This window comes from Ruditapes philippinarum, unplaced genomic scaffold (assembly GCF_026571515.1).
Source record: "Ruditapes philippinarum isolate M1 unplaced genomic scaffold, ASM2657151v2 ctg396_1_1_1_1, whole genome shotgun sequence".
In the NCBI taxonomy this organism is placed as follows: Eukaryota; Metazoa; Mollusca; class Bivalvia; order Venerida; family Veneridae; genus Ruditapes; species Ruditapes philippinarum.
Genome location: NW_026865475.1, coordinates 82511 through 207216, shown reverse-complemented (window position 1 = coordinate 207216; position 124706 = coordinate 82511). Strand labels below are relative to the sequence as shown.

At 32.2% G+C, this 124706-nt stretch overlaps 8 protein-coding genes across 10 annotated transcripts; 5 read left to right on the top strand and 3 right to left on the bottom strand.

The window, feature by feature from the left end:
* The first annotated feature begins 4461 nt into the window (after positions 1-4461).
* LOC132729212 (transcription factor TFIIIB component B'' homolog) lies at positions 4462-20327 on the top strand. The gene is made up of 12 exons (XM_060714929.1): positions 4462-4596; positions 6017-6637; positions 8136-8171; positions 8481-8727; positions 9454-9575; positions 10740-10931; positions 12111-12241; positions 12873-12967; positions 14232-14286; positions 15407-15562; positions 16862-16946; positions 18131-20327. Exons 2-12 carry the CDS (start codon positions 6024-6026, stop codon positions 19542-19544), a joined length of 3147 nt encoding a protein of 1048 aa, XP_060570912.1. The 5' UTR covers positions 4462-4596; positions 6017-6023; the 3' UTR covers positions 19545-20327.
* Positions 20328-23567: 3240 nt separating this feature from the next.
* On the top strand, positions 23568-25992 carry LOC132729215 (uncharacterized). Its single transcript, XM_060714932.1, has 4 exons — positions 23568-23944; positions 24639-24884; positions 25180-25406; positions 25666-25992. The coding sequence occupies exons 1-4, from the start codon at positions 23626-23628 to the stop codon at positions 25975-25977; spliced, it is 1104 nt and encodes a 367-aa protein (XP_060570915.1). The 5' UTR covers positions 23568-23625; the 3' UTR covers positions 25978-25992.
* A 15698-nt stretch (positions 25993-41690) lies between these two features.
* LOC132729219 (uncharacterized) lies at positions 41691-46916 on the top strand. Its single transcript, XM_060714938.1, has 5 exons — positions 41691-41851; positions 42730-42887; positions 45539-45614; positions 46301-46468; positions 46780-46916. Exons 2-4 carry the CDS (start codon positions 42732-42734, stop codon positions 46465-46467), a joined length of 399 nt encoding a protein of 132 aa, XP_060570921.1. The 5' UTR covers positions 41691-41851; positions 42730-42731; the 3' UTR covers position 46468; positions 46780-46916.
* Positions 46917-48559: 1643 nt separating this feature from the next.
* On the bottom strand, positions 48560-51479 carry LOC132729218 (carbonyl reductase [NADPH] 1-like). Of its 2 annotated transcripts, none has more exons than XM_060714937.1 (2): positions 51310-51479; positions 48560-49861 (listed from the first exon to the last, which is right to left on the bottom strand). In XM_060714937.1, the coding sequence occupies exon 2, from the start codon at positions 49857-49859 to the stop codon at positions 49005-49007; it is 855 nt and encodes a 284-aa protein (XP_060570920.1). In that variant the 5' UTR covers positions 49860-49861; positions 51310-51479; the 3' UTR covers positions 48560-49004. The 2 variants fall into 2 exon arrangements, with proteins under 2 accessions (XP_060570920.1, XP_060570919.1); XM_060714936.1 differs by lacking the exon at positions 51310-51479 and adding an exon at positions 50972-50995.
* Positions 51480-54649: 3170 nt separating this feature from the next.
* On the top strand, positions 54650-73774 carry LOC132729217 (beclin-1-like). Its single transcript, XM_060714934.1, has 16 exons — positions 54650-54705; positions 60726-60991; positions 61537-61586; positions 62058-62110; positions 64051-64138; positions 64594-64656; positions 65172-65245; positions 65913-65985; positions 66588-66712; positions 67541-67603; positions 68431-68575; positions 69011-69099; positions 69607-69717; positions 70358-70400; positions 71064-71167; positions 73174-73774. Exons 2-16 carry the CDS (start codon positions 60850-60852, stop codon positions 73277-73279), a joined length of 1329 nt encoding a protein of 442 aa, XP_060570917.1. The 5' UTR covers positions 54650-54705; positions 60726-60849; the 3' UTR covers positions 73280-73774.
* Positions 73775-77380: 3606 nt separating this feature from the next.
* On the bottom strand, positions 77381-89418 carry LOC132729224 (U1 small nuclear ribonucleoprotein A-like). The gene is made up of 7 exons (XM_060714944.1): positions 89250-89418; positions 81049-81123; positions 80360-80532; positions 79227-79369; positions 78704-78774; positions 78063-78189; positions 77381-77724 (listed from the first exon to the last, which is right to left on the bottom strand). Exons 1-7 carry the CDS (start codon positions 89401-89403, stop codon positions 77565-77567), a joined length of 903 nt encoding a protein of 300 aa, XP_060570927.1. The 5' UTR covers positions 89404-89418; the 3' UTR covers positions 77381-77564.
* A 16-nt stretch (positions 89419-89434) lies between these two features.
* On the top strand, positions 89435-104587 carry LOC132729222 (vacuolar protein sorting-associated protein 26B-like). Of its 2 annotated transcripts, none has more exons than XM_060714943.1 (9): positions 89435-89585; positions 91785-91928; positions 92315-92390; positions 93580-93736; positions 94247-94411; positions 95034-95140; positions 97973-98041; positions 99873-100015; positions 100476-104587. In XM_060714943.1, the coding sequence occupies exons 1-9, from the start codon at positions 89583-89585 to the stop codon at positions 100617-100619; spliced, it is 1008 nt and encodes a 335-aa protein (XP_060570926.1). In that variant the 5' UTR covers positions 89435-89582; the 3' UTR covers positions 100620-104587. The 2 variants fall into 2 exon arrangements, with proteins under 2 accessions (XP_060570926.1, XP_060570925.1); XM_060714942.1 differs by lacking the exon at positions 95034-95140 and adding an exon at positions 96274-96380 and having other exon boundaries at positions 89437-89585.
* A 1004-nt stretch (positions 104588-105591) lies between these two features.
* Positions 105592-118635, bottom strand: LOC132729221 (guanylate cyclase 2G-like). Its single transcript, XM_060714941.1, has 10 exons — positions 118086-118635; positions 113040-113146; positions 112397-112531; positions 110723-110935; positions 110103-110209; positions 109588-109695; positions 109032-109169; positions 108147-108282; positions 107184-107320; positions 105592-106937 (listed from the first exon to the last, which is right to left on the bottom strand). Exons 1-10 carry the CDS (start codon positions 118319-118321, stop codon positions 105711-105713), a joined length of 2544 nt encoding a protein of 847 aa, XP_060570924.1. The 5' UTR covers positions 118322-118635; the 3' UTR covers positions 105592-105710.
* Positions 118636-124706: the final 6071 nt, after the last annotated feature.

The window sequence follows — 124706 nt, the reverse complement described above, 5'->3', positions numbered from 1 at the left end:
ACTTAAATGAACTTGAAATTGATCAAGAAGTAACTTTGAATTTTTTTCAAGTTTTGTCCTGTTCACCATCTCTTTGATGGATAGGGATTCTTTATAAAGGTGGTCATAGAGAACACTAGGGTATAAACATGTGTATAAACATCATAATTGTACAATTTATTTATTGTTTTACTTGCTTATAATTCTATTTATTTAAATAGGATACACCTTGGCTTAATTAGTATGTTCATTTGTATTTACAATTTATGATATCAGTCCTGTAGATTAAGTTACACAGAAACAGTATAAAGTGCTAATAACAGAAAAGATCATGTACATACTAGGAATGGAAAAAAAATTGTTAAATGTCAACATTATGTGTATTTTAGCACTTAAGATTGTCACAATATGCTACTAGAATGTGAACTTGTTTCATGATATATAATGTTCAGCTACATATTGCAATATAATATTATATCATGACACATCTATTACCGCTTGATTGTTAAATATTTTGTTATCATCCACTCTACAACTTTTAAAGCTTGGTCCCCTGTAAGTGTAAACTTCTTTTATACATACATAATGTCATAGGAAATTAAGAATTTGCTCTTATTCTGTCAAGTTTTAAAGTTACACTTAAAATGACAATTTATTATAATTTGTTTAGCTTAACCGAAGTTGGAAGATCAGTAAAACTTGTATGAATATCTTTTTATATTAGTTGCGTACATTCTGGAAGTGCATGTTTTGTTCTTTTGGGTTGAGGGGTGGGGGGGGGGGGGGGGGCTGCATTCATGAGAGCATTAAGAAAAAAAATATTCAAAATGCATGGTACTCATTTCTATGTATTATTGTAATAATTACTTGACAAACAATGATGTTCAGATTATTTTTTGTATGAAAAATAACAGAAATATGAAATTATAAGATATTAAGTGACTGTCATTTGTATATACTTCTTGACAGACATTAGACAATATGACATTTCAAACAGTCTAAAATAAATATTGAAAATTAAGTTGTATGCTTTCTATTTCTGAGTAGTTGGTAATACCCACTGAAGATATCAGCATTCTATATTGTTTGAGTCTTAATTTACTCTAAACTGATTTATAATACATTGTAATGCCCCAGTTCCTCTACAAATTTTGTATCAAGGTAAGGGGTTTTCCCTTAACTAAGAAGATAGTATCCTTGCCTGAAAGCAAATATCCCTTAGCAAAATTCAAACTCGAGGAGAAAAGGTGCAAGTGTCTTTGTGGAAGAGCCTGTCGGCTGTGGCAGTGGGAGGTGGATATTGTTTTGGCGTTGCCCATCCATCCATCATTCTGATCTTAGGGGATAGACAAAATCTATCGGGGGGTTTCATACAAACTTTACGGGAATGGTCAGTACCGAGCTTAGTTGTGCATATCATCGCATTTTCCAGTTTAATGATTTTTGTCAGAGTTATGGCTTTTTAATGATTTTTATTTTAAAGTTTGTCTGGACGACTTCTTTTATACTTCTAATTCAATTTGAATGAAATGTATCGGTACCTCAAGTACTAAGGCACATTAAACAGGATTTTCGGTTGAGTTTTTTATGCAGAGTATTGAATGGCCCTTGAATAAAAGATGTTTTGGTCCATTCATGTTTTTTATGATGCCCACTACTCAGAAGCTATGACTTGCTATAAAGAAGCTGCTACTGAGTTATTGCCCTTGAATAAAAGTTGTTTTGGCATGTTAATAACTTTTGTGTTGCCTGGGGTTCAATGATATTTGTCAGAGGTATGGCAATTGACTGATTTTTAGCTTGACTATTCGAAGAATATGAGAGCTATTGTAGTCGCCCTGGCGTCCGCGTCTGCGTTGGTTAAAGTTTTTTGTAAAGTCAAATATCTCAATTATTGCTTGAGATATTCAATTGAAACTTACAATACTTATTCATAGTAACAAGGTTCATCAGATTGACAAGTTGGATAACTCTGCCTACAATATTGACAGAATTATGCCCCTTTTTAACTTAGAAATTTTGGTTAAAGTTTTTTGTAAAGTCAAATATCTCAATTATTTCTTGAGATATTCAATTGAAACTTACAATACTTATTTATAGTAACAAGGTACATCAGATTGACAAGTTGGATAACTCTGCCTACAATATTGACAGAATTATGCCCCTTTTTAACTTAGAAATTTTGGTTAAAGTTTTTTTGTAAAGTCAAATATCTCAATTATTGCTTGAGATATTCAATTGAAACTTACAATACTTATTTATAGTAACATGGTACATCAGATTGACAAGTTGGATAACTCTGCCTACAATATTGACAGAATTATGCCCCTTTTTAACTTAGAAATTTTGGTTAAAGTTTTTTGTAAAGTCAAATATCTCAATTATTTCTTGAGATATTCAATGAAACTCACAATACTTATTTATAGTAACAAGGTACATCAGATTGACAAGTTGGATAACTCTGCCTACAATATTGACAGAATTATGCCCCTTTTTAACTTAGAAATTTTGGTTAAAGTTTTTTGTAAAGTCAAATATCTCAATTATTTCTTGAGATATTCAATGAAACTCACAATACTTATTTATAGTAACAAGGTACATCAGATTGACAAGTTGGATAACTCTGCCTACAATATTGACAGAATTATGCCCCTTTTTAACTTAGAAATTTTGGTTAAAGTTTTTTTGTAAAGTCAAATATCTCAATTATTGCTTGAGATATTCAATTGAAACTTACAATACTTATTTATAGTAACAAGGTACATCAGATTGACAAGTTGGATAACTCTGCCTACAATATTGACATAATTATGCCCCTTTTTAACTTAGAAATTTTGGTTAAAGTTTTTTTGTAAAGTCAAATATCTCAATTATTGCTTGAGATATTCAATTGAAATTTTAAATACTTTTTTATAGTAACAATGTACATCAGTTTGCAAAATTGCATAACTCTGCCTGCAATATTTGCAGAACTATTTGCCCCTTAAATTTGAAACTTAGAAAGTTTTGGTTAAAGGTCTTCAAAGATATTTACTTGAAACTTTACACATGTACTTAGGGTCATAATTTGAGGGTCATAATTGTATGTCACTGACCAAGTTCCATAACTCTATCCTGCATTAAGGCTGATTCATATCCCCTTTTCTACTTAGTCTCTTGGTTAATGTTTACATGCAAGTTTTACATATCTCAATAACTATTAAAGATATTTATTTAAAACTTCACATATGCATTTAGGGTCATAATTGTAGGTCACTGACAAAGATCCATAATTCTATCTTGCATTTAGGCTGATTTTTCTCCCCTTTTTCAACTTAGAAATTCATGGTAAAGTTTTGCTTGTAAGCCGTTATCTCTATAATTACTGAAGGGTTTGTGCCTTTTTTGGGACAATTATATGCATTCATAATAATAAAGCAGTGATTTACTTGATAAAACATCTTAATAACAAGCCTTTGTACCTTTTCTGTCAATTTTATGTATTCATAGGTAATTAGTATTATTATACTCAATAAAACACCCTTGTGACATTACCTTCCGAATAGTCAAGCCAATACTGTATAATTAGACTGTCTCTAAGGCCTATAACATGAATTTATAAAAAAAAATTAGCCCTTTTGTGAACTTAGAAAATTTAACATTATCAAAGCTCTAAATTTTACGTTATCAAGGCTCTTTTACTATCAAGCACTTAGAATAGTCGAGCGTGCTGTCCTACCGACAGCTCTTGTTATTTCTCAAGTTTCTTCGCACTTCTTCTCTCATACTGCTAATGCAACTGGAATGAAATTTTACAGGATAAATTGGTACCTCAAATACAAATGTACTTTCACATATTTCACAGGTTTTTCGGTTGTCCGATTTTTTAACTGTCCAATCACAATTCTCAATACAACTGCTTAATTGGCGGTCATCAGGCTGTCATTTCTCTTGTTTCAAAAAGGAGTTACATGTAGTGTTGCCTTGCACTGGTTGGACCATTCAAATTATAGTTATGGCCTGAATAGTTTTGCTGTAAGTTAACAGGATAACCTTTTTTCTGCACAATTATTTAGCAAATGCTTACTGGAATTCAACAAAATTTTATGGGAACCATCAATACGAAAAAGAGATGGACATATCATTGGCATGTCCCAGGCAGACCAGTTGACATGTTAACGAGTTATAGCCCCTGAAATCCGTTAAGCAGTTGGCAAGAGAAAGAACAATATATACACACCCACACAAGGCCACCAGCAAAGCAGAATTTATATGACCTTTTTTAGCAATGGATTACAGGTAAGCGATCTTTCGTTATTTTTTAATGTCATTTCGCAGCATTAACCATACTGAATGATTCTTTAAATTTGTAGAAAGTCACTAACTGTTCGCTTCTTGTCTCTAAATACAAGAAAGCAAAAAAGATGTCGTATTGGTTCTTTCTAATCTTTCTGGTAGTTTCAGTACTTTGTGTCAATACCGCATAAACTTTATAAATGCAAGCCTTCAGAGACTCGGATCGTAATATGATGACATTTTCAGCAATTTATGAACATACACACTATTTAAGCAATGTTTTGATACACACTACTTGACAAAAACATTTTTTATTCAGCATTGTTACTGGAAAAGTCACAGGTCAGTAGTAATTTCTATAACGTTATGATAATTTGCCCTTATCCGGACAGTCAATCGCAGGTCATGCTTGTGGTGGACAGCTGCTAGCCTTAAGTTAAGCTCTTCAACGTGCACTTGATATACTATCATGTAACTATGATATGACGTGAACGCTAAAGAAAGACCGGTGGGGGAAATGTAATCTTGCCAGGTATCTGATAAGCTCATATTCATTTATCAAGCATGCCATGTAGTTAAGTGAAGCATATGCCCATTAAACTAGGCACTCTCCTGGAGTAGACACAGTGTTGCATCTAGAATTTCAAAATTATGAGCGATTGTCCCCCACTCAACTGAAAAAAGTGGGGGATTTGAAAAAAAATGTGGGGGACATACATTTACCTTACAATATGACATACCGAAAAGAATTCATTTATTTTACATTTAGGCACTTTTGACAGCTATCTTCTGCTCAACAAAAGAAAAAGAAAAAATGAAAAAGATCTATTGACGAATACTACAAACATATGCAAGATGATCCAGTCCGCTGATACACGCAATTTAGTATGTATTTTAGTCATTACCACAAGTGAAAACAAACATGGCTGAAACTTACAAGATACGATGAAGAAAAACTGAATTAAGTTGAAAAGATTGTCAGATGCACGACTTGGCGCGCATTGACTTCATCAAAATGCGCGATCTGTATGAAATATGCGCAAATAGCGCAATCGCAGGGCCTAGATGCAACACTGTAGACACCAGTAGTAAAACTTGTATTTAATGAACTAAAGGAAATGGAATTAACCTTATATATACTCCTGGTTTAGACCCCGGAGTCTATCCTGAAATGATGCATCCTATAATCTGTTGATAAGCCTACCGTCGACTTTGAAAAAACTTATTAATACGACCATGAACTACCTAATAGATTTGGACAGGTAAAAATAAAATTCTGCACTCGGCCACAATCTTGCCAAAATATTTGACGTGATTACGAGATTGATTTTTCCTGGTCATTCGGCACAGACAGTTTTAAAGATCAGTTATGGCATAACACCTTTTTAATACCTGTGAACAGTCTTCATGTCTTTTTATGGCACCATTCACAAATGAAGAAAAATGCAGCAATTGTGGTTGAATTGACAGGATTGAGGTTTTAGCAGATCACTGATGTCAAAACTTTCAGTAACATAAAACGCAACAGGTAAATATGCCTGCATAAAAGATAACAGAGCTGGTAAATTCCTGCAACATAGCAATGAGTCACTGAATTTGCAAATTATCTCATTGTCTTGTATCATTTTACAACATGCTTACTCAAGTATTTTTCTTTAAGTTTGTTAATTATATCTCAAGTTTATGCTTAACAAACATTTCTTTGCACACAATGAATTTTTAAGTCACTGATTAGAACTGCATGTTTTTAATTTTGTTCCAGGTTTAAAATGGCAACCAGAAGATCCAGACTACAGGTCAAACCAAATATCCTTGGGGGGCCTAAGGGACCAGGACAAAAATCAGTGCCAAAGCCATCTGGTAAAGACTCAAGTAAAGAAAGTGAGGCAGGAGCAGAAACTGACATTAGCAAGCACACCAAAAAGGACAGTTTTATAAACCCTCCAAATGAAAATAGTAGTAAAGAAGAGGCTGAGAAAGTTGAATTACAGACAACAACTGTTAATTCAGATATAAACAAAGATAAATCTGATGGTAAAAATCTTGAAACAGAAAGTAAAAGTGCCAATGTCAACAATACTGATATACCAGCGCTGCCAACAAGAGCAAGACTAAGGAAGTTTGGAAAAGTTAATATTTCTGCTGCTAGAGGCACTAAGCCTGAACCACAGGTGGCAAAAGCTTCTGAAGTACAGCCTAAAGAAGATAAATCAGAAAATCATGAGTGTAAATTAGACAGTGTGAAAAATGAAGGAAAAGAAGAAACTCATATAGAAAAGAACAATACAGATGATGGATCTAAAACAAATTCAGTTATACAGAGAAGGTCAAGGTTTCCCAAGGCAAAACCTAACCTTGCTGATGCAGGTAGAAGGAGAATAAAGTAAGTACTGAAGTGAATTTTATTTTTATAGGAACCCCCAAAAAAATTAAAATTTGTACATCTCTTTGAAAACTCATTTGTTTATGTGCAAAGTACATGTATTCTCCCATTTTAAAATGTAGACTAATTATTGCTCAAGTTAAGTTTAAATGACTGTTACCTTAGTAAATACTGTAGAAATTGAAATATATTAATCTAAAAGACTACAATAATTTACGCATATTTACATTTGTAAATTTTTTCTGACCCTGTGACATACAGAAAACAAAAAGTACTTAAAAATAATACACTCAGATTTGGTATATCCAAGTGACTGAAGGGAATGGATTGATACTTCACACATTTGAGCCGTGTCATGACAAAACCAACATAGTGCTTTTGCGACCAGCATGGATCCAGACCAGCCTGCGCATCCGCGCAGTCTGATCAGGATCCATGCTGTTCGCTATCAGTTTCTCTACTTGTTATAGGGTTTGTAAGCGAACAGCATGGATCCTGATCAGACTAGCGCGGATCCGCAGGCTGGTCTGGATTCATGCTGGTCGCAAACGCACTATGTTGGTTTTGTCATGATGCGGCTCATTTGTTCTCTGTGATTACATGTATCTAACATACTGGATATGGGTCTCAAAACTCTTAAAGTTACATTAAATGAATTACTTAAAAACAGAAATAGCGACATTTCATTAGTAAATTTGGTTTTATATCGACTCCAGATCTTATTATGGTGTCAAGGCAACCAAAATGAGTTTTATAAGCATAAAAATCTGCGACCTCATTGTGGCGAAATCGGAATTTGCATCAGAAACTCCGCCTTCGGGTCATCCGTACATCAATATTAAATCAACAAACATGGTTATAAGTAGCAGTCCTAATATAACGGTATATTTACGCATTGTAACGGTTGTTTTCATACAAATTTAATATATTTATGAGATGATTACTCCTTCCTGAACGCCATGCCAAGTGCACTGTGAAGCTAAAACGGTTAAAGTGTGTATGCACATGAAAATCTCGTATTTGCTGTGTTCTGTATAGCAACTATAACACTGTGACATAGCACATACATGAACTGATTATAGTCTTCATTTGCATGTTAAAATTCGTATACGAACTTTAGTGTTACCGTGGGGTTTTCCGTTTAAAATCGTAATTTATGAACAATATTTGATGAGATTTTCAACAAGACTGTTAAAAAGGTTAATAAAACAGTAGAATGCTTGGTTATTCGGCCGACGGCAAAATATTTTTACATATTCATTTAATGTAACTTTAAGTTACCTGTTAACAGAGTAATGCCTCTTTTATACTGTCAGGCACTGAGAATAGTTGAGCATGCAGTCTTACTGATGGCTCTTAGTAGCTTTATTTTTCATCTCCATACTTATTTGATATTGAATTATTCATATCTTCTCAAGTAGAGATTACAAAATGTCTTGAATGCCGAGTACGTACATACATACATATATAAAAAAAAAACATTATATTTTATTTACAGGGAACCAGCAAACAAAGAAGAAGCATCAAATGCTAGGTATGTGATTATTTTACTGCTGCCTATACAATAATCTGTTAGATTCAATTTTATAAATTTTATTGTTGATTTACAATAAAATTGAATTTAAGATTATATCAAAAAACTGTTGAAAGTAAGTCTGTAGTATTTACTGGAGAATTTCTTAAAGCAAACTTTATAAAGAGGTCATTAAATATTATTATTAAGTTCACTTTTAAATTTTCAATTGGTAAGTTTATGTGTAACCTTTCTTTGTTCAGTGTCATCTTTTTAAGATCAAACTTTTTGCAAAGTTTTTTATGGGAAACATTACTTTGTTCCCTTTAGTGTCAGCGAGTCACCAAAGAAAATTCCAGAGATACTTGTGACTGAACCATCCATACAGGAGTTGAAGGCTAACAAGAACAAACCAGAGACCTCAGAATCATTACCCAGCACCCCTACCCTGACACAGCTACAGCCAAAACCTCCAGCAACTCCCATTAGTAGTATACTGAAGTCTCCATTAAAACACCCTACACCAACGATTCCAGTGTCACCAGAAAAGAGGGCCAGGACATTAAGTACTTCAGAGGTACATATAGTCTCTCTGCAAGACATTGTATATTTTTTATTTCAACAAAAAAATAGGGCAAAACTAAAATTTTGAAATAATATTAAATAAATAGAGACGCTGTATTGACGGTATATATTGATGGAATTGGTGTATAGTTTATATGTATGTTACAGACTGATCAATATTTAGCTTTACTGTTTGAAAAATAAGGGAGTTTGAGTAACACTTGATTATGGTTTTCGAAGGAACCTTTTTTTATTTGTTTGTATTTGCTTGAAATTTCACAGCTGTCTTCTTAGTCATATTAACTGTAGATCAATTGTATGTCAAGTTATACTATTTTGGGAATTATACCACATGTTGAAAAAATCCAGGTTAATAGTTTTGCATGCAATTTCTGTCTTCACAAGACATACTAAAGCACTCATGTCTTAAGAGTAATAATTGTAAATAACTGACCAAAACCCATAAATCAGTATGATTATTTTTTTACCAGAAATATGCAAAGTATTTTTAAACATAGGAAAATCCTTTGTAATGCTTGTTTTCCAATTAATAGGCAAAAAAGACATGAGTGCTGTCACATTGTTTTTGTTATATTGAATTCACTAATTTGACATTGGGAAGTTCCATTCAAAAGCAGAACAAGACCATTACCAGATTTAGAAGTGTTATTTAATTTCACCACCTTGGTGAACATTTATGATTATATATTTCATATCAGTAAATATGATTGTTTTACAGCCACCGGTTGTGAAACGGCAAAAGAAGCCAAAGGTGACTGCACCAACAGACCAACCACCTGACCGAACAACTATGAAAATGAAGGACCTTATACGATGGAATCCATCCAACAATCCTATGAAGTAAGTACCTACAAATGTATTACCTCTACTTATTAAAGGTTCCATTGGAACCTTATTAATGGAACCTTTAGTGCCTCTGTGGCAGAGTAGTTAAGGCTGTTGACTTCAAGCTTCTTGCCTTTTACCACTGTGGGTTCAAATTCTGACAGGACTTTGGATTCTTTCATGTTAGGAAGCTATCCAGCTAGCTTACTGTGGTTCTACTCAGGTGCCCATTGGTGCGTGAAATTATACACGGAAGGACAGCTGTGGTCTTCCTGCACCGTTAAAGCTGGAAAGTCACCAAGTTACTTACACTTCCTTGTTGTGATGTAAAACCAAACCAAAGAAAAATGGAACCCTTACTCAAGAGGGCTTTTATACAAAGGAAAAATCAGACCGATTTTATTTTAGGGACTTAGAATTCCTTTATATGAGTAAGCAAACCAGCTAGCTTACAGAAGTGCGGTGCTAAGACTTATGGAAAGTTGCAATATGCCTTAACAGTGTCAGTGTGACTTAAGATCTGATCAAATAAGAAGGACACCTTATTTTAAGTATGGTGTCAGATGTATATATAATTTATATAATAAAACATATCTTCATTTTATGAATTTTAATGTTTGACAACGTTCTATTTATGAGATATGACTTTCATAAAAAAATGTTTTATAATATACATGTACCACTCATTTGAAAAAAAAAGCTCTACAATATTCCTACTAGCAGCAAATGATTTTAGTCATTCGTACCATCTGATAGTAGTATGCACTGTTCTAATCCTTATTCAGTCACTACATACTTTAAAATATCTCTTAAAAGATAATTGTTTTTTTTTTACAGATAATGATTAAAAGATGGACGATACGAGTTCACTCAAAATGTTTTACATTTTAGGGGTTAATAAACATAAAGTGATAGAAAGTCTGGTTGCTTAATGTGAAAAATAAAAACTAAGCCTTAAAAGTGAAATTTCTTAACCCTTACTCATTTGGGAAAGAAAGGTGTTGAGTTTCTGCCACCACTATAGAGCTAGGTTAGCCTGCACATATGTACAGTCTGAGCAGGCTCTATACTGTTGGCTGACCATCTTTGTTGTTATTTGTCTGAATAAGTTTGTGCAAAATATTCTTACTCAAACATCCAAGTGTCTGAAATATTAATATATACTCACATTTATTTCAGACCAAAGATTAAGACTGGGACAGCTACAGTTGCCAAAGCTGCAGAGAAAGAGAATGTGGAGGAAGAAGTTGATACCGGAGAGAAAGTTGTGATAACAGAAGTGGAGAAGGAACCTGAACCAGAAGATGATGCATTACCTGTTCCACAAGTCACCATAGGACCTGACGGAAATATAGTTATTAATGAGAAAAGGTAGATTTTATAATGCAATTTGAGTGTGTTGTGTGTGTGAATTATATAATGTTTATATACAATGTAGTTATAAAGTATAAAACTTATTTTATATGAAAAGTCACCTATAAAGAAAATGAAGTAAAAGCAAGTCAGTATGATGTAGGAATGCTGATGTTATGAAGTAAACATTTTTTGGACTAAGTTTAGGCAAATGTAACTTTTCTTTGTATAAGACAATTAGGTATAATATTTTGTAAATACATTTATTTTTTTTGTGTCTAAAAACATTTTTTTCACAATCATATATATATCAAAGAAATTGCTAGGAATTTCAGATAAAATGCCGATACTAAATCTATAAAGTTTTTCCCACCAGTATAGTGCTATGCCAGATTGCATATCCATACAGTCTGATCAGGCTATATATTAATGGTAAACCAACTTTCAGATTTTCATCATGATATACATTTTTATTAATAAAGGATAAATTTAAAGTGACATTATGCTCATTTTCTGCTGTCCAGTTGAATGAGCAATATATTTCAAAAGACATAATTTTATAATGGTTATTGAGAGCAATAATCAATAGTGAAAAATTATACGGATAAATATTAAAACTATGTAAATTATAAAAAAAAACTGCCCACTCTCTTTTTTAAAAATGAATGTTGCCGATTCATTCAGAAAGATATTTATAGAATTTTCATATATCACATATATTATTGATTAATTTTCCGTAGTAAAGTATAGAATTGAACACAATTATGGCAAATTGTAAAGTTATTTTGACTTTTACCTGCCTACTCACAATTTACACTTGAATGGGTATAATGTCACTTTAAAATTAGGCAGGTCTTTATAGAAAAATGTAGCAGGTAACTGATGTTACTGAACTGTTTAACAATGGAACAATCAGAGAAGCCTATTCAATTAATTCAGCAGTCAAAAGTGGTTTTTTATATATAATTTTTGCATTCAAGGATTGTATATTATGATACCTGTAACATGTTTGTAACAACATACATATAGTCTCTTATAATTTTAAATAAAAATGACCATTTACATGTATTTTAAGTTTATTTGAATGTGTATAATTTGTATTACAATGTATATGTACATGTATTTGATGAGACTTAAATAAACTTAAAAACTACTAAACTAATTCATTGCTCAGTTTTGTGTTGCTTGTTTTTGCAGTTTGATAGTAAAAGGTCCAGATCTGGATAAGGAATCCAACAAGATAAATGACATTATCGATGAGACAGATATGTTCACAACATATGGCAGCTTCAGAACAAGACATCGGTCTAAAAGATGGACAAAAAAAGGTATCAACCAAGTGAAATTATAATCAACTTTTATATTATTTGTATAGCAAGGTTTAAGCTTGTAGTATGAAATATTAGTTCGAGGAAATTATACTTAGTAAGGACACTGACATCAAAATACTTTGACTTTGATAAAAAAGGGTTTAAACCTGCTAGGAAATTTGAATTTTTTTATGTGAGGAAGGGTAGCTAAGAGAAGGTGTGCAGCACTAAACAACACAAGTCCTCCATTGTGCTTGAAATAATGCATTGAGAATGTCTTCCACAACCTGTAAAGCTGGAAAGTTAACATAAGATCTTGACAGTTTTTGTTTGATTTAACCCGTTACTTCATGAGCATTTTGTAAAAAATGGCTAAAGAGGGGGGGTCGAAAGTGCGTTGTTTCGCGTATATATGAGGTAAAGGGTTAAAGCCCAACAATAAGAGTTAAAATATGGAAGCTGTTATATTATATTTATTTACAATCATGACAATATTTTTAGACTGAAATCAAAATCTGCTATGTTATAAATGCTCAAAAACTATAATTTCATGTATTTGTTTTGTTGACATCAGTTTGAAGAAAAGAGCTGAACTTTTTGAATGTTTTGATTACTCTTTTTTACAAAAAGTATATGATTTTATTTACAGAAACCAAGAAATTTTACAAAGCACTGGCCATGATTGGTATAGACTTCTTTCTAATAAATCAACTTTTCCCAAACAGAACTAGGCTTGAAATTAAGGTAAGACTACATGTGTGTTGGAAGATTAGATAGAAATAGTACCAGGAAAGCAGTGGCCTTGTTTTAAAGGTGTCTACCTCTAAATTCAGGAATTATGGTTTCGGACCCTACTTTGATCGCAACTATGTTGTCTCATTTAAAGCAGCATGCCATCATATACATTCTAATTTTCATGAAAATTTTGAAAATATATTTTAAAGTAAAACATTGTGAAGTCAAGAAAGATAGTAGTCTATACATTGCAAGCAGAGCTTACAATCCACATAAATTTAACATAAATTTAAATAAAGAAATGTCTGAACACATAAACAAAGGTCAGAATAAGCAAAAATAGCCAATACTGCATCAGTCATGCAGTGGAAGTATGGTGATTAATACTGCAAAGTACATATCATGTAATTTATTACTTTAATCATTTTCTTTTTTATAAAATCTTAGTGCATTTTGTTTGATTTTGATTTTGATTTTCTTGAAATATTTTGGCTCACCTGGAGGCATGCGGCTTTAACATCAATATGTGATAGGCTAGCTGGCAAGAAGTTCAATTAATCTTCTTCAAGCTTGCATCACATTCAAGCTGAAATAAATGTCTATTATAATGAACATGTAGAAAATATGTAGAAATATGTTCAAAGTTTAAGATCGAAAGACATACATTTATCAATTTAGTCAAGTTTTAAATTATCCATGTCTTTAGATAGTAAGATAAAAATGAGATGACATTAGTTTATCATTATGTTACTGCAAAGACTATAAAGGCTCATTATGCCTCAGAAATTCATATTTTTTAAATTCTTTAGAAATGTCAAATATGTGTTAAATAATGTCTTATAATGGATTAAGAGTATGTTACATGTTTTACAGATGAAGAAAGTAGCACAGAATGTTTAGTAATGTGTCATTAAGGTAGCAAAATGTAAACAAAGTATTATTTTGACTTCCATACAAAATACTTATTCACTATAAATAGGAATTGCCGACAAAGCAAAACGAGCAATGATAGCTAGTTTATCTATATATGGCATATGAGTATTTTTTGGAAACTGTAACAAGATACCAATAATGTAAAGTTTTTGTGAAATAAAAATGATAGAATTTCTGAGTCATAATGGGCCTAATGATAGAACTTCTGAGGTATAATGAGTCTTTGAGGTCATATTTATTTGGGTTGGTTTTGTGGGGGGTGGGGGTTACATTTTGCTGGTATCTTGTTTACTGATGCTGTATGTATCATGTCCAAAGTTAATCTGATTTATTTTTGCAGAAAAAATTCAAGAAAGAAGAGAAAATCAACAAAGCTTTAGTGGACAAAGTTCTGAGTAAGCATTATCTTTTCTTGTAAAAATTTAATACTGTAATTCTGATAACTTGCATATCTTCCTTTTTAAATTTCTTTACTGAATTCAACTTAAGGACTAGTGCCAAAATTAATATTAATGGGGAAAACCTTTAAAATACCTGCTTTATGCCTTCTTTTCACACATTGTCCATTTATTTAAAAAAATATAAGTTATAGCAGTAATACATAATGTTTCATAACAAATTTGGATTCTACAAGTATTATTAACACTATGCTGGTTTTTTAGTTTCTTACATTTAAGGACAACGTGTCACTTACTATTTCAGTTAAACAATAGCCATACACCAAGTAAAACAAAAAGCACTGAATGCTGAAGGATAATCTGGTCTTATTTGAATGTTTTTGAGGCTTAAAATGTACACAAATTAGGGGAGTTTTTGTGTTGTTGATTTTTTAGCATAACACTGTTCATAAGTTTCTACTCAAGTTTGTATCAAAACTTAAAAGTCTTGACCCCGCCTTCAATGGGGCCATTGTTTTACCTATTATGTATACTGTAAAAACGTTAAAAATCTTCTTTTAAAAAACGCAAAGGCTGGCTTAAGATATTTAGCATAAGTAACATCTTTCATGGGTTCTGCCATAGTATTGTTCAATCCATGGTTACCCTAGTAGGTTTTGAGAAATTCAAGGCACTGCGGAGAAAGTCCATTGGTTTATGCCTATATTAGTAATATGTTAAAGTATTTTATCCAAAATTTCCATCTTTACTTTATGAAGTAATAATACAAAAGACTATGGATATTAATATAAGCATGAATATTTCCATTGTAGTGTTACCAAGAAATTTGTTCAAATAAAATGTCCTGGGTCATATAATTGGACTGTCATATTTAAAATCATGTAATCATCTAATAGGTTTCCTTACCAAAGTTTGCTTCAAATAAATCCTTGGTTAAATTGGCCCGCCCGGGGGCCTATATACAGGTGAGCAAGTTCAGGGCCATCATATCTCTCTTGTTTTAAGCATAAATTGGCCTTAAAGATTGCAATCCAAAATAAGTCATACTAGTTTATTTTTGCCTGCCTTTTGTTCATCTTTCATTTCTTACTAAAAAAAATATTTTTTATCATTACAGAAGAAAGGATCAATTTTGACCCGACTGTATTTGATGCTTGTGACAAATCTTCAGATGATGATGATGAAGATGAAGGTACAAAGAAAAAGGAAAAGAAAAGAAAGGCAAAGGAGCAGAACAATACAAAAACTTCTGCCTCAAAAAGAGCAAGTAAAAGTAAGATCTTACAAGTGCTCTATCTTTTACTTTGCTAGTTTGTATAATTGGTCTCGCACAGTTTTGATTTTAGACTGGTTTTTGTTGTTTTTAACATATTTCCTTATCAAAATGTAGTAAATTGAGAAGCTAACAGTGTAGAGTCTGTTCAGATTGCAGACAAATGCAATTAGACTCGACTCTATATAAGCTTTTTATCTGACATGGGCCAATTTTTAACAACTTATCATGTTTAGGATAATAACATTCATACTTCAGTTTTAGCTCAACTTTTGGAAGAATAGATAAAGTTATTGTACTCACCCCGGCAATCATATTTTGGTTAAGTTTTTGCTTGCAAGTTGGTATCTTCAAAACAACTAAAGGGAATAGGTTGAAACTTCACACACTTGTTCTCTGTGCTTATCAAACATGATTGGCACAGATCCCATATTACAGAGTTATGCCCCTTTTTCTTACTGTCAAACACTGAAAATAATCAAACAAACAGTCTAACAAATTCATCACATTTTATCAAAAATTTAGGCAAGCTTTTTTCTGTGAAAAGGGATTTTCTAAAGCTTGATTTTCTGTTGAAGTAAATTTTTCCCATGGGCTACTTTCTTGTGCCTTTTATAATTTGAAGGAAATATTCTGTAGCTTTCATTGCATGGAGCTGTACCCTTAGTAGGTGTTTGATGTTCAAGGTCACTGTGAAGTAAACTGTTTCTCCTTGTGTTTAATTGCCACATATTTTACATATATATGTTAAAGTTATCTTGATTCGAAATCTTCCAATTTCTTTACCATTTCAATGAAGGGTAATAAATAAAAAAAATCATCATGAATATTAAAGATGAACTGTGGAATTGACATTTACGGTTACCATATAAATTTGTTATCCGAAAATATATGTACATTGTATTTAGATTAACTGTATGCATTTAAAATTCTTGTTAAAACTATTACATAGAAGTTTGGCATGTAATACTCTCGATGTTGGTCAATTCTTTACAGAATATCTATTACTAGGATAACAGACTTTTTTCTGTTCTGTATATTAATACAAGCCCTTGTGTGTATACCCTTAGCTTTGATAAATTGGGGGCATGATATTTTATTCATTTTATTCTTTTTTCTCTATCAAGTCAATGTCAAATTATCCTAATTCAGGAAATTTCACCATTAATTTGTTATTTTTGACTTGAGGGATTTGTATTTTGTAACAGTTCATGTTGTTTTACTAAATATTTCCCTGACTTATTTAGTTTTAATTTGTTTTACTAAATACTTACTTCCTTAATTTATATTTTAATTTAGGAAAGAGAGCCAGGAAAAATTATTTTGAAGATGAATCAACTACAGATGAAGATGAGGATCTTACACCAATAAAATCCAGCAAAAGGTTCTCCTTTTATATACACTTTGATTAGTCTGTCCAATTGGGAGATAGCTAAACACCTCAGAAATTTGATAGATTGAGACCTAGGCTTTGAATGTGTTTTGATGACTCTTACTGAAGAGGGGGAGATATCTGGAGAGCAGTTAAAAAAATGGAAACACGTACTGGACAGCGCTTTTTTCCTTCTATTGCTGGGGCTGTTTAAGGGCTGCTTCCCCATAGATATGTTTCATAAAATCATACAATATTCCCCAGGGCTGCCGATTTTCCGCGGATCCGCGGATGCGTCAAAATGTCGGATATTTGTCAAATTAAGAGTCCAGGAAATTGATTTTAGGGCATACCAAATCATCAGAATCCAGGAGCTTTCGGGGGCAGGGCTGCTTCCCCAACCTATTAAAAAAAACTCCCAGCTGGATGTATCTTCATTATCTTAAAGACATTTTATGTTAAAAGGAGATTCATATTGATGTGGTAGTTTAGAGGATTATTTTATTTAAATACCATGTTTTTTTACTGTTACAGAATCTTTGAATATCTTTTACGTTACTTGGTGTAGTTGCATTAAATAACTGTCCCCAAGACTGTACAGTTCTCATATACTGTTGCAAACCTGTAATGCTGTCTGTCTTGTTTGTCTGTATACAGACAAAACAGTGAGCTGTGGGTGATAGGGGGGCACCTGTGACCTATGGTTTGATTTGAGATTGTCATCTAGTTAGCTTATAGAAGATTTTCATTTACTTATCTACTTGTTATTATGCACAGTATGCACTAAAGGTCTCATTTAACAGGAGCATCCATGGCTGAGTTGTTAAGGTCCTTGACTTCAAACAACTTGCCCCTCACTGCTGTGGGTTTGAATCCCGTCAGGGACTTTGATTATTTCATGTATGGTGTAAGAAAGCTAACCAGTTAGCTTACGGAATGTCAGTGGTTCTACCCTGAGATTTTCTCCGCAGTTACCATATAACCTATACACTGTGTTAGTGCGGCCTAAACCAATCAAAAAAAGAGTAGTCTCATTTTGCATTACGGTGAAATTTCAAATCTTGTTATCCAAATTTGTTTAAAGGTCTAATTTTCACTCAGTACTCCTTATTATTAATTAAGGGAAGAAACAGTGAAAAGATTATTAAAGATATTGAATTGATTCATTCAACTTAAAAATATGTTTTGTATTTCAGAAATTCTGGTCCAACTGTGTCACAGAAAGATGGTGAGGTTGTTGACATTCTGATGGACATGAGTAAAGGTCGTATCCAAGGTGAAGGTTATAATTCTGGTAATCTGGATATGTCAGAGAAACTTACGGCTGTTCCAGCAAATAAAGTACATAAACGTGGTTCTTTTATTCCTATAGAAGCCAGAACGCCAAAATTGGGGTCACAAAATAACCAGAATGTCAGTGTTGAAAATGTCCCCGTTAATATTCCAGGTATTCAAAGTATCAGTATTATGCAACCCCAGAAAATAGGGGCAGGATCTTCTGTTAAAATACCTGTATTTAACTCAGGAAGTAGTACATCATTGAATACAGGTTCAATTAATCAAACTATAAATTATTCTAATTCTGAAAGGTCAGAAAGGCGTATTTACATACCTGATTTGAACAAAACGTATTCCTCACCAGTTCAGTCAAATATTCAGAGGAGTAACAGTGAGTTTAATCAAGTGCAATATAACCAGATTGGAAATGCGCCTTTAGCAGAAATTGGAGGCAGCTCTAGTCATATACTTCCAGGAACCAGTCTAACTCATTTAAATCAAGCAAGGAGTCAGTTACAAACTGTAACCAGTCATAATCAATTACAAGAAGAAACCAGTCAGAGTCAGTCACAACAAGAAACAGGTTTCACTCAGTTACAGCCGGGAACCAGTCAGAGTCAGTTACAGCAACTGCAAGTGTTAAATACAATGCCAGTCAATGATAATTCCCAGCTTAGCTCTGAAGATGCAGACCAGTATGTATTAGTTACTGTAATGCCTGAAGGAGGCGGGGAAACAGTTATTCATATATACAGGCTACATGGTGGTGGCCAGACACAAAATCAGGTCGTGTATGCAGACCAGTTTTCCGAACAGCAGATGACATTAGAGAGTGGAACCAGCAATGAACCTTCTGACGGGTCACATGACCAGTCCTCTAGTACTATACCATTTTCAGTCAGTGATTCACAAAAAATTGATACATCCTCAGTTGATTCAACAGTATCAAACATAACGGCTGAAATCATCAGTGATATTTCTAACGCTACAGCACTTCAGTCAGATGTAGCGGACACCTCAGTTGATAGTGAGTTTGTATTAATACGTGAATCATATCTCCAGGACAGCAATGTTACCACACAGTTAGAACCACAATTAACTCCAGACAGTGAAAATGTATTAGCAATACAATCTTATCTACAAGATCAGTCTACAAATAATACAACTTTGAATGAACCGGGTTTACAAAATATTTTAAAAGTTGAAGTTGAGGTTGACACTAAGATTGAGATGAAAGATGAAGTGAGTGAAGAAATTGTGACTCAAGAGGCACAATCTGAACCTAATCTTACAAATTTGAATTCAGATGAAGTTGAAATTGAAAACAGATAGTAAAGGGTTGTGTTTGTGTGAAGATTTGCATTAAAGTTGAAGGCCTCCATGGCCTAGTGGTTAAGGTAACTTTCTTCTGGACCTTGCACCTTATTGCTGTATAGGTCTGGATGAGTTGCTAAAGTAGTCATTATTTTATGTGAGGTTAGCTCCCTTTTCCTTGCTCCATATTCCTGTATGAAATAATTAAAGGTTGCATGGGGTCTCCTGTACAAGTAGCATTAAAGTAAGCAATTATTAATTTTGTCATGTCAATAATTCAAATCAAAATAGAATTCCAGCCTCGTATACTAAATATTATCTTTAAAATATTGCAATTTTCCAAATTTAATTTTCATGTACATTAAACTTGAAAGAAAATTATGAAATTATTTGAGAGTGACATTTTGGTAAAATTATTGTTGTACAATGACTACAATGTGTTGTGTTTGACACTAGTTGATAAGATACCGTTTCATCAACAAGCCTGCCAATGAGAGGAGCTCCACTGAGGTCCAAAAGCCTAAAAACATGAAATTTTTAGTTCTTGAATACATTAACTGGCTCACTTCAAATGGAAAAATAATATGCAAGATATAATAGAGAAATATGCCTTCAATAAATTTAAATCGATATTTTTGTGTGCAATTTTTAGCCAAATTTGGGTTAAAAACATTGCAACTCTTTTTTCTTTGGGTTATTTTAAGCTATAAAAATTAATATTCAGGAATAACAGAGTGAGCAAATGATCTGAAATTTTGCACATAAGTTATTGGTCTAGATCTTCATTAAATGGTACATAAATCTCAACAAATTAAATATTTTCAGTCCCCCATGTAAAAAACACCAGTGGAATCCCTTTAAGGTTATTGATCCCACTGTTATGGGTTTAAAATACACCAGGGACCATGATTTTTTTCTATGTCTGGGGCACCTATGAACTTCCTTCGCCACCAAAAGTTGCCCTGAGAGGCTGTTACATTTATGGTATTGACTATCCATATTAGTAAAATCCCAACCAAAGAAAAAGCTTTATTCTATCAGGGAAATATAAACTATATCAGTCATCGTACTAAATACATCTAGCATTCAATAATATAAAATTATCTCTCATTGATATGGAAAGTACATGTCTTTGTTGTACTTGGAAGTGAAATTTATGTACATTTGTATTATATTTCACTGAGCTAACTGACTCATAAATTCTTTTGTGGAATTTCTGTCTTTAAAATGAGATATTGTCTACAATGGAAAACAATTGTCTACTCTTTTTATATCAAGTACTGTTAACTGCAATGTTATGCTTTTTGTGTCACCTCTACGGAGTAGTGGCGACATATAGGGATCACTTCTCCGTCGTCTGTCCGTCCGTCACAAAACTTGTCCGGACTACTCCTCATAAACTACTGGTGCAATTTCATCCAAACTTTACAAGTCTAGTTGTGCATATTGTCAGCATTTTCCGGTTCAATGATTTTTGTCATAGTTATGGCCCTTTAATAATTTTTATTTTTAAAGTTTGTCTGGACTACTTCTCTTATACTACTAATGCAATTTCAATGAAACTTTTCAGGATTGATCTGTAGCTTGCGCACATTGCACGGATTTTCCGGATGAATGATTTTTGGCCGAGTTATGGCCCTTTGATAAAAAGGTGTTTTTTTCTGTGTGTTGCCAGATACACAAAAGCTTGTCCAGACTACCTCTCATAAACTACTGGTGCAATTTTATCCAAACTTTACAGGAATGATCAGTACCAAGTCTAGTTGTGCACTGTCCGTCTGTCACAAAACTTGTCCCAACATGAAATTGGCCATCATGAGGCGACACATGTGATCACTGATCGCTCTTGTTGTCACTGTGTGACAGCATATCTACTGGAGATAGATTTACATTTGATAAACTGAAATCATTTTAGCCAGTACTGGGTATGTAAGTTTGTTTTGATGGTACTGCTTTAGTATTTTTTAAATGCTTTACCTCTTTGTTCAGCTCACCAGATCACCACCTGCTCAAAATATGCTATTTTAAACACTCTTTGTCAATCAGTCCACACATTTTATAAGGAAAATTTCCCCAAAATCCTTGTGAATTTGTAGTTTTATAGGAATGTTTTTAAGTTTTTCCCTTTCAATAATGTTCAAAAACCATGTAGAAATATCAACTTTTAAAAGAATCGATCTGATTTTGATTTTAATTCACAGAAATTATCCATAGTCTTATTACACCTGTTTGTAGAATAACTAAACTTTCAGGAAAATTATTTTTTTCCAAAGAGAAAAATTGGTAAATCTTTATAAAAAAATCTGTGGCAATATTTTCTTTTCTTTCACAATTCTGATCCTAAAATGAATCTACTTAATTTGATCATCTTTTTTTTTTCTCAAAAAACTAATTGTTATTATGCAGATTTTATTTGTATACCTACCTCATGTGTATTCTATATGAAGGAAAACTTAGTACATTTGTTTTTGTGGTTAATTTTAATATAAATCTATTGTTATTATGGCAATTTAGCATGATAGAACTTCAGATAATGTGATGATATAAGTTTTAAAATGAAGTCTCCAGATTAGTAAAAAATAAAAAAAAATCCTTCAACGTTAACAATAAAAGAAAATCAAAGAAAAATATGTTTATAATTGAAGAAATATATAAATATTTAGAATTAAAGTGTAAATTTTAATGAAATATGCAAGACTAGACAGAATTTATGATTATTTTTATCAACAAAATTCTACCTTATTGCTTATTTTATTGAGTATGAGAAACCTAAGTATGACATTGAAATGTTATTTTCTGAGGAAAGTAATGTATGTATTCTGGGCTTAATGAGAGTCCATCCACCCTTTCAGGCACTGAGAGTACGAACCCTGGACATGTCACCATTCATGTTCTTTGAGGATAGCAAGTGCTTTAGGCTACGTTAAATCTCATAACCTTGACAACATTTTTACTCTCTGAAGATTTTATTATAAACAATATATGTATATGCAAATCTGGAGGCATTCTTTTTTTAAGAAAACAAGAACTAATAGTTCAAGATGAGCCATGAGTATAGACTTGATGCTTGAGGTGGTGATCCCCACTGAAAATGCATGTCTGATTCACTTTAAATTTACTAGGACATATTTTTGTTTGTTCCTCACAAGGTTTTGTTCAACAGTGATTTAAATGTTCATGTCACCTTCATCTTCGTATTACAAAACAAATCCAATTGACTGGATGATATTGGTTATATCTTGTTTTTTAAAGCGTGTAGTAATAGTATAGTTACTTGAATGTATATAAATCATGTTTTCAACGGATGAAACTTAAAAACTGGTTGTTTATAAACTATAGTATACATATATTTATTGTGCACAAACAGTGCTTTTGTTTGAGATACCAAACTAAATAAAATTGTTAAAAACTGCTATTACTCTGTGTGTTATTTTTAGCACTAAGTGCCCAGCGATGAGCTTTTAGGATAGCAAGCTGTTTGTCTTTCGTTGGCGTCAACAATTTCTTTGAAGAACATCTCCTAAACTACTTTTAGGCGTTCACAGGAATGATATTGTGAATGAAGCATCAACTTGCAGTCTTCTACAAAAGTTTACATAGACTTTTATAGTAAACATTTGTTACAAATCTCTGAAAGTACAATGCCCAGAGCTTAGATATTTGGCATGTATTATTATCTTTTGATCCTCTACAAAAGTTATGTCATATCCCTGGGGGTCAAAATTGGCCCTGCACCGGTGGTCTGTTAAGATAAATCTAATTTATGTCAATCGTGACTCCAGAAGAGAATACTAGTAATTTGTCTTGTCTGTACTTAAGAATATAAGTTTCAGCTATTCTATAATTGCAAGAAACGTGTTGCCGGGTTACGGTGTCACGTTTTACACTGAACCACCAGAGCTAAAAGCGTGACATACTGGCCTTGTAGAGTTTAAAATCCTTCCCTTATCTTGATAATGTAAGATCCCCATGCGAATACACGTGTGATTTTTCATCACCTATTTAACTTATTCTGAACTTGTCTCACAATATAAGTGGCATTCGCTTTGGTTCTTGCAATGAACGTATAATATCGTTTGGATGATTATTTAGTGATCAAATGACCATGTTGAAATTATTAGTTTTAGTATGTGTTCTATTAAATTTGGTCTACTGCAGCTCTGTTTTAAGAAGAGTTGGAAGTTTTGATATTAAGCATCCGGCATTTACGACGCTCTATAAAAATTCGGATGTTTCAAATCCAGCTGAAACGTACAATCTGATTATTTCGACATTTTCCGGACCGAGTTTGTTCGGCGGCGGAGATACCGTGCAGCTTGTCCGCAGGGTTGGATCATTTATGAATAATGTCGACGGCATTGTGCCGGAAATGCTGACCAGTCATGTAACATGGCCAAACGAAATTTCCGCTGTACCCGGTTTGTATTACTCCCTATTTTCTCAATTTTATTGCACTTTAATAGTGAACGACACCCTCGGGTATAGGTTGGTTTAAATGTGTATGTATGCAAAATTCTCGAGGGGTTTAGAGGCATGCCCTACATTTTGTTTGTTCTGCATTGTCGTTAGTGCGTTTAAATAGCGAATATTTAATGTAAACAGTTATCTTCAGGGACTGTTAACAATTAAGTTATTTATATTTTGTCACTATCCTTGAACGGCATTTAGAAAGCTACGTACGCCCCTAGCCTCAGTAATGTAACTTGAATATAACTTTACCATGTAAGATATTTTGTGTAAGAGGAAAACAAAATATAAAACTTCGTTTTCATAGAATCGTGTCTTATATGTAACTTTTTTTTATTAAATTAGCAATGATACAAATGAAAAATTGCATCCTTCGAATTCGTCATTTAGACGACCATCGATCTCTCAAAATTTCAAAATATATGTGCTGAACTTTACAATTTAATCCTTTAAATATTTATTTTTAGATCCTCTATGATGTTTTAATAAACAATGGAACTCGTTAATAAAAAATCATTTTCTTCATAGTGAAGATGACACAAAGCTAGTAAATCGGAAAAGAACTTTCCTTGTCCTTAAAGTCATAATCCATATAATACATGTAATATTAAATGATAATTTGAGTTTTGATTAAATAACTTGCAGACGGCATTTTCACCGAGAAAATGTTGGCTATACCTGATGGATTCTTGGTACCTACCGAAACAAACGGTGCTATCAAATTAATGGACATATCGAATGGTGGTCACAAAGGTCCGTATAAGTTAACGACTAAAGATTCTAGCGGAGACTGGTTCTATCACCGAGTACAGTGGCACGATATGGATGGAGACGGGGACCAAGATATAATTACATGTAGAGCGCGGGAACCTGTTATACCACTTTTGTTCGGTAAGCGTAATCCCTAGAGACCGGAGATCGGGATAAAGTGAAACACTTTCTCTATTTCAATATGACAATCTCGCTTTTTTTCATTCTATTACACAATATGATTTCTTTTCTTCAATTCCATTCTTAAGCAATATTACAAAACATTACAAAAGCTAGATAAGAATATAGTATCTAAAATATTAGTAGGTTCACGGGGGCAAATAATCATACACTAAGATGTCTTTTCATCTTTGGCCAGTTTCTTTCTAAGCCGTGAACTTTAAATTGTTTTCACCCGTATATTTATTTCTCTCAGGTAAAGAAGATGAACAACTGATTTGGCTTGAAAATCCGTCCGGAGATTATTCAACAACATGGAACGCTCACGTGCTTGCACATGGACCAGGCGTTTACTTCCGGTTCGCACAAATGAACACTCCTGAAGGCCCAAAAGAATCCATTTTTGCAGCTCAATTTTTCACCAGCAGTCTCTCTGTTTACTGGACAACACAGACGAATGGTCTTTACACAGACAGTAGTAAGGTATTGGTTTATATACATGCAGTAACAAGTTGAACGTATGAATATTAGTCAAGGTCCGCCTCTAATTGAAAAGATGTGTGATGTTTTCTTCTTATAATACAACACTGATTGGTTCAGTTGGTATTTTTCTATACAACTCCTTACAAAAATTATTATTTTTAAAGATCAAATCACCTAGATCTACAGAATTTTAACAAATTTTCAATAGGTGAACACAATAAAATGAACGGACGTGGATACTTACTGCCATTATTTTTAGATTCAGAGCCGTGTGATAGACGACGCTATCGGTAAAGTATTTGAGGTTGACATCGCAGACTTGAACAATGACGGTAGAATGGATCTTCTTGTAACCACTAATAGTGGTCGTAATGGAACACTACTTGCATACGAAATACCTGATGATTTCAGGTGTGTACTATTCATTAAAAGAATGTCGATTTTTGCACGAGAGATATCATATGTCGGTTCAGCGTTCAGCAGAACATTGATGGAAACTATTAAGAATGTTTGCGGGAAACCTGAACTAATGCACGTTAAAATTATAGGAAGTCGCCATGTAACATTGTAATAGACTGTGTGACGCCGAATCCAATTAAGTGATATAGGACAAAAAGTGAACGTTTCAAATTATCATTATATTAAATTTAAGACTATATATTTAGTATATACTACAAATTTTAACTTTTTTTTTTTTTTGAAATTAAAGGCCCTAATTTAAAAAGTTCGGGCCATATTTCAAATGCTTTTTTTTTAGAACTGAAATTATAAGAACCAAAGTTTAAAGCCATTTGAAAGGTAAAGGGGCCACGGGTGCCTTAAAAGAACTGGAAAAGTCCCCCCAATAAGAAAAAATTTAAATTAATTTGAAAAAAATTTAAATTTGGTTATGGTGTTTAAAATTGTGATTATTTTTTGTAGAAAACGAAATTAATAAATAAAAAATAAATTTTTAAAAAAATTAAAAAACCCGTAAGGTTGCTTTTCGGTTTTAAATTAGTATAATAGTTTTTTATGTTGCAATGTATTTTTTTAAAAAAAATTTAACCCCTTGGGGAATGATAACAAAAAATTTTTAGGGGGGTTTAAAATTTTTGGGGGGGCTTTTAAAACCCCCGGTGGGGGGCCTTTTTCCCCTTTTGTTTTTTTACGAAAATTTAATTTTTTGTTAATTTTTTTTTAATTTCCCGTTTTTTTTTTAAATTTTTTTTAACCTTTTAAAAAATTTTTTTATTGGGGGAGTTAGGGAACCACAGTTTTGAAGCTATAAAAAGGATTATTAAAAAAAAAACTTTTTATGGTTTTAAAAGCAACTTGGGTAAACGTTACAAAAGGGTAATTATATTATTTAAAATACCCACTTTCCCCTCCTTAAAATTTTATAAAAATGTCAAGTAAAAACAAAAAATTTAAAATTATTTTCTTTTTATTTTTGTGTTCAAGAAAAAAAAAAGAAAATGACGCATTTTTTAATGAATGAAATTTTTCTGGCTTTGAGGTCATGTTAAGGCTTTAAATAGAACCCGGAAAAACATTAATTTTAAAGTTTTTAAAAATTCCTGTTAAAATTAAAATGACAATTTTTTTAAAAAAATATAAAAAATAATTATATTAAAAAAAAATTTTAAAATATATATATATAATAATATATAAAAAATGAAAAATTTAATTTTTAAAAAATAAAAAATTGGAAATGGTTTTCTTTGGGTGACATACATTGAAAAATAAGACAAAAAGCTAAAATTTGCCCCCCGAAAAATTTTTCTGAAAAAATTAGTATTTTTTTGGTTAAAAGGGTTGTTTCACAAAAAATAAAGGCTGTACCTTCTTCCTTTAAAAAAAAATCCTAGGTTAAAATTTAACTTTGAAAATTTTTACTTTTTTAAATTTTTTAAAATAAAAAAAAAATTATATATATATATTATTAAAATTTTTTTAATAAAATAATAAAATTTAAAAATTGGGGGCATTCTTTTTAAAGGGAAATGAAAAAAATATTTAGGTTGATTTGTTGATTGGCTTAAATTTTTCCCCACTGAAAATGCAGCTGATTCAAATATTTTGAATTTTTTTTTTTTAAAGGTTTTGTTAAACGTAATTTAAATTTCAACTTAATCTTTTTTAAAACAAAACCAAAAAACCGGATAAAATTGGGGAAATCTAAATCGAGTAAAAATTTTTGTTAAAAATTAATTTGTATATAAACAGTTTCCCGGATAAAAACTTAAAAACTGGTTGTTTAAAACATAAAAATATATTTTTTGCAAAAAAGGTTTTTTTTGGAGAACCAAAAACAAATAAAATTTTAAAATTTTAGGGGGGTTTTTTGCCCCTTGCCCCCGATATTTTGGAATCAAACTTTTGTTTTTCAGGCGCCTTTTTTTGAAGAACATCTGCTAATCTACCTTGTGGCGTTTGGTGAAACTTCACAGGAATGATATTGTGAATGAAGCATCAACTTTTAGTCTTCTACAAAAGTTTACATAGACTTGTATAGTAAACATTTGTTACAAATCTCTGAAAGTACAATGCCCAGAGCTTAGATATTTGGCATGTATTATCATCTTATGATCCTCTTCAAAAGGTATAAAAGTCGTATCCCTGGGGGTCAAAATTGGCCCTGCACCGATGGTCTGTTAAGATAAATCTAATTTATGTCAATCGTGACTCCAGAAGAAAATACTAGTAATCGGTCTTGTCTGTACTTAAGAATATAAGTTTCAGCTATTCTATAATTATAAGAAACGTGTTGCCGGGTTACGGTGTCACGTTTTACACTGAACCACTAGAGCTAAAAGCGTGCCATACTGGCCTTGTAGAGTTTAAAATCCTTCCCTTATCTTGATAATGTAAGATCCCCATGCGAATACACGTGTGATTTTTCATCACCTATTTAACTTATTCTGAACTTGTCTCACAATATAAGTGGCATTCGCTTTGGTTCTTGCAATGAACGTATAACATCGTTTGGATGATTATTTAGTGATCAAATGACCATGTTGAAATTATTAGTTTTAGTATGTGTTCTATTAAATTTGGTCTACTGCAGCTCTGTTTTAAGAAGAGTTGGAAGTTTTGATATTAAGCATCCGGCATTTACGACGCTCTATAAAAATTCGGATGTTTCAAATCCAGCTGAAACGTACAACCTGATTATTTCGACATTTTCCGGACCCAGTTTGTTCGGCGGCGGAGACACCGTGCAGCTTGTCCGCAGGGTTGGATCGTTTATGAATAATGTCGACGGCATTGTGCCGGAAATGCTGACCAGTCATGTAACATGGCCAAACGAAATTTCCGCCGTACCCGGTTTGTATTACTCCATGTTTTCTCATTTTAAGTGCACTTTATCTTAAATTGATTTCTATACATGAACGGCACCCTCGGGTATAGGTTGGTTTAAATTTGTATGTATGCCAAATTTCTCGAGGGTTTTGTTGTAAGCGGGCATTTCCTACATTTTGTTTGCTTTGTATTTCGTTAGTGCGTTTTTTAAATTAGGCGGAAATTCAATCTACATGTAAAACAGTTATTAACAATTAAAATGATTTATATTTTTGTCACATCCTTGAACCTTTACGTACGCCCTTAGCCTTCCAGTAATAGAATGCTTGAATATAACTATACCATGTAAGTATTTTGGTAAGGGAAAAAAAAAATATAAAACTTCGTTTTCATAGAATCGTGTCTTATATGTAACTTTTTTTTATTAAATTTGCAATGATACAAAAATGAAAAATTGATCCTTTCGAATTCGTCATTTAGACGACTATTTTCAAAAATATATTGCTGAACTTTACAATTTTTCCTTTAAAATCAATGACGTGTGTTTTAAATATCTTATGTTTAATTTTAATAAAAATAATTTTTAATTTAAAAAATTAAAACCCTAGTAAATCAAAAGAAAATCCGGGAAAAAACCTTTCCTTAAAATTTTTCATAAATAATTAATTTTAAAAAAATAATTGATTTTAAAAAAATTGCAACGGATTTTCACCCAAAAAGTTGGTATATAAAGGATTCTTTTGGTTTTCAAAAAGGTCATAAAAAAAAGGGTAACAATGGTTCCAAAGGCGTATAAGTTTAACGGGAAAAAATTTAAACGGAGACGGTTTTAACCGGGCATCACTTGGTGGAACGGGGGCCCTAAAACGGAGGCGGGAAGAAAACCCCTTTTTAAAGAAAAACCGGGGGGGCCATTCTTTACAAATGAAATCTTTTTTTTTTTTATTTTTTAAAAATACCCCCTTTTTTTTTATTTTTAAAAATTTTATTACCAAAAAAATTTAAAAAAAGCTTTTAAAAATTTTTTTTTTAAAAAAATTTTTTGGGTTCACGGGGAAAAATTAAAAGATGCCCCTTTTTATTTTTTTAACCCTGAATTTAAATTTTTACCGTAATTTTTTCCCAGGAAAGGTAAAAACCGTTTGGCCTTTAAAACTCCGAGGAAAAAAACATAAAGCTCAATTTTCACAAAAAGGCTTTTCTTCGGCCAAAAAAAGAAAACTTTCCGAAGGAAAAAAAATATTTTTTAGCCCAATTTTTTTAAGAAATTTCTCGTTTTTTTGGGAAAAAAAAGAATTCTTTACAAACAATAAAGGGATTGGTTTTATACAAAACTTTAAAATTAAATTAAGAATAATCAAAATCCCACGATTTAAAATTTTTATTTTTTCCTTAAATAAAAAACCGATGGGGTACTTACGTTTTAAATTTTTTTCAAAATTTTTATAGGGAACAAAAAAAATGAAGGGTGGGTTTTTGCCAAAATTTTTACAGACCGGGATAGAGACCTTTTGGAATATTTGGGTTGAATGCAAAATTGAACAAAATAAAAGGGTTTCTTTTTACATAAAAAGGGGGAAAGGAAAAATTTTCACCCAAAAATTTTTGTTAGGGTTTACACATTAAAAGGAATTAAAATTTTCCGAAATACTATGCGTTTTTAGAATGGTGAAATTTAAGAATGTTTGCGGGGGCCAATAATGATTAAAAAAAAGTGCCTTAAATTAATTTTAATTTTAGCCATTCCCAAATTTGAATTTAAAAAAATTTTAAAATTTTTAAAACCCTTAAAATTTAAAATTTTTTAAAAAATTTTTAATTTAAATTAATTATTAAAAAATTTAAAAAAACTTTAAAAGTTCGGGCCTTTTAAAAAAAATGCTTTTTATTTTAAAACTTAAATTTTAAAAAATAAGGGGTTTAAACCCCCATTTGGGAAGGTTTAAAAGGGCCCAGGAAATGCCTTTTCCAACCAAAATGGTTTCCGTAGTTAAAAAATTCAAACCCCAAAATAGAATTAAATTATATGGGGAAAATAATTTTTTTAAAAAACTTTTATTAAAGAAAACATTTTAAAACAAAAAAAATTTGTAAGGTGTTTAAATAATTTTAAATTATGTAAAAGTTTTTTCTTTATGAAGGGGTTTTTTATTATTTTTTACCTTAGATGATTTTTTTTAAATTTTTTTTTTTAAATTTTGGTTTTTCGAGGAGGGCCTTTTTTGAATTTTTTTTTTTGATTAGGGTTTTAAAACTTTTTAGCGTTAAACCTGATTTTTTTGCGGGGGGTGACAGGGGGGTTTTCGTTTTTTAACCCCTTTAAAAGGAGAGGTGGTTCCAAAAAATTTTTTCCTTTTCGGAACGTGGGGGGAATATCCGCCGGGACACAAAAGGGGTATATTTGGGTTTTTTCCCGACAGGGAAAAAGGGTTCCGTTCATTTTTCCCAGAACGGCATTGTTGGTTAAAGTTAAGTGCAAAAAACAATAAAATTTTTGGGGAAAATTTTTTTTTTAAATTTTTAAGAAAAAAAAAGAAAATGTTTTTTGCATTTGTTAAACAAAATTAAAAAGGAATTTTTATTTTTAAAAATTTATACCCCTTTTTCTGCCTTTTAAAAATATTAATTTTTAACATTTTTTAAAATAATAAAACCAATGGTTTTTTGAAAAATTTTTTAAAAATAAAAAAGGGCTTATATTTAAAAAAAAATTTTTGGGTTATATTATTTAAATGAAATTTTTTGAAAAAAACAAAAAGGAATGCTTTTCTTTTTTGATTGTTTCCTAGGAAAAAAAAACAAATAAAAAAATCTAAAAAAAAAATTTTTTAAAAAATTTTTTAAAAATTTAAATTTTAAATTTTTTTTTTAAAATTTTTTTCCCCCCCCGGTTTCCCATTTTTCCTTTTTTTAAGAAAAAAATTTTTTGGTTTTTAAATTTCAATTTCAAATTTTTTTTTTTTAAGTTTTAAATAAAAATTTATTATTAAATATTTCCCAAAACCCCATTTTTTAAGGGAAAAAACTTTAAATTTAGGTTATTTAAAAAAAAATTTTGGTTTTTTTCAAAAACGTTTTAAAAAAAATTTACCATTTTTTTTACCTAAAATTTTTTTTCCCCCTTATCTGGTGAAAATAATGGGGGCTTTTGTTTAAAAGTTTTTTCCTTTTTTTAACAGACCACAAGAGAAATTCAGGTTTAATCGGTTTTCAGCATGATCGATAGCGATTATCTAAATTTCTACCGATAATGATCGACTTCCGCTCTTCAGATCACATAAAGTAGCTACACATCCGACTGACCGGTGTGAACTTCCGACATAAGTCGATATAATAACGCTGCACGTGCGTGCCGCGTGTTGTGCACGTGTTTATAATGATTACAGTCCTACGTTTCAAGTACACGGTATATTCTGAAATATAATTGTGTGTTTTTATATCGAGAAAATCCGAAATTATTCAAAGTAATTATGTCGCGTGGATCATAAAGACAGCAATTTGTTGTACATCGTTGCAGTAAACTTTGCCCGAGCCATCTTCACAATAGCCTGACCGCCTGCTTATCATAATGATGGTCACTTGTATATAAATAGGTCGCTAAACTTTTAAAATAATATCTGTTATCACTCAACCCATGGGTCTAAACCCTTCCCTGGGTTCGACTATCTTCTACATTTTATCTAGTGCAAGACGCGAAAAGGACTAAAACAGATGTATTGTAACAATCTTTTTTACGTTAAAGTAAATAGTTCAATTTTTTTTTAATCAAATTTGGAAATAGAGCTTTCTTAGGTTCTTAATCTGCTTTTCTCAATTCAAAGCTATAATATTTTGTTTTTTTTTATATCCCTGTTTTGACAAGACAATTAAGACAAGAAAATATTAATGGAAAATGCTTTAACGTTATAAAAAGTTTGTATGAAAATATTAAGTCTCGAGTAAGCACAAATGAAGGAAGCACCCCCTTTTTCGATTGTTTAATTGGGGTACGACATGGGGAAAATTTATCGCCATTTTTATTTTCTATATTTTTGAATGACTTGGAATACTTTTTACAAAGCAACGATATTAATGGAGTTTCAAGAGATACAATTATTGAAGGCGTACATGTCTATCTTAAACTTTTTATTTTGCTTAATGCCGACGATACAGTGATCTTCAGTGAAAATGAAATTGATCTTCAAAAGGCTTTAGATCAGTTTAAATTATATTGTGAAACGTGGAAATTAAATATTAATGTAAATAAAACCAAAGTTATGATATTTAGTAAAGGGCGTCCAAAAATAAATAATGTTTTTAAAATTGGGCAACATGTCTTGGAAATTGTAAATGAATATAAATATTTAGGGATATATTTCAATAAAAGTGGTTCGTTTTATAAATTTAAAATACAAATAGCTGAACAAGCTAATAAAGCACTATTTGCATTACTGAGGAAAATTAAAACTTTGGCTTTACCATTTGACCTACAAATTGAATTATTTGAAAAACAGGTGTCCTACCACTCAGTGTGCATATCAAACACAGAGTAATTACATTTTGGGCAAGACTTATTGAAAATATCAATAGTGGTGAACCAACAAAATTATCTTCAAAGGTATATATTTTCTTACGTAAATTACATATAGATAATAAAGTTAAATCACTGTGGATAGAAAATGTAAAACAATATTTATGTGAAACTGGTTTTTCTGGGATTTGGTACATAGAAAGTTTTAGCAATAGTAAGTGGTTGATAAAAACAACATTTCAAAAGTTAAAAGATATTTACTCGCAAAATTGGCGTTCTGAACTAAATAACACTTCTGATACAAACGTTTACAAATATATCAAAAAGGATTTTTCTAGAAGCTGTTACATAGATAAACTACCAAGCAATTTAGCTAATAAATTATTACTATTTTTGACAAGAAATCATCGCCTTCCAATTGAAATAGGACGATGGCAGAATATACCTATTCAAGACCGTAAATGTAATATATGTAACGATATTGGCGATGAATTTCATTATCTTTTTGTATGTCCAGAATTTGAAAATGATAGAAAAATATACATAGATAATTTTTACATAAATAGGCCAAGTATGTTTAAATTTGTAAGCCTGGTCACATCGGAAAATACAAATAAACTAAAGAATCTTAGTATTTTTTGTATGAAAATAATGCAACATTTTATTAGAACTTGATGTGTTTTACTAGACAATTTTAAATCATGTCTTAAATTACTATATGCGAAAGATAAGTTATGACCTTTTTTCTTTTTGTGTGTCTTTGATGATTGAATTTTGTAATAATTATTCTTTTCACTTACATATATATACCCAGCTCAATTTTATAGCTTAAATAAATATGAATGTGTTAGGCTCTGTTCTTGGAAATCTCAATAGCCGTTTTCTACTACATTATGTTATGTGATTCTATGTATGTATGTATGCATTTATGTATGTCACAATTTGCTTATGTTTCCCGCTATTGTGGGACTTTTGCATATATTGAAAATAAAATCTGAAATCTGACTAACGTTTGACCAAAAAAAACCCGTCTTAATAGACTGTCGTTACAAAGCTTTCTGAAAGACATGATAAAACAAGTATGTCGCAAGTTAATCTGCAAAACAAATAATTATTGTAACATTCAACCTAAAATCGCATAAACTGAAAAGAAAATACTAAAGAAAAAATGCGATCTCAAAAACTACCATATAAAATAGGATAATGCGCACCTATTATAATTTTGTCGTCTGCTAAATGCAGCAAGTGTAACAGATGGCAAAATTGACGTGAGAATCTTGTCCACACTGTTTCTCACGAGACTATTTTACTTAAAGTAAGACATACTTCAGTAAACTAATAGATTTTTTATAATTAGGATTTTAAGTTATGAAATTTGATATATGTGTATTTACATCATACCAAATAAATGTAAAAGCATTCTATCTATCTAAAGTGGTTTTAGTGACATATTCATTCAAGATAAACACAAATGTAACAGCTGTCGTAAGTTTTTCTCCGTTTTTTTTCTTTCTTTCTTTTTTTCCCACTTAAATTAGTATGTCTAAAATTTTTGGTACAGATCGAGTGTATCATTTACTTTATTCTCATTTATTTACTTCACTTCTGCATCAACTCCTAGTTGTTTATTCCGTTATGAAAGTCAAAATGAAAAAAAATAGTCTCGAGTACCATTTTTTTAAAAAGTAACAGTTTTTATTAAACGAATATTTTTCATTAAAAGCCTCCATTAGATATGGTTCGGATATGAGTTTTTTTTCCTCATAACAGTTAAAAAAAATGTTTTCAAAACATTTTGAAAAAAAAGTTAAATCTCTCCGTTCCAAATGTTGTGACGAGATGTCAAGATGGAAACTTAACTCTTTAATAGTAATATCTGATTTTAAATGATTCATAAATTAAGGCTAATTCCACAAGCATTCTGCGACAACTCACAAGACTCTGCACCATATGTGACTTTTCGTGCCAACATATCGGCTGCTCAGCGTCGCATCGCGAGACTTTGACACGCGCGCGTCTTCTGGCAGACGACAGTTACTGTGGCAGCATAACGCTGCGTGAACCATCACCTGTTTTCCTCCCATGGGATTCTGGCAGTCCGAGATATTCCTGGATAAGCCCCAGCAAGCCTTCTAAAGACAGAAATATTGGAATACGAGACAATTATTATGAGAATAAACATAATAACATAACAAAATATTGTTGGTTGTTTTTGTAGCTGTTTATTCGTTGTTTGTTTTAACAAATATAAAAATATCACAAATTTACTAAATCAAAATCGAATAATATCACCGTTTAGAATATCTTGTAGTATTTACCTGTATATAAACTTGCATTGCATGTTGTGTTTTTTTTTTCGTATTTTTATAATTATATATGTTTTTTTTTGTATGTGTGTTTGCTTTGTTTTGTTAAATATCGTTTGCTTAACCAATAATGTCACAATTCAAGATGATAACATAACATGTGTCATGAAGTTTAGCAAAACCAGTTATAATAAGGTTTTAGTGGACTTAACTATAAAATTTCGCGAAGTCGATCCCCAAGTCCTTCTAGAGACCAGTTTGATATGGCTTGGTAGTCAGTAATGGACTGGAGGGGTTGTTGTGTTGATTAAATTGTCAAGTGCTATACAATCGAGCATTGAGGACACAGCTGAATGTCGTAGCCGTCCGATTAGCTCAGTAAGTAGAGCGTTTAACTGTAAATCGAGCAACCCGGACGATTCATGGACGGTGCAGGCCACTTTCGTTGTGACTGATCATGAAATCCTGTACTGTACTGTACAGAAGTTATCAGTTCCTTGTGAAAGTGAAGGTAATCTGCTGGCCTGTCAAGGAACGATGCGGTGTCTGAACTGTGCTCTGGTTAATTCAATGTGGCATATTGCCGTGATCCGGAGTGAAAACTATGAACGCCACAGCTGAATGTTAAAATAGTCAACAAATCAAAAGACAGACTATTGAGGGAGACGCTAATATAATACATGCATAGATTCCGTAAATTACATGTATTTTTTTAATGTAAATTTAAATATTTCAGGCTGGGGATCGGTGCGTCCTATTATATTAAATATGCGTATGACCTTTTACTTTGGAAACTATGTTACAAAGTTTGTTACGTGCTGTATAACATGGAACATGTTCGAGTTTTTAGAACAGCTTTTTTTATCATTAATATTAACGAGATCTATATATCTCCATTGCAAGGATCTGTCCCATGTTGACTGCCGTTTTATCTTCCACTCATACAACATATGGCATTGTTGTTGTTCATTGTTTATATTATTTCATATTTTTACCTCGACTTCCGTTATCATCGGTGTACTTGCAAAATGAATAAAGATGATTATTAATATTTTATTGGTGTTACGGGTACTTTTAAAATTTTTATTTAAACATGTAACAACACCGGGCAGGCTAACAAATAAATTTCATTCATGTATTATATAACATTATCATTCGTTTTGAAATCATTAAAATTAAATTTTACATAAAAGCGTAACTATCCAAAGAATTATTTAACGCTCGACAGGATTACCGCGGAAGTACGAATTGCAGATGTCTTTTACTTGAGGCAGATTCATTCACAAAAACTCATGAATGAAAATTTAGACAATAATTCAACTTGAGTGGACGCAATTTAAAACGCAGTGTCAATGAATGAAAGTTTTTCCTCTTAAATAATTCCATGGTTCCCACATGACGGTTATAGCCAATCCTATTTGCTCAATGTTATGCAAGACGTTGCAAAAAAAAAAAACAACTCGGGAGCTAATCTAATGAATGAGTTGTATTTTTCAATGGACGAAAATTGACGCTTCTTCAGTGACTGTCACTTTTACAAAAGAGAATTTCCGCCCTTTTTGCTTGAGTATAATTTGTATGACGAAATCGAAAAAGTTGGCCATCGTCTGCCAGATGACAGTGTTTGTATATCCCATTCATGTAAGTCTCGATTTCTTCTCGCAGTCTTTCACCTGGCACCGAGATTCACATGGTCCAATATTTGAAATTTGAATGAGTTTGACATTAACCAAAGACACAGAGAAGCCAGTTTTAAGGGTTCTTTTTAAGTGTTTGTTCAATTAAGATTACAGCTTTACTTTTAAAGTGATTTTATCGTTCTATACCTCAAGAGGTTCAACGTATCACATATCAGTTTCAACCATTTTCCACAAAGACTAATTTGCAGACCAAGAAGCCGGGACTCATACTAGTATTTGGAACATCTCGCCCTTTACCGAAAAAATGACGGAAATAGTCGGAAGTTGCGATTGACAGTACTTTTCCGGATTTGTTGACTTTGAATTTGAAGACTGATCTAAAAGAAAAAAAAATAACATTCATGCGTTGATAACTCAAAACGTAGGGTGGTAACCACCATTTTTTCATCATTTTTTATTATAATGTTCTTCTTCAATCGTACAAAGTTTAAGAAAAATCTTCGTTCCAGCTCTTTGCCTTTAAATAAAAAATTGCACTACTCCCGTTTTATGAATACCAATATACATATATTTAAACATTAATATCAAATTAACGTGTCATTAAATAACGTAATTGATTTTATGAATACCCTTTTTCGGGCATGAAATATCAAATGTTAGTGTGAATACAGAATGTGAAGTGAGTCATGGTGTAAGTTACGAAGTCGATTTTTAAATGTTCGTCTTGTAGATAAACGTAACAGATGGTTAAGTTGAAGGTATATCCCACGGTATATATTTGGTTATTTTTCTACTTTACCCGCTTTGCAGCTGTCGTCCAAAATATTTCCTGTTCTTTTAAAAGTGTGGGAATGTACGTTTTTTTATTATTTATATTTGACCTGTGGTTTGTTAATGTATTTAGATTATAAACATCTGTATCAATGTTACTCAAAAAGTTTTGTTTTTTTACCAAAAAAGAAAATGAAGGAAAATGAAGTAAATCGTTAAGTCTGTCTACATGATAGTTAATTATGCCAGCAGTGTATATATGCATCAGTATAATTTAAATGATTATCAGAACAACAACAACAACAACGGATTTCAAAACCATTACCATATGAATCTATTATTTTAATCGTAGTATTTACTACTTATGAACTTGCATTTTGTAATTAATGTTAAATATGCTTCAGGAAATTAAAGTTCCGGTTCTAAAGTGCATTTCTTTAATTATATTACATGCATAAATGGGTGGAAAAAACTCTCATCAGTTTTATGCATCTTTAATATTGCACGAGCGCGCGGCGAGCAACGTGCACTTGAAATAAAACCTTTATTTAAATCATAGAAAAGAATGGGACAATTTTGTTTTGGCGTGTCGACTTTCATGTTTTTTTCTAGCATTCATTATAGCACCATTAAGGAAAAACGCGGATTCATAATGGAGGTCACGTGACTTATCGAACAATCGCACGTGCAACAAAATTTTGAATACGAATCAAACAGGGGGTCATGTGACCACTTTAATTACAAGAAAAGTGAAAAATGGCTCAAAAGTATAATAATTGTAATTATGCAATTATTTATAAAGGAAGCGTCCGTTATGAATGTAAATTATTGTACTGGTATCCACATGGTCTTTTCTCCGTCTAAATTTGTGTTCGTCTTTGTTAGCGTTTGTGTCAATATAACGTCAACAAAAGTTGATCTTTATGTCAGATTTTTTTTCCTAACAAAAGACAACATATCGGAGATAACTTTTTACCTTGGTTATGTACACAATTATTTATCATTATACATATATTATATTTTTTAACTTGAAATTTATTGGTAATTTAACTGATATTTTATCCACGTGAAATAAGATAACAGGTACGAAAAAAAAAAGAGATTCTCGTTTCTGACACCTGACATGAAACTTAAGTTTAAACAATATTCCATTTCTATTTATACAACATAAATACATACATATACAATGAAACTTCGCACTAAGAAGTCATGTATATGTTTTCTGTTTTCGCTTAATTAAAGGCCCATTATGCTACCTAAATTGTATCATTCTTATTTCCCAAAAAGTTTTTATTTTTAATTTTGTATCTTGTTACAGTTTCTAAAAGATATATACTCATTGGCCATATAGATGAACTATCTTTTGCTTCTTTTACTCTTAGGCAATTGGTATACTTTTAGTGATTAAAAATTGTCAGTGCTATTTTCTTCAGCTGTTCAAAATTTAATTTTATACTCTTAATCGTTATTAATACATTATTTATTACATGTTTGTCCTTTGTAAAGTATAAAAACATTATTGATTCTAAGGCATAATGTGATTTTAAAGAAGTTGTATAAAAACTTGTTAAATATATCGAATACAAAGTTCAACAATTCCTGGCAAAGATTGAGAAAGAGGCATTTTCCGTTGTGTTAGTTAACGCAGTATGTAAATCTTATAACTATGACACTTTTATTGGAGTCTGAAAACTTACATGAAAAAATATAAAAAGTGAAGACATATTTTTACCATATGTGGTATAAACAAAATATGGTTTATTTTAAACCTGACAGTTATTATCCAAATTATGTACACTGTATTAGGAAGACAAGAAGTAATATGTATAATTAGTGTCAAGTTGCATTTAGCTGTGAAGAAAGTTAATAAACTGTATTCCAGGCTCGTTTTAATGAGATAATTTACAGCAAGGGGCGTATATAATAGCCATATATATTCAAAACGAATACTACCATCTGTTACAACAATGTGTCATACTAAATGGTTGCGACGCGGAGTGATACTATATAGATGTCACGCGCGGAATGTAGTCCCGCTGTGTGTCAAACACCTTGTGCACATTAATCCATTTGTTGGTCGTATTGTCGGAATAATAAAGATTTACGTTTTATTGTACATGTCAAAAGATATGAATTAATTTCTACAGTGTCAGTTAACAGTTAAAATGTTTTGATAATATGGAGATTTGCTCTAACATTTTCCCACCTGTTGCTGAAAAAGTTAATTTCGAACATACGGATTTCAATTTCCAAAAACGTGTTGCCGATTTTTTTCTTGATAATTCTGTACATGTATAATTTCAATTAGTTTCATCTAACACTACCATTTAAACATTCTCAACTACCTTGATTAAAAACTTGTTTCTATAAAGCCTTAAGCGAAAAAAAAAGATAATAATACTAGTAAATAACAATAAGAATAATGAAAAACAAAAGATATTTTTATAATATTTTCTTAGACACACCTTTCTCAGTTTTTAAGTAGTTTTTACGCCGTAATGTTATATTCAAAACTATTCTGTTTTCTCGAAAATTTTCCAAGAAAAAAAATCCTGTTCAGATTTTTGTCAATTTTCTTTTATACGAAACATTACTTCATGAGGAAAGACAGTGTTTAGTGCATTTTGGCGGACTACAATATAAGTTATATACAAAAATTTCTAAACGCGTTACTTAGTGAACTGCATTTGGTGTAATCAAGACGGAAATCAATTTATCTCCCCCCTTTTTTCACAAACAGATTTCATTATAACTCTACCTTAAAATGTTTTAACAAGTTCGCAATCTTGTTCTCGTTATTCTAATACGTTTGTATTATTCATGTTGTGAAAAGACAACTGAGTTTAGGGCCTGTCTTCTTCTTCTTTTTTAAAGAAAATAAATAAAATTACATGCATAAATGTACAAAAGTGTTTCTTTTTAGGGTCATATACATGTATATGTGCACGAAGGGTTAAAATACGAGTTCTCGATGCTTGCAGCATACATTTTTAAGGGACTGTGTTGCCCTCACAAGGTGAAGGGTTCTGTGTTTCACAATTTGATTGAAGTTTCTATCATGCAAACTCAACTGAAGCCAGGAACGCAAAATCGTGACATTTAATTAGTTTATCAAATTGTTTACCTGTAAAAAATATATATGAAAGTAAAACAAGTGGCTGTCAACATTGAAAGTCCGAAATTTAATATATTAACCGTGTTAATATCGCATTGCTAGCTGAATATTAACCCGCGGATTATAGTTTTAGTTTAATAAATCATACATCGTAAACCGTTTCCGTTTTGTTTTCCCTCGAAAATGACCATCTGGACTGGTCTTGTTTATTTCCTACAAGGTTTTCAGCTCATTTCGAATTATGATAACTGCACCCTGACATTTTATTGACTTCTTTTGTGTGAAATATTTCATCTATTTTATAACGGACAATACTGTTCAGCCCCATCTCCTGTTGCGATGGAATAAAATTGCCAATATTCCCATTATTGGTTAAAATGACACTTCGTCAATTTTCGCGCTACATTATTCCGTTAGGAAAGTAGTCCGCCAGTCCGCCTTGACACCGCTTTCCCACGGTATATCGAGATTTATTGGGATTTAGTTTTTTCTGCATTTTAGTTCACTGATAAATGGTAGATATATACTACAACATATGTGCGTATTAAGTAATGATTTGACAATATATACACCCTTTTTTCCAACAAAAATGCATACTTAAAAGAACTACATTTCGCTATACATCATTTCACGCGGAAGAATTCGTCATCTTCTGTACTTCGCCGGATACGAAGTTAATGAATGGTGTATAACAGTCAGCTGTGACAGATGGAAAGTCAGTAATCATTTAACATTTGACAGAGAACATTGAGCAAAAAATTAGTGGACACTTAAAGTGTTTTTATACTTAATTTGGATATTTACTACATTCTTAAAAGGTAAGGACATTTTATTTACAAATATATAACAGAAGTGTTAACACCGGGTGTGGTAGGAAATTAATTCTATTTATACTACTTATAATAATCCATTTAATTTCAGAATTTTATGTTTTATTTATGATCAACAGTAGTTAAATAAAAAAAATATTTCATATTACGTTTCAATTTATTGTATTCATTGTCATATGGTAATTGATCTATGTAAACCAGCGTGTAGGTGAGGCGACTTTACAAAGTGATTTTCAAAATGACTCTGATTTTAGCGAACTTTATTACGTCTTCATTACATTATTGGTTTAAATCGGAACTAATTAAAAATATCTTCATGTCAATTTAATAAAAATGTGTTTACATATAACTATATAGAACAGAATAGAGAATGAAGACTGAAAAAGATGCTAATTAATATATTTCGTGTGAATTATGGTTAACAAATATCTAAAAGGGATGATTTCAGCTTATTTTTTATGCATTGAAAGATTTTTATTTCTCTCTCAGAAATTTCCAAAAGTGTTATTGGACAGCAACGTCACCCGTGTCAATATAGAAATTGAATTTTTTTATGAAATTCGGTATATTTGCAGTGACAAAATATCTTGAAGTGTTGTCTTGCTTATTACAAAATAAAATTTAATATATATTTCGACATCAATTAACATTTGAACTTTCAAGATTCTTCTTAGGTGAGACACAATACAGTGATTTCGATCATCTAAAAATATTTTAAATGTTTTTATTTGTATTTGTCATGTGTACATGTATTTATTTAATTACTTCATATAACGAAACTATAATTTGTTAACGTTACTTAATAGAGTCTTGAAATTTTTTATTAACTGCTGTTTAATTGAAAATTTTATAATTCTTTTCCACAGAAATGACGAAATTACTTTCAATCACGAAACCAAAGTCGTCTGCACAAATTGTTGCCAAGCAACACATGAAGAAGCATCTGAAGAGAATTCGGAATAAAGAATACAGTCGTCTGCGAGACATGGTACCTGCTATTGCCAAGAAACAAAATATATCTAAGGTAAGTTTAAAAAAATCCTGGTTAATCGTTTAATCATTTACTGAATGGCCTGAGAGCGAAAACTTTAAGTTTAGGTTTGTGAAATCTTTTTGGGGCTGCTTAACCTGACTGTTTTTTCTTCCTTGCGTCATTTTTGTGGCGGAAAAAACTTGAATATTTCATTATTTGTTTAGATGAGCGGGATAAGCTGCTCTGAATGTTCAAAATAAATTAAATGAATGATGAATTAGAGAAAAAAGTGTGATACATCTGTCAATGTGTGTAAGAGGTATTTAAGTGGTACTTGAACATAGTATAGTGACACATTGCAGGGGCGGTAACGTGCATGTCACGTTCTAAGGCGTTTTCACGTGCGTTTTGAAGTGTTCGTGCTCAAGTATTTTTTGCAATTTTTATTTTTTTTTCTTAAACGATATTTTTGAGATGCCAGAAATATCTAGGTTTTTTTTATAATTTGGCACTACATTTTATAGAATCAGATCTTTGATAAGAAAGCCATTGACTAGTAAACGAACGTAAAAAAATACTTGCAAGTTGACGCAGTTGAAGAAATGAAAAAAAAAAAGAAAAGAAGAAGTTAAGACATTTTCGGTTCATAGAAAAGATTAAGAGCAAATGCAAATTAAAGATAATTATTTATACGGACCAAATCATCTGAAGTTTATATAATCCAGCAACAATCTATTACCAGGCAATATAGTACTTTCACGATGACACTATTTTTGGATAAACAGCTGTTCTGTCCTAAACAATAAACGTTTTATTCATTTCAGTAGTTTAACAGGTGTTTACTGAATAATTGTGAAACTCGTAAAATCATTTTGTGCGAGTGATTTAAAGCAGACGGCAAATCAGTTGCCATATACTTGTACACTTTTTCCACACCGAGTGCTAAAATCTGCGTTTTTCCCGCCAAAAATAATATCGTCATACACATGTTTCAGCCCATGAGTTGATGTAATTAAGTGATCACAATAGTGATTTAGTAGTGATAGTTTGATAACCGACAATTAAAAGCTAATCAGTTTAGAAAACCAAGTTACATCAAAGGCACGTGTGTTGATATTTTGTGCAGATATGGAATTTTCATGGGTAAGGATCGCGCTGAAATGTATAAAATTGCAATATAATAGCAAATTTAATTTGATAAAAAATCTGATCGTGCGTTTTAATAAACAACGCGATTATGAAAACTACAGTATTATCTGACCAGATCTTTCAGATTTAACGCAATGATTTCTTATTTTACTCAATTATTCATTTACGGCGTTTTGAACACCCGGGTTAAACTGTAATCAACATAGAAAAAAGAAAAAAAAACTGAATCTTTCTTTCTCCTAGATTTTCAATTATTCAATTTTCCAAATGATGGATTGCCCGTACAAACACCAAATAATAATCTACCCAGTAATGCTATTTTGCTAACCACAAACGCGAGTGAAGTCATTGTTGCCCACGAACAGTGTCTTATAACGCAAGAAATGCTTCACATTTCAAAAGTATCGATTTCTCAATGGAATGAAGAAAATTAATGATTTAATTTCGAATTACAAAACCAGATTGACGGAAAGGAAATTTCTGACGCAGATAATGACCACTTTATTCACGAAGTTGTGTCTTGTCTTTAAGTCAATTTTCAAACTTTCACAACAAACGAAATATCAGGACTGAGACTTGTTCACTAGGGCTACTGATAGGAGTTTTTCTCCTGATGAGAGATAAAAACAGAGATTTGTAATACGGATTTAAATATAGTTAGTGATAAAAATACAGAGGAAAAAAACTGACTTTGCATGTCCGACTTGTTTAAACCTGAGATAGAAAAGGATGTGTTCAAACCGATTTTAAAGACTGTGATTAAATCGAAATGAAAAGAAATTCTTAAAATTCCGGTTCATGAGAATGTTTACTATTTGTGCAACAGATGGGCAAACTTTGAGCGCTATTATACACTTACACAAATTAAACTATACAGCCTTCACGTTTTATTGCTGTAAAAACTTTCAAAATCGCTTTTATTGAAAATTTATCTTAAGATTTTATCAGTGGATAAGGGTTGTATTTGTCATGGTTTAATATTGACTCTTTATTTAGTATTTGCGGTTTAAGATTAAATATTCACGTCATGATGTCAAAGTTATTAGTCGAGGTGATCTTTAACCTCGTAAAGGTAACATGTGCGCCGCTTTAATTGCCGCCTTTACCTAAATGTACGGGATACCACTAGTCGGTTAAACGGGCACAATATTTGATATATCCCACATTAAGGCTCGGACAATGTGCGTAATTGTTCATTTTGAATTCCTGCAGCATATGTCCTATGTCAAGGGGCGGGAAAGATCCGATCTTGTGTAGCATTTCCACAAAAATGCAAACAGATGTCATATATCAAAATGAAGATCACAAAAAATTGGTGTTTTGCCTAAATATATACGTGATGTGTTTAAGTACCACCTGTCTAACAGCTAAATGATATATTAAACTTATCACTGCACCTACGAAATCCAGTCAAGCAGTCTAATTTGAAAATAATTTGAAAATAAACATACCGACATTAAACTGTTCTCCCGACAACGGTTCTCTAAAAGCGGTGTTTTCAGATTATTTAAATTTTCCCCTTCTTTTCACAAATCTATTTTTTTTTATTTCAGGTTACAGTTATTGAGGAAGCCGTGCGATACATAGATGAGCTGCATAGAGCACTTGCAAGCAGACTCACAAACACAGGTAAGCCCGGATTTCTACATTTGTGCTATTTCTTGTTACTGTCATATTATAACACTGGCCAATGGTCATAATCCATAGTGATCCCTCCTGTACAATTAACCAATAAAGGGACATGTCTACAGCATTTATTAAATCAATATTGGTGCTTAACAGTCTATTCTTATGGGTTCTGGGATCTGAAACATAAAGGGTTACTCGTTAATAAGAATTATATCGATAGGGGACGTGTGCCTTTGATTTGACTTTTCTCCAATTTCAATTGTTCCCAAGTAACCATATGCTGGGAGGCACACCGCGCCCTCAGATTATTTCTTTAACTTCAAATTTGACAATCTGCTTAAAGGAATACTTAAACTTTCATCAAAATCATGTGCTACATTCGGAAAGGATCCTATTTATTGTTCCACCACTCCTTTTTATGGGTCTTTGGTGTAATAATATTTGTTGTAGAATTGACCGCATTAATATGTCGCGTGCTTTCAGCGTGTCGCGTGTCATAATGCGCGTGACACGACTCACGCCATCTGGCTCGTGAAGTTAGAGCCCGATATTGTTTCTACATTACAGAAGTTGATCTTACAATATTTTGAATAATTAAGCTTTTAAATACTTTAGAGTAGAGATAATATTTACATAACTTTATTTTATCATTCTTAATTTTTTCATTTCTTCTTATTTTACCTTAGAAATCAGCAGTTCCCAAGGCAACGCAGATATTCTTAAGGATCTCGTGCACAGCTTTATACCGACAGACTTTTATGAGAGAAGAGCGCCACCTTCAGTAGACTTCGAAAAGCAACAAAAGGTGCCAAGTTATCTTAGTAGAAGTAAACGGCCTGCAAGATTCGTTTAAGGTAAGTTTCATATAAACTATATTTATACACATTTAATTTAACAATATACATTTAACGAAAGAAATAGTATTGTACATGTATACAATACTACATACATGCCGTCTTGCATGCTTTATTTATTTATTTATTTGTTGTTTATTTGGGTAATGCTTTTTCAGTAGCAATATCTTAAAAAACATCGTGTGTATACATAGTTAAGTAGAAAATTATTTTAAGTAAAAAAACTATGAATTTAATATTTGGAAAATTGTGTGTTTCTGAGATTGGTAAATTAACACCTAGTAAAACGTTTCTTTTATTATTTATTTTAGTGAGTTCCATTAGTTTTCCTGTGATATTGTGCAATAAGCGTCTCTGTGATAAAAATTCAACAGACCAGCAATATATGGACCGGGTTGAACACCACCATATTTGAATAAAATGGCAACCATTATATAGAACTTTTTTATACACATCATTGGACCAAAAATACCGCCTTTATGTAGATGGGATACAACATCGAAGCCCTTAAACCAACATTTTTATCAGGTATGCTTATTTCGTGTATATATTTTGAATAAATTTTGAGTAAACTCATTTTTTTAAAACAGTTTTATAATAGTTAATACAATTGTACTAAAAAAGTCATTTAGTAATAACGTAAGTATAGCAAAGTTATTGCCTTTCGTATTTAAGCAAAAGGCAGAGGCATCATTTTTTTCTTCATTTTAACAGATTAGAATCAACCTGCAATTAAATTTCTTATAATTATATTATTGTGCTATAAATGCATTAAAATAGGTATGATATCCTTTGAAAAGCTTTTACTGAACATTTTCACTCATGACTTTTTTCTCTTCTTTCAGATATTTCTTAACCTGCCTTATAGGTTGATTATCAGCAGACTATTTCGAAGCAGATTTTGTGACGTCATTGATTAAAACAAAGAACAGTTGACGATTATCAACCCAACAGCAGTGACATTTTTGTTTTGTGAATTTGCTTTGAAAAATGAAAATATTTTTTCTTTTATAAATATTGGTGTGTCATAGACATTGCAACAATGGTATTTTGTATCTTAATAATGGCAGACTTTATGCTATAGATTAAAGTCTACTAAAAGTTATTCTAAATCAAGTAGTGCGTATAGACGCAAGTAACTTGAAACATTTCAAAGGTCTGTGATATTTCTTTTTGTACTTTCAAATAAATTTGTATCAAATCATTCTATTTGTTTTTATTCTATTACATTTTGTTGACCTGAAGTGATTTCCATATTAAATTAACAAAACTATATTTGGCCACCATCTAGAGAAAAGGTTACAATTCGCATCTTACTTAAATCTCAAATGTCAAATTTAAAGATTCACAATGAAAAATTTAAAGATAACCTATGCCCCTAATAGTCGATTTAAGAGTCATTGAAAGTCGCTTTTGTGATTAAACCCAACGCGTGGAAAATATTCAAATATCAAGAATGAAAGTTGATAGTATCTCAAGATGTTGTATGTTAAACCTCTTTATCTATTTATAATCAAACGGAATAATTCATGATCAGGTGATATGGCGGTTTTGTAAAAAGTTGATTCTTTTTTTTCGGGCTGGAAACTAATCGACTAAAAGTTGTATTTATGCACGTAGACAATGAACAATTTGCATTCTTAAGATAAAAAAGTAAAAGGTCAACCTTTAGGCCATTCAGGGCGGTATGTTAACTCTTCATACCTGAGGTTTAATTCTCCTCGAAAAAAAGTAACAAATTGTACCTTGTTCACATCAAAGGAAAATAGCTTTTAAAACCGCCGTGAGAAAAAAGTTTCTTTTATTTGTTGTACACGTTAGGAGGGAAACGGTCACTTATACTGGGTAACAGCTCACGTGTTTAAATAAAGCAAGAGACTCTTTACACGTGGACAGAATAAGAACGTTTTGAAATATCTATTTAACCATTAGAATCTAATTGATCGCCTGCAAGTAACCAATGAGATCAAAATGAGAGACTCGTGATATGTTTTATTTATAGTAATAAAGATCTTGAAAATACTATTGCATTATATTGGCCTTCATTTCATATACATGCATTAGAAATACATGTAATTGTGAAGAACATGCTTGCAAAATTTGTATTACAAGACTTTATTAAGTTAATAATTGCCAAGAGAAAATGCAATATAATGTTGATAGTGAACAAGTATCACAGAAAAAAATCACAATATTGGACAAAAAGTACTTATTGTTCTCACAAAGGTAAAGAAAAATATGATAAAATCATGAAGAATTTTTAGTTTTCGTTTCGAGCATACAATTGCAAAGTCTGTTTACTATATACAAACTAAATATAACGTCTCCCTTTCGTCTTCTAAAATGTTTAATGTATCTAAAGAAAGTAACAGATTAAAATGTTCAAATTAATCCTTTCAAAGAATCCGAATAAAAATATCTTACTTTACTTGCATCTGCATTCTACAGGCCAGTTCTTTTGTATCAGAAGTTAAAGCTTTAGTCTGGCCGTTTGAATTTATATATAAATTGCTAGCAGAACGCATAAAAGTCCTTGTTAATCTCTAATATTTATAATCTGTCTTTTGTAAACTGTATCGCCGTTTGGTGAGCTGGTGCCAGACGGAAGTAATGCCAATCTTGTAACGTCTGCTGCAGCTTCTTCCGGTGACCTCGCTTCCACTCCACCTAAACATCCGCTCTCGTCTAGATGGGTTTTCATTTGTTCTGTTGCGGTCCATCCCGGACAACAAGCGTTCACGAGGATATTCCTACGCTGATCTGACTTCAAGTCTCTTGCCAAAGCATATACAAATACATTTAAAAGAACGCTGATTGACTCTAAAATTCGGTCTGGCCAACCGTACTCGGACCAAACTTTTGCCTTAATGGCGGCCAGGTATTTGTCTGCTAGTTTATCAAGATCGAACATAGTAACCTTATCCAAATCAATTTGTTTTCTAAGTTCTTTGCCGAGACTGCTCAGTTTACCAAGTTCACTTGAAAGCATAACAACACGGGCGTGTGGTCTAAGCAACGGAAGAAAATATCTGATTAAGCTCATAGTTCCCTTAAAATTTGTCTGTATGCTAAGTTCTGCTTGTCTGTACATTGACAGTGGAGAGTCTTTCTCGAACACAGTACCTGCATTATTGACCAACACATCAATTCCTCCATAGTTTTCACGTATAAAGTCCACAAACATTCGTATACTAGCAGACTGTGTTACGTCTAGTTCATGCCAGACTGGTTTAAGGCCTTCTGCTGCCAGTTTCTTACACGCGCTTTGACCCTTGGCAGTATCTCTTCCGGTTACTATGACATCACCGGGGAAGTCGTAGAGTAATTGCCTGGCAACTTGGAAACCAATACCACGGTTTGCACCGGTAACAATTGCGACCTTCTTAACCATCTCTGAAAAAAATAATGCTAAAACAATATATTATCAGAAATTATAATTGAAGAAGTGGGAGTCCAATTTTCCACCGTACTATATAACTATGAAACAGCCTCGTGAAAAAACACAACTGTTTATAAATACTTCATTTAACATGGATGTAAGCAGTAAGGGGTCAATATTATTATTGAAAACAGTTTTGAAAATAGAAGCTGGTGACAGAGATATATGTTTGGAGATTTAGCAAGCAGATTAAGACTAGATTAGGTGGATTAAATGTCGTATTTCAACGTTAAGTATATACGGATAAATCTAGTGAGAGTGCCTTAGTACTTGCGCCAATTACAGCTAGGTATGGAATTAATATGACATGTTTGTCTCAGTCTGGTGTGCAAATTGCTAAGCTTATAATGTTAAGGTAAGGAAAGATTAAGTATTGGGAAGAAACGAAACCGTACCTAAATTTTATTTAAAACAGCAATGATATTTTATTCCTATCTGATAAGAAAGAAAGTTGAATTACATGTATAGGGATAACAGTTTTATCATATGTTAATGACAGGTGGACAGTATTCAAAAATCCCTTGATCTCCCACAAAAAATGACATTATCATCGCCAGCCAGGCAACCCCACTAACTTCCTTCCGTTTAGAGGTAAAGCATTGAGACCATAGGCTTCCTCTTATCATTCTATTTATATTGACTTTTTAGCAAGTAATTTAGCGTTTTTACTAAATTAGTAATATAGCCTCCCTTCAATTTAACATGCAGTTATCTCCCTTACGCTATGTTTTTCAATAGAGCTGTAGGGCAATGCGTAACATAATTTGATCGGGTATCAATTCAGCTTTATTAGCATACCCGCAAGTTCTCTATATCTTATACATTATTGAATACATGCTTTGTAATTGAAAGTGTAAATACAATGTATATTTACGTAGTCATGAACACACACCGAATTATTATTATTGATTTATTAATTTTGAAACATAAAAACCAAAATAAACCTGTACAAAATCATAGCTTGAATTCAGAAATGATTAATTTTTCATTTTTGTTCGTTAGTGATGCTAAAATTAGTTAAATGGAGTAATAAACTTTTTCTAAGACTGAAATTTTATAATAACCTGATATGAACCGGATCTTTGCAGAAAAAGGACTTTTATATGCCAAATCTTCTCGACCTAGCTGGTCTCAAACCATGACTAATATTGCCAATTACGTTACCACGAGAGTAATAAAGCTACTTATATGTTACACTGATACGTCCATAGCTCGTTACCTACAGCATACGTATATACACATGGAATATCTTAGTTCACGTGCAGGCATTCTCACCTTAACCAAACCGCTTGAAATATAGATATACGTAATATATAAAAACATATCTCGAGTTAAATACACTGTTTTGTTATCAAATAGATATATTTTTAATTTGTAAACAAGTAGTAAATATTTCTCTCACCTTGTATCACTATGAATGTCTGCAATGTTTTCAATACTTCAACTCTGATCTGTGTATTGATCACTGGATATCGATTATCCGCATGTAGATTTAAACCAAAACTAGGAAAAACAAATACGGTGTATACCTTAAATCGCTCGCACCTCTCACCAAGTCCGTTTAAAGTGTTCTCCTATTATTTTAATAGCTTAAAGTTTTATAGAACACTTTGAATTATAGATAGTGCAGGCTTCTTCTCAATGTCTTATTATATTACTTATGTTATATATTTGGACAAGGGTTTTGAAAGATTTGTGTCTATAAACTTTGGAAAAAAAGAAAGCATGTCGCGTTCACCTCACATGAGAAAATACTGTAAGAGCAAAACGACGAACTAAACTAGTTATAAGGGTAACAAAATAAAAAATTTCTCTGTAAAAAGGAATAGCTTCTAGAAATACAAGCAAGGGAGATTATTGAAAATAACGGATACCCCTGTATAACGTAAAAGCATGTTAAAACATTTAAAGATCCTATTTCTCAAATTTTTTTTATAGCTTTATATCATAAATATGATGCTCAAATGAAGATTTATCAATATTGTAAGTTCCAAAAAGCATTATTTGTAAAGATATTACCGAATTTACATTTCATGTAAATAAAGGGAGGTAATTAGAAATTTATTTTTGATAAAGTCTAAGCCAAATTTTTCAATAAGAAATGAATGCATATATTTTAATGATTACTTATAATGCGTGTAAACATTTGCAGTACATATTTAACATATTCTTGGATGTTTGGAAATTGTTTTAGAAGAATAATTATATACATATATAAAATTTCACTTAAGTGTTGTGACATCCTTATAATTACAACATACATGGCCTTTATTAAGATACTGGTTTTACCGCTATATGATGCACTTTTCAAGGAAAAAAAGTATATTTAATAAAATCGGTTGACATGAATCACAAACACACGAAACATCAAAGCAAATAATAAAGTAAATAATTTTCTCAATAAGGAATCGATCGAGGTGCTGCATTATTACAATATATGATCTAAACTTGCTTTGAACGGCTTAGAACCAACAATAAGCCTCGACATATCATCCTTATATATAAAGAACTTCACGTCTTGTTTTAAAAAAAAAATCTTCATGTCTTGTTTTTGAGAAGCCAATTCATGAGTAGCATCTCAAAATGACCAACCCATGACAGCTAAAATTTACTATAAAACATACTCTGATGGAAAACATTTACGGGGATATAACTGATAGCTTTAATTGGGTCAAGGGTTTCTTAATTATCTGAAGCCAAAGTCTTTCAAATACAATGTACAGTAACTGGAAGACTCCGCTAGAGATTATTATAAGGGTTGTCCTTTGGAGCCGAAACCGCCATCCGGATATTCGGATCAGTGATAGGATACATCCGGTTGTCTGATCGTTGTTTTGTTCTTAGTAAGCTTGTTTTATTCTTAGTAAGCTGATATGATAATAAGTTATTATGATAAAAGATACGTTGTATTTCATCAATTATCAGTTAGCTTCTATAGTAATAATATTGATGATGATAAGTATTGTTAACTTTTATCAAACTATAGTCTCAAGTTAAGATCAAAGGGGTACGGCTCATTGAATGTTCACAAAATATGTATTTGATGGTAGAAAACATTTATCCTAAGTCAGAAATGAATTCTAAGTCCATTCCCATTACACTATATACTAATATATAGACAAGGGTAACAACTCCCATAAGAAGGTGTCTATGCCCAATCAGGGTTTTTGCCTCGCAGTTTTTTACACGATACAGCATATTTAAAAAGGAATTATGCTATTTGTAGTCGAATGATTTATCTATCGAACCAATGTAAAACTTTTCTTATATCTCTTATATTTAACGAGTACTGGCCGTCAAAGTAACAAAAAACTGTTCATTTTCGCGAGGTCGACATCGATCGTGGCTACGCAGGAAACACAAAGTTACACGACTGTTGCAATCGTTGGAGATAAAATCACAAGCATTTATCATGCTGGGCAATTTAAAATACATAAAAGTAATCAAAATATACCAATAAACTATAATGACAATGTGATATAAACTCACCTGCGGCTTCAAAATATTTCCCCGTTGAAATTTCTATAAAACACCGCCATCTTGACGAATGTAAACAACCGTCATCCGATTGGTCGGTATTTTTCGGAAATTTACGGGTATATTTTCGGGAAATAAATCGACCAATCGGACGACGGTTGTTTACATTCGTCAAGATGGCGGTGTTTTATAGAAATTTCAACGGGGAAATATTTTGAAGCCGCAGGTGAGTTTATATCACATTGTCATTATAGTTTATTGGTATATTTTGATTACTTTTATGTATTTTAAATTGCCCAGCATGATAAATGCTTGTGATTTTATCTCCAACGATTGCAACAGTCGTGTAACTTTGTGTTTCCTGCGTAGCCACGATCGATGTCGACCTCGCGAAAATGAACAGTTTTTTGTTACTTTGACGGCCAGTACTCGTTTAATATAAGAGATATAAGAAAAGTTTTACATTGGTTCGATAGATAAATCATTCGACTACAAATAGCATAATTCCTTTTTAAATATGCTGTATCGTGTAAAAAACTGCGAGGCAAAAACCCTGATTGGGCATAGACACCTTCTTATGGGAGTTGTTACCCTTGTCTATATATTAGTATATAGTGTAATGGGAATGGACTTAGAATTCATTTCTGACTTAGGATAAATGTTTTCTACCATCAAATACATATTTTGTGAACATTCAATGAGCCGTACCCCTTTGAATGATCCTCGTGGGGAATGCTACAACACTGATCGAGACAATCAGGGGCATATTTTTTTTACAAAGCTCTGATTATATTAGCTAAAGAAAATGGTTTACATAAAACATCTTAAATTATTTCTTCCTATCATCAAAGACATAAAATTGCCCATTAAAACGCCCATTATGTCCCAAAAATGCTTTTTTTTCCTCGAAAGCTTTTCATTAATGATGTCTAGTTTCCTAAAAAAAAGTATTCATTCGCCAATAAGTCGAAACATCTAGCTGTTGCGTCTTAAATGATTTGGTACTTTGTGTGGGAATCAATATACTACTTTGTTTACATTTGCTGCTTTTATGCATAATAACTTCACATTTAGCGCTACTTTCTTCTAATGATAAACGTCTAAAATGCTTTAAACCTATGAAACTCTAAAAAGAACATTTCTGAAGCATATTGTTTTCAGATATATTTTTAACTTTCAACTTTCCCGATCTTCATCATGTATTCCACCCCTTCCAAAATAAATCGAATATAATGTCTGATAATAAACGTAAAAGATTTTTGCTGCCGACAAATACTAAATTTTATCAACTTCCGGTAAACAACAACAACAACAATTGAAAGTAGTTATTTTTTATCATTTTTCTTTGAATTAACACGAACATGTTTTAATTTGAACATATAATATAATTGTGAGTTTGAGTGTATCTTTGTTAGAAGACGGTTATTTCCATTAAATTTGTTGCGTCATTGTATGAAATCCATTCAAAGTAACCCTGTAGTCGGATAAGCATCTGTTTAACTGATATTAATCATAATTAATGTAGAGTGCTACTATTCTGTTTGGAAACTAATGTACGCGATAAGAATCAGTGATATGTATTTTGGAAATAAGCAAAAAGTTTAGCTGACTAGAAATTTCATACAATTACAGGGAATTTCCCTGGATTTTTTTTAAGCGCTACAATTTTTGAATTAGACGGGGTGGGTGACGGGAGGGGGCCAGGGTTCCCTCTGGGTCAAAATTAGTTTGCGCCACCAAATTCGCCAATCAGAAAAAGTTGGAGCCAATAATTCCTGCAAGGGAGGCATGCCTATCTTTGCTAAGATATGCTAGCAGTTATATAATATGAAATCAGGTGCTACCTATGGCGCGGAAAGCTCTTATGATTATGATTTAAGCATAACATGTTTAGTGTACATGTTAACCAGATCTATCATGCAATTCGTTAATAAGTAAATTCAGGTATTTTGTACCGTAAACATAAATATAATAAATTGGTGGTGTTCAACCTATCATCGGGGGAGAGGGACCACTGCGCTAATCTGGTTCCCTGACCTATTATGGTTCCCATCCAAGAATACTTTTTTCCATACCTTTTAGAAGTTCGCAGGGGACCAGTCTACCACTGCGCAAGCGTCGGCGTCTGCCATTTTCTGTTAATCTCTAATCACATATGTTGTTTTTACGTCATTTTTAATGCACTAATTTATCAAAAAGGATTTAAAAGTAACTGTTTACATTTAACATCGTTACTATAGTTCTTATGAATGAAATGAATGTTCATTTTCTGATGTTGTACATCATTCTTTCACCGGAAGTGTTATTTAGCGTGCGTCTGCTAGCAATAGTCTGAATTATGTAGACGCTCATTTAAAACGCTGTGATATCTATATTTAGCTCAAAAGGATTTCAATATGGCGGCGCCCAGTTAACTAAGGATTTTTTCACAGCTCATTAGGTATAGGATATATATTTTTTTGAAATTTTCATTTACTTCTAATTTGATTTCATTTGAATTGATACGCGTCATACATGTTATCTAAGAGCACTACAGCCCTCGCGGGGCCTTTGGCCCCGCTCGGACTTTCCGCGTATCATTATGATTACAAACACATATTTATAATATTTCATTTTATTACAGCTGCACATGTTTATTATCTAAAATATAGACATACTATTATGTGGTTTTCAAATTCTATTTAAATGAATACACATGACAGCATAAATGTAATCAAGAACATCATGTTAAGTTAGTCATCCTGTTTTCCACCGTTTTGCCAGTATAGCAGTTCTTCTCACAGGCTGGACTGAGCCAAGATCTTTCACAGCTTCTACCCGACAATCTGGTGATCTACAGATACAAAATAAAAAAAACAAAACATTACTATAAATTGACTTCATCTAAAAATCAATGAGAACAAAATATGAAATAGATACTAAGTATTTTTAACAATGAAAAATATTGTTTATTTTAATAGGGTTTGCATATGAATAGACACTTCAGCCCTTTACAATCAGATATGAAAATATTAGCATTGCAGTAACAGTGGCTTTAGATCAATCATTAGTGAAATTATTCTTTTAATTGTCATCCGATTTAATATTCAAACTGTAATTATTTGAGTCAACTTACCTAAAGTTTAAGGTTTGTCAACATCACGGACGATCTTTCACTTCTCTGTTCGCTACTAACACCTGTTGACCACACATGTAATTATCAGTGCTCCAAGTCGTAAATTGTTCCAATTAACAAATTACCACTCTCATCTTCACATGTTCCCAAAGTGTCACACAATTGATGACATAATTGATTATACGGTACCGATAAATAAACTAATAGCGCGTGACCTTTCACATTTGGGCTGCTTATGTAATTGACGTGGCCGCTTATGACATTTAAGTGTACTAGTTGTCGGATGCTTTTATCTTACGTTGGCGCCAGTAAAATTCGCCAATTAAAGATTTTATGCGCCAGAATTAATATTTGGTCTCATTTGGCGCCATTGGCGAGCGACAGCGGGAACCCTGCGGGGGTCGTGACCCCCATACCGCGTGTCGAAAATTTGCCATTTTAGGTGTCAAGATACTGCTGTGGGCTGTTTTAAAACAAATAATGAAAGCTTTTCACTTGATTAACATTTTCTTAATTTTTATTATTTACTTTTCCATTTCCAACAATTCAAATAAATAAACAATTATATATAAACACAAGTTCACAACATGTGATCAACATTTATATGTATGTGTGTGTCCCATTTAAATGAGTATATTTCAGTTGTTTTTTCTTCATTAACATCATGTCTTCTAGGTTTGTTGTCATTCCATGCCTTGACTGCCTTCTCAAAGTTGAAAGATTCTGTAGAAAGGTTGCCAGTAATCCAGGTCATGGTCTGGTCGGCTGACTGATCAGTCTTCTCTAGACTGGCACGTACCTGGTGTCAGTGGCTGCGGCACTGCTCCATATCTACACCAATTTTGCCTGGCCAGCTCCTGTATGTCCTAACAAACAAATGCTAAGGAGTAGGACAGTAGATTGCACTTCACAAAGGTGTCCATGAACATGCTCGATTAAAGAGGGCCTGCAAAATTAATATTTTTTTCATTTTGGGGATTCAGTGAACAGAAACAGATTACAAGATATTTTTAATTAAAAAAGAAAATGACCAATTCAATGGCTGTCACTAAGTGGGATTGTTGATGTAAAATTTTTGTTGTTGTTTTCACTCAGTTGCAAGTTGATAATGAACAGTCGTAAATGTTTTCTATGTAAAAGTAGCCATCAACCAAATTTATATCTGAATATCTATGCAGTAAAATCCAAGTAAAATACGATTATCATGTATATATTAAAAAGCAAAATGATCCGGAGACAGTTTCAACGACATTGTTCACAAAAAAAACTCTTAAAATTGATAGTGAACTAGGCTGCTTAGACGTAACGATCATAAGAAAGTGAAAGATGAAATTGAACATTACACTTATATCAAGACAATTAACCCATTCATCCCTAAATATCAAACTGTTATATCGCATGTCAATTAATGCCAATAATATTATCAAAACAATTAAAGTTATTACACCTACCTGAAGCAAGTAAATATCACACATGCCGCGGTTAAATTGCATCCATCTTAATACACTGTAATTGACAACACCTGAAAGTGCACCAACAGTCGTCTGCAGACATCGATGACAGGTGTCTGTGACGTCACACAGTCTAAAAGCAATCAGTGTATCGGGTTGTGTATACGCCTCGGGTAATTATCTACACGGGACATGTATATTGGCTTGTATATTTGTCTAATTGGGGTTAACTTATATACACAATAGAAAGGAATATCGGTCATTTTTTAAAGCGCTATGATAATTTTAAGCGCATCAGGATTTCTTGTTCTGAAATTTTAGCGCATCGGTGCCGATGCGCTAAAAGCGCCTGGGGAATTCCCTGAATTAATAACTGGAAACAAATGTGATTCATGTTATCATTTAATATTTTCTTTTGTATGAATTGATGCATATGAATATTTATAACTAGTGTCTGTGGAGGTCTAGTATAAAGGCCCATGCTAGGGTTGTTAGTCAGATTTTTTTTATCGTTAAGATTGACATTGAAATAAAATAGACAGGGTTAATCGGTTATTTTATATGAACGCGGAGAGCCATACTCATCAGTTACAAACAGTTAGCCTACATGCACTGTACATGTTAGCTTTACTACATTTTAATTGTAAATCACAAAAAAGGAATATGCAAACTTGTGTTCATAGAAGATTTTACTAGATATAATGAAAATATCATTTTTCAATTAGTCCTTAAAAGTTGATAAATGACAGTTTTATTTATTTTAGGTAAAAACTAATTATGGGTTACAGGGGCGTAAGTAGGCGTACTCCTGTACGCCCGTGAGTACAAATCAATCCTGTGTTCCAAATAATCACATGCGCTAAAAGTTCTAAAAAAGTGATAAAAACGTAGGGGGTAGTGTGGTCGGGGCACATACAGGCCTACTGACTCTTTCGACTTAATCATTATATAAATATTTCATAACATTTACAGTATAAATTAATATCTTTTGAAATGATCTATATTGTGATACATTGTACAGATTCAACGGAGGAAAGTTATGAAAAGCTTAAGGTGTCTTGTTCAGAACCTATTCGTGGCCGAGATATTCCCCTATCATTGGCTTGGTGGCCTGTTTTTGCGCAACGTGCTTATTCGGCGCGCAGGTCGCCCGCAATATTTTTTCCCAAACTTTTTACTATTCCCGTAATGCCCCTTTTGTGTCCTCTTCTGCTTTTGGTTGGGTGCCTTCTGGGTGCCCTGCTGGTTTGGCTGGATTGTGTAGGGGGCTGATGTCTGCCAACGTACCCTTGAATGTTTGATTTTTAATCTCATCTTTTAATCAGAAAACAAGTAACAAATTGGTGTAATTTCTCAATGGCATATTAATCAAATGATTGACAGAATTACTTTGCCGTGCCAAAAAGGGCAGAAAAATACAAAGAATGTACACTTCCTTCTCAATTTTATGCAGTTATTTAAAAGAATAGTAATATTCTAAAATAAGTTGTTGAGATTAAATTTATTATTCTCTGTGGTCAGCAAAACATTGCGATGAGTCATCAAGAAAGTTACATCATTATTAAAGTCGTACATGCATATATCTGCTTATGAATTTACTTTATCACAAACGGTCTTAAATGAGTCCTTTAATTTATTCACATGATCCACATAATCTATGTTATATGCAACAATTTTTAATTAATTTACTGACATTTCTGAAAGGAGATTTTGAAATATCTTTGCATGTAATATAACGTGTAATATAACGCGTTTTTTTCTTTATACATGTATTGTAATGTAATGAAATATTTAACAGTCCAAAACAGTCACTGAACTTAATCACAATTTTCACACCATTATAGTTCTTAAATTAATATATTGTTACAACAGTTGCTACTTATGAAGGTGCAAAATGACAGTCTTTCCTCAGAGAGCATTGGGGCATTGTGTGAATATACTCATATTTGTCGAGAGTCTCAGCGTTAGCTGTGGCTTATGTGATGGACTAACGTGAATTTGACAATTCCGTCCAGCAGACCCTGCTTTTCTAAAGAAAGCAAGGCTCTGTACCCAAACATGACATATAATCAGTTCAATTAAAACAAACGCTTGCTTTAGTTTTCGACGTTTCTAGCGTTTTTTTAATTTAAAATGTACTGAATACGGGAGATTTGTTGCTAAAACATCAGTTTGAAAGTCGCAAAATGACATTTTTTCTGCAAAAAATTGATTATAAATATAAAAAAAGTTCTATGGTATATGTAACGTACTTGTTCATTTTACCTATTTTAAAATTAACAAAAAGTGTTTAAAATCATTACCAATATGTTGTCAATATAGCCTCTAGATAGTCACAAAATGCCAGGATATCGCTTCCTCTTTCAAAAAAAATTCTCGGGGAGCATGCCCCCGAACCCCCCTAGTTAAGGAGTACATACCAAAATAGCTCAGTTACGCCCCTGGGTTAAATTTAAACATTACAATCAGTTTGGGGGTTAGTCTTGATGTTTCTCGGGGTACCTGTAGGTAATAGACTGACCCAGTAATGTTTATAATAGTTTCCACATTGAAATAACTAGTTCAACTCTACACTTATATTCACCTAATCATTTAGTTCCAATAAATGGTACAGATGTTACTGTTTATTTACTGTTTAACATTTTAGAGATACAAAGAATAATGTAAATTGTAATTGTTATCCTTACCAAAGTTTAAGTTCTATCCATTGGTGTATTTTATATGTGTTCATAAATCATATGATAATTTTTATAGTAGGTGAATTTTCTTTTTCAGATTAAAAGCAACAGTGAGAATTCATAAGATAAGAAATTAGCAAAAGATTATGTAATAGAATATAACTAACAATATAATTTTGCTGATAAAAACAGCTTCACAGGGTGTGTCTCAGACAAGCAGTATGGCTGCCACAGCCCAAACAATTAGAAAAGTGGAAAAAAATAAAGTGAGTTTTGTGTGTCAAAGATGTAAACAGCCTCTCAAGATAGACCCATCATTCGGGACCATAGATCAACAAAATGAACTAGTTAAAGAACTTACAGGTATTGAAATAAGTTAATCATTTAAGCTCTTCCTTATCTTGCCTTGAGGTTATATAACTTTGTTTCCAAACTATGTCTTACTCTTGAACCTCAGGATTTTCATTGGTCAGTGTCTCTCATTGGTGTCTCAGTTTCAGATCAATCAAATATGCAAGTTCTAAGTTTTAAAGTTGATGAAATTTCTTTATAGATATGGATTTTGGTCATGTAGTATGTACTAATTGTATAGTACCCAAATCTTTAAAACTAGCATTAATATATGCTAGAAATTTGTTTATTTTTTTCTTTATTTAATTTAAAAAGACAACATTATTTCTTGATCAATATAAAAAACAATAAATATGTTGCTTTTCCCCAAGTTTTTACTATTTAGTTTTACACGTTTCAGAGTAAAAACTTGTGTGTTTTACAAGTACTGTAAACTCAATTCAATAAGTGCAAAAGTTTTCACATACATATGTATATATTGTGCGATGACTTGTTAATAATAAGTGTATAATTTGCAAATTCATTTAAACTGCATTATCTTTTTGTCATATTTTTAGCACCTCTCATAGCTCAAGCAGGAAGAGAAGAAACTTTTGGTCATGAGAAGGTTTGTAATTTATATGTAACGCCATCTTGTGTAAACCAGGCATAATTGTTGGCATACTTGTTATGTGTGCCTTTCACTGTACAGTCAGCCCATATCCCTACAGGTGATAAATATAATTATCAGAATCAGCACCCATGGGTTTCGTTGATGCTGTAAAAAATGTACGGGACTAAATTATCTTCTGTCAAGTTCTTACAGTAATACACACTTTATTATTATATAGATTTTGTGTTGTACATACTTCGATATTAGTTAAGTGGCTTTACAGAGTAACAATAGTATTAGTCAGTTTAGTATGCACAGCTTAAACTAGGATAGATTTTTTGCATTTGTTCTCAATTTGCATAATACTCAACTACAGTACTGTTTTAGATGCCCAAATTATTAAGTTGGCACAGATAAGAAAAAAACTTCTTTTTTTGCAGCCATGTGATATTGGTTTTATGGTGTTGGTATTTTTATTGTTTTTAGGTTGAGAAGTATGAAGAGGATGGAAACATCTCTAAAAGAACAGTTCAACCAAGGTAAGGCTATACCATAGTTTCAACATTATTCATTTAAGCTTGTAAAGAAAGCTTTCAGCATATTTGAACAACTTTGGGGTTTTTTTTCCGTGAACTAACCAGCATTGGTATCGTATGAGCAAATATGGTCGTGACCCCTGTGCTTAAGGGCTCAAATCCACAATCTCTTTACTCCTCTTTCAGGCTATACCTCAATTGTATTATAATTAGTAATGTTTGTTTCATTTAGTCTGTATTAAAATTCCCTGCTATTTGGGTAAGTTCTTTGTATGGTTGCTTTATTCAAGAGTTCCTTTGGTCAAAAGTCTAAGGATGCCTCCTTATAGTCACTTTGTTCTCACTGCTGTGAGTTTAAACATGGGAAGGTTACAGAAGTTCATGGTTGTATACAGATTTCAGCTTGTACTTTAAAAGCTGAAAAGTCATTGGGGGACACCATATTGCAGTCATTTAATTTAACATTTTGAATTTACTGGTTGAATTCCAGTTTTGAATTTATTCTACCATATATTTAACTAAATTTTCTTAAAATTTACACTGGCCCGAACTAATTTTCACTGGCCATGGGCCACTGGGCCAGTGCTAAATTTGATGACTGATATTGCCTTAACAAGGTGACTTAAAACACAGAAATGGGTCATGGGCCTTATGATGTTCATAAATATTTACTTTGGAGCAGGTTTTTCAGGTCTAAATGAATATGAATACATGTTAATAATTTTTATGGTATAAAGCTTTTTGGTGTATCTTTGATTGGTAGAAGATTTGGATAGATCAAAATAAAAAAATGATGTTTGTATATTCAGATGAATCTATTGACACATGTACGTATTCAACACAAAACATACTATAATAACAGTTTAATGTTTTGTTGGGGAATTTTTTCTTTTCTTTCTTTATACATGTATGTTTTATTAAATAAAAGCATTTTACACAGCTGTTTCCAGAATGAGACCGTAAGGACATATATGTAACAATGTGATTATACAGATTTTCATGCTCCCCGAAAAATTTCTGTCGGTCAGTCATCCGTCTGTATGTACATCCCGAATTCGTGTCCGGCCTATAACTTCATTATTTGAAGTTGGATTTTACAACTACTTTCACAGAATTGATCACCATATTGTGACGACTTGTCGCGCGCAACATTTGGGTCGCTACCTTGAAGGTCAAGGTCACAGCATGACCTTGCAGCAAAATCGTGTCAGGCCCATAACTTCGTAATTTGAAGTCAGATTTTACAACTATTTCACTGAAATGATCACCATATTGAGACAACGTGTCGCAAGCAATATTTGGGTCGCTACATTCGTACCTTGAAGGTCAAGGTCACAGCATGACCTTGCAGTAAAATGGTGTCCGGCCCATAACTTTTATTATTTGAAATCGGATTTTAAAACTATTTCACAGATATGATCACGATATTGAGACGACGTGTTGCAGGCAGCATTTGGGGCACTACCTTAAAGGTCAAGGTCACTGCATGACCTTGCAGCAAAATTGTGTCTGGCCCATAACTTTTGTTATTTGAAATCGAATATTAAAACTATTTCACAGATATGATCACCATATTGAGACGATGTGTTTCGGGCATCATTTGGGTCGCTACCTTGAAGGTCAAGGTCACAGCATGACCTTGCAGCAAAATCGTATCTGGCCCATAACTTCGTTATTTGAAGTCGGATTTTACAACTATTTCACAGAAATGATCACCATATTGAGACGACGTGCCGCTCGCAACATTTGGGTTGTTTTTACACTTTGAACTTTGTCTGTGACATAACTCTGACACTATAAGAGGTATACCTTCCTGTGTCCAAACCTATTTGGGGAGCATCACCCAGTTCAACGGCTCTTGTTTAAGGGAAAAATAATTGCACCAGTTATTACTTTATGCCTGTTTTAATTCCTATATAAACGTTTACTTCATGTAATTTTAGGTACTCATTAGAGGAAGACACCAATGGTTTTACGTTGCTTGGTGAGACTGCACCATCTAGTATGGGAAACCTCGGACATAAACCAAAGGTACACTTTCTCCGCATTAACTATAACGTCTAGAAGATTTTACATGTGCTATTTGAACAATGATAATTATTATCAAGAATTGAAATGAAAATTCAGTCAGGTTTTCAATTCAAACTATCAATTACAAATGTTATATTTTAGTTTACATTGTATCACACACTGTGCTGCTTTTGCAAAAGTTAGTGTTACACTATAGGTGCATCAATTAAAAAGTGAATCTTTTTCACTGTAAACAGTTATAATTTTGGATATGTGATAATAGAATATTATATTTGTGTAGATTCAATTATAAATTTATTGAACTTGTTGAATAAAACAATATTACGCTCACCAGACACTAGCACAATACAATGTATGATTTATTTCAACTCGTTCAATTTAGTATTGAACCCACACTTATTTAATATCCTCTATATATTTATTGTAACTATTTGATTGTTTATGAACTGTTGCAGGTGAAGGCAGTTTTGTTTGATATTATGACAGGGCAGTCAACAGTGGACCATCCATTATGTGAGGTAAATTAAATGCTTGTTATCTGTAATTTACCATATTGTATCTGAAAATAAGCAATACCATTTCATAGGAATGAATATTTAGTTATACTCAGAGTGGTATTTTTTCTGATGAAATTGATTATTTTATCATCAGTAATTAAATACTGTATGAGTGGGTATTTCTGCATGTTGAAATGTTAGTGAATTTAAAATTCCAGACATTTCTCATGAGGAAATATTAGCAAGTTATGCAAGGGTAAAATTTAATGATAGCTTGATTGCTTGATATTTATGCTAGAGGAAATTCTAGCGATTTTTGTCATTTCACAAAATTTGCAATTATTTTCGCATAGCTAACTTAACAACCTATACAGTTTGTTCCTTAGAAACATATAACGCATATGGCAAGTGTGTAAAAGGTACATACAGTTTACACACTATGACTTTAACATACTTGCTCATACACATAGTATGTTAATTGTTTACACATGATTATATATATTTCAACAGTTAACCTATATAAAAATATATTCCAGGAATGTACAGATACTTTACTTAACCAGTTAGATGATCAACTTAAAATTACTGAGGAAGAATGTAGAGATTATAGGTATGATACAGGAAATAAATTGTCATTAAATTGTTATTTAATTGTCATTTAGTTGTCATTTCAGTCAGATTTATATTATATATCTAAATTTATAGTTGCTAGTGGAAATCCTTTATTTTTGATCATGCATAAAAAGTGATCATCATTTTATATGCTAGAGAACAGATATCCTCTGTTCCAGTTGTAATAAATGATTCAGTTATCCTATTATCACTATGAAATTCTTAAATGGACTTGTCCATCTTTCAATTTGGACAATAACACACTTCATTTTTAAGGAAAATTTCAAAATATGTACATCTTTGTGTACTTAACACTGAACAATGCAGACCATGATGTTAGTTGACTCTGGTCGGTCACATGGTCATTGTTACCAGTCAGAAGTCTACTGGTAAATATGTAAAGATGAGTACCTCAACATTGGATCTCAGTTATTTCAGTCTCGTATAAAGGGACATCCATGATTTTATTATCTGTTGGAAGTTGGTCATACTTGCAACCTCTGTATTTATAGTCAGTGATAACACTTTGCCAATCACAATTTTAAGTAGACCAAGAGCTTTTTTCTTCTCATATTTACAGGATACAAATGTCTTTGATATAATAGCTTTTGTTTAAAGTTTTGCAAGCAACATCAATTTTGAAAACATGATTTTGTTTGTTTTAGAAATTTTCTAGACAAATTGGAGAGTAATGAGGAGATAGAAGATGATGCGGCCTTAGATGATGAACTTCAGAAGGTATGTGATTTGTTTTATTGTAAACTCTCAAGTTATTTAAATAATAGAGCCTTTTGTATTCTCAAAATGCTTATTGTGAGGGAATTTTCGAGTTTTGATTCACCCATACAGGCAGGAACTCTTTAAATTTTTATATACATGTTCCCCTTTAATTGTTTAACACTAGAATCACAAGTAGAGAACTAGGGCAGCTTAAACATCCCGGCAAGTTTAACCAGTCTCTTAATTTTTAGCATACTCAATAAAAGAATTACAATTTTACATAGTATACCAATATGCCACAAATACTGACAACTGTTAGGAAATGCATGAATAGTCAGTTTCTCTCATTTATTATAGGTCATTTATTTCACCTGAAATAAATGAGACACATTGTAATTTGAAGACAAAGGTCTTTGCAATAAGTTCAAGGTCACTAAAGCAACAGTCAAAATCAAATGTGCCATCAATATTCAATGAAATAATGAAATATGCAGAATAAATGATATTCAGAAAAGGATGTTATTTACTGAAATGGTTTTAGTTTATTTGCCAAGTTCTGTTTAAATCGGCAACCTATCAATTAATCTGGAGATTTATAAAGCATAATTTTGTTGTTGTAGTTGAAAGCGGAGGAAGAAGTTCTGAGACAGCAGTTAAAGCAGGTAGAACGAGAACAGAAGCAGATTATTAGTGACATTCAGAAAGAAAAAGACACAACTAAAAAATTTGAGGATGAAGAAGAACGGTAAATGTTGCTGTTATTAAAATACATTCAAATACAAATTTTACTAACATATCTGTACAAGGTTTACCAGTAGAATTGCATTTGTTTTTGTGAAAACAGTCTTTACCAATGGCCAGAATGTGAATATTCATAATATTGAAGTTGTTTATCTTAGACTGCTAAATTTATGTAATGGATTTTCCTTGTTTTGAATTTGAACATTTCATTTGAATATTAAAGGATATCAAATACATATGTTAGATATACCAACAATATATATGGTCAGGTCACATGCAGACTGGTCCAGCTATATATGGTAAATTTCTAATAATTTTCAGTTCCAGTAGATAAAGGGTTAAATGAAACAAAAATAAGACTTTGTCTCATTCTAATTTGTTTAGCAAAAAGCACAGGGAATCTGCATGTCAGAAGAAACCACTGGTGATTTATCCTTTATAAACCAATATGTTTGATCTTGGTTAACAACTATTGGTGTTGAATTATAGTGGAAGATCCATCCCTAGATTTGTAGTCAAACAGTTTTGCCACCATTGGCTCACAACTTTTGGTCATTTTACTGTATGGAAAAAAAATGAGTGTTAATCACTTGTATTAATTATTTCAAATTTAAATTTTTGTTTTGTGGTTCTGAACCATGTTATCGTTTGTACAGGAAACAAGACATTGACAAGAGCTAACATGTAGTTTGAATATAGAAGTGGGGTTATTAGAACTTTACAGGTTGTAAAGTTTTGATATGACACTGGTATTGTTAGGTTTACATAACATAAATTGAAAGTATGAATATACACTAGGTGATAGGTTTGAAATATTTGTTTATTTCTACAGATATTGGAGGGAATACAATGAGTATAAGAGACAAGTTCAGGAGCTGGATGATGAACAAAAAAGGTAATACTTTATATATGTATACACTTTTGTGACATGATGTTAACATTAACCCTGCCATATAATGGACTTGTCCTGCTCTGAATTTGGAACAGTCCATTTGTAGTTTCAAGGATGTTTGTGTCAAAATACTGTAAGTCCAAGTAAGAATGATTTAATATTTTGTATACAAGGCATACTTGTAATAAAACTTGATGTTTGCTACTTTATGACAATTTACTTCACATTTAATGCTGTTTTTTTCATGTGATAAGCATCTAAAATAAGCTTTAAATTAATTATGAAAACATAATAAAACACGGGTTTGCCTTTTCTTCTGAGAAATGGTGAAAAGTGCAGACCTTGATCAGAGCAATCTCCTATGCAGTGATCTCCCCTTATCTGTACAGAGATCTATGCCACCACGGTCCAATATATCAGAATTTCTGATATTTTATATTTTTAGCTTTTGAATTTAATTTTCATTATTTTGTACACTTTGTAAACTATAACGAACGTAGGTACGAAAAGTAAAAAATAAAACAGAAATAGAAAAATGACGTTAGATTTTCCATGTAACGGTCGATATTTACATTTGAATTTCGACGTTACGTCATGTGACTTTCATCATCATGTGACGTCTGCGAAGGCAGTTATTACAATCTGTTAAGGGAGGTAATCACTGTGAGGAGTTTGTGATCAGAGAGCACAGATATTCTGTCTGATTTTAGTCTACTCTTCGTGCATAAGAAGGAACAGTTTTCTGTCAGCAGACTAATGGTTAAAATTAGGATTTGTTAAATGACACATGTATTTGCTAATGATGAAATGTTTGTGTTGTATTATTTCAGTGTTGATAACCAATTGAAATATGCACAGGCTCAGCTCGACAGATTAAAGAAAACCAATGTTTTTAATGCAACTTTCCATATTTGGCACAGTGGCCATTTTGGAACCATTAATAATTTTCGACTTGGAAGATTACCAAGTGTACCAGTGAGTATAGCAGGTTAACCTGAACATACATGTAGAGTTAGTTGTTTCAACTTTCCTATTCATTTTATTTAACCCTTACCACACTAAATTTGTTAAAGGGACTTTATCTTTCAATATACACAAAACCATTTTTCAGTTTTCGGGAAAATTTCTTAATAGGTGTTGACTGAATAACAAACAGTGCAGACCATAATCTGTGATCAGGCAACATGGGTGTACCCACTAGTCTTGGTCTCCCCTGGTCATATAGGTAGATCCAGTAACTGCCATCAGATTAGAAATTATATCAAATATCAAGATCATACTAGTACATTATTTTTAAGCTGATAGCTCTTTTAAAAACTTTTGAAAAGGAATAGATAAAATTAATACTTTCATAGTAATACTGGTACAGATAAAAGTTTTTTATATTAAACTGACATTTTTATAAATCAGGTTGAGTGGAATGAGATAAATGCAGCATGGGGTCAGACAGTACTTCTTCTTCATTCACTTGCCAAAAAGATGAACCTTACATTCCAGAGGTATTAAATTGGTTATTTTAAACTCACCAAGTCAATTTATCATTCAAGAAAAACATTCTAAATCAGTTTCTGTAGTTACCTAAGATTTGGAGAGCGTTTTGATAAAGAAATAGGTTTATTACATGACAAAAAGTTGGCAGACAATATGAAAAACAGTGGCAGATAACAGTAGATAACATGAAAAAAAGTGGCAGATAACATGTAAAAAGTGGGAGATAACATAAAAAAGGTGCTAAAAAGGGCCAGATAACATGAAAATTTGCAAAATAAAAAAGACAAAAGTGGCTGATGCAAATCTAACATGATACTGAAAAGTGAATATTTTCCAAGCCATAGTTTTATTTCTTACATTTTCCTTATCATCTATAATCATTTCACTAGTTCACATTAATGAATAGTCACTTGACAAATCCTGAGATTGCTTGTAAATAATTATACAAATCGGGAAATTAGAAAAGAATTAAGTTTCTTGTTGCACCTATTGTATATATATTCTTGTGTTTGTAGATACAGACTTGTGCCATATGGAAACCATTCTTATCTAGAGTCACTTACAGACAAATCTAAGGAACTACCACTCTATGCATCAGGGGGATTCAGATTTTTCTGGGATGCAAAGTATGTTTGAAAAAGATTGTTACAAATGTTCATGATATATGTTCTTTATTGTTTCAGTACTGATACATTTGATACTTGATTAAATTGTTCATTTGGTTTATTGGTGGGTTCAAGAAATTAGAATAAAACATTATTTGACTTTCTATCAAGAAGTGCCAATAGTCATGGACACAAACTAAACCATCACTGAAAGAACATCACTGGCTGAGTGGTTAAGGTTGTTTGACTTCAAACTGCTTGCCCCTCACCACTATGGGTTGCCCCTCACCACTATGGGTTCAAATTCAAACAGGGGTTTTGGATTCTTTCATGTGTGGAAGTTATCCAGCTAGCTTTTAGAAAATTGGTGGTTCTACTCAGGTGCCCGTTTGCGCCTTAAATAATGAATTGAAGGGCACCCCCCGAGTTCTTTTTCTACCAGTAAAGCTGAAAAGTTGCAATATAACCTATACTGTGTTGGTGCAATGTAAAACCTAAATAAAAAACATCACCCGAAAGTAGTTAATACCAGTGACAACTGCAGTTTTAGTTTATCAATCAATGAAATAAATACTTTATTGTTGACTTTCATACAAGACATACTTTAAATGTTGTAGCATTTTTAGTTTAAATACTTTAGCAACGATTCTATTTTATCCAGATTTGATCAAGCAATGGTAGCATTTCTAGATTGCCTACAACAGGTAAATAAAACTTAATCTCTTATTTTTTGTGCCCACTCTTTCCATTTCAGCTTTGTCACAGACTTATTTTTGAATAATTGAAAAAAAAAAATCATTTATTGTAAACCCTGTACTGTAGAGACGACTTCTCTGTGTTGCTTTCATTTGTCCAGTCTAGCTTGTTCTTACATGTAGTCTCTGATCAGTCTATGCTGTTATCTTCTTAACACTAATCAAGCTAAATAGCTAAAAAAAACTTGTCCTTTCAATCTGCACAAGATGGTGTATCATTTTGAAGAAAATTTATTGACCAAATAGTAAACAATGCATACCATGATTAGATCACATGGGGTGACTGCTGATCTTGGTCTGAACTTGTTGCATATTTAAAATAGGTTACTATCAGAAGGTTAAGTTTCTTAATATCTTTTAATGAACTGTTCCAGTTTCAAAGAAGACCATTTCACAAAAGCATTTGAAGGGTTAAAGACATCTGCCAATGGCAGCGTCACAATTATTAAAGTCATTAGCACTAAACTAAATTTTTTTTGAGTTTACCATTTAAAATAATTGATTCGGAAATAATACAAATTAGGGACAGAAAGTATCAATTGTATCTGCTTGTTTATAGAACAATAATGTTTAAATATATTTTCTATATAGTTTCAAATGTTGTGTTTTCAGTTTAAAGAGGAGGTAGAGAAAGGAGATTCTCAGTTTTGTCTTCCGTATAAAATGGATAAAGGAAAGATTGAGGACACCAGTACTGGAACAACTTACTCCATAAAGTAAGACCTTCTTTACTATATTACGGTACTATAAAGTAAGACCTTCTTTACTATATTATGGTTCTATAAAGTAAGACCTTCTTTACTATATTACGGTACTATAAAGTAAGACCTTCTTTACTATATTATGGTTCTATAAAGTAAGACCTTCTTTACTATATTATGGTACTAAGTTTAATTTTGCATCATCACATTTGTGTTAAATGAAAGAGATTACAGTATAGTTTTTAGTACAGTTTTTTATGGCCCCCTTCAAAGAAGTGGCGGTATATTGGTCGGTACTATCCGTAGACCAAATGGTTTCCGATCAATAACTGAAGAATGCTTAGGCCTAGGAACTTCAAACTTGGTTTGGGCCAGAAGATGACTATTGTTTTTAGGGTCTTTAGGTAAAGGTCAAATTGACCTTGAATGTCAAAATGGTTTCCAATTGATAACTCAAAAACTCATGGGACTTTGCCCTTTAAACTTCATAGGTGCATTGGCCTAGGCCTGTAGATGACACATATTCATTTTTGGTCAATGTATCAAAGGTCAAGGTCATTAATTAGTCAGTAATTAGTTTCAGAGAGTTTTTAACCAGGTTTTCAACGAAAACCGGGTTATTGTAATGCCGAAGTCGGTGGGCGTCAACTTTTGGTTTCGGCTCAATAACTTTAGTTTGCTTTGGCCTTTTGACACCAAACTTGGTGTATGGGTAGGTTATATCAAGAGGCAGCTTGGGATTGCAACTTAGGTGTCAGTGGTCAAGGTCACCGAGACTAAAAATAGAAATTCAGTTTCTGCTCAATAACTTGGGTTTGCTTTGCCCTATTGACACCAAAGTTGGTGTATAGATAGCTTATATTAAGAGGCAGCTTGGCATTGCTACCCAGATGTCTGTGATCAAGGTCACTGTTACCAAAAATAGAAATTCAGTTTCCACTCAATAACTTGAGTTTGCTTTGGCCTATTGACACCAAACTTGGTGTATGGATAGCTTATATCAAGAGGCAGCTTGGGATTGCTACCCAGGTGTCTGTGATCAAGGTCAAGGTCACTAAAAATAGAAATACAGTTTCCGCTCAAAAGCTTGAGTTGCTTTGGCCTATTGACATCAAACTTGGTGTATAGATAGCTTATATCAAGAGGCAGCTTGGGATTGCTACCCAGGTGTCTGTGATCAAGGTAAAGGTCACTAAAAATAGAAATCCAGTTTCCGCTCAAAAACTTGAGTTGCTTTGGCCTATTGACATCAAACTTGGTGTATAGATAGCTTATATCAAGAGGCAGCTTGGGATTGCTACCCAGGTGTCTGTGATCAAGGTCACTGTAACTAAAAGTAGAAATTCAGTTTCCTCTCAATAACTTGAGTTTGCTTTGGCCTATTGACACCAAACTTGGTGTATGGATAGCTTATATCAAGAGGCAGGGTGGGATTGCTACCCAGCGTCTGTCATTAGGGTCAAGGTCACTGTTACTAAAAGAGAAATTCAGTTTCAGCTCAATAACTTGAGTTTGCTTTGGCCTATTGACACCAAACTTGGTGTATGGGTAGGTTATATCAAGAGGCAGCTTGGGATTGCTACCCAGGTGTCTGTGATCAAGGTTAATGTATTCAGTTTTCACATAATAACTAGAGTTTGCTTTGACCTTTTGACACCAAACTTGCTGTGTGGCAGCTTTGGATTGCCACTTAGATATCTGGGAGCAAGGTCAAGGTCATTTGCTTACAATAGAATTTTCAGTTTCTACTCAATAACTTCAGTGCACTTTGACCTATTGATTGCTGTCACATCAAAACTTGGTCGTTGAAAACCTGGTTTTCCTCGCATTGGGGCGCTTCTTGTTATGCATCATGGAATGGTGTTGCAACCATAATTTGTTCTGTACTTCATACTCAAAGGATCTAATAATTTACTTAAGAACAAATATAGAATATTTTATTTTGAAAGAATTTTTGTTTTACTGCACTTGATAAAATAGCCTAGCCATTAAATTTATTTATTTATTCTTTTCTTTTTCAGGATTCAGTTTAACTCAGAAGAACAATGGACAAAAGCCTTAAAATTTATGTTAACCAATTTGAAATGGGGACTGGCATGGGTGTCTTCACAGTTTGCTAACAAATGATTAACTTTGTTAAAAAAAGAAGAATGAAACACACAGTGCTATATGCCTTCAAAACATGTTCTGCAGTGCAGGATCACGTCCCAATGGTCTGGTTGTAATGAAAACTATATAAAAGATAATCAAAGACAAGTGATTTTAATGTATGATTGTAAATTATTAATGATTGCAAATTGATGAGGGCTTTAATGCCTTGTGATTTAAAGTGTCACTGCACGTTTTACAGCTGGCGCCACTTTTATTGACATAGAAAAAGACAAAACATGTTTTATGAATTGATTATATTCTCTATAAATAATTTTATCCGACACACAATGTCAAAAGCACTTGTCACTGGTGTTTGACAGATGAAAAATTTACATTGTAGAATTAGCCATGAAAATGGTGAATATTTTGTATCATTCTTTTGTATACAAACATAAATTATCCAACAAGCCTTTTCAGGTTTGAAAATGCATTTTTCTTAAAAATTATTGTGCAATAAATTAATGTATTTATTTTGTGTATTTATTTTGGGTGTTTCATTTCTTTCTGTGTTGACTTTTCCCACATCAAATCTCTGTTAGACAGTGTTCTACGAGTGTGTTTTGGAATGACGCATTTTCACCTTTCAGTTATAGAGATGACATGGTCTTCTTCAACAGTTAGCACAATACCCAATTAAAATATCATTTAATAGACCAACACTGTTAAAATGCTGAAGGTCCAGTTCTAGAACAATGCCCATGATTACTGAGCAGATAGGCTTCTTAAGTATTATTAAGAAAGGGAGGTGGTGGGCAGTATTGAAATGGTCTTTACATCCAGATACATCTAAAAATCAGCATGTCCAATTTTCTTTAATCTTGACTGGAATGTATATATTAAAAGGGAAACTAGGCTCATGTGTCATCAAAATCCACCTTTGGGATTTTTAGTTATGATCCTTTCTTATAAAAGGCTTTTATAACAAGGAAATTTTAAATTTGGTTGAAACCCAACATGAATATATTATGATGCTCATTTGTCTAAAGTATAAAAGTGCATTATCAATCTAAATTTTAATAGATCTGGACATATATTTCAACAAGATCACAGTATGCAATGTTAACACTTCTTTGTAAAAGGGCAAGCACTACCAATAACCAACTGCTGTAAATATAATAAGTTTAAAAGGGGCATAACTTTAAATGCCTTCAAGATAATGTCCTCTTGTCATAAGCAAGCATTCCCTGTTCATATTGATACATGTACCTTTAAAATTGAGTTAGTTAAGGGCTTCATTAAAATTTGTGCACGAAAATTCGATCCAAGTCCACGAGTGTTGTTGAATTATGGTCCTTTAGAACTTCTAAATGGCATTACATGAAATATTAATTTCCTAATGTTATTTATTCTCTTAAGAATGTCATTTTCTTAAAACTTCTTTTTTCTATACTGGCCGGAGAGATAACTCTCGACACATAGATAACCCCGACACAGGATATAGTTGTTATAACTTTGTTTTTCAACAAAAAAGCACATGGTCATCTAGTAGTATAGGAGCAGGACAGAATGGGATGATTTTTTTTTAAGTTTGTAAGTTTTTCAAATAAACTAGGCAAAAACTGCTTCACAGAATTACAACAAGGTAGTTAGAATTGTATCGACCACAGGCCCAAACTAGGGAAAGATTTTTGAAAATTTGTTTAAATATCAACAAAAAAATAGACAAAATGTGTAAGATGAAAAAATAAATTAAAGTAGCGACTTTATCTACTGTTGTGGGGTAAAAAGACCATGTTTTGTATACATCATTCAGGATCTGTAAGAAGTACCAGTTTCCATTTTCATACATAATTTTTGTGGTGGAATGCAAGGTCTTTGAACTGATCTTTGTTTAGGTGGTTCAATATTTAATATATATAGGAAGATAATTAAGATATTGCAAAAAAAATATATGAATTAGTGTCGTAGTTATCTCTCCAACCAGTACTGCTCAGTTATGTGGACTTTGCACCATTATAAATAGACACATAAAACCTTACATATTCTGGGGTACTTAATACTAATAAGCTTAAAGTGAATAGAATCATACAACTGGAATATCAATTCAACAAATCTGCCTGTATTTAGAGTAGTCTTTGGTTGTCCCCAGACTTGTTTAATGTTAACAACTTTTCAAATTTGTGTTTTACAATAGGGCAACACTTCTCCAATAAATGTATATAGTGCACTGTCTAAAGGGTATACGAAAAGGTATACAAGTCTACAACTTTGTATTGCATGCATCAATAGGAAAGGAGACCTTATTACATAATAATAAAGGCAGCAAAATAAAACAACAATAAATTTAAGTATATCACTCTTCACAAGTTTATTCAAGTCTGACATACTCAAATATACAAACATGGATTTGGAGTTCAATGAAATTCCTACCTTTTTCAAATTCCTTTGTTTATTTAACCTTTTAACAATTGTTTTAAGAATTACAAAAAAATTACAACAAAAATATCTTACAAGCACAATTGTTCCTACAGATAGTATACCTGTAATTTTGATGGCGAGATTTCTTTAACCATGGTTCATCAAAATGCAAGCATGGACTAGAGTTATCTTGCAACAGAAAAAAATAATTTAGTATGCAGTTAATGCCCTTGGTGCAATGTCATTCACCTCTCTGTGTGCAATGGAGGCTCTAGACAGGGCAAATGTTAATGTCTATAAAATATGTATACAAAAATGTGACCAGTCAGATAGCAGTAACCAAGGAGCGCCTAGGACAACTATAGAATCCTTTTTTTTTTCAAATCTAGTTTAAGAGGTTGAAAACATTACACTTAGCTTTCCTCTTTCTTTATTTCAATCAGCAGGATTCTATTATCAATTCAAAGAACTTTTGAACTTCATTAATTTGGTAATAGTATTTTGTAAAACTGTGCAAAATAACTGCAAATTTATAAGATGTATTTATGATGTATTCTTTGGCCAAAAACAAATTAAACAGAAAATTCAAGGATTCTGCAGTTGAAAACTTGATATGCAGCTCCAGTGTGCAATGGTCAAACAACTAACTGTCTATTTAAATTTCATGACTAAAATGAATATTGTTCATACAAAAACAAAATGAGAAAATCTAATGACTAAATATGAAACATTCTCACAATTCTCATCATAACTCTCTTTAAAAAACAAGAGCGATCAGTAATCACATGTGTCGCCTCATGATGGCCAATTTCATGTTGGGACAAATTTTGTGACAGACGGATAGACAGACGGACAGTGCACAACTAGACTAACCACTTTGTACTGATCATTCCTGTAAAGTTTGGATAAAATTGCACCAGTAGTTTATGAGGAGTAGTCCGGACAAGCTTTTGCGTATCTGGCAACACACAGAAAAAAACACCTTTTTATCAAAGGGCCATAACTCGGCCAAAAATCATTCAACCAGAAAACCCGTGCAATATGCGCAAGGACTTGAGCTACAGATCAATCCTGTAAAGTTTCATTGAAATTGCATAAGTGGTATAAGAGAAGTAGTCTGGACAAACTTTAAAAATAAAAATTTTTAAAGGGCCATAACTCAAACAAAAATCATTGAACCGGAAAATGCTGACAATATGCACAACTAGACTTGGTAATGATCATTCGTGTAAAGTTTGGATGAAATTGCACCAGTAGTTTATGAGGAGTAGTCCGGACAAGCTTTTGTGTATCTGGCAACACACAGAAAAAGAAACCTTTTTATCAAAGGGCCATAACTCGGCCAAAAATCATTCAATCGGAAAACCCGTGCAATATGCGCAAGGACTTGAGCTACAGATCAATCCTGTAAAGTTTCATTGAAATTGCATTAGTGGTATAAGAGAAGTAGTCCGGACAAACTTTAAAATTAAAAATTATTAAAGGGCCATAACTCTGACAAAAATCATTGAACCGGAAAATCCTGACAATATGCACAACTAGACTTGGTACTGATCATTCCTGTAAAGTTTGGATGAAATTGCACCAGTAGTTTATGAGCAGTAGTCCGGACAAGTTTTGTGACGGACGGACGGACAGACAGACAGACACACAGACGGACAGACAGACGACGGAGAAGTGATCCCTATATGTCGCCACTACTCCGTAGAGGCGACACAAAAATTATTGAATAAAAGTATCAAAACAGTAATTAATGTCTACAATATTTTAACTCTACCTTCAATTAAAACCTTAATTCAAAAAAAAATTTCTTTTCTTTTGTTTTTTTATTGATAACATAATTCTCTGGACCAATGTAATTTAAATTCAACGTAAAATGGGAAAATGAGAACTGATCACACATCTATTTCTTAGCAAACGATATCTTCATAGCATTGCTAGGTGTGATCTTGAAGCCTTGAAGGGCATCCTTGGCAGCAGCAGACTGTGTCTCTGTCTCAAACTCTACAAAAGCAATATCATGTCTGCCCGGTACCAGTCTAACCTCCTTGAAACCTGGGAACCTGAAATACATTGCCAAAATTGTATTACGTGCTTAAAATATAACAATATGACATTTTTAAGTTATTATATCAAAACCTACATACTGTTTAATAAAAACTGCGTAAATTGTGCAAGTCAGTCTGCATTGTTACATCATTTATTCAAGGTTTGACTGAATTGAGCCGGATTAAATTCAGCATGTGATACAGTATACTGAAATAAAGGTTAACGGACATGATTTGAGGAAATTTAATCAATACCAAAGAAAGAATGGATTTTCAAAATTCTCTAAGTAACAATGTGAAAGAAATTACCAATATCAAATAAACATGTCAATAAAAACGAAAAAGGTACGTACTGGTTAAAGAGCATCGACAACATCATTTCATTAGTCTCTTCTGGTAAGTTGGTCAAGAACAAGATCTGGTTGGGAGGTTGTTCCGGTATACTTGTTGGTGCCGTTGCTGGAGCACTAGATGGCGCTGCTGTAAATGGAATTTAAACAATTTTTCAAACAACTTTCACAGCCAATATATAGTAGAATAAACACATTTTAAATATGCTTGTTTACAAGATTTAGAAAAAATATACTGTTGTATTCTTTTTTTCAGTTTTAATACCACTGTCAAACTGTTAAGATAAATTTCAAATAAGTATCTATATTATAAAACATCTGAAACAATTTTTCTCTAATCTGTTACACACTTGCAAATAAAAAGTTGCACAGGAAAGTTTTTGTGAGTTATTTTGGTGGGATTTTAAGACAAACGTGAGAACTTCCAATCATTCATGAAGAAGGAAGTTCCCAGGAGCTACTAGATCTTTTCTGCTTCAAGTCTTAACTTCCATGGTAGGTAAAGAGGCAAAGAAGTAAAATTTACCATCAAACATAATCAAACTATTATTACTATTATCATTATTGTAACCATATTTACAATGACGAAACCCAAATCTTTCCAATAATTACACTAGGATATTATATAAAACTACAATACAAACCTTGTGTAGGTGCTGGTTGCTGTACAACAGGTTGTACTGGTGGGGCTGCCTGCTCTCTAGCTGCCCTCTCTCTGAAATCAATATACAGATTACATGTGTACAATACAAATCTCAAGCATTGGCACTTTAAGACTACACCAAGTCTGAAACAAATATCATGAATGGCGAGTAACACCAATTGGTGTAATTTTGAAGCGAGTAACACCAATTGATGTAATTTTGAAGCGTGTAACACCAATTGATGTAATTTTGAAGCAATCATTTTGAATTTCACTGTTATTTCAAAGCCTTCCAAGTAACGTCTTAACCATGAGTTTCAAAGTATGAGAAATAGAATAATAATTGTACATTTTTTCTTCTAAAGATATTGGTAAAGCTAGTAAAACAGATAAACTTATATTATCATCTTATAATCAAATTTTACCATGGAAACACACACATGTTTTGTTCAAGTCATTTTTCAATACTATACATGTAGTAAGCACTTATACAATATACAAGAAAATTATTCATCTGTATTTACCTTGCAGCATTTGCTTGTCCACGTTTCCTTTTCTTTGTTTCTGCAGGGGCTTCTTCATCCTTCTTCTGTTTTTTAGGACGTTCAACAAATGTTCCCTTCATTTTAGCCACCATATCAGAGTCCTTCTTGGAGTACTGGATTCTCTGAAATAATTTTGACATGACAATCCAGAGACATCACAGGAACATGAACTTGAAAAGAAATAATCAGGAACTTCCATTCTAAAGAAAACTTACAAATTCTTTAATAACTAATAGGCAAATTCTCTGGAATAAAACTCTTTAAAAGACTAAATTTATGTTGCATTTATTTTTTGTCAGTCTGAACAAGATTTCATAATTTTGAATCTGTTTTCATATCATTTACCTTATTTATCAATTTCATAAATTTTAAAAATATACTTGTACTTATAAATCTATAGGATATATGTAACTCAATAGATGTATTTATGATATACATACATGTACTTCATATATTTTGCACTGTATATTATAACTTGATATCTTAAAAGTGAACACAATATTTTACAAAAATGTTTGCTCACACAACTGCTTGTTGCATGCAGATGTCTTAACTAGTTTGTGGAGTAGGAGATGGGGGCAAACCTATATCTAACACAACTTTGATTGTTAGTAATGTTTGACTCACAATGTGCCTTTCAATGAAAAACAAAAATATCAGGATATTAAATGGATGCTCCCGAATGTCTCTGACATTTAGTAAGAACATTGCCTTACTTATGATGAAAAGCAGGAAAATCTATTTATTTGATGAGGATTTCAACTTGATCAACCAAAAAACTCGAGACAAATATTTAAAATAGCATTCAATAAATGAAGGTAGTTTGAGAATTTTCAACTTGTGTGATAAGAGAAGGGCAGGACTGACTGATGGTCAATGAAGCAACAATATGCCCATCCGTAAATTTCAGGCACCATAAAAACAGTGTTTCTTCTTTACTCCAAATGCTTCATTTAAAAGAAGTCAGAAGTGTTGGCATAGGGTCCTTTGGTAGATAACCAGATTCTGTCTGCAAATGTGTTAGAGATACTGGCTACACTGAAAGCTGTGATATGCATCAGCATTGTAATAACAAACTTACCACCTTTCTAGACATGAATATTCTATCTTACCATTGGTTTGTCATAAAATGGGAATCCTTGCATAGATCTTAGGGCATTAGTACTACTGTTAATATCTTTAAAGATGACAAATGCCTGGCCTCTCATCGACAATGTCTTCAACGCAACGATATCTAAAATCTGTCCAAACTGGGAAAATATGGCATACAGTGATTTCTTCAATTCTGAAATATAAACAAATAAGCAGTTAAATTGGTGTCACTTGAGTGTAAATAAAAGAAGTTAAATTGGTCATACTTGAGTGTAAATTATCAATCAATTTATTCATTAAAAAAATCAATTAAATAATATTTGCAACTGAAGTTGGTTGATGCATAGTTATAATGCTAATACATGTAATTTCTCAACATTCAAAATACAACAATGCCTTCCAAGATAACGTCTAATCACTATAAGCACATAACATTAGAAAAATATACACATGTAAATTATCTTTTCTTTTTTTCCAGTTCCTACATGTATCAAAATTTGATAAGACATTCAACATCAAAATGGTTTTAACATTTAGCATTATTTCATCTGGTCACTGTAAAAAATAATATATTCAAAATAACTTTAAATATCAGATTATGCTAACAGTAATAGTATTGTCATGTTAATGAAATTATTATTCAAGGTCTCAAGAGTTTGTTATACATTTTGACATATTAATCTTCAGAATATAAAAAATATTTTCTCACCATCTTTTTTAATCTTTTCATTCAAGTTATTTATGTAGATTGTGTGATTTGGTCTGATATCCATGCTGTCAAATTCTGAAAATTGAAAGAAACAAGTAAGCCATGTATGCATAATGCAAAGAATGAGATCAAAATTACTCAGGGTTCAGGAACATTGACAACAAATTAGTTCTATAAATAAAATAAGGCGTTGCTTTGAGATGCAAGTCAGGCTTGATTGACCATCATAAACTATAACAAGCCTGTTATGTCAAATGTATTGGACTTGGAACAAAATGAGCATGAAACTCAAGTAAGCTCAGTACCCAGTTGAATTCATGCTTGGGAGACCCAAAACTGCCTGAAAGACAGGATATTCTTGATGAAATCTGTATCAATCAATTTTAAATAAAATACAAACAACAATCTATTTTGCCTATCCACCATATTGGTTAAGTAAAGCTCTTTACAGATGGATTCCAAATATTTAAACGGAAATATATTTTGTACACACTGTCAAACATTGATAATTCCACACATATTATCAGTAGAGATTGATGCAGGACAAGTACAAAATGGTAGAATTCTGGCAGGACGAGCGGAAATGTGGTGATGTAATAATTGTAATAGGAAGCTAGAATTCTCATAATCAGTTTGTTTACTTTTAACAATGGAAAACAGGAAACAAAGCTTGTGTTTTAGGTTACATATAAATTGAACACTTACAAATTGTTAATTTGAACAGGTGTAACTGTAGTCCAATATATTAGACGTTACAGGCTTGTTAAAGTTTAATGTTGGTCAAGTCTGACGTCTAATAGTTAGTGCTCATAAATGCATAGCATTTTAAAACAAGAGCTGTCGGTAGGACAGCAACGCTCGACTATTCTTAGTGCGTGATAGTAAAAAAAATGCTTGATACAGTTACCTCCTCCTGTTTACAGGTTGGGGTCATGATGGTGAACAAGTGTGCAAAGTTTCAAAGCCATATGTCAATGGACTTTGAAAATATTTGAACTATTACAAAAACTTTAACGTAAATTCTAAGTCAAAAAAGGGGCATAATTCTGTCAAAATGCTGGATAGAGTTACCACCTCCTGTCTACAGGTTGGGGTCATGATGGTGAACATGTGTGCAAAGTTTCAAAGCCATATGTCAATGGACTTTGAAAATATTTGAACTATTACAAAAACTTTAACGTAAATTCTAAGTCGAAAAAGGGGCATAATTCTGTCAAAATGCTTGATAGAGTTACCTCCTCCTGTTTACAGGTTGGGGTCATGATGTTTGAACAAGTGTGCAAAGTTTCAAAGCCATATGTCAATGGACTTTGAAAATATTTGAACTATTACAAAAACTTTAACGTAAATTCTAAGTCGAAAAAGGGGCATAATTCTGTCAAAATGCTTGATAGAGTTACCTCCTCCTGTCTACAGGTTGGGGTCATGATGGTGAACAAGTGTGCAAAGTTTCAAAGCCATATGTCAATGGACTTTGAAAATATTTGAACTATTACAAAAACTTTAACATAAGTGGTTACGCCGACGCGGACGCTCGGGTGACTGCAATAGCTCTACTTATTCTTATCGAATAGTCGAGCTAAAAATCTAAAAATGTCTATTGTCTTGCCATTCAAGCTTTATTCAAAAGATTATCATCTTTTCTTTCAATTTCATGCTCAATCATTAACAAAAACTCCCAAACAATGTACTTATCAATTCAAAATAAAATATAAATATCAATCTATTTTTCCTATCGGCCATACTGGTTCAAAGGGGTCCGACACACTTGGGTGTGTTCATATATATTGTAATTAAGCTACACAAGCAATTTGACAAAAAATATATGGACAAATATTTTAAATAGAGACAAGGGATTTAACTCTAACATTACCCCAGTGTAAGAAATTAGGATTTGAATCGACTAGACTGGTCGGACTACCAGATTGGAATATTCACTAGCCCAAAAGGCATTTCACTAGACTGATTCATTTGTTCAAAACAGTTGTTTATATTGCCTCTGAAAATACAGTGGCCTGGTCGGGCTTGTTACTGTGAAAAGTTGGTAGCCCGAGGAGAAATTTAGTAGTCAGTGGCTATAGGACTACTGCTAATTTCGAACACTGTTACCCTATCACTGACAGTCTGTGAAAAACAGTCCACAATTAAAACAAATATCACTTTAACCTTTTCATTTCTCTGCTATTCACAATGTAATACCATGCTGATCATTATAAATAAAACTTCAAATAATTCATGCAAACCGGTAGTGTTTTATAAATGTTTACCTTTCCCAAAATTGTCCAAAATGAAGATCATTTACACGAGTGTGTCCACACACATTTTCCCTGTAAGCATACGTTTCTGTGATAATTTCCAGCTATTGACCGATACAGTTAGTTGAATAAACTTGTTTGCGAAATATTTCCACCTATAGTCTTACACAAAACACTAAACACATGCGATAAATCAACTTAACATCAGTTTCTGAAAAATTTACACTTGCCACTGTCATTTTGGATTTCTTGTGACTGTATTGTATCACGCTTTTTGATTGGTCTTTGTGAATGTTCACAAAAGTAGTTTCCCTTGATATCTGGTATCACGCCAATCGGATTATAGCTTTCATCGGCTGATATGTCAAAGTCACGTGACTTCCAATATGTCTGCTGCCAGTGTAAATTTTTCAGAAACTGATGTTAAGTTGATTTATCGCATGTGTTTAGTGTTTTGTGTAAGACTATAGGTGGAAATATATCGCAAACAAGTTTATTCAACTAACTGTATCGGTCAATAGCTGGAAATTATCACGGAAACGTATGCTTACAGGGAAAATGTGTGTGGACACACTCGTGTAAATGATCTTCATTTTGGACAATTTTGGGAAAGGTAAACATTTATAAAACACTACCGGTTTGCATGAATTATTTGAAGTTTTATTTATAATGATCAGCATGGTATTACATTGTGAATAGCAGAGAAATGAAAAGGTTAAAGTGATATTTGTTTTAATTGTGGACTGTTTTTCACAGACTGTCAGTGATAGGGTAATGTTAGAGTTAAATCACTTGTCTCTATTTAAAATATTTGTCCATATATTTTTTGTCAAATTGCTTGTGTAGCTTAATTACAATATATATGAACACACCCAAGTGTGTCGGACCCCTTTGTACTGGTTAAGTAAAGCACGTTACAGATTGATTCCAAATTTTTGAACGGAAAAATATATTCGAACACGCTGAGGGTGCATGGGCAATTATTTCATTGAAAAAATATTCCGTTAGAAACTTCTGACTCATTTAAACGCTTGCATTTGAATTAGCCAATCAGATTTCGCGCACTGCATGGCGGCCATTTGTTTATCGGCTGTATAAATGAGAGGATTTTTAATCATTATTTTTCGAATGTGACAGTTTAATTATTTTGTTAAAAGGTATTTATTTTTCAGTTTTGTCCAAAAATTAATGTAAATACATGCTGTCTTAATTGTTTAAATGCATTAGATCTGAATCAATGTCCAATGTCAATTTGTTTGCTACACAATTTTGCAAAGATCTGTTAGGACCTAACGAGTAATGTAACATGGAAAATGAAAAATGTAAAATATCAGATTAATGAATAATAAATATGTAAAAGATTTCGTATAGGTCTTATAATTAGGACTAGTGTAACTTGAACATGCCCAACAGACAATGCTCTATAAAGTGTGCAATTTATACAAAACCTTAAACACAAGCTTTGTTTCCAGTTTTGGTCTGTTAAATTTGTGTATTAACACAAACCCGTTTTTAACCGATTATAAAATTTTCTAGTAGTCAGTTGCATCTTGGAGATTTATTTTGAAAATCGTGCTCAAGATGCAGGACAAGTAGAAATTTGAAGCTACTCGTCCAGCAGGACAAACGGCTCAATTTTTCTTTTATCTCTGGCTGAAGATGCATTTGACATGGTAAACATTTGTGCCAAGTTATTTCAAAACCCTCAATGTATGACAAAGTTACAGTCCGGACACGAACAAAGTGGGGACGCAAAGATAGACGGACGGACAGACGGTACTATTTTAATATGCCTCCCATCAGTGGCATAAAAATATCTCAAACTTTCAAAGCAAATTTTATGTCATTTATACAGGCTGGGCACATCTCCCAATCGGGCTAAATTAGCTCAATCGGGGTAATTTAGCCCGATTGAGCTAAAATCCAATGAATGAAAATGATAACATGTGTCTGAAATTTATGGAAGCGTATAAAATCGAGTACTCTCCCTTGTCTCGATGTGATCCAGTTTCTACAATAACACATCTGATACATTAAAATATGCTGTACTCGCTTGATCTTATTGCGCAATTTGGTGTAAAAAATACCGAATTTTGAAAATCTGATCAACATATACCCAAATCTGTTATATTAACTCCAATACTGTACAAAATTCTTCGCCAATTCAACGCAGCTTCATCATCGACGCCATCTTGGAAAGATTGATTAAAATCCGTCATGCACGAAACACTTTAATCTATTGTTTTTCATTAATTGATATAGGGTGTGTGCATATTTTAGAAACATCATAATTATTTTTATACATGTAAAATGAATTAAAAATAATAATATCTATATATATGTTTATAAAATATACCACATGACTTTTGCACGAGTTTTTCGGTTTGAGGTCATATTGAGTTCGTATGCAGTGAAGACTAGAGATGTCGGTAAGTACATATGAACACGTGTATATTGATGATTATTCGTATTCATTCTCTGAACTTTCTGCAGATTCTGAAATGATATATTCGTTTGTAAAGCATCAATAATTATTGAATAATTTTAGTTTCAGTAATTGTTAATACTTGTTTGTTGTTTCAAATGATTCTTATAATAATCGTTTTTCACATGTTATATATTAATTTTTTACACTTATTTTAAGAGAATGTGTACCTGTAGAACTTTTGTCACAGAAGCATAAGAGCATGGATTGACCATTATAGGCTCTCCTACAACAACTTTCGGGGACTCTTTATGGTGCATGCTTGGAATCCAATTATAATGATTAAACATATCCTGTTCAACGACTGGATTAACTCCAGCTGAATATAAATATAATTGTAATTGAATTTGAGAAATTAAAGACAAATTAACTATTGCATCATGACATTTAAATAGACATTGTGTTTGTCTGAATTCATGACGAAATCAAAATGCGTTCATGATGTAATTTTGTGCGTGTAATTAGATTTATTTGCTTTATTATTACTTATGCAACGAAACAAAATCTAATATAATCTAAATAATGTGTTTAAAATATATATATTTTTTACAATATTTTGGGATAATGAATACAAATTATGTCAGAAATTACCTTCAATTTTTTCATCAATGTAATCACGTGTCATACTAGTGTTGTGTGCTCCCATGTCGTTGACAACTTTGGCCAGTCGTTTTTCAATAAATTTATTCCTTACATTTTGGAAGACCGATTCATTGTCATGCAACATTGATTTGATTTTTGAAAATGTGTCAACATTATTACAGTTGTAATACCATTTTGACGGTGAAATTTCTTGTTGTTTTAAAAGATTTGTTTTCTTTGCTGGTATAATATTAACAACCGTGGTAACAACACTTGCCTTTGATTTATAATTATGATTAACCCGCCAATTTCTGGCCACAACTTGGTTATTGTCAAAATAAGTAAACGTGTCAGTGGACTCGGGGTAACTGAGGGACGTGTCGGAGACATTCTTCAGCCATTCAGTTAGACATGAATAGCTACCTGCTGGGGAATGTACGCTATTCAATTTAGTTATAATTTTGCTGCCAGTGATATAATAGCTAATAAGATTTTTATAAAATGGTATTATTGGTGTTATAGTTGGAAGATTCCTGGCTTTCAATAAACAGTCAATGCTGCAAGCAATACTTTTATTTTTTTCTCATTTTCGTCTACAGATTTTATATTTGCAACAGGTAATAGGAAAGATCTATGTGAGTATACGATTTCTGTTTTTTATATATTTTTTTACTTTTACATCATCATCAAAATTTATACTCTTGTACGATGACGAAACAACCATTGAATCTTCATATATATTTGAAGAAATTTTTTCACCAATGGCTGCAACAATTTCTACTAATTCATTTTCTTCAAATTTATCATTTTTCAAATTTTCTAAAAATGTTTTACAATCATTTTCTGCCTTTAATTTTTTATGACTTGGTTCTATCATTAAGGTATCCTGTACATAATTCAAACAAACATCACACACAGATGCTGCCTTTTCTGGGATAATGCAATGGTTTTTCATAAATTTTATTGTTCCCACTTTTATTTTCTAATGCGCAATTTTTATTATTTTCAACGACTTTCCTTCAGTCAAAGAAGAATGTTGTTCACAAAAACACTTTGACATGGTGTTTTCCTCTGTAATAAAACTATATGAAATAAGAGTATGTTTAACCTTTATTATAATAAGATATTGAATTGCAATTTCGATTAATGATCTTTCTTTTAAACTGAAATCGGCTCTACATAAAACATATTTTATTCATAATCATACACATTATATAATATACGATCATTTAATATAGAAAATGATGAAATGGATTAGAACGAAAGATATAATATATCTTATATAGTTTTTCTCTGATAAAAGTTTTAATAAATCGTCTCTTAAGAAATGTTTATTTGTTTATTTAATTAATTTGATTTAATAGTTTCTGATAACTTGTTTCTAGGTCGAGTGGGGTTCATTTAACACCGCATTTTCCTTGTTGATAATTGTTTTTCACATTTCAAGTATTCAATTAATGCTTTCTTAGATAATCTATCATTTTCAATAATTCATTTGCATGCCCATAAGGGTTTTATGAAATAAGAAACTATGACCGGAGATTAATTAAATAACAAAATAAGTATTTTCATGTAAAGAAATGCAACAAGAACATAAGTTACAATATGCAATAGTTATCGAAAATGGAATATGTGTTACTAGCTTATTGTGACACATCTCATGACTCAATTTAACAATGTTTTGTTGATGAAAATAAAATAAGCTTAACTTACTTCATATACTGTAAGTATAATATGGGAGGAATATATCCTTTACCAGCTTCAAATACTTCTACTACTTCATATAAATGGGATGTATATACATACATAGATAAAGAGACAGACAGACAGAGGGAAATACATACATATATCCTCTACGAGGGACTTTCAAGTGTATACATGGAAAGACACAGGGTAATTATAAAGAAAAAACACGCTTTTCACGAATTTTTCGTTTATTTTCATGTACAATATAATATATGATATAACATAAGTTTACAATTTACATTCAGATACTCGTAAGACCAGTTTTAGTACGTTTATTGAAAGCAATGGTTATCACATTCACTAGAGTGCATTGATTATGCAAACCATTTTAACACTTCCGTTAATAAATATGAACTATTCTATTTCAGTTTCCACATATATAATATTTTTAACACACCCTGTATATATTTTGGTTAATTAATGAAAAACAATAGATAAAAGTGTTTCGTGCATGACGGATTTTAATCAGTCTTTCCAAGATGGCGTCGATGATGAAGCTGCGTTGAATTGGCGAAGAATTTTGTACAGTTTTGGAGTTAATATAACAGATTTGGGTATATGTTGATCCAATTTTCAAAATTCGGTATTTTTTACACCAAATTGCGCAATAAGATCAAGCGAGTACAGCATATTTTAATGTATCAGATGTGTTATTGTAGAAACTGGATCACATGGAGACAAGGGAGAGTACTCGATTTTATACGCTTCCATAAATTTCAGACACATTTTATCATTTTCATTCATTGGATTTTAGCTCAATCGGGCTAAATTACCCCGATTGAGCTAATTTAGCCCGATTGGGAGATGTGCCCAGCCTGTTATACACAAGATTAGGATTTCAATTATTGTCAAGAGTTTGGCCCCCCGGTTAGATGCCTACCGCATTGTGTTCGGGTTACGATTTTAAAACATGGATTTTGCTGTCGACAGATTCCTTAAGTGCTTCCTTTAATGCCGCATCAGATGAAAAATCATGTCGAAAAGCCGCTTATAAAGTTTGGGAGCCAGAACTAAAATTTGTCCACTGGCCAAGTAAACCAAAACAAAATTGGAATATATTTAATAATAAGAAATTATTTAAAAGAAACACTATATGAAAGAAAGCAGGAAGAATTTAAAGTCTTTTTGAATACCTTCGCGCTGATTAGAAAGGATTTCACCGCTATTAAATCTGTTGATTTCGTATTTGTTTACAAACGTACCGGAAATCACTTCAACGTGAAAATTTTTACTCGTGAGAATTACTAGTGCACCTATATTTTTTTTTTTACAAAACAAGTTTTTCATTTCAAATGAATTTGATATTTGAAGAAAAGGATTCATTTATATGTTTTTCAAAAGAACGTTTCGAAAAAATACATTATCTATGTAAAAATTAATTAGTCTCATCTAAACGAGATTTTGAAACGTTATGTGTCAGCCATTTTTAGCAAAAATCTGAGGGAGGAGGGACCAAATTAATAATTATGGTGAATAAACCTTATACATACACAACGAATTGCATATATTCTCATGCTTTAAAGTCACAATTATCAATTCTTTCGTTAGTAAACACTGTCACTGTCATTTAATGTTAGTGCACGGAATAAAATCACATTATTTCAACCATTTTCCTATGTTTACATGATTCATGTGACTACTTTCTTGGCCCAATTTTGAAAATTATACTTTTTTCCAATGGTTCCATTAAAGGTTGAAAAATGACTTTCAATTACTTGATCAGTTTAATTTTGTTAGCAGATTAGAGTTACTAAGTCTGGTTATGAAATTATTTCAGTGAACAGGCCTGTTACCACAATTTTTTTATCACACAATTTTTATTTTCAGACAATCTGGGATTAGACACTAGACCCAGCTTGCTCTGCCCTTATTAACTAGTATGAAATTAGGTGCTATCTATGATGTGCAAAGCTGTTAATACAGGGCTTTGCCGGCTATACAAATAACTTGTGTATATTAAAAAGGAATCAAATTTAAATATATAGATTTCTATAGACCTTTTTACGATGCGGTCCGTTGCTATGAAAAATTGACCGGAAGTAGTACTTTCTCGCGCATGCGCAATCTGGATAGGGCAAAAAAGCGTTGCCCTACATAGAAATGTAGTAAAAGTTCATAGATAATTCCGAGTTAGTTGAAGTAAAAATTAGGAAATCATATAAAATAGCTTTTTACACAAACATGAAAGATACATTTGTAGTTTTGTGGCCAAAATTGCCACAAAAAGGCACGGAAAAGACGATTGTTTAAGAATTCCCCCTTCCGATCATGGACATGACAATAAGATTACTGTTGTAAAAAAATGTCGAAATATATATATTTTCAAATAAAGAAGTCAGTTTAATTTTTGTTGAAATTGTTCTTATAAAAACTAAAGAAATTTTATAACATATAAAATAGAGGTTTATTACTATTCTGAAAATAAGTCGGAACACGTGATAATTAATGCATTTTTAGTTTTCAGCTTAACTAATATTATCCTTTATCCGACTTGACTGTGATGCCAAGCAGAAACTTTTTAAAACACAAAGATATATTTAAATAATGTTTCAAACTCTTGATAGGTTAAGATGGGTTGAGAAATAACACACATTTTATCCGGTTTCTCGTAACACATTAAAATGCACGTCACATACACTATTTAATTGTCACTTCACAAAATTAATAAACATTGATGGTATAAACTTAAAAAGTAACTTAAATTTCATAATTTTATAATTTTATGTAATTAACTGGACGATGGTACTAAAACATCCCGCTTGAATGATACTGAAAACTATAGCTGGCAAATAACAATTAAGCGGTCACTTGATCACGTGTCAATCCGTTTGACACTTACCGCCTTGCCAATCCACTTTCAAAGGAATACCGATTGTGTAATATTATGTAATACATGGGTAATAAAATTGTATCTACTAGATGAACCCTATTGGTTTTGGGGTCAAGGGGTCAGTGTCGTATTGACCTTGTACTTAATGACGGTTTCTGACCAATAACTCAACAACTCAAGTTGCCTTGGTTGATATTTTTATGTTAAACTAAAAATGCTTTTGGTATACACATTTGAATGTCTTATGTAAAAGAACAACTTGGCTGTTAGTGAGGCCTACATGATTCATAAAATTTATGCATATATTATTTGGTAAGATTTGTAATAACTTAAATTGCTGCACACAACCTATGGGGTCACAATAATTATTACCTTGTGACTAGTCATGACCAGTAGATAACTCTTATTAATTTTTTGTTCACTGGGTCAGAAGTCATGCATAATAACCTGATCACATGACTTATTGGCTGCCCATAGGGGGCATACATATTTTACAAACATATCTTGTTTAATCTTTGGACGCACTTAGTATGACTTGGATGAAAATTATTTCGTTTTATGATTTAATGTTATTAAACAGTTAGGTGCAACCTTGTGACAAGTGAAGTCAGTAATTTTCATTTTCAGTTAAGATTCCATTTACTATTAAAATGATTTTTAAGATAAGCACACACGTCTCTTGATATAGATATCATTTGTTGCCATGCCAGACATAAAAAGCAACATGTGACACAGTGCAAGTAGATTATGATATATAATTTTTTCTCAATACCTTGATTTACCTTTGTCGCAGAAAAATTACCATGGTTATTAGATGTAACATTATTTTTTGTTTCAGAGTTTCTTTGGTTTCGGCCAGAGTGCCGAAGTAGACATACTGTTGGATGGGCAAGATTCAAGGAAGACAGCTGAGATCAAAACAGAAGATGGCAAAAAAGAAAGATACTATCTATATTATGATGGGGAAACAGTAGCTGGAAAGGTGAATCCTTATATAGTCACTTGACTGATGATATTAATGTAAAGGGCTGCATATTATTGCTTAAGTAATAGATTAAGTTCATTTTATGACTTGGTTTCAATACATATAAAGAATTACTTACCATTTATTATTACCATCCATGTAGGATCCCTATTTATTCCTCTTAATGGTGTGATTCGTAGCTTTTAGAAAAACATTATTAATATTTGCTTACAGTCTAAACTGAATATGACAACATAGGAGATTATAAGGTATTTTCATTATTTACTGAACACCCATCATATTGGCATATATCATTGAGTTTACATGTATTGCCTGTAGTTCAAACATTGATTTGTTGATGTTTTGCAATAGATGATTAAAACTTGTTTGTGTGCATTATACAGGTTAATGTTAATCTAAAGAAAGCTGGCAGTAAAATGGAGCATCAAGGGATCAAAATAGAGTTTATAGGACAAATAGGTAACACACATAATTCTCATAGATTTTCAAAAGTAACTACCATGTTTACAACTTATAGAAAATAGTAAACAGATGTCCATTCTCTTAGCTCAATAGGGAGAGTATAGGAAAAGTAATACAGGGGTTGCTGGGCCGATTCTCCGGCTAGGTTTAATTTGTTTGTTTTTATATCATTTTAAAAAAAATGGTATCTTTTTGTCCATAAAAACATTAAGCAGGGACTTTTTTAAAGACTTTGGGAACATGACCTATACCCATGGAATTGGCAATTTAAGCGGTGTTTTGTTAAAAATTGGGGAAAAATGCATGACTGAAATTTTACAGTGATTACTGGTAAATGGATGAAAACATTTACTGTCTAGGATTGCATCTTCAAACATTTAAGCACTATTACAGTGAAAGAGCCCTTATTTTCAAAGATTTTTGAATTTTTACTCAATTTTTTTATTTTGTTACTTTCAATTGAGAATTTTTTCCTGTGGATTGGGAAATAATATACTATTTTCAATAGGGAATATTACTCAATAACGGCTGTAAAATAAGCCAAAAAAATCCCTGGTAAGTCACAGAATTATTAGCCAAGTGGTGTAAGATTTCAACAGTCATTTCGTATTTAAATTGTCTACTTGATGTTATGAAAATCTATCAATGTATTATTTTTGTAACAACAGTGAAATACTATACTTTTTCGATTGTTCGACTTTCTATTGCATGCCAATCTCGAAGACTTACTGTTTAGTCAATGGTGTTTTGTCCCGTTGTATCCTAGATATATTTTATGTTTGATACATATGAAATATAAGTTCATTTAATATATTATCACAGAGGCCAATAATTTCGTTGCAGTATTGTAGAATTATATTATGGCAGAGGCCAATAATTTCATTGATGTATTGTAGAACTATATTTGACAGAGGCCAATAATTTCATTGTTCTATTGTAGGGCATTAATTGTATTGTAGAATTATATTTTGACGAAGGCCAGGTATTTCATTGTTTTATCGTATAATTATAATATTATCACAGAGGCCAATTATTTCTTTGGGTATTGTAGAATTAAAATATTATAATAACAAGGTCCATAATTTTATTGATGTATAATTATATTATGACAGAGGCCAATAACTTCATTGTTGTTTTGTAGACTTATATTTTGACAGAGACCAATAATTTCTTTATTGTATTGTAGAATTATATTATGACAGAGGTAATCATCATGAGTTTACATCTCTTGTCAAAGAACTTGCACGTCCAGGTGAAATGTCACAGAATACAAGCTTTAGCTTCGAATTTCAACAAGTGGAAAAACCATATGAATCTTACACTGGTGCTAATGTTAGATTACGGTATGTGTGCTTTGAACTCTTACCTTACTATCTTAAATGGACTTCTCCATCTTTCAATCTGAGCAAGACCAGTCATAATTTTTAAGGAAAATTTCAAAATAGGTCCTGACTGAAGACAACGATCAGAGAGCACTGATGTGCTGGCTGATCTTCGTCTGCACTAGTTGCATGGGTAAATTATGTTGCCACCAGCAGGCTAAGGGCTAAATGGTTGATCATAATCACAAGTATGCATATGTATTTATTTTGACCATTAATGAAATATACTTAGAATTGTTATTATTTTTTATCAGATTTAAATTAGGATCTGTGTATCTCTGCAGTTTTTATTCAGTCCATGATTTTTTCCCATTACCAATATCTTAAAGAAGGAATAGGTGTATTGTATATTTTATGTGTAAAACTAGAAGGTTGTTTATTGATTTGTCAGATATTTTCTTAATAGTTATATCCTATGCAATTATGGACAAGTAGCTTATTCAAAACGTATGCTTTATTTTTTTGATCCAGGTATTTTCTGAGAGTAACCATAGTGAAGAGACTTAGTGATTATGTAAAAGAGCAAGATATAGTTGTTCATACACTGTCACAGTATCCAGAAATGAACTCCAGTATAAAGATGGAAGTAGGAATTGAAGATTGTTTACATATAGAATTTGAATATAACAAATCCAAGTAAGTTTAGTTTCATATAAGATAAAACATTAATTAATATATCATTAATTAATGTATAATGTCAACTGATGAAACTTGTAGAGTTATAGTCACCTAAGAAAAATTGATATTGAACATTTACTATGGACTTTCAGCAATTTGTATTTAGACACAATGCAGGATATACATCACAGCTGAAATAGATTTACGAATGTTGGAAGTAGGTCATATGGTTGAAGAAAGACTGTATGCCTTGATGATAATAACAGGACTTCCTTCTTTATAACTGGCTGAAAACAACCTAATAACTGTCGGGACAAGTTTATATAATAGCTATTTGTATGGAAATAGTACATACTTACAGTAAAGCAGTTATAGTAGAAAATCTTTTATAGATTGAATTATTAGGTAAAATGTTTTTCCATAACCACAATATTGTCCAAGTCAAAGGGTGGGCATAATATGTAACTTTAACCAACAACCCCATAGAATACTGTTCTACATCCCTACTGACTGAGCTGCTCAGCTGATCACACATTTTCTCCCCTTATTTGTAGACAGTTCAATACTGTGATTATTTTGATGAAAAATAAGGCCAACTCAGCACAGGAAAGTATATAATTTGCTATCTTTACATTGAAAGATACCACCTGAAGGATGTGATAGTAGGCAAGATATATTTCTTGCTAGTACGGATAAAAATTCGCTACATGGAGCTGGCGATAGTAAGACGAGAAGTTACTGGTGCAGGTTGTTCTGTATTTTTAAGTGTTGTCATGGTTTCTAGATATGTTCTATAAATAGATATGTTTTTATTTTCTATTTTATTATTTCCGTGTTGTAGCTTTTTCTTCTTGAGTGATTGTTACAGCACTATAGTTTGTTTATTGAGATTGAAATGTGTCTTAGAAAAAATGTGTCTTAGATACAAAACTACTGCATGTTTCTGTTTTACAAATCTTGTGATACTGTTATATATATATACGTATATGATTAAACACTTAATTGCTATCTATAATAGCTCCATAGGGAAAGTTTTTAATGCTGTTAGTTCAAATCTAACAATTAGACATGAATATATTCAGAATTTAGATTAAAAATTTATAGACAGAACAAGTTTTTACTGGTAATATGGAGATATTAAGATATAAAATTTCATAATAATGCTTTTTAAAAAAAAAACAACAATTAAAAATACACATACAAAAATTAGACTACCTATTTTCATAAGTATGTGATGTATGTGGAAAAAAATAGAAAAAGAAACATACAGTAGTTTTGCATTTACCAAGTTGCTTCTTGAAATTTTTTCCAGTGTCATCGTTTTTGCATCTTATTTTACAGGGCCCTATAGAAACTTCATCAACATTGAAGTCTAAAAATAGAATTATTGTTGAAAATCTTTACTGTTTTGTTGTTTTCAATACTTTATTAGATACATTGTATATGTACATGGTTCCAAAATTTGACAAAAACTGTACATGTTTTTTCTGTCTTATTCTACAACAGATCATTTAGCAATTACACATTTACTTAAACAGATTGGTGATCATTATCATCTGTTGAAATGCTGTGACAATCATTTGTATTTTCAGCCTGTAGATTAAAATATCCCCTATGATCCTTGGCCAAATGGGTTGTTTTTTGTTGGCACATCTTTTGCCTTAACTTTGATTTACAATAAAACAAAAAATGAGTAGTTATTAGTGATTTAAGTTCTAATTTTAGTCTTCAAATGTTGATGAATACTGGTTCTAATTTCTCATGATGATGTAGCTTTTTTGTGTCTTATACAAGTGTTTACATTTTAGTTCTTATTATCTAGTTTTCATTTTATTTTTGTTTCTTGTTGTGTAAATCTGTTGATATTGTATTGTATACAGGTATCATTTAAAAGATGTGATTGTTGGAAAGATTTACTTTCTGCTTGTGAGAATTAAAATCAAACATATGGAAATACAGATTATAAAAAGGGAGAGCACTGGAACAGGTACTGTGTCGTTTTCTATTTTTGATAACAAAACAATTGTTGAATTGGTCAATGAATGCCAAGAATATGTGTTAAACTGTTCTTTAATGTTACCAAAAAATAAATACAAAGAATGATGTTTAGTAAAATGATGTCAAAAGGCTATAAATTTGGATGAGATTTTTTTGTAGTAAAATAAAGTTAGATGCAGGAATAATTGGTGTATGGTCATTTTAATGCACTGATTATCAACTGAAAGTATAATAAATCAAATTATACTGCAATATCTTCTACAAAATTAGAAGTATGAATGTAAAATTATGACATAACAAATTAAAATACAGGAAATTTATTGAATTTTGTATTGTGGAAACTCATACCAATTGTGAATATTATATCTCATAATCTTTCATTACTTTCCTGATTTTAAGATTTCTTTTCTTTTATAGAAGGCATGTAGCTTTGACTTTTGTTTTTTTTCTATGCTTGATGTAATAGTGACATTTCATTAGTATGCTTGTTTGGTAGAACTTTTTCTTAGATGTGCACAGAATGATTGTGTACAATGTAATTATTGTAACATGCTTTATCCCTCAGAGTCAGTATTTTTTATGTTTTAAACAAATAGATTAATCATTTTAATAAAAAAAGTTTATATTTCATTGTTAAGGTATTGTTTTTAGCATCTATTCAATGAATTTGATGAATCTCATCCTGATGTCGGAATTGCACTTAAGTTGTTTTTTTTGCGTGCAATTTGGTATCTCCAAGACTACTGTCCCGACAGGGACTTTGGATTCTTTCATGTGAGGAAGCTATTGAGCTAGCTTACGGAACGTCAATGGTTCTACTCAGGTGCCCGGACATGGCTAAAATCATTCATGGAAGGGCACCTGAGGTATTCCTTCACCAGTAAAGCTTGAACATCGCCATATGACCTTTACTGTGTCAGTGTGACATAAAACCCAATCAAACAAACACACAAACCATGACTACTGAAGGGAATGGGTTGAAACCTCTGACATTTATTTCAAAGCAAAGTAGGATGTCACTATACAAAACCCATAAAACTTTAATGGATTTTGACAGAATTGTGGCCCTTTTTGAACTTAGAAAATTCTCTGTCTTGTTTTACTATCAGGCACTGAGAATAGTTGAGCACACAGTCCTACTGACAACTCTTGTTTTCAAGTCAAATTCTGCCAGATAACCTTTCAATATTTCCAAAAAAATCGACTATTTGATTTGATATTGGTTACAGATTTTATTATTTTAAAGTCCTGAAATGAGTTATTAACATATAGACAGTAACTGTTCAAGTTTATCATGAATGTAATGAAAATGTTTATGAATAAAGAATGTTGCTACAAGTAAGTGGGCATATAAAAAAGTTTTAGTGCCTTTGGCCTGTAATGAGTATTGTTGTTTCAACTCCTCACGAAAATAAGTTCCTCAGTTAAATTAGAATCGATTTAAACATTTAATTTTACTTCTATATTTCTATAAAAATGTACCGTTTTTTGTTCACAGAAGTTCAAATTATTTATGTAATATATGTACATGTAGTTCGGTCATGGATCTGCTTTTATTTGATATGCTCTTTTTATTTTTAGGTCCAAACACATTTAATGAGAATGAAACTATAGCAAAATATGAAATAATGGATGGTGCACCAGTTAGAGGTTAGTACATTATAAACTTAAACATTCCTGTCAACCTTATGTTATCCTTGCAAGTTTGGAATGTTTTCTAAGTTTGGAAGACATGCAATTGGCTTTCAAGAGATATATACTGGATGGCTCTATTCTAATAGCCTTGGTAAATTTGTTTAATGGAATTGTCCAGCTTTGAATTTAGAACAGTTCATTCAAAGATTTAGTGATTTCAATATCAAAACTGGAGCTTTCAATTTCATAGAGCCTGGTCAGATGGCATAGAAGTGCTAACATGGCTCTATACTGGTGGCAAAGATAAATCATTTTTAGCTCGACTTTTCTATGAAAAGGGGAGCTATCCTACTCGCCCCGGCGTCGGCGTTGGCGTCACACCTTGGTTAAGTTTTTCGTACCACCCCACTTTATTTCAGAAGTATTACAAGTATGGCTTTGAAACTTACCATACTTGTTCACCATCATAACCTCCATCTACAGACAAGAGTACATAACTCTGTCAAGGTTTTTGACAGAATTATGGCCCTTTTTTGACTTAGAAAGTGTATTGAGCTTGGTTAAGTTTTTTGTACCACCTCACTTTATTTCAAAACCATTGGAGGTATTGCTTTGAAACTGACCATACTTTTTACCATCACGACCTTCATCAACAGACAAGAGGACATAACTCTGTCAAGGTTTTTGACAGAATTATGCCCCTTTTTGACTTAGAAAATACATTGAATATGGGTAAAATCCACTTATTGCCTTAACCCTTTGAGATATTGCTTTGAAACTTTTAATGCTATTTCACATCATTACCCCCATCTGTACGCAAGAGAAGGTAACTCTGTCAAGGATTTGTTTTAAAAATTAAGGCCTTTTATCGACTTAGAATCTTGGTTAAGTTTTTAGTACCAGTCCACTTTTTTGACTGAACTGTTTGAGATATTAATTTGAAAGTTGGAATACTTGTTTACAATCATGATTCCCAAACATGTCCAGGAGAAGGTAATTCTGTCAAAGATTTTATTTGAATTATGGCCCTTAACTGTCAATGTTTTGTATTATAGGCAAGCACTAAAAAACTTAAAAAATCTAAAAAAATTCATTCCTATCCACTTGTTCACTTTACCATAAATTATGTCATATAAACATTGCTGTAATATTCAATTCAGTAAAATAATTCTTCACTAAATATCTTAATGCTCATGGCCATTGTTCACTTTAAAAATACAGAGATTCTTGTATTGCCTTTTACTGCAAAAACTTTTTTTATTGGCAAGCAATAAAAAAGTCGAGCGCGCTGTCTTACGGACAGCTCTTGTTTATACAATCAGGCTAAGGGTTAAACTGGTTTTAATTGAAGAGAGTTAAAAGCAAGAAGTGCAGAACCTGCCCAGAAAATAAGGATGTGCAAGCTTACCTTTCTTCTTATTTTTGGCATGGGTGTGCACTATTTCTTCCAACTCAAGTGTCAAGTTCAGTTTATTTAATGGGCAATGACTGCTATATGATACAGATTTTAGTTATACCTTGTCTTTATGTGGTTCTAACCATCTTTTACAATGTGGTTTCCTGGGAAACCTAAAACTTTATTAGTGAAAAATTCTATGATTGTATGTCCATATAAAACACATTTCTGATGTATAATGTATAAGATAAAGTATCATCAGTTCAGAAATGAGATTATTTCTTTTCTGCATGGCAATATCAAAACCCCTGTTTTGATTTTTAAACAAATAAACATGGATTCTGATGAATAATCAGTGTAGAAAAATAAATTTTCCACAAACCAAACAGATGATGATAATAATATATTGTTTATCTGCTTTCAATTCTGATTTTCTCTTATGTAATACAGGAGAGTCAATACCAATCCGACTGTTTCTCAGTGGCTATGAACTTACACCAACAATGAAAGACATCAACAAGAAATTTTCTGTAAGATATTACCTGAACCTTGTACTTGTAGACGAGGAGGAGAGGAGGTACTTTAAACAACAGGTATACATAACGTTTTGTTACAGTGTTTTGGTTTTATGGTTGTATATTAAGTACATGTCGTATAATGAAATAGTTTGCTATAGAGTCTTGTCCAGTACATGTGGTAGAGCATTGAAATAGGTTAGTCAATTTATACATGTTGGTTTTGAGAATCTTACTCAGTCTTCTTTGCATACATTTAGTTATTATTAAAGTAAATTATAAAATAAAAGAGAATGAATACTCTATGCTAATATCAAGCTCACTTTTAGAAGACTGATCATGGGCATAAATATTGAAATCTGTATTCCAATTTTTAGTCAGCAGAAGTAGTTGGTTACCTAAATTTTGATGTCCAAATATTAGTTTATGTTTTCTACATGGGGCTTTACCTGTTCATATTATTAAAGTCTCCTTTCTCTCTTATAGTTTTAAATAAAACTTCATGTTGCATTGAAACAATTGTCGTTTCCATTTCTAGGAAATAACAATATTCAGAAAAGCAGACAAACAGAGAAAACCGGCAGCTGGCTATCAGACCCATCGTTCTATGATGCAACATAACCCACAACCTCAGAAGGAAACAGAACAAGCCAATTCAGATAGCAAAGAAGAAAAAGAATGATATTCTTCTTCAGTCACATTTTTGCTGACAATATTTACATTTTCATAACTTTAAAAAAAAACCAGTTTAGGGATGTTGCAATAAGGGATTTACCTATACAGTGCTGTAGTAGTGCTATATGATGAACAACAACAAGAACCAACACAGTTAATTTACAAAGTGAAAGATGCATATTATGGAAATTAATCAGTAAGATGTTGCACCCAAGTTTGTATAAAGAAAATATAAATTTCATCTGTGAACAGGCAAACCATGTGTTCAACACAAAAAACACAATTTTGTATTATTGTTCTCATGTATTTATTTTTGTCATACTTGATTTGTTACAATTTAGAATTAAGTATAAATGATGAAATTGCTAGGCAGTAAATGTTCATATTCCAATGAGTAGACAAGATTATTGAAATGAAAAAAAAAGGAAATGTTAGACAGTAGTTTCTTATGTACGCAACAAAAAAGTGCTGTTGTAAGGTATATCCAGGTTAAGAGAAAGTTCAGTGATGTATTTATACCATCAGAAAGTTAACCAGATTAATGTTGAGGGGGTACTTGACGCAATATTCTAGAAAAATGGGCATAAAGTGGAGTCGTATAATAGATAGCTGTGATTTATTTGTAGATTTTATTTTTGATTTCTGTTTTTCTGTGTTTTGTCAGTGCACACATTTCATGATTATGTTCCATTTCTCTTTCACTCATTCACATCTCATTTTAATTTTGAATGTGTAAATTTTATTCTATAATGATTTAATTGGGAAAAAAATCAAGAATTTTGATTTTTGGTTCACAAGTTATTGACCGATAGAATCTATTTCTAACATACTTTTCTTTGCATGAAATGGTATATGTCAATACTTTTCTTGTTAAGTTATGGTATTCAAAGATAAATATGAATGATTTGAAAAGATTTATTAAAGATTTAAACTATTATTTAATTTAAAATAAATGTTTATGAGATTTCATAGATTTTCTGTAGGACATGTCTGGATTGATTCATTAAATGATGGGATTCCAGGTGTATAGAATTAGGTATTAAATGTTTCATTGGGTTATATATCTCATCATTATAGGACAAATAAATGTACACATTTGTATTTATTGTAAAAGTACAAGAAAAGGGAGTGAAGCATCATCATGGGCAATGTAAGTTACTAGTTTACACCTGCTTCTATTTTGAGTACAATTTTGGTTAGCATACTTTCTTCATCAGATTTTTCAAAATGAACTTAAAACTGGACTGAAACTTCACCTACTGTATTGGAGTTGCATGCTCAGATCCTCGATTTTTCTCCATTACCTTTCATCTTTAACAAGAAAGAAATTTTGTCAATTTTTTGTACCCAATAGTCACGTAATCATTTCAACATATAATTTTGCAAAAGTGTGGACAAGTACCTTGAACTTAATCCGATTTTTTTTAACCATTTATATCATTATTTGTATACATAATCTCATTCTTTATTAAGTATTACTGATTACATTATTATTGATTTTTTACTAAAAAATGTTTAACCTTACAGAATCAGTGAATAATTTGTACCAGGAAATTCTGTTGTAAATTTGCATGAGCTTGAAAAAGATATCCTGTGTTTTAACACTTGTTTCTTATGGCTGCTCTGATAGCTCAATGAATGTAGAGAACGTACAGTGTTATGCCGAGATTTTAAAATCTATAATTTGCTGTGTTTTCTCCAATAGTGATATCTATTAAGTCCCTTTATTTTCTTTATCAGTTGTAGTTTATGGAAGGGCCTTGGTAACACTTGGTGCCTGTGCGTATATGAAATAATGCAAGGATAGGCACCTGAGGTCTCTCTTCTCAACTTAGTGTTAGAAAGTCGCAATATAACATTTACAAGTGTCATTATGACTAAAACTACCACTGCTTATATTGTAAGCTTTGTTAAACAAGATAATATTGTTGTACAACTACTAGAACTACTAGAAATACATGTTAATGCATTCCAAATGATTTCTGTTTGTTCATATGGCTGATTGTACATTTTTGTGTGTCTTTGCTGAGATTAAAACTTCTCATTCATGAATGGAAACTTTTCATAATTGTTTTAGATTTATTGTCTTATATATATATTGTGGGATCATATATTTTTCAGTTTGCTACTGATAAAAGATATATGAAAAATTGTTCCAAGAAAATAATTCATTATTGTAAATTAATTGTATTCAGATGCTTTTTTTTTAAAAACATTAACTCTTGTGTCAAAGTAGCTAGTCTTCTATATATATATTGCATGTTATATATTACATGTGAAGCTGGTGGCTGTCTCTTAGCCTTTGCCACCAGTATAGAGCCAGAGCCTGCCAGAGCATTCTTATAGTCTGTCAAGTTATAACTGATTTACTAACAAAGTAACATTTTTCAAATACAATAGTATTATGTCCTATTTAACTGTCAGTCTGCTCAAAACAACTGATTCTACCCATTGGACCAGTACAGACAAAGATCAGGCCAAAAATCTGTTTTGTCTGATCATGGTTTGCACTGTAGTCTTCATTCTCTGCATATTTTTGAATTTCCCCTAAAATTGATGAATAGTTTGTGTCCAGATTGAAAGAAAGGCAAGTCCATTTAAGATAATTAGCAAGACAAGGGTTAAATAATTAAAAAGTACAATCTGAAGTCATTTTAACTCATAGAGATTCATTTGCTCACTATTGGTGACTAATTTAGAACAGTAAAGAAATGATTTATAAAGATTTGCTGCATTATTTACAGCCTCTGTACATATTTATATAAACATCATCAATGAAATTTATGTATTATTACATGTATTATCATTATATATGAAGCACCAAATTTATTTGTTTTATTTGTGAGCCAGAGAATTGGATGGATGGAAATGTGTGTGATATTTTGTATATGTAAATGTTGTGAGTTATGGCCAAAAATCATTTTTGTTTGCCCCTAAATCTGTACACCCTTAATCATTACTGAATGAATGGTTAAAGAGATAGATTGAATGGTATATCAGCCTCGTCACAACAAAACCAACATAATGGGTTTGCGACCAGCATGGATCCAGACCAGCCTGCGCATCCGTGCAGTCTGATCAGGATCCATGCTGTTAGCTATCATTTTCTCTACTTGTAATAGTGTTTGTAAGCGAACAGCATGGATACTGATCAGACTGCGCAGATGCGCAGGCTTGTCTGGATCCATGCTGGTCGCAAATGCACTATGTTGGTTTTGTCATGGTGCGGCTCATTATGTATTACATAAATTTGAGTTCTCAGAGCTAGAAATATTTTGCATGATTATAGAGTCACATTTTCATATATTGCATAAATAAAAATATGAACACATGAAATATTAGATAAAATTTTAAAGTGAGATATGCATGAACTTTGATTATCAATTTCTTTTACTTATATATGTCTTAAAAGTGTAAGAAAATGCTATTTTAGGCATTGCTCTAATGTATATAACCAATATTAAACAATTTCTTTATATTATTATTTATAAACTTTTTTTCCTGTAAGTTATGTATACTTGTTGATTAATGGTGTTGAGTCTAAGAGTGAGGAGGTCAGTAGATTTTTCACAAGTTCAAGTAAATACATGTATGAAAGAAATTTAATCCTGATACAGTTTCAGACCATAAGAAATGAAGGGAAAAAAAGGATTAAAATAGCCGAGCATCCTGTATTTAGTACACACATTTGTAGAAAGTTATTTTAGTATGTTAGAATATAGGGAGAATCTTATTTTTGCTACTATATTCTCTTGGCTTAATGCTTAACAGATTTATAATTTTTCAAAAGTGAGAGATAATCTTTCTATAGAAGTGAAGGTTCAGAGAAATTATAAGATGAATGTATGTATGCATGTATGTTTGTGTTTAAATCATGATGAAAACAACACTGTTTATGCTGTATTATCAATCAATATAGCATTTGTTGCCGTATGACGTCATTGTTATTTATAAATAAATGATAAGTACAAATTGCATGTTTGTTATTTACCTTTTATCCCATTTCTTCAGCCAGACGGGCCTCTGTTACCGAATGTTTATTTACCTATTACTAGTATCCTATTTCTTTAGCCAGACAGGCCTCTGTTTGTTAATCTATTATAGCATTTCTTTAGCTAGAAGGGCCTCTGTCCGAGTGTTTATTAACCTATTATACCATTTCTTTAGCCAGACGGGCCTCTGAAATCGAGTACTTATTAACCCGTTATCCCTTTTCTTTAGCCAGACAGGCCTCTATTCAATGTTTAATAACCTATTATCCCATTTCCTTAGCCAGACGGGCCTCTGTTACCGAGTGTAAACCAATTTCTTTATCCAGAAGGACCTCTGTCCGAGTGTTTAAGGTCGCCGACTTTCAAATCACTTGCCCCTCACCGCCGTGGACTTTGGAACCTTTTATGTGAGGAAGCACAAGAACTTGAAATTCTATCAATATAAATGATAATATCCAAAATATACCCCCTATACAGTATAAAAAAATTTATACTGTATAGGGGGTATATTTTGGATATTATCGTTAATATTGATAGAATTTCAAGTTCCTGTGGAGGAAGCCATCTCGCGAACTTATGTTGATGGTTCTACTCAAGCGCCTGCTCTTGCCTATAATAATGCAAGGAGCACTCGAGGTCTTCCTCCATCAGTAAAGCTGGAAAGTGGCCCAAAGACCTTGACAGTGTCAGATTGACTTTAAATCCAACAAACTTGAGCCAGATCTCTTATTAAAACATTTAATCACATGTACATTTATAGACAGAGTTAACTTTATACAAGAAAAATTAAGCCAATTGTCACGATAAATAGGTTTTAGTTCAAAAGAGTATATAATTAATCTCATAAATGTATTTTACTCATTGCAACGTATTTTTACAACAAAATGAACAAAAGTATCGTTTTTTGAAAGTATCTTGCATAAAGAACCTACTACTATTAAAGTTAAGGAAAGGAAAATGAATTTGGTGAGAAAAACAAACACAACACTGTTTTTAACAATTATATTATAAATATATGTAACATCATTTCTATTTTTTCTTTTTCTGTAACCGTTTGATATGGTACATAAAATTATTACATGATATATGTAGCATAAAAAAGCGTTTTACCACAAAGGAGCGGTCCAAAGTAAAGGATCTAGTACTTCAGCAAGAGGGTCTCTAAAAACAGGTGGTCGCCATTGTTGAACTGGTGCGTAATCCGCTGGTAATTGATTGTTGTAATTATTATGCGCATTTTGAGTCTGCTGTTTGTTAATAGGGTGCCTGTAGTGTCTAAAGTTTTGTTGTTGCAATAACCTATTGTTATGTGCAGCTTGGATCGCCAGAAGAATGCCTGGTGGAAGTTCTTCTAAACCATTTGATAACCAGTCATTCACTATTTGATTTTCTTGACTGTTAGTATAATTTGTATTCGTCGTCGTACCAGTCAAATGATCTACAATTCTTGCAGTTAGTCTGTTAATCATCGCATCGTCCATGTATCCATTGGCCACCGCAGCATTAGCATCCGGAGCTTGTGTTGGAGGAGCGGTTGAAGTAGTTGTGTGCGGTAAAGTTGTTAGTACAGTAGGGGCTGCTGTTGTTTGAACAGTTGGTGGTCGTGGTGGGGGAGGTCTATTTGTGACTGCAACATGTGCGTGACCTTCAACAACTCCTGGTACATGTCCTGGCTGTCCATGGCTGTGCTGGTCTTGTACAGGATGAGGATGCCAATGTAAGAAGCCAGCTCCTTGGTTAACTGGGTTAATTTCAGTTACAGCAGCATTTGTTTTTATTACTTTTTCATGTTTCACTCCTACGGACAGATCAGTTGTAGCATAGATGTCATTTGCAGGTTGAACAGGTGCGGGGACAAACGGTTGATTAGGAACATGAGCATGTGATGGCTTTGGGTTGTTAGATGAAGGTTTCTTAGTTGATGCATTTGCCGTCATAAAAGGATATGGTGTTGATGTTAAACGAGCCACAAGTGGGTGAGGAGTGTGGGTGTGGTCTGGTATATGACTGTGAGCGTGAATCTCGTGCCGTTTTATGGACTTTTCTAACTCTTGAACCTTTGCTAGTAACCGGTTTATAAGAGAATCGGAGGATTGGCCAGGTGGCGCTGCTGTAAAAGCTACATTTGTAGACTTTGTTGATACTGGGTAAGAAATTGATGACATTGTTGGTGACATTGTTGATGGTATTGTTGGTGGCATTGAAGTCGGTACAGAGAAAGATGTTGGTCTGTATGTGGTTGCCTCGGTAACCGGACTTAGTGTAATATGATTTATTGATGGTTCTGCCTGGCCACCATGATACCTGATTTGGTCCTGTATTGGCTTTAGATTCTGTAAAAAAGGTATTCTCAAAACTATTGAATGACTATCTGCTGAAGTTAACATAAATCGTAATTGAATATTTCACATATTAAGCCAATTAAATGATAAGTTAGACTGCCTCAGATGTTCTTTGTGTTCTATATGTCAACCAGTTGCATACAATAAATAATGTTTTGAACGTACTAGTATATCATTTAAGCATATGCAGTTAATGTATTTTTGACATGTTTTTAATATGATATTTGTTTTACTTACGATGACATCGTATCCATCTGTTGCATTAAACTTGAGTATTTGTGAAGGTTTAAATGTTCCATCCTTCTCCATGTACAAGATAAAAAGTTTACCAATTCTATCTAAATTATCAGTCATAGAAAGAAAGCCTGATGCTCCTGGAATGAAAATATACTAATTCTTCACTTGACATTCATCAACATTCAAAACATATACTTTTCACCCAAACTTTATACTGACGTTCCAAACTACATACACAAAGGGAATTCGCTGGCAATTTTTACTATTTTTTAGTAATGTCTGCCTCTTAATCGTTACTTGTAAAATATGAACTTGCATGAAATGCCATATGCACATTAAACAAGTTTAAAGACAACAAAGCATTCAGTTGAGGATGGGTATTCTTGTTTTGGAAGAAAACCCTGCAACAATAGAATTGTTACAAAAGGAGAACTATAGACAATATTAAGATGGAAATTTGCAGATTCAGAATGGCTGAGACTATATAAGTAAAAATTTGTGAAGCTCCTGAGGTCAATGCTTGGTTGCTTAGTAAAAGACATCGTGGGATACTTTCTGTACAAGTAAGATCCCTTGATTAAGAAGGACAATGCAAAAAAATATATATATATAAAACAACATGAAATACACTTATAAATTTACAAAACATTATATCATATCACTTGATGGGTGCGATATTCATCGAATAATTTAGTAAAGTAAATGCTTCAGTCGATAAGTTCATTAGTTGTATGAGCGAAAGACAACTTAAAATCATATCAAATCACCAAGATTTTCGTTAACACTCATTGCTTAGTACTGATGAGTTCGAACTTACAGCTCTCTTCACTAAAGGATTAAAATAAATTCTGTATAAAAAAAATCTGTATTTTATGGAGAAATTTTATCATATTAATTGTAGATATAGTTTAAGAGTCTCGTTTTAAACAATTTTTCCCCAAAAGTCACATAAGCAAAACTTACCGTCAGCTAAAAAGTGCCGTGCCTCATCCGCAATAAGTTTGCCATCTTTGTGGTTTTTGCCAGCTGTAAATACCTTCTCAACCAGGACAGACCACATCAGCACGGCGTCATATAAGTACAATGAGTAGACATCCGGCTGTAACATTACAGGGATGGTGATTAATAAATATCAAATTGTGTTTGGAATAGGTCAATGCTAGAAATTTATTAACTCAAAATATGTAATTAAAATATATCTAACAATAACGTTAATTTTAGGTACATTGTAAATAAAAAGTTTTCTAATATGTTTGTTTTAAAACAAGTATGAAACGAGTCTGTCTGAATAGTAAAGCTCTATATAAGTTTATAAAAGCATATAAAATAAAGAAATACACATCATTTTACAGACAAAATCTACAGGTTGGGGTCTCATTCCTTAAGCGTTGCTCTCCAGTGTTACAGGAGTCTTTACTTTCATATTTTATATCGAACCAACTTCCAATTCCATTTTATAATTTACATTTGAAACTAAATTTGCTGTAGGTCACGTGGGTTCAAAAGTGGGAAGCTGTTGTTTCCATGAACAAGAAACTTTACACTCATTGCTCAGTATCGGTTAGTTCCAGGAATGGATTCGGTAGTGTTTCAATAAGCTTCTAGCTTCCAGCACAATCGAAGTAAAATAAATTAGTATAAACTAAACTAAACTATAGCAATTTTCCGAAAGGTGTTAATGTATTTATGGGTGCCACTGTACAAAATGTATGATTGAATAAGCATTTCTAGCGATCTTTCTTTGTATATTTTTTACATTAACAGACCAGTCAAGTCAATATGAAATACGATACTTCAATGTTGCTCAACTTCATCACCAGTATACATTATGTCTGAAGGAATACTGACCTGTCCACTAGGTGGGAGTGTCCAGCCGGGGATCTTTATGTTTGAACCTCCGGCAGCCATACGGACAAACTCACCATGTCGGTTGCGTGGCAACGCATGTGTTGGTACAGCGTCATCATTCATAGGGTCTCGCAGAATCTGTAATGTTCATATATTATATTTTGCAACATCCTCAGATTGCGTCTAAAAGAAGACATGTGTAATAGAACTCAAATTTATTGTACACATAGTGTTATTCGACTTGAATTGTTAAACAGTTTTGATGTCAATGACCCTCCTAATAATAAAGTGATATTAATAAATGAAAAATGGCTGTCTGGTAATGATTCATATATCTGTAGAATATCATGACCGACTTTGCAGTCAACAGATTTAACTAGCGTTTCCCTTAATTCATTGCAGTTAACTCTGAAAAAAATGACGTATTTATAACGTGTTCAGATGACATTTTTATCAATCTTTAATTTTGTTCAGCTTATTTCGGAAATTAATACAATAATTGACTAGCTGTCTACCTAAAAAGTTGGTCGCTTTAAGAAACTGGATCGTTACTTACATGTATTAATGACTGATAAGCCCGTTTGGCTACTTGATCTTTAGCATCTCCTCTCATCCATCGCTGATTTGAAAGGACCGCTGATTCTAATGTCTTCTCTGAATACGACTAGAAAGAAAATGACATGATAATAGTTAAATATATTTATGATTATAATGAAGAGCGTAGTAAGATATAAACAGTTTGTTTACCAGATTTTTTTCACTGTCATAGACAGATTGCAGGAACACTGCCTGCGTTATCTTCAACTAAGAATTCGGCTTTGACACTAGACGAATCAGTATTAATGAATGGTGTAAAACAAGCAGGTATATCATTACTTATTCAAAATTGTTTATATTTTACGAGAAGTCTCGATATATGTAAACTTTATTTTAGACCAATAACTACAAGACTTCGGCATTCATGACACTATTCATTGCCGGTTTTACGACATTATAGTGTCTATAATTATTCCATTGAAAGCATCTTAAAGCATAATAAAGAACTGGAAAGTTCAAAATTTAATATTTTACCTGATGATCAAGCTGTATAAAGACATGGTTACCAAATGCCATTCCCGCCTGTTCGGCTGCCAACATGTAACGTCTTAAATCTGTCCAAGGACAGGCGAATACGACAACTAGGGTAGATAAATCATCTTAGTATTATACAAGAATTATAGGAAGAAATGATTAAATACTAGTATATTGAAATCAAATTTTGTTCTGAACCAAGCAATTAAATTTTGTTACTAAACTTTGCCATGAAATTTTGTAATCAATAAAACGTTGATATTTAACTTTGCAATGTGTTGTGAACAGTTGGTTTGGACGCTGTAGTTGTTGAAATCAAACTTTGAATAAGCAGATGTTGCAATGTCTATCCAGTTTTTCTGGTTATCGTTGTTATTGCATTGTTTTTATTTCATTTGTTCTGTTTTGTTTTGGTTATACTGATTTGTTTCCATAATTTTGATTATTTGGAGATGTGCATGCAGTGAGTTAATAAGTATGCAAAACATAAAACTTATACAGGACTTATGTGGACCAACTCAAATATATATTCTTATGTGTGCTGGCCAGAGCTATAAAAATATAAAAGAATTATTTTTAAAAAAAAGAGAGAATGCATGCCTATACATATATTTACTTACTCCATGAATATGTCTTTATATGTTTAAATAATTTGACAAGATCAGAATCTGAGATTGTTGAATTGACACCATGCGAGCTAATCATGTTCACCTCTGCGGTTGCCATGGTGTCGCGAACTGCATCCTCATATAGCGTCCATGGTCTGCTATCGTCATAGATCAGGACAAACTTGCTCCATTTGTTCTGACGTAACAGGTGTAGCAATGACGTACCTGTTGACAATTTATCAATATAAATGAGTTATATGTTTACAGTAGTATTTTAGAAATACCAATAGCTTACGATTCATTATGCACAGTAAGCTGAAGGGAGATAATTTATTTAAATTATATGGTTTAGTAATCAAGGGAAATAATAACGCCAAGTCGGCAGCATATTGTAGTATAATAAATTATCATGTTTGAAATGTGACTTCCGTGTTCATTTAAGACAGAATAAATAAAATGAAACCATAAAGGTCGCCCGATCAAGCAAAAATAAAAATGTCGCACGCTTGATGTGATTAGAGCAATAAAATATATATCCTCACCCCTATTTAAACATGAAAATGGTGATTAATATTTTGCAATATCCTCAGATTGCATCCAAAAAGACATGCGAAATAAAACTCAAATTTAATGTATACATAGTGATGTTCTTTTCGAATTGTCGTTTGTTTTGATAAACAGTTTTGATGTCAAAGATCCTCCTAATTTAATTATAACTTCCTCCTTTGATTAATTAGTTTTAATTTCAACGATAAACTCATATTAAATGATGGAATTGATGTTTGACATACATTAAACAAAGCTCGTGAACCACTTAGGTAAATTAACATTCATACCTAATTCTTTACCTGGAGCACTGTTCTCGCCTCCGCAGTTAATAACGTTAAATGGCTAGTATAGATTCAATCAAAATAGTGAAAGGGAAACGTAATTTACGTATATGTTTATTTCCTTAACTTTCATTATTATCATATTATTATTATCCTACTAGTCGATCTACGTTTCCTTAATTAAACCGGGAGATATTTTAACTAAGATCTCTTCTTTCTCACTTTTTCAAGAATTCATTTAATTTCATGATTATTTTTTATTATTATCATGTTCCTAAATAAAAAAAAGTAATTGCGTCTAATAACATAGGCTAAAAGTAAGAATATCTGCATTGTGTTCAATAACGAACACTGTTTAATCATTCTAATTAATTGATATCACCTTATTTCTAAGACAATTGCATCACATTTGCAAATTTTATTAACACATAGCCTTTAATCTTTTAAAATTACATTCAATAAATAATACACGAAAATATTAAATGGTTTAATAAATGCCCTGTTTAATTAAGTAATTAATTATTATTTTTTCTTGGTTGTAGATTCCTATACATTTTGTTCCGTGTACTAAAGAGAGGACGGTTTGAGAGATATTGCAACCAAACAGACTAAATCGAAATGTGTTTTTTTACTCTCTCTAGTTTCAATATTTTATATACAATATCTCAAAGGGCTTAGTGAAATTCAGTCAATAAAATTGAGGTGATAGTCAATTTAAATGAGTGTTTAACGTTTCAAAGCAATTTCGTTGTAATCAAATGGTTTACAGATCTAAGAATTCTAAAATGGGTATAGATATGTCTTTTTCGAATAAAATAAGTTTATTTTTCTGTTAAGTTTATGTTTAGTTACTTACTCATTGCGCTCAGTGAGGGATACATCCGGATCAATGTTGGGAAAGTCTGGGCATTATCAAACTCTATACTGGGTGTGTACCACGAAAATACTGGTAAATTCCAATAAGCACACAGTTGCGCGACCATTCGCATTCCTAAAATAAGAGGTAGTTTGTAAATGACATATCCTTAAAGAAAGTTCTTAAATGATCTTAACAGACTGAGTGTAATAGTAATTAACTGGGTAATAATAAAGAATATTCATCCTTGTGGGATAACTCGTTTAATTGAAGTACTGCTACCCAAAACTATTTATTTCTTAAATTTGTGTATCATAATAATTGTATTCTATGGTGCTTTGCTATGCCAAAAGGTGTCAAGAAAGTATTCAATATTAATCACATTATCGTAACATTTCCTTTCCTTGTCAGTTGGCATTCAAAACATTTAGCAGTTGGCATAAATGTACAACATGTATATAACGTACACTCAATAACTAATGTATATTTAATACGAAAAAATACTAGTATTTTTCAAGTCGGTGCATAAAAAGTAAACTTTGGTTTATATAATATAATAAGAAATAGTAATTAGTATAAACTGGCCTTCTTGACAAATTTAGTTTACTTATAAAATAAGAAATAGTAATTAGTATAAACTGGCCTTCTTGACATGGGGGTCCAATGATAACGTCCGGGTTGTATGCTTTTGCCTTCAAGGCAGCCTGCATTGTCGTCTGCAAGGAACAGTCTGTAGGAAAAAATTCTACCCTGTAAAATATAAAATATTGTCCTTAGTACAATATATAATATAGCATTTTAGACATTGGATACATTTATGGTCATTTTTTATACAAACAGTTAAAAAAGCAGCAGCAACCTGGAAATTCGTCTATCAAGGCTAAATTGAAAACGTCGTAGGCTCTGCTCATTTCAGCTTGTCATAAATGACATTGGTTAATGCATGCTGCTTTCCATACTCTTTAGCACCGGCCGTAGGAACTCAATTAAAACGAAACAAAACATTTTCGCGATCCAAAATTTAGAGGAATGCATTTTGACCTCTAGACCAGTGCTCCATGTTTCATATTTTAGTACAAGTAGTTAGAAAACGGGAGGAAACAGATATCTAACAATGTATTGTTTCATCAAAATTTAACATTGGTCAGAAATAGCCATTCACAATGCAAGGAAATAATATAAACGTAATATAACAGACATTCATTTGGCATTTTGCGAGTTTTCAACAATTGATTGCAGTAATTAACATACACAAATAATTGATGGAAATATTCGAGAAAACGCCTAATAAATAGCGTTGTCTAGCCGGGTGTGGTTAACGTCTTGGCTAAAACCTTTATTTGCATAAGGACAATGCTCTATTTATTTGTTGTTTTGTAAACGACATTTCCGTCTGTAGTATATTTACTTTGTATTCTTTACATTGGAAGTTACATAAAGAAAAACATTTTCCATTTGTTTTGTTTTTCTGATAGAACAAAATAATATAGATAAGAACGGAATACCTAAAGAACGCCCAAAACGGCAACAATGAAATTTTTTCGATTGAGCCTGTTCATGGACGTTAGTGGTAACTACCTGCTACCGCCCACACCCTTTAGCACCGTCTTAAGCAGAATTCAACAATTAAACACGGTAATGGTGAAATTTTTAATTTTATAAACATCCGCAAATGTGTTCTGGACAAACCTGCAAAAATGATTTCTTGGCAGCAATGAGAAAACTGCGAAAATTCACAAACATTAATTTCGTTTCAATTCTAATGTCTGAAGGATGAAAGATTGCTCAGGCCGGTGGTATGGTGCATGAGAGATTTTCTAACATGATTTGAATTAATAAACCAATCACTGCAATTTTCAACCATTTGCATTGCTACAAGGGATCTTCCATTGTCCAGAATTTCTTACTTAGGCTCAGTACTAAAAGCAACACAGTCCATCTTCCGGAGCACAGGTTGAAACAGTATAATGTATTGCTTCTGAACGTTGGAGATATATATACTTCATTTCAATTCCTACCAACAAAATGTTGTAGTTTTTGTATTTTCTGATCGCAAGATCAGTAAATACAAAGCTAACATCCACGGTCTAACACAAAATTTCCTCACAGACCTAATAACGCAAAGTAGTTCTCACTCAAAACTGCTTAAAAACCAGCAATTTAAAAGAAAGACTCATTTTTAATGTAGGCATTTAACGAATTACAGTGCATTAAAAGTTTAGATTAGTCAATAGAAATATGAGGTTACAATCACAAATTTCGCGGATGAATATCTTTTTTACCCAATGAAAAATGTTCGACTATTTCCGTAAAGCTTAATCAATGAAAAGCTATTTTAGCTATGTCGATTACCGAATACTCCAGAGCGTAGTACACAAATAAATCTGACTGTCGAGCAATGGAATATATACATGTCGGACTGTTTTGGCGAGAAGATTTTCGCTTAATTATTTTCATCCGTGTTTAACAACAGGTTTATCGTGAACAAAATACCTCGAAATTAATAAGGATTACAAACACGAAATGGAAATTCTCAATTTTTGAATTACAATGTATTTGTTTTTATTCAAGCTACATACGTATTACTTCACTGTGGTGCAGAGGTAGCGCGCTCGTTTAGAGTGTTAGAGGCCTAAGGTTCAAATCCTAGTCGAGGCAACATTTTTTTGAAGTGTCTTTTTTCAGGAAGTAGCCACGATATGCAAGGATAAATGTGGTTGTCATAAAAAAATGAAAAATGATTTTTTGATGCAACTCTAGGCATTTGATTTTTAATGTAAACGTTGTATGTTACAATATAACACTAGTACATCAAACGCAACTAAGTTATTATCCTTAAACAATCGGGCATATTCTAATGCATCTCTTGTTTTCTTTATCCCATTTTTTAATGTTTATCTGTCATACTAAATTTATACGATATGTTAAAATGCAGCAAAACAGTTGATTATCATGAAAACACATCTCTTTTGTTATTTTACTAATAAAATCAATTGATTAATATATACGAAGGTAACGGTAGGCATCTCTAGATAATCTAAAAATGTAATTATAATAAAATTTAAAGTGACTTGGTCTATCACGGAAGGTCTCTAAAGCATTTATTTTCAGACAAAAAACAAACCACGAAAGAAGTATATATGGAAATTTTTGGCAATTGAAGACTCATGACACAATATATAGCAGATTATAAAATATTCTAGAACAAAATATTAATTAATATTTAGCACATAAATGTTCATTGTAAGTCACTTAAAATCATATCAGCGTTTCGTTTTCTAACAACTTTTTATAAGAATATCCAAATGATATATTTCTACCTTTTTTATCAATGTTTGAAAAAGAAGTATGGAAAATGTTCCCATTGTTGACCAATCCACTGTTATCTATACATGCATTTCGGTGCTTTTTTCTATCATATATTGTTGGTAAATACGAGTATCATTTGCTGACCTCATTTTAAGTCTGTCAACTGTACTATCGTAGGCAATACATCTGATGAACATTTAAGGGGACAAACTTTTTTGGAATGGAAAAGTATGACCATTATTCAAATATTCGTTGTATCTACTTAATCAAATATCAATTTGATATAATATATGTCATTGTCAAAATATTAGAGCGATCATATCAAAATTTATTTAAAGGTATGTTTATATCAAACATATTTAAGTTAACACAAATGAATATCTATTCCACTTCTATACACTACTTTGTTAATACACTAAAAATAAAACTGTAAGTCTAAAATACACATTACTTAAACATGTATTGCTTATTTTTATTGAAATCATTTATTTCTTATTCCTACAAAGGACCTTGCTTTGTTTCTTATAAGCCAATCATTTGATATTTTGTTGTGTTTATCGTAAAATGTATATCATAAAACGACAATAAAGAATATCAGTCACTTCCCCCATTATTCATACACCGATATTTGGCGGAAATAGCCGAAAAGTTCCGATTGGCTTTTCGACTTCGCCCAGTCATAATTTGCGAACATTAATCACGCATCTATTTCAATGCGTTGTACTTATTAGCATTTTTATTTTGAAGCACTAGTATACTGGTCGTTTCAAAAATAAACATTACGAAGCAAAATCGGTGAAAAGGTTATGTTAGTCAATTTTCAAGACTTTATTACTGATGAATTTAACATTTCCATAATTGTTACGTGTCTTCGTTAAAATTTTGACATTTATTCTTAGAACATGCATACAAAGTCACACAATTAAATAATAAAACTGTCCATCGGTAGTTTTATTGTTATTTAAATGATTTCGTGCTGGGATGACGGAAATTTCTTTTTTTAAGTATGTAAAAAGTATGACTCTATTTTAAGAGAAAGGTTATCATATTAATCTATATTGTCATCAATCATCCAACAATTAATGTGCAGAAACAAACATATCAAGGTTGTTTATTTAGAGGCCTGAATCAGTGAATCATATTGCAAATTGCAATATCATGGCATTAATTTCCACTATAGCAGTGCAAGTAAAAAAAGACCTCATTGCACTAAGAAATAAAATTTATACAATACGACAAATAAAAACAATGTAGCTCAATTTAAGTACAAAATGATTTAACATCATTAAATATATTGCATTAATATGCATTATTCAAGTTTTGATAGACGACATATTTTTCATATGAAGTAGCTGAAATAAATGATATAGTTTTACAAACAGAGGAAGCTACTTTCTTTAAATACTTGAAGTAAAGTTTTAATCTTATATAATGATTGTTTTCATGCCATTATATCATGATAATATTATTTTGTAATACTGCACGTTTTTAACGTCGTTTTTCATTGGATAATCGTGACGTTTATACAATCTATATACTCGGCTGCAGTCGATTTATGAATAAAGTTTTATTTTTTTTCTGCAATGAAGGAAGTTTGCATTATCATAAAAATTCCTTATAAAGATTCTTAACATGTTATATGGGCGTATATAAACGGTTATTTGAAATATAACCCCGGTTGTAAATACAAACAACCGTTTATATAGAGCCATATAACCTGTCATGATAATATAACTTTTATCTTCTGCGTTGTTTGTACTGCAACTATGGCAAAACAAATAAATTCTTTATACTTGTTTTCGAGTAGTTCTTCCTCAAACAGTAAGCGATAATCTCTTCTTTTTTAATCTTAGTTAGAAAATCTAAGTAGACAAAAATCATGCCTAAATCAAACTTAAATCGGAATTGTTTGCGATCTGAAATTCATTTAAAACTTACTTGCTATAACACCTGTACTCATTTTGCAATAAACCGAATTTTTCATCATGGAATTTACAATAATTGTACAATATTTTTTATAAAAAAATTCAGTGTTTGTTTTGTTGTTGTTTTTGTTGTTGTTGTTGTTATTATCATCATCATCATCATCATCATCATCATCATCATCGTTGTCATTATCATCATCATCATCTTCATCATCATCATTATTATTATTATTATTATTATTATTATTATTATTATTATAACTTGCTTTTTTAATTCGTCATAATCATCATGTATGTGATTTGACTACAAAAAATGTATTAAATTAAACATAATTAACGTAAATCATATACATTTTTAAACTCTTTGTTCACTATTTAAAACCAGGGTCTATCAAACAGAAATTTAAAAGACCCTATTAAAACAAGGGAAAATAAAATATCAAAATATAAATTACTCAATGCTGTGTCCTTTAAGAATCATTGGATTTGTGACCACTGTCGCCAACGCTAACTTTAAGGCAGCAACGCTGGTATAACTGTTTATTTCTTCTCCCGAAGTTTGATCCGGCGCAATCCATGCTATACGGAACACTTTACAATTACACGAGCACAACGTGCAACATAATATTATCAGTTTTATCCATAAGCGCATTGCAGATGACGTTGATGTGATTTTATTCCAAGACATCATCGTATTGATTTTAACACAGTTACAATAATTGTCACATTGATAATGAAACACTGTTGTTTTTGTTTTGTTTTAGTCTAGTTGCTAGAACAAGTTAAAGCCGGTATTATCATGGACCCCTTTCTTATTCAAACTGCAGTCTGGTTTTAATTCTACCATTGTATATTCTCTATAAATTACGTCAACATTAGGTTATTTTAATCCATCAAAAAGAAATTGATAATATATGACATTTTATGACACCTGTAGCCAACCTGAGCGATCCGTTATTTGTAAAACTGACAACTGAAATATTAGTGTTTCACATAAGCGGCATACACAAAAAGAATGACTGTATAAGGTATAAATTAACAATTGACCGCGTATTTGTTCTAAATACAATAAATATGTATTTATCATCTTTCCATAAATAAGTCTATTTCTATTGGTCAATTTCAAAACATTAACATATTTATAATATGTAATAGTTATTGTGTTCATATGTTTGATTTAAAATATGTAAACGCACAATAAATGTTTATCAGAGCTGTTACGTCAATTACGTTCATGTTGAGAATATGACCTCATATTTTGACGCTGTGTCCTCGTGCTAATTAGTAATTATTAACATTATAAACATTGATAGCTTATTTAGACCTATAGATACACTTATGTATGGTCATTAATAGATAAAGGTTATGTAAACTTAGCGAGTAAATGAGCTGAAAGCAACAATCGACCAATCATTAAACCCGGCTAACAGAGATGCATTGTGAGTAAAACTTATTCAATCTGGCATAAGTTATAAAGTGACCACAGCATAACGAAATGTATTTATAATGATGTCTAATCATGTGTTAAGATATCTAGTACTATGCAGTTGTTCGAATTTTTCGATGTATCGATTGGTTTAAAGCAAGGAGAGCCATTATCTCCCTTGCTATTTAATCTCTCGTAATATCAATACTTTAACTGATTTAAGATTTAGAACTTCTTTAAGGCCCTGTCACACTAGACTGCGCTTTTACTGCGTTTGCACGGCGTTGTTAAATTTAGCAAAGCGCCGCGACATCGCAAGAAAAATCTGATATTTTTGATGACATGGAGACTTCACGGCGTCTTTACGGCGATCATGGCGTTGCTACGGAGCTTCCACAGCGTTAAAACGCGTTCCTACGGCGTTTTAATTGGCGATTGTCTGCGTTCGGACTGCGCTTCTACTGCGTTTTATGCGCTTCCACTGCGCTTTCACAGCGCTTACACGGCGCTCTCGCGGCGTTCACACTGCGCTTAAATCATACTACATATACCAGCGTTAACTGATTCTGAATAGTCATGTACCTGCTACAACTGCATTCTTGCTGTCGTTCATCATCCATGATTAAAAGGAAATTAACTTGCAAACACGTTTCATATATACAGTGGAACCCCACCAAAAATAAAATCACAGTGATCTTAATTGCGGATGGTCCTTATTATGGACATACATGTAATTATCGAGGCATATATTTCATGACCACCCTTTTTGAATTTTATGTGTTAAATGTTAAAACAATTATATTATAACCTTCATATTTTTTTATATTGATATAAACTGAATATAATTCACCTTTTTATTAAAAAAATAATTTTTCACAAAATAAAGTTGCAGAAAATAACATTAAACCACTCTGAAGTTTATTTTCTTACCTTTATTCAATTTTCTAATCATATCAGTTGTAACACCTTATTTCATCAAAGTGTCATGCTTTAGAGAATTCAAGCAGATGAATAACAATAAACTTGTGATCTGAACAGGTACTGACTGGAATATCAGTAGTCACAGAGTGGGGTCAGATAAATAAGACAATGAATTGGAAGTGAAACTGGCGGACTTAAAAGTGGATAAATGTGGTGGTCTTAATATTGGATCTTGATACCATTAACATAAAGAACAGAAAATTCCGTTCTTTTAAAAATTGGTCTAAATGCAGGGGTGATCTTTATTCCGGAGTGGTATTAAGTAATGATTTTACTGTGCTGTAGATGAACGCAGTAGAATCGCCTTGAGAGCGCAATGGTCGCCGTGACAGTGCCGTAAAGTCGCAGTAAGAGCGTTTTAGAAAAATAAAGCTCCGTAAAAGCGCCGTACACACGCAGTATAAGCGCGGTAGAGACGCCGCACAATCTCCGTACAAGCGCCGTGGCTAACCACGGCGTTCATTCGGCGATCCTTCTGCGCTTTCACGGCGCTCCTGTTGCGTTGTAGGAGATGCTACTGAGTTGCTACGGCGTCCTTACTGCGATCCCACTGCGCTCTTATCAGAACGCCGAGTGACGGCGTTTGTTTTGAGCATGCTCAAAATGCGCGCCGTCGGTCGGCGTTCTATGCGACCCCACTGCGATGCTGCGGCGATGTTTGCGATCTTACTGCGCTTACTCCGGCGTTCTGAATTTTCGTTGGACGCCGTGAGAACGCCGCCTTAGTGTGACAGGGGTTTTAGGTTTAAATTTGAAGACTATTTTAATATAATTGGAAACGACATTCTTAGAAGCTTCTAACCTCGCTTTAGATTAAACTTACACAATTTAGAAGTTAAAACTGTCGTTATAATGGTAAAGTTAGAGAAAACCGATTATGTAAATTATGCAACGAAAATGTATTTGAAAATGAATATCATTTAATAGACACCTTAGAACAAAACAACATGGTAATGTGTCTTGACCAAGTGAGAAGATTTTTAATAGATATATGACAACTAATAGCAAGAAGAAAAAAATCAAGAAAAAATACATATTATTGCCAAATACATTAAATACGCATTTACGTTGAGAAACAGGACCCTTGAAAACATTAAGTACTATTTCTTAAATATTCGAAATAATTATTATAAAACTTTATGATATTTGTATGTTTTTATATATTTTATATAGGTCTGTCTTTGTCATATATGTTTATGTGAATATGGCCATATGCATTTCGCAATACGATAGCTAATAAATTGTTAAACCTTGGTTTTTCAACAGAAATGTACCAAAAATGCGATCTAAAAAAGAAACAAATGGGGTTTTATTCAAATGACTTGAGATGGTTATTAGATACAAAAGCATGGTATTTCATCATATCGTCTTGGTGACGAATCGTTTATACTAATACCTCTGATGGTATAATTTTTAGCACGTAATGGTATTTTTACATACGAGACAGACAAAGTGTGGTTGGGAAACCTTTAACTGAATAGTACAAAAAGTTCAAGCTTGGTTAACTGTAGTGTCTTTATACCTGGAGAATGCACAGATGAAGTCTAGTTATATAACATTTAAATATTACAATATTACATTTATTTTTATTTTGTCCTACGAATAATGTGTTGGAGAGTTATAATCTATATCTTCCGCGTTGCTATGAATAAGCGCAGTGTATAAATGTCTTTAAAAAGTAATACATGTATTGCTAAACACCTTTAAAACCTTAATATTGGGAAGGAATCCTCTCCATGATTTTAAGATTAGATTAGCAAATTTTCATAGAAAAGGCCGCGATTAATTGCAATAATTTGACATTCTCTGTTAGAATTCTCCGATAAAAAGGACATCATATTCATGTTTTCATTAATAAACATGCGCTACCACTCTATGACAGTTTCATCAAAATATGAATTATTTATTATTTCCTTAATTATTGTACTTTAAGCAGTATTCGTGATTTAAGCCTAAGCTTTGTTTTGTTTCTTTAAGCATGTATGAATGTGCTTATAAAAACCTGCGATTATTTGTTAGCCTGAATGTCTCACGAATATATTACAATTCATTCTTTTCTTGATATTCACTTTGAAGAGTCATCGAATAATATAAGAATTTTAGAAAGGAAGAAATAATCAAGAGCAATAAAAACAAAAACAAATTGTTGGAACTCGCAGATTCTCTTTTATTAAGTCTTGCTATTAAAGATAATGACAAGTGCAACATCTCTCTGCCTCCCCTTCCCGACCCCCGGCACCGGCTTATGCGTATTCAATCCTCATAACTTTAAAATGTTAAAATCAAGAATCCAGAGAAAATATTTCTAACTCCACAAGAACGATTCGTAATATTTTGCAATAAAGAAACGAAATAAGTAGGTCAATATGATATGATTAATGAAACAAGAACTGTCGGAGGACAGTAACGCTCGACTATTCGAAAAAAGTTGTCACAAGGGTGTTTCATTGAGTATACTAATGCTAATTTATATGAATACATAAAATTGTCCGAAAAGGTACAAAGGCTTGTTATTAAGATGTTTTATCGAGTAAATCACTGCTTTATTATTATGAATGCATAAAATACTCCAAAAAAGGCACAAACCTTTCAGTAGGAGATACCAGCTTTCAAACAAAACCTTTACCAAGAATTTCTAAGCCGGAAAAATGGCATAATTATGAAAAAGAAAGCAAATCAAGAGTTATGGGACTTGTGCCAATCATGTAAGATAATCACAGAGAACTAGTGTGTGAAGTTTCAATCCATTCCCTTCAGTAGTTATGGAGATACCAACCTACACGCAAAACCTTAACCAAGAATTTCTCAGTCGCAAAAGGGACATAATAATGCAAAGAAGCAAATAAGAGTAATGGGACTTGTGCCAATCATGTAAGATAATCACAGAAAACAAGTGTGTGAAGTTTCAATCCATTCCCTTCAGTAGTTATGGAAATTCCAGCTTACACGCAAAAACTTAACCAAGAATTTCTAAGTCGAAAAAAGGGCATAATTATTCAAAAAAGCAAATAAGAGTTATGGGACTTGTGCCAATCATGTTAGATAATCACAGAGAACAAGAGTGTGAAGTTTAAATTCATTCCCTTCAGTAGTTATGGAGATACTAGCTTACACCAAGAATGTCTAAGTCGAAAAAGGGGCATAATTATGCAAAAAAGCAAATAAGAGTTATTGGACTTGTGCCAATCATGTTAGATAATCACAGAGAACAAGAGTGTGAAGTTTCAATTCATTCCCTTCAGTAGTTATGGAGATACTTGCTTACACCAAGAATGTCTAAGTCGAAAAGGGGGCATAATAATGCAAAGAAGCAAATAAGAGTTATGGGACTTGTGCCAATCATGTTAGATAATCACAGAGAACAAGAGTGTGAAGTTTCAATCCATTCCCTTCAGTAGTTATGGAAATACCAGCTTACACGCAAAAACTTAACCAAGAATTTCTAAGTCGAAAAAAGGGCATAATTATGCAAAAAAGCAAATAAGAGTTATGGGACTTGTGCCAATCATGTTAGATAATCACAGAGAACAAGAGTGTAAAGTTTAAATTCATTCCCTTCAGAAGTTATGGAGATACTTGCTTACACCAAGAATGTCTAAGTCGAAAAAGGGGCATAATTATGCAAAAAAGCAAATAAGAGTTATGGGACTTGTGCCAAACATGTTAGATAATCACAGAGAACAAGAGTGTGAAGTTTCAATTCATTTCCTTCAGTAGTTATGGAGATACTTATTTACACGCAAAAACTTAACCAGAGGGACGCCGACGCCGCCGCCGACAAATGGGTGACTGCATTAGCTCGATTATTCAACGAATAGTCGAGCTAAAAATGCGTGCAAGAAACCTAAATTTGTAATCTAACCTTTTTGGCTACAGTGACACAGTTTAAACGCATTATATTGCAATCAATCAATATTGAAATAGATTACATAATTATACAGTAAACCAGGTCATTTAGAATGTGTAAATGATAAATTGCCGAAACAATTCATTCATTTCTATATAAAGTGCATTCCGGTATTTAAAACTGATCTGTCACTGATATATCAGTCTCCTTGACGGACAAATCATTCATGTGAGATATGTCCGTTAATAATAAAATGTATATTTTTCAGCGTCTTGAAAGGGGCTTTAGGTTTTAGAACATCTAATAAATGTTCTGAATCCATAACTGCAGCAATATAAAACACAAGTTTGCTCTTTGCACAGAGGGGAAAAATACTCATAACTTGGGCCTTTTGTCATGTCACTTTCTCTCCCCAAACCTTTCCTTACACCCCTTGCTCTTCTAATTCCCGTATCGGCCCCTTTTAATTCTTATCATTTAACTTATTAAATGTACTTCCTCTCCTGTCGACGCCCTTGTGTCTTATCAAGGTTCGGTGCCTTCTGGGTACCCTGCTGTGGTGGCTGGTCTGTGTCGGGTGCTGCGTCTTGTGAACGTTGTCTTTGCGTTGTTGATCTTTGCTCCCGTTATAAATGAACTACATTGTCAGAATATGAAATTAAACATGGACAATATTTTTAAACATTTCATGAAATATTTTGTTTTTATACAAATAGGAAAATCCGCTTGAATAACATATATAGTACATAATCTCAGCGAAGGAATGGTCATTCGAAAGGTCCTGGCCGCATAAAACTACCTATTAGTAATATTGAAACAATT

Excerpts from the sequence above, each read along its gene's own strand:
- LOC132729215 (XM_060714932.1), top strand. The coding sequence starts at position 23,626 with ATGACCATGTTGAAATTATTAGTTTTAGTATGTGTTCTATTAAATTTG. Across the intron at positions 23,945-24,638 it reads CGAAATTTCCGCTGTACCCG|ACGGCATTTTCACCGAGAAA; the intron begins GTTTGTATTACT and ends AATAACTTGCAG. Across the intron at positions 25,407-25,665 it reads TTTACACAGACAGTAGTAAG|ATTCAGAGCCGTGTGATAGA; the intron begins GTATTGGTTTAT and ends CATTATTTTTAG.
- LOC132729224 (XM_060714944.1), bottom strand. The coding sequence starts at position 89,403 with ATGAAAAACTTGTTTTGTAAAAAAAAAAATATAGGTGCACTAGTAATT. Across the intron at positions 80,533-81,048 it reads TGAAAAGATTAAAAAAGATG|AATTGAAGAAATCACTGTAT; the intron begins GTGAGAAAATAT and ends TTTATATTTCAG. Across the intron at positions 78,190-78,703 it reads GCAACCAGCACCTACACAAG|CAGCGCCATCTAGTGCTCCA; the intron begins GTTTGTATTGTA and ends TTCCATTTACAG.
- LOC132729219 (XM_060714938.1), top strand. The coding sequence starts at position 42,732 with ATGACGAAATTACTTTCAATCACGAAACCAAAGTCGTCTGCACAAATT. Across the intron at positions 42,888-45,538 it reads AGAAACAAAATATATCTAAG|GTTACAGTTATTGAGGAAGC; the intron begins GTAAGTTTAAAA and ends TTTTTATTTCAG. Across the intron at positions 45,615-46,300 it reads AAGCAGACTCACAAACACAG|AAATCAGCAGTTCCCAAGGC; the intron begins GTAAGCCCGGAT and ends ATTTTACCTTAG.
- LOC132729221 (XM_060714941.1), bottom strand. The coding sequence starts at position 118,321 with ATGATGTCTTGGAATAAAATCACATCAACGTCATCTGCAATGCGCTTA. Across the intron at positions 112,532-113,039 it reads TGGACCCCCATGTCAAGAAG|GAATGCGAATGGTCGCGCAA; the intron begins GCCAGTTTATAC and ends CTCTTATTTTAG. Across the intron at positions 107,321-108,146 it reads ACGGCACTTTTTAGCTGACG|GAGCATCAGGCTTTCTTTCT; the intron begins GTAAGTTTTGCT and ends TTTTCATTCCAG.
- LOC132729217 (XM_060714934.1), top strand. The coding sequence starts at position 60,850 with ATGGCTGCCACAGCCCAAACAATTAGAAAAGTGGAAAAAAATAAAGTG. Across the intron at positions 60,992-61,536 it reads ACTAGTTAAAGAACTTACAG|CACCTCTCATAGCTCAAGCA; the intron begins GTATTGAAATAA and ends TCATATTTTTAG. Across the intron at positions 65,246-65,912 it reads GAAGAATGTAGAGATTATAG|AAATTTTCTAGACAAATTGG; the intron begins GTATGATACAGG and ends TGTTTGTTTTAG.
- LOC132729212 (XM_060714929.1), top strand. The coding sequence starts at position 6,024 with ATGGCAACCAGAAGATCCAGACTACAGGTCAAACCAAATATCCTTGGG. Across the intron at positions 6,638-8,135 it reads GCAGGTAGAAGGAGAATAAA|GGAACCAGCAAACAAAGAAG; the intron begins GTAAGTACTGAA and ends TTTTATTTACAG. Across the intron at positions 8,728-9,453 it reads GGACATTAAGTACTTCAGAG|CCACCGGTTGTGAAACGGCA; the intron begins GTACATATAGTC and ends ATTGTTTTACAG.
- LOC132729218 (XM_060714937.1), bottom strand. The coding sequence starts at position 49,859 with ATGGTTAAGAAGGTCGCAATTGTTACCGGTGCAAACCGTGGTATTGGT.
- LOC132729222 (XM_060714943.1), top strand. Across the intron at positions 95,141-97,972 it reads ACGAGAAGTTACTGGTGCAG|GTCCAAACACATTTAATGAG; the intron begins GTTGTTCTGTAT and ends TTTTATTTTTAG. Across the intron at positions 98,042-99,872 it reads GGATGGTGCACCAGTTAGAG|GAGAGTCAATACCAATCCGA; the intron begins GTTAGTACATTA and ends TATGTAATACAG.